Source organism: Ochotona princeps, chromosome 31 (assembly GCF_030435755.1).
Source record: "Ochotona princeps isolate mOchPri1 chromosome 31, mOchPri1.hap1, whole genome shotgun sequence".
In the NCBI taxonomy this organism is placed as follows: Eukaryota; Metazoa; Chordata; class Mammalia; order Lagomorpha; family Ochotonidae; genus Ochotona; species Ochotona princeps.
Window position 1 is genome coordinate 12586329 of NC_080862.1, and position 143653 is coordinate 12729981.

The 143653-nt window shown below is 50.4% G+C and overlaps 1 protein-coding gene across 2 annotated transcripts; it reads right to left on the reverse strand.

The window, feature by feature from the left end:
• Positions 1 to 29086: 29086 nt before the first annotated feature.
• Positions 29087 to 74204, reverse strand: KANK1 (KN motif and ankyrin repeat domains 1). Of its 2 annotated transcripts, XM_004591834.2 has the most exons (11): positions 74126 to 74204; positions 43589 to 46279; positions 37111 to 37305; positions 36280 to 36385; positions 35281 to 35529; positions 34039 to 34126; positions 32552 to 32771; positions 31556 to 31698; positions 31033 to 31233; positions 29699 to 29797; positions 29087 to 29210 (listed from the first exon to the last, which is right to left on the reverse strand). In XM_004591834.2, the coding sequence occupies exons 1-11, from the start codon at positions 74160 to 74162 to the stop codon at positions 29148 to 29150; spliced, it is 4092 nt and encodes a 1363-aa protein (XP_004591891.2). In that variant the 5' UTR covers positions 74163 to 74204; the 3' UTR covers positions 29087 to 29147. The 2 variants fall into 2 exon arrangements, with proteins under 2 accessions (XP_004591891.2, XP_036352696.2); XM_036496803.2 differs by lacking the exon at positions 35281 to 35529.
• Positions 74205 to 143653: the final 69449 nt, after the last annotated feature.

Consider the following 143653-nt stretch of genomic DNA (forward strand, 5'->3'; position numbering starts at 1 on the left):
CCCTCTGGAGCCCTTTCTAATCTCCCATGTGGGTGCAGGGGTCCTAGGGCCTGGGGCATCTTCTGCTTGCTCGGCCACACTGGCGGCATACTGGAGCAGAAGTGGAGCAGCCGGACGGGAGATGGTACCCAGAGGGCATGCTGGCACCTCTTGCTGATGTCCCATAAGCTTCTGCCATTCAACCAGCCCTTTGCTGTCTGAGTTCCTCCCAGGGGGCTAGAGCTGGTGGAAGCGGTGGGCCGTGCACAGCGAGCTGAGTGAGAGCAGGAGAGACCCAGCTCCCCCTGGTCACAGAGCTGGACCAGCTGTAGGCCTGTGCTGTGAGTTGCTGTGCTGGGCGGCCTTCTGGAAGCCTGACGGCACCTGTGGGTGCGGACTGTGGTCAGCGCCAGGGGACCTTCGCGTTCACTGACATCTCCATGTGAGGCCTGAGAGCGACCAGCAGAGGGCGCCATGGCGTTAGCTGGGTTGGTCAGGGTTGACCGCTGGGACACTGGGACAGCTGGGATACAAAGCACTTTTATGTGGGATCCCGGCACATGCAAACCGAAGACTTTGGCCACTAGGCTATTGCACGGACCCCAAACTTTCAGAGCCCGATGCAGTGGCCTAGCAGTTAAAATCCTTGCCTTGAACACACCGGGATCCCATATGGTTGCCGGTTCTAACTAATACCAGCGGCCCTGCTTCCCATCCAGCTCCCTGCTTGTGGTCTGGGAAAGCAATCGAGAACGGCCCAAAGCTTTGGGACCCTGCATCTATGTGGGAGACCCGGAAGAAGCTCCTGGCTCCTGGCTTCAGATTAGCCCAGCTCCAGCCATTGCGACCACTTAAGGAGTGAACCAGCAGATGGAAGATCTTTCTCTGTCTCTCCTAATCTCTTAAAAAAAAAATCTGACTTTCCAATAAAAATAAATCGTTTCAAAAATCACTTACTTGAAAATGGGGGTTGGGGGGAGGCAGAGATGGACAGACAGCTCCCATATGCTGGTTCGTTCCTCCCGTGGCCGCAGCGGCTGGGCCTGGACCAGGCTCGTGGACACGAGCGGGAAGCTACAGTGGAAATGGAGCCGCCAGGACTCAAACTCGCGCCACCGAGGCATTCAGGTGGTGCAAGCATTGGTTTATCCCCCCCCCCCCCGACACACACACAGCACCAGAAGGGTACTTTGGGGGAGCAGCTGTTGGAGGTGTCCTCCTGCTACTGTAGACAGCAGTACTTGAAGATGGCGTTTTTTTTGAGAATAATTCAAATGAGGTCATGGGCATGGACCCTGGTCCAGTGTGGCTTGCATCCTTTTAGAAAATCATGTTTTTCAATTTTATTTGAGAGGCAGATTTTGTTTTAGAGATTTTTTTTTTTTTTTATTGGAAAGGTAGATGTGCAGAGAGAAGAGAGACAAAGAGAAAGATCTTTCATCTGCTGGTTCACTCCCCAAGTGGCTGCAATGGCCAGAGCTGAGCTGAGCTGAAGCCAGGAGCCAGGAGCTTCTTCAGGGTCTCCCACGTGGGTACAGGGTCCCAAGGCTTTGGACCGTCCTCAGCTGCTTTCCCAGGCCACAAGCAGGGAGCTGGATGGGAAGTGGAGCTGCTGGGATTAGAACCGGCACCCATATGGGATCGTGGTGCGTGCCAGGCGAGGACTTTAGCCACTAGGCTGCTGTGCCAGGACCGGCTGATGACCCTTGAACGAGTATAAACTGGGGCTGGCATCCTGGCTCAGCAGGTGAAGTTGCTGTCCACCAACATGTATCCCCTAGAGCTCCAGGTCTCATCCTAACTGCTTTGTTTCTGATCCGGTTCTCTGCCAGCATACCTGGCGATCAGTGGCAGGTGGCCCAAGTGTTCGGGCCCGTGCCATTCCTGGGGTTCCTGGCTCCTGCTTTGCTGTGACCCAGCCAGGAAGCATAAAGACATAGGGACACAAGGAATCTGATGTGAAGGTCCAGGGAGAAGAAAGGCAGTAGAGCCCAACCTGCCACACTGTCAGCACCTTGACCTTGGACTCTTGTAGCTGCGTCAGCTAGGGGCTGCAACTCAAGCCAGCTCTCCCAGGGGAGCGGCAGGAACCCCGCCGCTGGGATTGTCTGTGGACAACACAACTCCATCCTCAGCCCTCGTCCTCTGGTCTGTACCTGTTAGTTAGGCCATCTCTGTGCTGTTCTGGACACTGTAGCGTTGTAGTTCAAACAGTTCGCGGAAACGGAGAAATAAAAAGTCAAGTTTCTTTGGATGCAAAAATGCTTGAAATCTATGCATAATTTCTTGGTGAAGAATACTCATTTCCGTAATTTTTTAAAATTTAGAGTTTTAAAATTAGGCTTTATGATGCTTCCAGTTTTATGCTTCTTTTTAAGAGTTTTATATATGTATTTATATGTTCTTTTCTATATACATACAATTTATCATATGTCTATTATATATAAAATATATGTGATATATTTATATATAAATATATATTTATGCATACACACACACATATATAATTTTTTCCACAAATTCAGGAAGAGACAGGGTCTTCCATCTGTGGGTTCATTTCATTTCCCAAGTGGCTGTGATGGCCAGCGCTGGGCCAAAGCAGACCCGAACCTGTGTCTGGGTCTCCCACGTGGGTAGCAGGGACCACATTAAGATGCTGACATAGCAAATACCGCTTCATCCCTTGTGCCACAATGCCTGGCCCTGTTTCGTAATACGTCACTGATGGCTTTTCGATTCATGTTCTTAAGAGCTGTCAGCCTGTAGCTTTATTTATTTGTGTGGGGTTATTTGATTCTGATCTTAGTGTTCCGTTGGCCTCAGCAAATGGATCTGATAGAATTCCTTCTCTTCAAAACCTTTCGGGATAGCTTGACAAGAATTGGTGTGTGTTCTTTACAAGTTTGGCAAAATTCAGCGGCAAAGACATTAAATCCTGGGCTTATCCTTGTGTTAGGAAGCTTAATCACCATTAAGTCTTTTCTTTTTATATTATTTCTATTTTTAAAAGAATTATTTTATTTTTATTGGAAAGTCAGATATACAAAGAGGAGAAGAGACAGGAAGATCTTTAACCTCTAACTCCCCAACTGGCCACAACGGCCAGAGCTGAGCTGAACTGAAACCAGGAGCCAGGCGCCTCTTCTGGGTCTCCCACACCGGTACAGGGTCCCAAGGCTTTGGGTCATCTTCGGCTGCTTTCCCAGGCCACAGGCAGGGAGCTGGATGGGAAGCAGGGCTGCCAGGATTGGAACCGGCGCTATATGGGATTGAGGCGTGTGCAAGGTGAGGACTTTAGCCACTAGGCTACCGCACCAGGCCCACCACTGGGTCTTGTTACTTCTCAATGGTCTGTTCAAATTTTCACTGTTTGGGGTTCATTTTGGTGCTTATCTTGTCTAGAAATTTACCCATTTCTTTCCTGTTGAGCTAATTGGCATATAGTTAGTTGTTGGTAATAGTTCTTAGTCATCCTTCGCATTTCTGTGGTATCAATTGTGATACTTCGTTTTTCGTCTGTTTTTATTTTCATCTGTTTATCTTTGTTTCCTTTGTTAATCAGGCTGAAAGGTTTGTTGACATTACTTTTTTAAAAAATTATTTGAGGGCCCGGCATGATAGCCTGGTGGCAGGAGTCCTCACCTTGCATGCACTGGGATCCCATATGGGCGTTGGTTCGTGTCCCAGCTGCTCCACTTCCCTTCCATCTCCCTGCCTGTGGCCTGGAAAAGCGTTCCAGCATGGCCCAGAGCCTTGGGATCAGAAACAAGCTCCTGGCTCCTGACTTCAGATTGACTCCACTTGGGGAGTTAACCAGCGGACGGAAGATCTTTCTGTCTCTCTGTAAATCTGCCTTTCCAACAAAAATAATCTCTTTAAAAAGTTGCGTGAGAATCAGTTAGAGCTCGCTCCGTTTGACTTTTAAAGAGAGAGCACGCGTGTCCACCTGCTTACCCCCCCACACCCACCCCCCGCTTGTGGCTGCAATGGCCAGGGCCGGACCACGTCCAAGCCGGGAGCTGCCTCCACCTCTCCCAGAGGGGTGGGAGGGCCGATTCCTGCTGCCCTCCCTGGGCATTAGGAAGTAGAACAGCTGGAACACAACACAGTGCCAACGCGGGATGCCAGCCTCGTCGGCTGCAGCTCTGCTTGGTGTGCCACATTGCCGACTCCTGTCGAATTTACCTCTCCAAAAACGAACTTTGGGTGTGGGTGTTGTGACCACGTACGTTCAGCAGCCACTCGGGAGGGTCACACCTGCTTGGTCGCGCCTGGGATGAACTCCAGCCGCTGCCTAGGATCTAGAATTCCTGCCAGTGCTCGTCCTGGGAGCTGGCAGATGATACCGGTGTCCGTGCTGGAGGCCTGCCACCCGCGCTGGATGGAGATCCTGGCTCCTGCTTGTGGCATGGCCCTGTCCTAGCTGTTCCGGGCATATGGAACGTGACATGGCAGATAAAGATCTGTCTGTCATTCTGCCTTTGGAATAAATAAACGTTAAAAAAAAAATACAAGTGAAAGGTGCCTGGTGCAGTAGCCTAGTGGCTAAAGTCCTCGCCTTGAACATGCCAGGATCCTATATGGGCACCAGTTTGTATACCAGCTGCTCCACTTCCCATCCAGCTCCCTGCTTGTGGCCTGGGAAAGCAGCAGAGGATGGCAAAGCCTTGGGACCCTGCACCTGCGTGGGAGACCCGGAAGAGGCTTCTGGCTCCTGGCTTCAGCTCAACTCAGCTCAGCTCTGGCCATTGCGGCCACTTAGGGAGTGAAGCAGCAGATGGAAGATCTGACTTTCCAATAAAATTAAAAATAAAGCTTTAAAAAAATACAAGCAAAAAATGATTTTATGAAGCAAACTTCACCTGTTGATCATTTGCGTTTTTCAGCCCCTACTTCATTTATTTCAGCCTTGATCTTTTTTTTTTTTAATTTCTTTTAATTGTGGGTTTCATGTGTTGTTCTGTCCTTTGGTGGTATAATCTGTACATCTGAAACCCTTTTGGGCGTGGCACGGGTACTTTCTGCTGTAAGCGTCCATCTTAGTACTGCGCTCTATGCCTTCATGTCCCATATTTCCATTTCTATTGATTTTTTTTTTTTACCCCCCTCTGGTGCAAATTGCTGTTTGCTTGTTGTGTAGAAAACTAGGTGGTAGCCACAGCGGGGCCTGGGCCCTCTGCATGGACGCATGGGTGCACATGTCTACCGAGTGGTCTGTGAATTCCTGGTAGGGAGACTTGGCGAACATGGTTTCCTGCCAGAGGTCGGGACTCAGGTAGCTGTAGGCCTTGGGCACGACAGACAGCTTGGCCAGGATGATGTCCCCCTCGGATGGCCGTGGCCACCTCTTAGGAGCACTTCACGCCCAGGCCCACGTGGCCATTGTAGTCCCCAATGGCGACGAAGGCCTTGAAGCGGGCGTGCCTATCGGCCCCGGTCTGTTTCTGCACGTTGTCCTGGAGGGACACAGCCAGGAAGATGTTGATGATCTTGGACTCCTGAATGGGCAGGGAGGCCTTGCCTGCCACGTGCTGCATGATCCTGGCCCCAGCCGTGGCCCACAGCCCACAGGCCACTGCAGGAGCCACGTTGGACTCCCACGCTGGGGCCTTCCCCCAGACCACCTGCCGTGCTGGCCTCAGCCGCCATTTGGTGTTCTCTCAAAGAAAAGTGAAGTCGTTTGCATTGATTTTTTTTTTTTTAAAGAAATTTTACAATTTCCTCTTTGGCTCCTGTGTTGACCCATGGTCATTATAGAGCATGCTGTTTAATTTCTGGGCATTCGTAAAATTCCAAAATGCTTCTTCTTGATTTTTTTTAGGACTATTTCTTGCTTTAAGCAATGGGCTGCTCAGACATTAAGGGTAGACCGACCTCTGTCTTAACTTTCAGTGGCTGATTTCATGCCTGTTTTATCGAAGTCTGGCTACTCTCTCCGGCTTTTGGGTCCATGTGTAGAATAGCTTTTTTCCATCCTTTCATTTTCATTCTCTGTCTCCTGGTAAAGTGACTTATTGATGGCTTACCCCCAGCTCTTGCTGGTCACATACTCAGTCAAAATCTCATATTTTCTCTGATAAAAAAAAAATGGAGAACAAGAGAAATCAAGGCACTTTAGAATTTTTACAAATGCACAGAAACTAAGCAACATGCTCTAAACAGACCCCTGGGTCAACAGAGAAACCCAAAGGGGAATTGCAAACATTTTCCAAAAAACCATTGAAAATAGCAACTCAACATAATTGGACGTTTTAATGTGTTTACGTCCTAAGTTGGTACTGAGGGTGATGACGTAATACAGTCCCCTTGTTCATTTTTTCTGGTTTTTTGTGCACCCCGTCTTCCTGTCTTACCCTGTCGTTCTTTTTTGAGGTTTTTTGGTATTGATCAGCTCTGATTCTTTGGCCTTTGTCTTCGGTGTATCTGCTCTGCGGGGGAGTGGTTTTATTACTGTGTTCTCTGCTCACCTCCCGATGTCCGACTCACTGATCAAGGCTGGAGGTGATGGAATCCTGAGGTGTTATTTGTCTTAGAAAATCTTTATATGTGAAAAATAGCTCTGCTGACTGTAGCGTTCTTGGTTGGCCGTGTGGTCTTTTTTTTTCCCTTGCAGGAATCTGGATATAGCTTTTGTCCTGTGAAGTTTGTGATGAAAAATCTCTTGTTAGTCTTATGGAGACTCATGTATGGTTTGATGCTTTTCTTTTAATGTTTTCACAGTTCTCTGTCTTGGAGTTTTAACAGTTTAATTTCTAGTATACCTCAGAAGAGTTCTATTTTATACATTCATTTTATATTTATCTGAGAGGAAGATTTTATAGAGAGGAGACACAGAGAAAAATCTTCCATCCGCTGGTTCATTCCCCAAATGGCTACAATGGCCAGAGCTGAGCCGATCTGAAGCCAGGAGCCAGGAGCCTCTTTCGGGTCTCCCACGCGGGTGTTAAGCATCCCAGGTTCCAAGGTTTTGGGCTGTTCTCTGCTGCTTTCCCAGGCCATAAGCAGGGAGCCAGATGGGAAGTGGAGCAGCCAGGACATGAGCCAGCGCCCACATGGGATGCCAGCGTCACACAGGTGGAGAAACAGCATGATAGGCCACCATGCTGACCCCAGAAGACCTTTTTGAAATGGAACCTTTTGGAATTCTTGGAACTTCCTGGATTTATATGTTTCTGTCTTTTCCCAAGATGTGGGCATTTCAGTTGTAGATTTTTTTTATGCCTCGCCTTCCTCTCGGCATTCTTAACTCCCATAGTCTAGATGTTTTGTTCATCCAGTGATGTCCCACATCTGTCAGGCTTTTTAAAATCTTCCTTGGTTTTTGCTTTTTTTTTTTTTTTCTGGAGTTGAAACTCTAAATCGTGTTCTTTCATCCCGTGTGTCTTTAGCGCCAAGCAAACTGATTTTGCTTTTGCCGTCAACTCCTTTCTCTGATGGATTTCTCGTTGAGATCCTGGGTTGTTTTTCCTAATTTGGTCGAGCTCTCTGCTCGCCGCATCTCGCCGACTTTGCTGAAAGCCCTCATTGGTGAGGGTGATTGACCCATTCCTTCACTGTGTCCCTCTGGAGACATCCCGTCACCTTGAACTTCATGCTGCTTAGTTGCTTACGCCGAGAGCTGCACGTTTGCAGCAGCGGCCTCTGGCCATTGGAGAGGGGTTGTTTCACGGAGTGGACACTTGGTCCTGCGGTGTTGATGGGGTAAGCTAGCTTGGCTTTGGTTTCAGGTGGGCAGTGTAGGATAGTTTCCACGTCACTTACTCAGCTATATCTCCTGTTGGCCGTGTCACCAGCCCAGACTGCAAAGGGTGGTGGGTTTCTTTTCTTTTGCATCTAAAACGTAGCTCTTGGGGAGGATGGGCTTGATAGTGGCTTTGGATGTGGTGCATGGAATTAGTGCTGGGGGGAACACCCATCAGTTTCTATGGGTCAAATGGAGGCAGGGCCACCTGAGGGGACCCAGGCAACACAAGGGTGGCACAGTTTTCAAGGGCTACGCAGGGTTGGGTTGCTCTGGTGGGCCTGGGTAGGTGCCACATGGCATGCCCAGTCATTGGGAGGGCTGTAGAGGTGCTGAGCACCCTGGCAGCCTGGTGTTTTCAGCAGTGGACTCGGGGGACTTGCCAGTCTTTGAGGGCTATGCATGGGGCTTGCTGCACCAGTGGGTGTAAGGTGGGTATCCGTTTGTATGCAGAGGGCATGCGGGTGACTTTGGGGTCATAGCAGCTGATCTACTAGGGGCCGCTCAGCTTTGCTGCTTCCCTGGGCTATGGGTGGGTGAGTGGGGATCCTTAATGGCTTTAGTGTCAAGGCTGGGGGATAAGGTTTCAGGAGCCTGGTGGGCCACCCAGGTTGGCCCTGGACGGTAAAGCTTAGGTGGGACAGGATGTAAGCGCTGGGTCTATGCTGCAGAATAGATCCCCTGGAAGCCCTTTAAATTGAGCGAGGGGTCCTTTGAAGGCATACGCATTTTAGGTGTTCATAAACAGAATTTTCAAGGAGTGGGGTAGGTGTTTGACATGTACTCAGGATGTCACGCCCTGCATCGGAGCTCATGGCTCGAGTCCCTCCTTGCTCCTTCCAGTTCTGCTTCCAGCTAATGGAGAAGCTGGGAGGCAGTATATGATGGTTCTGGGGCTTAAACTCCCACCACTCCCGTGGGAGACCCGGATGGAGTTCCTGGCTTGGCCCAGCACTGGCTCTTACAAGCATCTAGAGATGGGCCAACAGATGGAAGAGAGTGTGTGTGTGTGTGTGTGTGCGCGCGCGCATCTGCCTTTCAGATGAAATGAAGCATTTGTGTCTTTGTGTGTGGCATAGTGGGCACTACTGACAGCAGGAGAACAGCTCTGCCATGCTGAGTCCCTCTTGGTTCAGACACACAGAGAGGAGGAGAGACAGAGAGGAAGATCTTCCATCCAATGATTCACTCCCCAAGTGAGCCGCAATGGCTGGTGCTGAGCCGATCCGAAGCCGGGAACCTGGAACCTCTTCTGGGTCTCCCACATGGGTGCAGGGTCCCAAAGCTTTGGGTCGTCCTCTGCTGCTTTCCCAGGCCACAAGCAGGGAGCTGGATGGGAAGTGGAGCTGCCGGGATTAGAACTGGCACCCATATAGGATCCCGGCGTGTTCAAGGCGAGGACCTTTGCCGCTAGGTCATGCCGCCGGGGCCCCCTCTTTTTTTTTTTTTTAAGATTTTTATTTATTTTATTTGAAAGTCAGAATTACTGAGATAGACATAGAGAGATTTTTCCATCTGCTGGTTCACTCCCCAAATGGCCACAACAGCTAGAGCTGAGCTGGTCTGAAACCAGGAGCCATGGGCATCCTCTGGGTCTCCCATGGAGGCGCAGAGTCGCTAGGCAGGGTCCTCCACTGCTTTGCCAGGCCGTAAGCAGGAAGCCGGATCAGAAGTGGAGCAGCCAGGACCTGAACCGGTGCCCACATGGGATGCTGGCGCCACAGATGGGAGATTAGCCTGCAGTGCACCAGCCCCCAATTCCCCAAGTCCAGCTTGATGTCTGAGCTCTGAGTCTCGGTTGCATCCCCACAGTCCTCTGCTGATCTGCCCCAAACACTCCAGTGCGCCTGCAGTAATGCTGTTGGCTTTCCTCTCGCCCTCATACTTCTTTTTTCAAGAGAAGTGTGCCAGGCACCCCTTCTCACTTACCTTGCGAATGCCCTCAAACCTGGGTAGTCATTTTGATGATGGTGCCACTATCTTCACCAGTAAGGGAAATTCTTACCCTGATTTGGTTTTCGATTGACATATAATTATGTCAATATTTGTGAAATGTCTGTGGGCCTGGCGTGATGGCTCAATTGGCTAATCCTCCCCTTGCAAGCACCGGGACCTCATATGGGCACTGGTCCGTGTCCTGGCTATTCTGCTTTCCAGCCAGCTCCCTGCTTGTGTCCTGGGAGACCTGGAGAAAGCTCCAGGCTCCTGGCTCCAGATGAGCTCAGCTCCCTGCTTGTGGCCGTTTTGGGGCGTGAACCAGCCGATGGAAGATCTTTCTCTGTGTCTTTTCTATCTGGAAATCTGCCTCTCTGCTAAACATGAATGAATCTTTTTCAAAATGTTTGAGATGTACACAGATAGCACGATGACTCAATCAGGGTGATAATCTGTCACGTCAAAGCCTCTAGCGTTTCTTCGTGCTGAAAACATTCAAAATCTTTTGAGGTTATTCTGCAACGTGGATTGCAGTATTGGTAGCTATAGTGGTTTACTGTGTAATGGGACAGCACCATTTATTCCTTGTCTCTAATGCCAGCATTGCACCTGCTGACTAAGCTCTCCCTGTCCCCCACATGTTCCGGCTCTGTCCAGCCTTTGGAAATCCAGAGCTTCCGTGAGATCCATTTTCATACATTCTGCAGGGGAGTGAGATTGGCAGCACTTGGCTTTCTCTGCCCTTCACTGCCAGACCCCCACACAGGGAGCTGGATGGGAAGTGGAGCTGCTTGGAAATGAACTCGGTGCCCAACGGGATGCCAGCGCCGCATGTGGAGGATTAGCTTGCTACGCCAGTGCACTGGTCCGTCGTTTCTTCCTGTAAGCTCACCGTGGTCTCCAGGCTCTCCTTGTCCCTGCTTGCTCCCGTGTTGCCGAAAGTGATGGGACTTGGGACTTCCGCGGGTTGAGGAGTGCTGGCCAATGCAGGCATTTTCCTGATCCGTTCACCTGCAGATGGGCACTGAAGTTGATCCCGTCTTGACTGATGGTTGCGATCAGAGTTGTAGTACACGAGGAAGCGCGAGTGGCTCTTCAGCCTCTGGGAGCATTCCTGTACCCAGGAAGGGGACTGGTCGGTGGTTTTGTTTTCAGAGGACACTCCATCCTGCTTTCTCTGTGGCTGGACTAGTGGGGAGACCCGACACAGTGGGTAGGAATCCTCTTCACGCCGTTACCTTTTGTCTTGGTGGTAACCCGGCTAATGAGGGTTAAGAGCTTCCGGTGATGGTGGCTTGCGCTTCGTTGATAATTAGAGGCCTTTAACATTTTCTCATATACTTCTTTACATGTTTTCAGAAATATCTACTCAAGTCTTTTCCGTCTTTTTACATTTGGAGCTTCCTTTGCATTTTCTGTTCTGAGTGTCCTGACCTCTTTAGGAGTTTGCCTGGCTCAGTTGTGTAGGGCACCTGTTTATTGCTCTGTTCTACAGGTTGCGTCATCAGTCTCCTGTCTCTTTCCTGTGGGGAACATCCCATTTGTCATTCCATGTGTCTGTTTTTGATTCTGTGTTGTCCCTGCCTTTGGGGCCTTACCCACAAAGTCACTGCTTAGACAGAAGTCACAAATATCTCCTCCTGCATTTGCCCTCTCCCTTTCAAAAGAGTGATTTCGCGATGCCAAACCTTATTTAATTTTTTGTAGATTTATTTATTTTATTGGAAAGTCAGATATATATATAGAGAGAGGAGGAGAAATGGAGAGGAAGATCTTCCGTCCGATGATTCACTCCCCAAGTGGCCGCAATGGCCAGAGCTGAGCCAATACGAAGCCAGGAGCCAGGAGCTTCTTCCGGGTCTCCCACGTGGGTGCAGGGTCCCAAGGCTTTGGGCTGTCCTCGACTGCTTTCCCAGGCCACAAGCAGGGAGCTGGATGGGAAGTGGAGCTGCCGGGATTAGAACCGGCACCCACATGGGATCCCGGTGCATGCCAGGCAAAGACTTTAGTCACTAGGCTGCCGCACCGGGCCCCCTTCTGTGTTCTCTTCTAGAAGTCTCTATGTTCAGTTTCTTTGATCAGCTTTGGAATTTTCTCCATGCATTCTTTACTGTGGAAGAATTTTATTTCATTTTCAAAGACAAAAGCAAGCTTTGCTGGATATGTTATCCTAGGCTGACAATTTTTTTCTTTTAGAATCTGGAATGTGTCACTCCATTCTCTTCTGACCTGTAGAGTTTCCCGTGAGAAGTTTCCTGTGAGTTTAATTGGCATTCCTTTATATGTCAACTGATTTTTTTCATGTGCACATTTAAGGATCTTTTCCTTATGTTTGATTGAAGAGAGCTTGATGATCATGTGTCTTTGTGAAGATCGCTTTTGATCAAGCCTGTTGGGAGTTCTGTGCCCCTCCTGGATCTTGTTTCCCAATTCTTTCTCTAGATTAGGGAAATTTTCCTTTATTATTCCATTAAATATATTTGTAAAATCAGTTTCTCTTTCTGCACCTTCAGGGACTCCCATAACTCTTATATTTGGCATCTTACTAGTGTCTTTCAATTCTTGAATACTTTTTTTTGGCCTGATCCAGTTCTGCTTCCAGCTTTTTGTTTGCTTCCCCCTGGTGACAGGAAAGATCTTCCAATTCTGAGATTCTTTCTTCTGCTTGCTTCATTCTACTTTGGAGACTCACCACTGTACTTCTAATTTGCTCTACTGTGTTGTTAATTTCTGATATCAGCCTTGATTTGCTTTATTGCTTTCTTAAATTCTTTGAACTCTTCTATGTGCTTCTCATTGTTGATCAGAAACTTTAAAATTAGTTTTCTGAATTCTGTGTCCCCCATTTTCTCGATGTCTTCCTCAGTTAACTCTGAGGTTGGCATGGGGTTTTGCTCCTTTGCATGGGGAGTTTTCAGTAATATTTATTGTGCCTTTGTCTCTTCTTTTGCTCTTGGTCATTGTACTTCTGGTTAGTAGAGTCTTCTCCTTGGGACAGGTTTCTAAGCTGTGTCACCCACAGGTCTACAGTTCAATACTTATTGCGGTTGGTACACAACTTTTTGCTTGCAGCCACTTGTGCCACAACCTCCAGTGCGTTCCAGGTCTGGGTTCTTTTTTTTTTTTTTAATTTTTTTTTTTATTTTATTACAAAGTCAGACACAGAGAGGAGGCGAGACAGAGAGAAAGATCTTCCATCCAATGATTCACTCCCCAACTGAGCCGCAACTGCCGGTTCGCACCAATCCGAAGCCAGGAACCTGGAACCTCTTCCTGGTCTCCCACGTGGTGTACAGGGTCCCAATGCATTGGGCCGTCCTCGACTGCTTTCCCAGGCCACAAGCAGGGAGCTGGATGAGAAGTGGAGCTGCTGGGATTAGAACTGGCGTCCATATGGGATCCCGGGCGTGTTCAAGGTGAGGACTTTAGCCGCTAGGCCACTGTGCCGGGGCCCAAGGTCGTGTTCTTAACATTAGATTTCCACCAAGAACTCTGTAGCCGCAGCTCCTGGCTCACCAGTCTCCATCTCCTGTGATACCGTGCTGAGGCTGTACCATTGTCTCTGCAACCTTTCTCCCACTTCCGGTTGGAGCAGGTCCCAGGATTAGGGAGACACAAGGTGTCCTATATAGCCACACGGACCTATTTTGACCCGTACAGTGCCACAGTCAGTATTATTTTCCTGCAGGACCAGTGCAATCACAGAACTCAGTGAGTTCTTGCAAGCTCAGCACATGCGCAGTTCACTGTTGTCCCCTGCAGTCCTAAAGCTATTGCCACAGTATACAAAATGGCGCCTGATGTACCACTACTTCAGTTCTTGATCTGCTGGCCGTCAGGTCTGAGGGCTACCCAGACCTGTCTTGGGTGGGACCTGTAGAATGCCGCGTTCCTGCAGTTCACTGAGTCAGAAATGAGTTCACTCCCAGCTCAGCGTATGCTCAGTCTTTTCCCTTGCCTTTGCCTCCTTATGCAAAATGGCACCCAGTTTGGCTCTAGGGGGCTGACTAGGCTGTGAAATCCACACTGTTCTTGCGCTGTCCATCTGGGATCTGCTGCTCTGTCTCTGCTCCTGGTCAAATCAAATGGACCAGCAGGATGGACAGTTCTTTGTCTGGGTTCACCTCCCAAGCTCCCAGTGAAAGTCCCTTCCCACCTGGTTGCTGGTGGAGTTCAGATCATTGTTAGCTGAATGCCACTGGAGTATCAGTCACTGCAATACCACACCGTTGTGTCCACTGCTTTCCTGTGTCTGTCAGTCTCCAGGTACCCCTCTGCTGTTGTCGTCTCCTATTTCCTGGAATGCGTCCTCTCTGCTTCATCCTGATTAAATGTTTTTCCGTCCATTTAAACGTGTCCTTACCCTATTCCGCCATCTTGATTCTCCCTCTGCATGCATTCTTGAGGTTTGGCTGGCTTGGGACAGCGATGTTGAGTTCTCTAGCTGAGCAGTCACACGTCTTCAGGCGTGTAGGGTCCGTCACTGGCACCTTGCTGCATGTCCATGCTTGCTCTCATGCTGTGGGCATGCCCTGGTGCCTGCTTGGTGAAGCGTTAGGTCTCTGTTCGAGTCCTGACAGGTGGCTTTGTGCCTGTCTGATACTCATAAGTGAACTCACTTGCATGACAAAGGGCCACAGCAGCTGCTTCAGCACCAGGAGGATGCCCTAACCCTGGGCTCCTCACCAGGTTCAGTCCACAAGGGCCCTCAGGTGGCAGTGATGCCCCGGCCGAGCACACAGCCTGGGTGGGGAAGCTTGTTCTAGGGGCTCGGACAGGTGGGGCCTCCCAGCACAGGACAGAGTCCCCCAGGTGCAGTGAGAGGGGCCCCTGCTGTGGACAGAGGTTTGTGGGATAGCTGGCACTGCAGTGGGGTGCGTGTGTCCCAGCTCGAGCTGTAGAGTTCTAAGTGGCAGAGACTGGGGTCCAGACCAAGGACCCTAGGAGGTGCTGTGGGCCGGAGGCTGGTGAATATGGAAGCCCCAGGAGGGAGGCGGGGAGCCTTCCTCTGGGGCCACCGCTGGCAGGGGTGGCGCCAAGCCCCTTGGCAGGCAACATTCAGGGCCGATGTCAGTAGACAGGCCTTTCCACCATGGCACCCCAACCGCCTGATGGCTGCTGCGCCTCTCGATTTTAGTTGTAAACTCAAGGCCACGTGTGCCGTGGCAGAGCTCCTAGGGGGTCGGGGCTACAAGGAGAGACCCTGAGGTGTTTCTTCACTGTGGAGCATTGGGGTCCCTTTGGTGTAGTGATGGTGGGAGGGAGGGAGGACCCCACCTGTTCAGCCAGTGTGTGTGGCGGGGGTGTCTCTGCTGAGGGTGCAGTATCCTAATGTGGACACAAGGGGGCAGAATGGCCCCGGGCAAGCAGCGTGCCTGGATGGCCCCAAGGACTTTTCTACTTGGTTCTAGAATTCTTTCAAAACAGAGTCACACTATGTCATACAAGCCCTGCATTCTTTGGCAGGAAGAAAAACTATTTGTGCAGCTGTTAAATATTTCAGTGTTAAATATATACCCGTGCAGTGTAAGCCTACCTTTCACATAAAAACAAAATAGTAATAATAAATTTTTCAGAATAAAAAAATGGAAACATGGATGCCAACACTGTAAAAGGCAGGTTCCATTAAAATTGCTTTTTTTTTTTTCTTGAAGACTGGTTTATTTTTCTTTGAAATGTATAGTTAAAAAGAGAGAGAGAGAGACAAATCCTCCCTCTGTTGATTCATTTCCCAAATGGCTAAAATAGCCAGAGCCAGGTCATTCAAAAGTTGGGAGCCGGGGGCTTCTTCCCACATGGTCTCCCACAGGGATGCAGAGACCCAAGGACTTGGCCCGTCCTCCACTGCTTTCCCAAGCCATTAGCAGGAAGCTGGATGGGAAGTGGAGCAACAGGGACCTGCACCAGGCCCATATGGGATACCAACACTGCAGGCACAGGCTTAGCCTGCTATGCCACAGCACTGCTTCCCACCCCAGTTTTTTATTCCCTAGCGCCCCCTTTATGCCTCATAGTAGCAAACATTTCTACGAGTGCAGGTGTGTATTTAATACTCAAATGTTTAACTGTTGCACAAGTATTTTTCTCCATGTCAAATAATACATGGTTTATAGGGCACTGGAAGTAGAGCAGCTGGAACACTAAACAGTGCCCACAGAGGAGGCCAGCACCTGCTACTCTGTGGTACCAGCCCCTGAAATTGCTCTTTCTTTGGGAGATACTTGACCCAAGTTCTTAAAAAGTAATGATTGCAATGTTGCATTAAAAATCATTCACGGTAAATTTTAACTCCCAACTAGTTTCTTCTTCAATTTATTTGATTGTATGAAACAGAGGAAAAGGCTGTATCTTCCATCCTTTGGTCCACTCGCCGCATGGTCACAGTGCAGCCAGGAGCTTCCTCCACCTCTCCCACATCAGCAGCGAACCCACATCTTTAATAAGGCCCAGGAGGGTGGGTTCCTTCTACCTCTGTGTCAGCTTACGACCTGTAACTTCTGCCCTTGGCCCTCAGGATGTGGGCTTGGGACTGGAACTGCGCCACCTGCTGCCAGGAGCCAGAGAGCGGGTGCTGGCCCTTGGTGTCCTTAATAATCACCTCTGCCAGTACCTCACAGGCATGTGCGTTCTCTGTGTTTCTCCCTGGATGGGTGCTGGTTGAGTTTCCCAGAGCAACCCTGGGCGGCATCACGGGAGTAGGGGCCCTCGGCCAAGGTTGGGAGGTTTCTTTATGAGCATCGGGATGGGTCTCGGCTGGTGGCCCGTGATCAGGAGCAGGAACAGTGGTTCCCTCTTTGAGGCAGCCTGGCCCTGCCCTAGGCACATGCGCGGTGGCATGCACCCCGCTGTGGCGGTTCTATTCTCACATAGGAGGCACGGCTCAGTCCCAGCAGGTGTGCGAGGCTGAGGTGTCTGGAGGCATAAAATTGCACGTGGCCCCTGTCCTGCAGTGGCATGTGGCGGCTTCCTGAGAGGAAGCGGAAGTGACAAGCGGGTGGAGGCGGAAGGGCACCTTGGGCAGTGTTATCTCCGGTCTACAGCGCGCGTGTTGCAGCAGGTGAATGGAGCCTTTGTCTTGTTGACCATCCACCTGCCGGCCTTGGACTCACCGGCCCAGACCAGGGCACTCAAAGTCCCCGCAAGCTTCGACTTCCTCCTGACACCTGTTCTCCACGGTGCCTGTAATTTACACGCCCTTGTTTATTTCCTTACACACTGCAGGCCCCCCTTGTCCCTACCTGCCCTCCTTAGAGTGGGCGTGGTTTCTTCAAGACCTGCTCCTTTGAACGAACTGGGAGGAAACTGCCCAGGATCCTGTCTGTCTTTTGCTCTAGAAGTTTCGGTCTTGCTAATGGAGTCACATGACCTCCACAGGATTGGAACCTGGTTCGTGGGTGCTTAGGTGATGCGCCTGGGCCCTGCTGGTTGCTAGACACGGTCTGGAGTGGCCGTGCTGGGCTGCAGTGTGGGACTCTGAGTGCACGGACCCCTGGGCTTTGTGGTTTGAGGCAAGGGACTGCCTGTCTCCCAAACCCTGTGTGGAGTTTGGGGCTTTAAACAGTTGTGTAAAAGATAGGTGTAGGGGCTGGTGTGCTGGCTCAACTGGCTAATCCTTCACCCTCAAGCACCAACATCCCGTATGGGCACCAGTTCATGTTCTGGCTGCTCCATTCCGGTCCAGCTCCCTGCTTGTGGCCTGGGAAAGCAGTGGAGGGCGGCCCAGGGCCTTGGGACCCTGCACCTGTGTGGGAGACCCTGAAGAAGTTCCTGAATTCAGATAGGCTCAGTTCTGAGCTTTATCGCCACTTGGGGAGCGAAACAGCTGATGGGAGCTCTTTCTCTGTTTTTCCTTCTCTCTATAGATCTGTCTTTCCAATATAAATGAATAAACTTATTTATTTATTTTATTACAAAGTCAGATATATAGAGAGGAGGAGAAACAGAGAGGAAGATCTTCCATCCGATGATGGAACTAGGCAGGAACTAGGAACCTCTTCCGGGTCTCCCACTTGGGTGTGCAGGGTCCCAAAGTTTTGGGCCGTCCTCGACTGCTTTCCCAGGCCACAAGCAGGGAGCTGGATGGGAAGTGGAGCTGCCGGGACTAGAACCGGTGCCCATAGGGGATCCCGGTGCGTTCAAGGTGAGGACTTTAGCCACTAGGCCACGCTGCCAGGCCCATGAATAAACTTTTAAAAAGGCAGCTGTCACCCCACCTGCAGTCTTGCTGGAATAAATTCCTCTCTGATGAATCTCAGAAAAGCACGTTCATTGGTTGCCTGCCTGGAGTCGGACATGCTGAGTACTTGGCCTTGGTCAAGATTGGTTTCTCTGGGAGGGGCAGTGCACTGGCATGGTTTAAACAGAGGGCCATGAAGCCACGTTATGATACCCTAGCTGGGTGATGTTGGGCAATTTCCTTCCTGTTTCTATGTTTTGCTACAACGTCTGTAATAAGGGGGCAGCACCCATCACGCAGCTCTCTGGGAAGGAGTGTGTGTCGTGCAGGAGAGCAACACAGAGCCAAGCGTAGGATGCTAAGGGGAGTCTATTGCCCAAGCTTGGTGACAGCAGCTCCCGCTACACTCCAGGACCCACTGCGCCAAACTGCCAAGGCCAGGGGTCTTTAAGCTCTCATCCTCCAATCAGATTGATAACCACACAGTACAAAGTTTCCAGGTGGGCCTGACACAATAGCGTAATGACTAAAGTTCTTGCCTTGCCTGCACTGGGATCCCACATGAGTGCTGGTTCTAATCCCAGCTGCTCCACTTCCCATCCAGCTCCCCTGCTTGTGGCCTGGGAAAGCAGTCGAAGATGTCCCAAAGCTTTGGGACCCTGCACTCATGTGGGAGATTCGGAAGAAGCTCCTGGCTCCTGGCTTCAGACTGGCTCAGCTCTGGCCGTTGCAGCCACTAGGGGAGTGAATCAGTGGATGAGGGATCCTTCCTCTCTGTCTCTTCTTTCTGCAAATCTGACTTTCCAATAAAAGAAATCTTTCTTTAAAAGAAAAAAAGTTTCCACGTGCAGGAGGCAGGAAAGAGTTAATAGAGCCCAAAGTTCTCCTGTAGTTAATTAACCTGACATAGTACAATAGGAGGCAGGAGGGACCCACGTGCTCAGAGCCCCCGGAGTCATTTCCGCTGTCAATTGTCCTGAGTGGTGCAGAAGGCAGGAGGGGGCGCAGGGGGCTTCCACTTAATTTGAGTGCCTTCAATTAACTTGAGTGCCTTCAATTAACTTGAGTGGTGGGCGAGGTGGTAGGAAGGGCGGGGTGGGAAAACTCCATTTCAGCCTGTCAATTAACCTGTGCAGCAGGTGCTAGCCACCCACCACAGCACTCTGTTACAAATGAAGGCAGGCGAGGTGTTCAGAACAGAGCCTGAGGCAGTGCAGCCCAGGGGGGGCTTCTCTCCATGACTGGAAACCAGAGCGGAGTGTGGGTGGGCAGCATGTGGCTGGGCTGGGCAGCCGGCCTCAAGGATCCCATGTCGGTCAGGCTGCCTCATCTTGCAGGGGAGGAGCCAAGTTCGTGTCCTGGGTCTGGCTCCAGCTCCTGCTACTGCAGAGCCGGATGAGGCAGTGTTGACCCATGTAGCTGGATTTCCGGTACCCACGTAGGTGTCTGTATTAGGGTTTGGGTTTTTTCCTACATCCTCGGCCTGGCCCTGGGTGCGGTGTGCATTTAGGGGGGAAGCAAGTACGCTCAATGGCTCTCTTTCAAAAAGGAAAAAATATATGGGGAAAGAAACAGGTGGACATTGAAAGTGATAGAAATATTGAAACTTTTACAGCCCAAGAGGCTAAACATACAGGTTACTTAGAAAAATAAACCAAACTGGAGGAGGTGGTTTGCTTGTCAAGCCTGTTGCTAGTCCGTGGCAGACTAGGGCTGTATCTTTGTGGCCTGTGTATGTCTTCCAACCCAAGTCCATGCCCCGGAAGTAAGTCCAAAGGGTATACAAACAGGAGACCTTGGCAGGCAGAGTGACAAGTGAACTGTGTCCCACGCACCACCCCCCAATGTCCCCCTGCCACGCTCTGTGACCCCAAAAGTTGGCAGAAGAGAAAATGAAAAATAAATGTTTTTTTTGGGGGGGGTACAGAAATTATTTACAATTCCATGAGCTTTTGGGAAATCCCTTTCCTATATATCTGTAGGAAGTAACGAACACTGATTTATTCCGTATGTGGCACAATCTACAATTGCAGGTTGTTTCGTGCCTTAAAAATATTTCTGATTGAAAGATAAACAAAAAACTCCATCTGGGTCTCACTCCTTAGTGGCAGGGGCCAAATACTTGAGCCATCATCTGCTGGCAGCAAGGTTGCCATCATTGGAAGCTTCACGAGATGCTACATACCTAGGACGGAGACCAGCATCCAGAGTTGGGCTGTGGGCTCCCACCTGTGTGGCCTGACCTGCTGTGCCCAACCCAGGTGATGGTTCCTTTATTAGAGTTAGAATCTCTCTTTTTTTATATATAAATTTATTTATGTATTATATCAAAGTCAAACATACAGAGAGGAGGAGAGACGGGGAGTGCCCAAGATCTTCCTCTCTAAGTGGCCGCAATGGCCAGTGCTGCACTGATCCGAAGCCAGGAGCCAGGAACTTCTTTCTGGGTCTCCCATGCGGGTGCAGAATCCCAAGGCTTTGGTCCATCCTTGACTGCTTTCCCAGGCCACAAGCAGGGAGCTGGATAGGAAGCAGAGCTGCTGGGACTAGAACCGGTGCCCACGTGGTATCCCAGCATGTTCAAGGTGAGGGCTTTAGCTGCTAGGCTACAATGCTGGGCCCACCCCCTTTCTAAAAGATTTATTTATTGGGCCCGGCAGTGTGGCTTAGTGGCTAAAGTCCTCTCCTTGAATGCGCCCTGCTGACCAGGAGCCCGAAGCCAGGAGCCAGGAGCTTCCCCTGTGTCTCCTGTGCAGGTGTAGGGTCCGAAGGCTTTGGGCCTTCCCAGGCCACAAATAGGGAGCTGGATCAGAAGTGGAGCAGCTGGGACTCGAGCCAGCACTCATCATGGAGCAAGAATTGCAGGCAGTGGCTTAATCCTCTCTTCTACAACTCTGGCCCCTATTATAGTGTATTTTTAAAAAAATTGGATAGTCAGGTATACAGAGAAGAGGAGAAACAGAGAGAAAGATCTTCTGTCCTCTGACTCACTCCCCAAGTGGCTGCAAAGGCCAGAGCTGAGCAGATCCGAAGCCAGGAGCCAGTAGCTTCCTCCAGGTCTCCTGCGCCGGTGCAGGGTCCCAAGGCCTTGGGCCGTCATCGACTGCCCTCCCATGCCACAGGCAGGGAGCTGGATGGGAAGCACGCTTCCAGGGTTTGAACTGGCGCCAATATGGGATCCCATACAAGGCGAGGACATCAGGCACTAGGCTTCTGCGCTGGGTCCCCCTTCCCCATATAGTTTTTTGAGTGTTAGAATACTGTCCTAGGGAGACTGGTTCCCACTTAAGTGTCCTGAAGCGACCACCAGGGGGAGCCGCTGGGTCATGATGATGGGGTTGGAGGAAGAGGAGATATCTCTGCTGCCTGGCCTGGAATGATGCCCACTTACCTTCCCACAGCCCTGAGCATGGCCTGGGACAGCGGGGCACTGTGCTCGTTTGGCTTATAGGTGGCTGATGCAGCATCCAGCGGGTGAATCAACTTGGACTCATTCTCTCCCCGGGGAGTCCGTGAGAATCTGTCGAGTAACTGACTATTGGATGTTTCACTCTCCACTCAAACCCTCTTGTTTGCGGCAAGCACAGGGACCTGTCTCTCTTTTAGTACTCGGCTGCAGGACAGGCTTGAGGCTTGTGGGGAATGGCTTGTAGAACTGGACAGGCCCTGTGCCATGCCATGTGCCAGGGACCCTCCTCAGCTTCGGAAAAGGAGATCCCGGAAGTGAACCCGCATGTCACCCCAAAGCAGTGGCTGTGGGGACCCTGCTACCTGCTCTAGACTTTGCATCCATGTCTGCAGGGGAGTCCCGTGTCAGGGTAGTGAAGGCCAGAGCGTGGCTGTTAGCAGGTGCATGGTGGTTAGCATAATCCTTCGCCTTGCTCTCCTAGAAGGGTACTTCTTGGGTTTGACCCAAGTGATGGTTGCCGTGTGCTCCACCTTTCTGGGGGGACCAGGGAGCCCACGCCCCGGCATTGTGGACAGATCCCATACAGGGTGTTTATCTTGATTGAGCCAGGAAGGCTCGTATGTCCTCCAGCAAGGGGAGTGCCTTTTAGTTCATGAGTAGGCCCTGAAGTCTTTCCTCTCTGCCACCTTCCCCACCCACCCTCAGTACTCCCACAGCCAGGTGCAGCCTGACCAGCGCCCAGCGGCCACCTGCCAAGTCAGGCTTGGGCCAGCCGTGCGTGGGCAGGAGTTTCCCCTCCATGAGCTGCGAACAGGGTGGGCACACCTGACGCTTCCCTTGGCTATGTTCACCCACGTCCTCCTTGTAAAACAAAACAAAACAAAACCTTGAAACTGACTCTAGGGACTGTTGGCGGAAAACCTCTTCCTTCGCCCTATGCAGCCCAAAGCTGCCTCTGTTTCCCATTTGGAGTCACAGTCCCACAGGGCCGTGACCGTGGTAATGATAAGGGCGTGGGCCTCCACCTTATGACACAGCTCTGCACACATCATTTGGACTCGCGGGCTGGACCAGATGGGCCATCTGTCTCCACTCTCCCCTGCAGGTGGCTAGGTGGTTCATCCAAGTCTCTTGAGCAAGTTCCTAGCTAGAACTGTTGCCGAGGAAGCATTTCTCCACCATAATTGGTCTTAGCGCACAGCTCTCACTCCTACAGGCAAACACTCTAGCCCGTGACTTTGTGGTTCTATTCACCGAAGAACTGGTTTCCCAGCCTCGATGAATCCAGGCTGGTTTGAACCTGTGTGACTTGCGTGGGCCAACAGAACACCATGCAAATGATGTTCTTGTGACCAAGCCTTGTCCGCTTGCTTTTTGGAATTGCCGTGACGGCCATGAGTATGTGCTTGGGCCTGGCAACTGGGTGAACGCTGTCAGCTGCCTGATGGTGGTCAGACAGGATGAGCTGACAGGTGGCAGGGAGGTCAGCCCAGGTCAGCAGAACCCCTTGGCTGACCACCTGATGTGTTTATTGTCCAGCGCTGCTGAGGGTTACGTGTCTTTACCGTGTTCGTAGGTAACTGATGTACCCCCTTAGAAGTCTGGGAGTCTTGTGGCTTTTTGAAGACTTTCAAGGCACGGCTCTTTGCCTTCAAACAAGAGAACTACACAGATTCTTTGCACTGAAGTGAGCTTGCCTAGAGTGGGCTTGGGGCTGTTTATGCCCAACCCCTGGGCGAGTGGGTGAGAGACCACAGGTGCACGTTAGTTATGTGTGTTTCATCTTTAGGAAGCTGCTCAGTGGGTGCCAGTGTTGGGACATTTTCCCTTCATCGTGAATCTGCCAAAAACCAGTTCCCGGAGCAAAGCCAGCCCCTGGTGCTCCCCCAGCTGTGGGATCGGCTCCTGCTAACCCCGAGTCCCTCGCTGAGGGTATGCGGGTGTACAGGAAGGGACTGTGTTGATTGTTAACAAAATACTAGAGTCTGGACCTATGGCAAAGTTTCCATGACGCATGTCAGGTCCCTGGCTGTCAGGGGATGTGTTGGCCCTATGTTTTGATGGGTGATGAAGACGGTCACTGGTGCGCCTTTGGTCATGAGTCTTGGCAAGTGGACTTTGTAGGAGTGAGTCACGCCTCCCAGAGGTCAGCCGGGCAGGTGTCTTACTGTAGCATCCGGAAGAGCTGGTTAACTGAGAACAGACCTCATGACCTGTTTGCGGGTTCGGAGTGGCCGCGGCACCTGCTGTGTGCAAGAGCTGTATAACAACGCTAAAGCCGTGGCAGGGCCAAGGGTTCGTTTGTTATTAAAGATTTAATTATTTTCTGCTCGTAAGTCAGAAGGAGACAGACAGATGTTCCTCCTGCTGGTTCACTCCCAAATGGCCCAGAGCTTGGCTGACCTGAAGCAAGGAGCCAGGAGCTTTCTCCAGTTCTCCCACATGGATGCAGGGCCCCAAGGACTTGGGCCGTCTCCTGCTGCTTTCCCAGGCCATAAGCAAGGGTCTGGATTGGAAGCAGAACAGTTAGGACACAACCCAGTGCCCATATTGGACTAGCCTGTGATGCCACCGGCCCAAAGCAGAGATCTTCCATGTTTTCACCCCCCAAAACAGCCGCAGTAGGCAGAGTTGGGCCAGGCTAACCTCAGAAAGTTATTTCAAATCTCCCAAGTGGGAGTAAAGGCCCAGGTGTTGGGCCATCCTCCACTGATTTCCTAGGTACATAGACAGGGAGCTGGATCTAAAGCGGAGCAGCCTGGCCTTGAACCAGAGCCCACATGGGATGCCGGCACTGTAGGCTGAGGCTCAGCCTGCTCTAACGTGCTGCAGGCTTCCCAGGGTCTTCTCTAACCACACTTTTTCATTGCTTTGAAACTTACGCGAAATGAGCAGCATACACAGGCAAGCAGTGTGCGTCCAGCCTGCTGCGTGACCGCCATGTGAGCAGGAAGGGCATCAGTCCTTAGGGCCCAGCACTGATCGTGCCAGGAGCCCCCTCCCCGGCTCCCTGCCAGTCATCTCTCCTCGTGACACTCCCCACCTGTAGCACCACACTGATCCCTTCCCTTGTTGTTGTTTTTTTAAAGATTTATTTTCATTACAAAGTCAGATACACAGAGAGGAAGATCTTCCGTCCGATGATTCACTCCCCAAGTGAGCGCAACAGCCGGTGCTGCGCTGATCCGAAGCTGGGAACCTGGAACCTCTTCCGGGTCTCCCACGCGGGTGCAGGGTCCCAAGGCTTTGGGCCGTCCTCGACTGCTTTCCCAGGCCACAAGCAGGGAGCTGGATGGGAAGTGGAGCAGCTGGGATTAGAACCGGCGCCCATATGGGATCCCAGGGCGTTCAAGGCGAGGACTTTAGCCACTAGGCCAAGCAGCCAGGCCCCTTCCCTTGGTTTTTAAGGACCAAGCCAGAAAACCACCGAATCTCAGCAGATGGTGTCCCCTATCCAAGCCCCCTGAGCTGATTCTGGGTGCCTGCCAGCTCAAGGCTGGCTCTTGTGGAGGTGTGTTGCAGGTGTCGGGCAGGGTGAACTTGCTGCGGTCGGATGCTGCCTGATGACTGGCTACTCTTCCTTGCCTGTGTGTGAGCATAGCCAGTGTTTTCCAGTGGGGCAGACAGGACTGTAGTCAGTTCATGATGTGCCCAGCTGGGGCCTGGTCTCCCGCAGACGAGCCCAGCACACACGGAGCCGTGGAGCTGCAGGCAGTGGCGAATGAGCCGCCACTATACAGCTTATTTTGGTTCAAACGGAAGATGGGAAGTTGGTCTGACAAATGAGCATGTCTTTCGCAGGTCACATTTTCTGAAAGTTAAGGGTGTGTTGTCTGCCGTCCTACCTGTCAAAATGCCCAGGGTTTTAAGGTATGGCCAATTGGTTTCCTAAAATACCAGCTCTCCTGTAACTCCAACAGATGTTTAGTGAATCTGGCATTTCTGTACAAGCATGCACCCATAAAAATACTTTGCTTTCTGGGGCTACTGTGTTGCAGTGGGTTAAAGTCACCACCTGCTATAAACACCAGTTCTTGACTTGATATTTCTTTCTTTTTAAAAATATTTGTTTGAAAGTTTGAGTTGGGGCCCGGCAGCATGGCCTAGCGACTAAATCCTTGCCTTGAACACGTCCGGGATCCCATATGGGCGCCAGTTCTAATCCTGGCAGCTCCACTTCCCATCCACCTCCCTGCTTGTGGCCTGGGAAAGCAGTTGAGGACGGCCCAATGCATTGGGACCCTGCACCTGCGTGGGAGACCCAGAAGAGGTTCCTGGTTCCCGGCTTCAGATCGGTGCAGCACCGGCCGTTGCGGTCATTTGGGGAGTGAATCATCGGATGGAAGATCTTCCTCTCTGTCTCTCCTCCTCTCTGTATATCTGACTTTGTAATGAAAATAAATAAATCTTTAAAAAAAAAAAAAAAAGACAGGTTGAGTTGGAGAGGGAGACACGAATACCTTCTATCTGCTAGTTTACTCCGCAAAGGACTGCATCAGCTGGGGCTGGGCCAGGCTGAAGCCAGGAGCCCGGGACCCCATCTGGATCTCCCACGTGGGTGGCAGTGGCCCAAGCAGTGGCTTATTTGTTGCTGCTTTTCCAGGCATATTTGAGGGACTCGGAGCAGCATTCTGATGGAATGCCAGCACTGCAGGTGGTGACTCCACGTGCTGTGCCACAGTCCCGGCTTGACTCTGACCATGGCTGCTCCAAAGTGGTGCAGGATAGCCCAAGTACTTGAACCCTAGCATCTGTCTGAGAGACCCGGATGGCCCTCTGAGCTCTGGTCCTCCGCCTGGCTCAGTCCTACCATTGTGGCCACTTTAGGAGTGAACCAGTGGGTGCAAGTTTTTGTCTAATTGCCTTTCAGAAAAGTAAATCTTTTTTTTTTTTTTTTTTTTGCTTTACAATATGAGGGCAAATTCCTTGCCCGAACCCAGGGTACACATGTTGCAGATACTGTGCCAAACCCCAAGCCCATCCTCTGTTCTCCAGGCGCAAACAGCTGGCAACTGCAGCCACATCCTTTGATGGTCATACATTATATTTCTGGTATATTTTTAAATCAGTTGACTTCTAAATTGCAGCCATGCTGAGTAAGGGCAGAGTAAACATATAATTGGTAATTTCCTTGTGCAAGAAGTAGATTCAAATAGACCCTGGCTAAGACCCAGGACCTAAAAATAATTGTGCTTTTGGTAAACACACACACACACACACACACACAGCTGTCTTTATTCCACAGCCAAGGCCATGGCTCACGCCGTCCCTTTAGTAGCAACAGCCCAGCTGCAGGAGGAAGTGGATAGAAGATTAACCAGAGAGGAAAATGCAATGGCAGAGTTTGGACAGTACCTTGGTCCATGGTGGACAACTCCTGCTACGTGCAAGCTAAAGTGTGTGGTTTTCACTCTTCAGTGGAAGCCCCCCTCACACCGTTGAGGCCAACCTCCCAGGCCTGAATGAGCTGTCAGGGAGGGGCTGGCCAGGACCCTCCCCTCCTGCCCCGGAAGGGAATGTGTGCGCTGGGCACCAGGACACAGCAGACATAGAACCATCACAAAAGTCACCTGTTGCTACTGGTAGTAGCTCCGCGCTCCCCTTCCCCGCGGCGCAAAAAGGACCCATCTAGGTTTACCGGAGGCAGGGATCAGCGGCTGCGATACCGGCATCTGACAGCAGAGGGCGCTAGACTTGCTTTCTCTTGGGATCCCTGCCTGCACAGTACATTCTAGCTAAGGTTTTTCCAGAAGCAAGGACCCCACCTCTTGGCCTGACAGCTTCTCAGGTTTGGTCTGAACGGTGGCGGGACGTGTCTCCATGTCTGCTTGGTTTCTCTGTGTGGATTCAAGTTTTGGAGCCGCTTCATGTCGAGGGCAAGGGTTTCTAGAGAATTGGCTGGCTGAGGCGCCAACACGGAGCCGCCTCTTTAACGTCACTTCTGGAAAAAAGCCCGCAGTGCCCAGCTCTCTGCTGGCCTTCCTTGGGGGCTTGGCCAGAGCCTCCAGCACACGTCCCTTGATGGAACCTCACCAGGCAGGCTCATTGGGCTGATTTATGCAGGGTGCTAAGACGTCAAGAGAGTGATCTGGAGGGTTGGTGTTAATAAAGCAACTGAGTGGAGCGGTTGTATATACACGGGGCGAGCCCTCGCTCAGGCGCAAGCTTTCATTGGTGAAAACGCAGAACAGGAAAGTTTGAAGATCGCATACAGAGGTAGGCAGTGATGTCCCATGCGTTTACAACAGGAGTGCCTTTGCTTTTCTAGCTGCCACGTTTCCCAGAGCCACACCTGCCTGCCACAGTCCTTTGTGTACTAAGTGTGCGCGACCCCATTTCCGCCCCAGCTGCTTAGTTGAATTCACTGTGCTGTTCTAGCTCGGTGGGAACTTGGGTCTGGGAAACTACCTTGAAGCCCAAATGAACCCAGGTCCCAGAACTACCAGCTCTGTCCTGGGAGGGATTGTTGGCTGGTGAGCCCAGGCTGCCTGCTGTGAGGCTCAAGGAAGAGGATGGCTTTGCTGTCCTGGGGGGGGTCCCTGCAGTGGCACTAGAAGGCCCATGACTGGGTCCACTGTCGCTGCTTCCTGCCAAGCTCCTCTTGAGCAGCCGCAAACCTGCCAACCGTGGGGCAGGAATTGCAGACACACCCGTCTGCCCTTTGCTGAGCTCGCACCGACTGGATTCCCAAAGCCAGGGAGGGAACTAGGGGACACTGAAATAGGTGCCAGTGTGCCCATGTCTCACACGTGGCCTTGGTTAGACTCCGCAGGCCGCGATGTCCAGCACGAATTCTGGTCGCCATGCGTGTTCACATATCCATTTCTGGAACGTGGGGCTCCAAATACCGGGGCTTCCGCTTCTCTAACAACATGGTCCGAGTTCTTCTACACTGGAAGGATTTGAACACAGGTGCTATTGGACCAGCATGTTTCCAAGCTGGCAGCCTGGACACATATGTCTGCTCCACTGGGCGGTGGCGCTCACCGCCACCTGGCAGACGGCTGGCAGAGACTGGGCAGAGAAAGCTGCTTCAAGGAAATTTTATTTGGAAAATATGGCAAGAGTCTAAGGCACTTCAAACATTTAAATACACACAGAACCAGAGTAAATGTGACATGGTATAAGGACATGTATAAATACATGGAGAACTACATTGGGTTTCGCGAACGTCTACGCCCTGTTTCCTTACAACAGGTTCCCGTAACAGTTCAACCTTTGTATCATGAGACAAAGGTACGGATGTGCAATTACTGATGAAAACATGGTCATGCTACAGGTGTTTCTTCCTGACTTGGGTCACTATGGAATAGAAAAGTTGAAAATACTGTGTTGATTTCATATATAGCTTTTATATAAAAAGTCGTACAATGCTTCCGCCTGGATAAAACTGACATTTCCTTTTGTAAATTTCATTTCTGAAGCAGGGACTACCAGCTCTGACCTGCAGGGTGCATGGCTAAAGTCATTTCGGCGTCCTTAGTGTAGACTGAGGGAGGTGACCTGAGCCCCACAGGTCCATCCCAGGATGGCATTTCAGAACAGCCCCGTGCTAACTGAGTGCCAATACCAGTGGCAGAGTTTCGAGGAGAACCTGCAGTGGCCACGGTGAGGAATGGGGGTGGCCAAGCAGCAGCTGCCTGGCCAGGTGACCATGCCATGCAGCTGTACAGGATGGGGCAAGCTCTCAGCAGCAATGGACGGGGCCGACGGGGGCCCGACGGGGGCCCAGCTGGGGCGAGGGCGGCCTCCAGCGTGCTGGGGGAGCCCCAGTCTCTGCCCTTGGCCCCGTGCTCCCATGTGCTGGTGAGCTCAGGCACGACAGGTGTACGTTCAGATTCGGCTGCCCCAACAGGCACGAGCAGCAGCGTGACGGTGGCATGCAAGTGGGGGCTTGTTGCGCATGGTCAGTCGAATGAGCCTCGGTGGGTGGGACCGGGAGACGTCTTCCTTCCGAGCCTAGGGGTGCCCTGGAGACCAGGAAAGGAAGACAACAGGCGGTTAATGAGGGGCTGCAGATGTGTCGCCTGGGACATGGGCACTGGGCCACTGCCTCCAGCAACTGCCCAGGAGCCAGGGCCAGGCGGAGGTCCACCCGCAGTAAGGCCAGCCTGGTCTGTGTGTTCTGGGAAGGCTGCTTCCTTGAACTTGTGCTCTGCAGATTCTTCTCCATGTGTGCCAGGAACAGGATGCACATGCCCCTGGGCTTGCGGGGAGCCCCCCCCCCCCAGCATCCTCCCGCACAGAGGAGGGGAGGCGGTGGAAGGGCCACGGGGGCTCAGTGGCCCTCGCCTTCAGGGTGGGGTGCATGGGACGCACTCCGCAGCTCCACACTGCAACTTGTTGCATTTTCAGCACCAACGCAAACACTGCATCTCCCATCCACTTCCCGAGGCAGAGGGCCAGCTGGCCTGGCAGCCTTCCGCCTGGTTCCAAGGGCCAGACGCACGACACTGACCGGAGACTGGGCCTTGGCGAAGTTGACATGGGCGTAGAGAAGTACGGCGATGTCCTTGTGCCCTGCCTCCAGGGCAATGGAGAGCGCAGTGCTGCCATCCTGAGGACAGAAGGAGCCAGTGAGGCGGGGCTGCTGGCACTGCCACCCCGCAGGCGGTCACACGCTGGCTGGAGGGGCCGGCCCAACTCTCCTCCCCTCCCACACTCAGTTCTGGGCGCTGTTTTCCTTTCGGAGGCTGGGGGTTCCCTCTCCTTCCTGGGGAAGGCAGTAGGCATAGGAGCCAGGGTGGCCAGGCTTTCTGGAAGGTGCTGGGGTTCTGTGACCCCCTGGCACCTTGTCTCTAAGCTTGTCCGCTGCGGCAGATAAGGGCAAGCCAAGCCAAGTGCAGCTAATACTCCTGGAGAAAGGTAAGGCAGGGCTGTGCAATGGTTAGCCTGGCCTGCTAGCGTTGCCCTGGGCTGGTGGGGCCCAGCAGGAGGCTTGCTCTTCCATCCCATGGGGCTCTGAGCCGAAGCAAGGCCTGGTGCCGCCCTGTGCACCAGGCGCTGAGCTCTGCACAACTAACCTACCCCAATGGGTCTTGGCAGGCTCCCCACCCAAATGTCAGCTCCTTAGAAGGCCTGGTTGCACACACAGAGGTGGTTTCCTGGTCAAGGAGCTATTTGGGGATGGAGCCATCTTAGGTACTTGGACGTCAACTTGTCGCAGCTTACTTAGGCGGTGCGCCTGCATTGGGAACTGGCATGGTGGCAAAGCAAGTTAAGCCCCTGATGGGAAGCTGTGCTATTTGTGTTTAATTAAGATCTATTTTTAAGCTTTTATTTGGAAGGCAGAGTTAAGAGGAAAAATCAGGATCTAGGAGCTTCTTCTAGATCTCCTACTTGGGTGCAAGGGCCCAAGGGCTTGAGTCACCCTCTGTTGCTTTCCCAGGCCGTAAGTGAAGGGGCTGGACTGGGAGTGCAGCAGCCAGGACACAAACCATTGCCCACAGGGATACACGCTGCTGGCTATGCCAGGCCATCTGGGCAGTGAGCCATCCTATGGACAACTCTGCCTTTCCAATTATTAAAGGGCCTACACTGGGTCAGAGCGTGCAGGGGCCACCCGTTTACTTCCTGCAACACGAGTTCTGGTTCCTAACTGCGTCACCTTTTATGAGTCCTGCCTTTGACCTTGGCTAACACGAGGGTGACTGCACCTACAGTAAACCCTGCCACGCTAGGTGATGACGGGAACGAGCCTGCATGCCAAGGCAGAGCCCCCAGGAGGGGAGGAGGCCACGTTCTCCCTCCCTCCCCGGGCCCGTGCCCACCGCCCTGGGCTGCGAGGCTTACGTTGTCCTCCAGGTGCCCGTTGCAGCCCGGTTGGGCTAGGAGCAGCTTGACAATCTCCACGTGGCCGTGCTCACTGGCGCACATCAGGGCGGTGGAGCCCTCGTCATCCTGGATGTTGACATCGGCCCCGCAGGCCAGCAGGCCCTTGACCATGTCGATCCGGCCGTGGCTGACCGCCAGCATGAGGGCCGTCTGGCCCGCCTGCGGGAAGCAGCCAGGGAGAGTGGAGTGTGAGGACGGGGAATACGCGGATGACCCGGGGCTGGTGTGAGCTACGGAAGGTCGTGGAATGGGGAGCAGTTTTCCTGTTAGCTTGGAGGTCTGGTCTGGTCTCAGCCAGGGCTGGAAAGCTGGGCTGGGAGCACAGGGGGATTCAGGACCCCGATGCTGATGGGAGACAGGGAGCACCTGTGGCTGGGGGGGGTAGGATGGGGGACACTGCACCGGCATGGCCAGCCAGGACCACCAGATGGCACACACTCGGGCTGGGTCTGCAAGCAGCCCAGGAAGGGAGCCCACCAACCTGACTGGCTTTGGCGTTGACATCCCCACAGGCGAACAGCTCCTCCACGACCCGCATGTCCCTCTCGGCCTCCACTGCAGCGAGGGCGGCCAGCATGATGGGGGTGTACCCCGCCTTGTTCTGGTGATCCACGTTGCACACATCTGCAAGAGACGTGTGCCCTTAGGGAGAGAAGCCGCACCCAAGAGGAAGAGGAGGCCAGGCCTGCGGGGGAGGCCAGGGAGGTGGCGCCAGGTGTCCGCGGACCAAGCATGACCATGAAGGAAGCGGGAGAGATGTTTCTGTGCCAAACCACAGAACTGTTTTCTAGCTCACAAGTCCCGACTGCAAGTCTCTCCTGGGGGTGGCAGCACAACAGCTGCGAGCTCTGCTGGCTGCTTTGGGGGGTCCATAGAGATGCAGACGCAACCCATTCAGTGGTGCTGGGGAGCCCACCTTTGGGGAAGCAGTGGTACCATCCCACGTGGGTGCCAGCCTGCATGTCGGCCACTCTACTGCCAATGCAGCTCCTCGCTAACGCCCCCGGGAGCGCAGCATGAGGTGACCACGGCGCTTGCGCCCTTGCCACCCGAGCAGGAGACCCAAGCCTAGCTCCCGTCTCCTGGTTTGGGCCTGGCTTAGCCTTGGCTGTTGTGGCTAGCTGAGGACCGAACCCATGGCCTGATGCTTGCTCTGTCTGTCTGGACTTGAAAAGAAACGAGCGTCTTTCTAGTGACAACGAGGCCTTGTCTCTGATGATGGAAAAGTTATCCTGCCCCACTGGCCGTTGCTGGGTGTGGACAGACCCACACAGGAGGAGGAGTGGGGCTGTCATCAACCCCAGTCTGCCTCCTGAAAGCCAGCGGGCCAGGCCCGGGGCAGCCGGTGCAGGTGGCAATGAGGCTCAGGTCCAGGGCTGGGTGGCACTCTGCCAGAAGGCGTCGGGCTGAGCTCATGGGGGGACGTTCTCTACCCCTCCCCGAGGGCACCTGGGAGGACCCAGGGAGGCCCACGCACCCGCGTCCAGCAGCAGCTTCACGATCTCGAAGTTGGAGTGGGACACGCTGTAATGCAGCGCCGTGTTGCCGTTGCCGTCGGCCATGTTGATGACGTAGCGCAGCACTTCCGGCGAGATGGCGGCGAAGGCCGTGATGTAGTCTCCCACCATGGCGGCCACGGCCGACTTCTGGCTGGACACGCGGAACCACTCGTGCTGCAGGGTGTTGAGACAGAAGCGCTGCCAAAACAAGGAGCGGACCGTTAGAGGCTCCGTCCATTGCGCTTCCTGCCACCCGGCTCCCAGATCCCAGGCTCCAGGCCTTGTAGAGTCAGAAGTGAACTTGGGCAGAAGCCACTCTCAGGAAACACAGGCGTGCACAAGCTGGCTGCCTGGGCTGCCTTTTATGGAGCTGCACCGTCCGCACGCACTGGGCTGAACCTTGCCCAGCTTAAACGTGCGTCCAGGCAACTGGAAAGCCTTGCTCGGCTGCCCCACACCCACGAGGCCCTCTTTGTCCTGGGATGATGGGAGTGGGCTGGCTCGATTCCATAGTCAGTGTCCTGGTGAGGGTCTCTCTGGCCCAGGCACACGCTAAGTCACAGCCCCGTACTTCAGATACCTTTACATGGGAGACATAGTCATCAACGAAAACTGCCCCACAGACCATGTGGTGCCAACACCGTGCCTGGCAATTCGGAGGTGCAGAACTGTCACCTTACCCTGCCCCAGATCAAAAATAAAATTCTTTTTTAAAAATGTAACTTAGTTAACAAAAATCTAGTACCCAAGGAAGTATAACCCAGTCCCCGCACTAAGCAGTACCTCTTTTGGGACTCAGGGAGAGCAGGGTGGTGACGAGCCATCACTAGTTCAATTGAACAGGCTGCCCTGGGGCCGTGGCCTTGACATTACAAAGCTGGGTCATTTTTTTCAAGATTATGCTAAGTCTTGTGCCCCTTCTAGTCTTAACCTCTTGACCCCAGACCTCTGCTGTTAACCCTGTAAGCCTTATCAAGCACTTTTTTCTCCAAGCATCAACTTATTCCAGCATAAAGTGTGATCAAAGAGCTGCCGACAAGTGCAGACTGAAGTGCGTATTACCTGCGTGAACAAGTGTGGTGGTTTTTCTGTATTAAATAGTGGCTGCCTGCACTCCACATTGGAACATAAGATGCAGTTTCCTAACCGTAAAGCATTGCTGACCTTAGCCCAGATAGAGTGCTTTTAAAAACGTATGTAAACCTCAGAAAAAAACAAACCAAAAAGAGGACCAGGGTACCGTTCCCTGGACCACAGGGGTCTATGCATTGAAGTGGGAGCATGCAGGAAGAGGTGCGTGAGGCAACTGACCCTCGCATCTCTCTGCAGGTGTGCGATGCCTGAAGCCATGGCTACGAGCATACAGGGGACCAAGTGTAGTTCAGGGGGTAGCAAGCCTACAACAACCGGTCAGAGACAGGCTCCAGCTGCTGCTATGGTGATGCTCACCCAACTGGTCACTCACCATGTCTTTGCTGGTCAGGGCTTTGGGGTCATTGATATTATTTTTCAGCAAGTTGCATGCAGATAACATCTTTTCACTTAATTCATACCTAAGAGGGGGAGGAGAAAGTTTATGAGTAACCACAGAAGGCAAATTATTTCTATCCAATTCAAAGGCCAGGTGTTCTCTCGGCAGCACAGGTAAGTCAGGCTGGTTCGAGGTGATCAGGGTTGGGCTGATTGCCCCGAGCTAACCAAAGGCTGATGTTGCGCTGGACAGCCAACATCTGCCCGCAGCCTGAGCTCATCTCAGGGAGGTGACTTTCATTTCCAACAGCTGGCCTTTAGGACAGGATGGAAACACGTTTGGGGATTTTAGTTTGTTCCTTTTCTAAGTTCTGGAAAAAATATTCTTACTCTTGAACGGCTAAAGAGGTTCAAACGACTAAACTCCACTATTCGGCTGATTCGTTCACCGCATAGCAGAACCCACATTGGCAATTCTTTAACCCATTTGAGAAGAAATTAGATGGTGATGTATTAGATTCTATCTAAACAATGCTGCTATAAATAGCCAGGTGACAAGATAGTTGAGCCATGTGAAAATGCCTGGAAATACAAACACTTATCTTATGTGAAGGCAAAGTTTCATTTGCCAAATGAGCTAAGTTTTCTGGAATGTTTTATTTCTGTCTCACATAGAGGACACCAGACTGAAGTTTCCAGCTCTCGTGTTTGGTATGAATCTCACATCCGTATTTGCTCAGAGTCCCCTGTTTTGTTGTTAGGCGTGTGTTTCAGCCAACCAGGGGAGGGTTGGATATTTTATCTCGGTGATGACACCCTCCCAAATCCATTCCTGCAGTGGCGTGATCACTCGTGGGGAATACTAAAACTACTGCCACCTGTACCAGCATAGAATGGCTAGAGATAAAACCTGACATTTCAAAACAAGGATGTTAGCCATCAAAATATTCAAGACCTCTTTAAGTACAAGGAAGGTGTTTCAGCAAGTGGCAGCTTTAGTGGATGGTAGTTTTAATGAAGTTTCAGACCATAAGCCATTCTCTCTGCCACCACAAGTGATGTAACAGCTGCCATCTGCCTGACGTGTATTTATCAGTCCTCCTACAAGACGTGTGTGCACTGCTAAGGGACAGGTACGAGCACACGCCAAGTGCAGAGTCTCTGAACTTGACAGCCACATTGCTGGTGTACCTTACACACGGGAGGAGTCAGGGGAGGGCAGGGGAGGGTACCACACCTCTCTCTGATTTCCACCTGCTCAGGTTCACATTCCGGAACCTGCATTTCATCTTCCACCCTGGCGGACTTGAAACCTTCCATGTTAACTGCGTGTTGCCCTTCAGCCATTCCCCGAGTGTCTTCCTCCTCCTCCTCCTCTTCCTCCTCCTCTTCTTCAGGAGGGTATTCAAGGGCATCACATTCGTCATCTGACTCGGAAGAAGAACTTTCATCTGAGCTCGAATCCTCACTTGAAGTTGTTTCATACCTAGGTGGCAATTGGAATTTCAGGAGATGCAAAGTGCGCCCACACAGACCCAGCGATAGAATGTTCAAGGAAGGGTGAGCTGCTTACAGATTCTGGACTTGGAAAAACCAGGCACCATGATGTTGACGCCTTAGTGGTAACGCTCCACTATAAATGTCATCTGAATTAATCTTGTACTATTGTTTTCTTGTTGCGGTTGTGCACTGATTAATCAGTTAACTGCTTTGGTTTCACTGTAGGAGGACAAACAGACTTACTCATGTACTTGGGCCAACTGGACAGGAAAGCGCGAACAGGCAATATGCCTCTTCCTGACCAGGTAAAGAAACTGACCACACGTTCAGGTGACCCCTGAGGGGAGGCCCTGCAGTTTGGTTTGTGGCCACCAGGGGGCAGGCAAGCGGCCCGTTCTGAGGATCCTAAAGGGAGCCACGCTCTTGGTCTTTTTCTGCTCATTTTGTGAGTTCTAACACAGCCAAGTACAAGTGGTCCAACACAGGGCAGGAGCCCCGCTCCTGGCTACAACCTTCAGTGAGATGGCTAGTGCGTCCTTAAGAGCGCCAGATCCTTAAAGACAGCAAGAGGAGGAGGAGACAGAAGCCACATGCGCCTTTGTGAGCAGGGCATCTTCGCCAGGCGCGCTGCAGTACCATCCCAGCCTAGGCACCCTGGCTGAAACTCGAATGGGTAGGAGGTGGCAGAGGAGACGGACAGGCAGTGACAAGCCCAAGTCCCGGCATCCCTCCTTACCCTCCATTGATGCCAACAAACTGGAGATTCTTTTTTGCGCCGTTGGAGTCTTTGCTACCGTCTTTCTTCATGATGGACTTCAGTGTGTTTTCGTTATTTGCACCTGCTGTGAGCAGAAGGAACGGGAAACGCTTACTTGGAGAGTTTAAATGAACAGGTAGTCTCTTCCTGTAGCGTCGTGTAGTCAAAAAGTTCAGGGGAAAGCCCATTTTATAAAACAAACAAACAAAAAAAGCATATTTGGGACTCAAAATGTTTTCACCGAAAGAAACTTACTTTTCGGCTACATTTGCAAGTTCCCTAACATGTAAATGTGGATCTTGGTGTCCACATCATTTCCTGTGAGAAAACTGCACCAAATTCACTGAAGGAACACACACAGGAAGTCAGCCAAAGCTCCATCGAGAGCATTCTTGAAATAGAAGGGCAATCCATCAGTACTTGCAGACATAGCAAGACCAGTGACAACTGGCATTTCCAGCAGGCTCCAGTGTTGACAAAGTGACGTGCTGTCTCGTCTGATCCCCCAAGCCATTTAGGCACCAGCATTATTACTGGGACTCTGTTGCTGCCACTGAGATAACCTGGGGAAAATATATACCTGCTGGAACATGACAGTGGGAACTGCTATTTAAAACAGCATCTCATCTGTACCATCAGATCCATGTCTTCCAAGGGCCTGACGATCCTCAGAGCCCAGGCCTACTTTCCTAATGGGTATAATTTTTTTTTTCCAGGTCAACTTAGGCAGTACACTGCTATTACGCTGGAATGCGGCCAGTGCTGCTCCTGGATTCCCTAAGGAGAAGGACTAGACGTTAGAGACGTTACCATAGAGTCCGGCGGCTATCTGGTCATCAGTCAGGTTCACGGGCGAGGGAGACATTTCCTGAGTGGTGAAGGCACTCCGGCTGCTGAAGGGCCTCTCTTCTGGGGTGCCCAGGTCCTGGTCAGGCGAGCCCGTCGGGGCCCCCAGAGGTCCAGGCTGAAGACCTCTGCACTTGCAGGTGCATCCCAGCTTACTTCCTGTGAGTGAGGAAGAGGAGACAGAGTGTGTGATGGCAAGACGGAACAAACCAGGCTGCTGAGTGTGTCGTCGTCTCCAGTGGCTTCCTCCACTCGAACCCAGGCCCCCCCAAGGCCACCTCTGACCCTGACCCTGCACCCCCAGAGACCATGTCCACACCGACAAGGCTTCTTACTCCAACTCCCGCCCTGGGCTCCCAATGAGCTCCAATACCACAGCTGCTGTGACGTCACCTAGAAAGAAGTTCCTGCTCCGAAACCCAGTAAACACTTGCTCAGCCATGGATTCTGGAGTGCCCGTAAGCTGGTACCAGTGCACCTGCAAACCTGTAGCGCCTACCTGCTCTTGGGGTGCCCGTGGGCTCAGCACAGCATGGCAGCACAGGGGACCAGTCCACTGCCAGGAGAGTGGGGCAGTCTCGGCTTACTTTCTCCTCTTCTCCCTGGGTTGCCAATCTTTCCTTATCTTCCCGTGACCCAAACCACCCACCCCCTTCACCAGCTGCACAGACCTCACAGCCTGTCCTCCTGTTTTGGGACCTGTGGTACAAGGTACATGATGATCACCAAGAATACAACTGTTGTTAGGGTATAAAACAGTTGTGGCCCATTTTTTTCCTCTTGTGTGCCAAAGTGCTTCTACTGATGGCAGACGCTTCTTAGCCACTGGATGACGCAGACACGCTAGGCCAATATTCTGGAATTAATGTGGCTAGTATGGAAAGAAGCCTATGATGTGATTAAATATGCCATGTTGGTATGATCCTGTTGAAAGTATGTTAATATACAATATAGATACCCATATAGGAGAAAAAATTGTATCTGGAAAATTCTACCAAAATTAAACAGCTTTGGTGATCCTAATTTCCCACTGTTTCTGTAACAAATACGGGTTGATGCTTTCAAAAAATCACTCTTGGGCCTGGCAAGGTGGTCTAGTGGCTAAAGTCCCCACCTTGAATGCCCGGGAATGGGCGCCGGTTCTAATCCCAGCAGCCCTGCTTCCCATCCAGCTCCCTGCTTGTGGCCTGGGAAAGCAGTTGGGGACGGCCCAATGCCTTCCCGCTTTGGAGGGGAGGTGTTCAATATGCGGCCTGAGAGGACACCACACATCGATCTTCACCACCCGAGTATCTAAAAAGCCAGCACTCAAAATGCCAGAGTGGACTATTGCTTAGGCGCTCCGTCAGCAGAACCCCACCCATATTTAATACACACTACCCGCAGTACTGCACCCAGAAAACCCAGGATGCGAGAACTCAAGGTGGGTTCAAGGGTGTTCCACCCACCTCGGATGCAAAGGCCTTCTCTTGTCTCCGCAGGCTTCAGAGAGACCCCCAAGCCTGTTGTACGGGCATGCTAGTTGGCACCTGAAATTTGCCATCATAGGTGGTGACCCACAGCCTGAGTTCCCAACAGAACGGCAGTTGTCTGCAAGGTCCCCACCCCTTCACCTCCATGGTGCAGTAGCAGATTTAGCCTGTAGCTGACCTTGAATGCAGAGCTGTCAACTGATCTGGCCAGAGACGTGGCTGAGCACGGATGCCCCACGGTGCCCCCACGGCTCTGGCGGGACGGCTGTTGCTGTTCTCCAATACCAATGCTATCTGCGTGGTGTGTGACCGACATCCAGGAACTCACACACGTTTCAGTTCTCAGAAGCTGCTCCTGCCCACGCGTGGGCCGTGGCGAGCCCACACAATTGCCTAGGACACACCTTCCTGGCACTAACACCCATCGACAGAAGCCTTACTTCTCAAAGAGCAGGCAGGACTGACAGCCGAGTGCCAGGTACAGGGCTCACCGGGCTGGCGGTCAGGATCATGGCTTGTAAAAAACGCTTCCCCTGGGACCTGATGCCTGCACCCCAAGTCTTCCTGAGGCTGTGGCCTCTTCGGATTATCTCAGAAAGATCTTGCTCTGTCGGCCGAAGAAGCTCCAACACAGGGTTGTTCATGAAGCTCTGATCCCAGGCTAAGCAGCGTGGCTCTTGGGCTGTGTATCAGAACATCCCCCTCAACTTGCACCTTGGGGGTGCCTGTTAGGTGGGGGGGGCAGCGGAGGTGGTACAGTCATGGGCAAACCCAGGAAGCGTTCTCAGGTGCCCCTGATGGGCATTCCTGCTAACAGCTCCTTTTCTGGACTAATCCTGCTGCAAGAGACCCTCACAGAGGAACTTGATCAACCCTGTCATCTCACACACGACAAGGGAGTTCTTCACACGCTGCTACGAGTCACCAGGCAGCCAGGGCCACAAAGGAGCTCTCTGGAATGGCCAGTAGGTGCCCCGCTGCCCCTCACAGGGTCACAGTACACGCACCCAGAGATGCCTGCTTCGGGGGACAGGCTGCGTGCACAAGGGGTACAACTCCTTACACCCAAACAGCCCAACTGATTCACAGAAAAGACAAACATTTTGATTTATGGTTTTCATGATAAGCAGAAATCTACTCCCTTTAACATGCCCATGAAAAAAAAAATACACTCAATTTACACCGCTAAGCATCGAAAAATACAGAATATTTTTGGTCACTACCAAATTACAGCTGCATCAATGTGGCATCACTGACTGTTAAACATGGGGAAAATGTCTATTCCTCTTGGTCATTAAAAAAAAAAATAGGTGAGGGCCCGGCGCGATAGCGTGATCGTTAACATCCTCGCCTTGAACACCTGAGGTGCCGGTTCTAATCCCGGCAGCTCCACTTCCCATCCAGCTCCCTGCTTGTGGCCGGGGAGAGCAGTCGAGGATGGCCCAAAGCTTTGGGACCCTGAACCCATGTGGGAGACCTGGAAAGAAGTTCCTGGCTCCTGGCTTCAGATTGGCGCAGCACCGGCTGTTGCAGCCACTTGGGGAGTGAACGCACACTTGCATATAAAAAGTCACATCACTGGCAGAGTTTCGGACTGGAGTTCACACTTCATTTTGCGCTTTGACTCAGAGAAAGGAAACACTGAACTAACTTGGTGTTTCCCCACTTGTTTTTTTAAAGATTGAATTATTTCTGTTGGAAAGGCAGCTATACAGAGAGGAGCAGAGACAGAGAAGATCTTTCGTCTATTGATTCACTCCCCAAGTGGCCACAAAGGGTGGAGCTGTGCCAATCCAAAGCCAGGAGCCAGGAACCTCCTCTCCAGGTCTCCCACGCGGGTGCAGGGTCCCAAGGCTTTGGGCCATCCTCGATTGTTTTCCCAGGCCGCAAGCAGGGAGCTGGATGGGAAGCGGGGCTGCTGGGACTAGAACCAGCACCCATCTGGGATCCTGGTGCGTGCATGGTGAGCACTTTAGCCGGGTCCTAGTTTTCCTATTTTTGCCCATATAATTATTGTGACAAAAGAGGTGGGGGGGTATAATTATTCGTGGGGTGGCGGGGGAGGAAGCAGCCTCTGGAAATCTGAAGATAACGCAGACGTCATAAAAAAGAGCTCTGTGTGACTGGTCTGGTCACCTCTTCTCCACCTGCACACCCTCCAATGGTGACAGCGAGGGCCAGCTTCCGCTGAGCGCTCACACCCCACGCCAGCTACTCCGGGGCATCCCTCCCTCAGACTCTCTGCCTCTCCAAGCCCTCCCTGTCAGGGAACAAAGCCAGTTTGTGCTGGGGGCAGACAAAAAGTCTGTGTGGCTTCAAAGCCCACACTTGACAGCTTCTAAAAACACAATGTATCAAGTTTACCTAAATGAGTACTCACGCTGTGCAGCAGGGGTCAAGCCCCACTTCTCTGCTATTTAGGGAACAAGTCTGAAAGGACCACACCCATCCCCCTCGGCACCACACAGCCCCCCATGCCAGACAGGGGTTCTGGATAACGCGCGAGTCATTCTGTAGGTCATGTGGTGTGCTCACACAGTCAGCCTGCACTCGTCTGGACACAGCGCTCCCCGACAGCTTAAGGACACTTCCCCCATCAGCCCGTATCAGCAAGCACCAACTAACAAAAATCCTGAACTCCTCCGGGCTGAGGTCCCAACCAAATTCTTTCTTCATTAGAACGTTAGGAGTCAAATGATTACAAAGCAATGACATGCCAGCCTCAGAGATGCCCTCCTTTGCTCTGTGTGCTGAACTAAAAAAAAAAAAAGCCCAAATAATTATCTGTTCTCTGTTCCCCAATGTGATGGTTTCTTGTGTTGCAACTGATTGATTAGGCGGTTTTTTTTTTTTTTTTTGTAGGGTCAGACCCACACCTTCCTTCCGGCCGCCAGGCTGAGGGGGCGTGCCAGCCACTCCGTGCCACAGCTGAGTATTTCGGCATGAGTGTGAAGCAGAAAGCTGAGTCCTCCGAGGACAGGAAGGCCGGGCGGAGAACTCTGCCCCAGGAGATGACCCCTGTGCCACCTGCGTCTGCAGGAATTTTATTCGGATTGCAACTTCTGACCTAATTTGGAAAGGATGTGGCCGCGGCTCCTGAGGGTTGGCTGCACCCCACCTAGCAGTTTAGTTCCACCTGTTCTGAAATGTACTATTCGTAAACTCCATGGATGCTAAAAGTCTACATGTCAGCTGTCACGTTTGGTATCCTTGTTGCTTCCCCACAAACACCTGTTCCACAGCATAGACAGTAAAAACCACTGCAGACCCGCCATGCTCTGCGCCCTTGGAGGAGCACCGTCCCCTCCACATCCATCACTTCCTGACATCCAAGGGGGTTCAAACACGTGGGAAGAAATGGGAGCCAAAGTTTTTCTGGGGATCAATAAGCTCTGAGATCCATGTGCAGTTTTTCTTCACGCGTGGCTTAAGGCACCCTCAAGTCACAGGCCTGAATCCCTAACCAGAGAGTTGGCATTATGAACTCTGGCAGTATTGATCGCCCCTCCACAGATGTCCCTACGCGCCCGTGAGAGTAGCCAGCGACCTCCTTGCTATATTCGTAACAGGATCAATGGGCTGTCTTAACGGAAAAAACATTTTATATCAGTATTCTGAGTTGGTACTCTGTTGACAACCGTGGGTAAAAATAGTCAAGTCACTTTCTCCTGGCCTTTGCTGTCCCCCGCCACACGCAATTCTATGTGCAGTTCAACTGGAAAATCGAGAATAAAACAGGATGCCAAACTGGCAGCCCCTGCGATGGGCATCTAGCACAGACGTGAAATCCATGCTTGGCACGCCAGCATCGTGTAGTGGGGTGCCGGGTTCGAGTCCCAGGACCCTCGGCCTCCAGCTCATACACGCCGTGGTAGGTGGCAGGTGCTGGCTCAAGCACTCACACCCCTGCCACCAGGCTGCAGTTTCAGACCCCAAGCATCAATGTGTTTCAGCCCTGGCTGTTGCAAAAATGAGTGAATTAGCAGGAACAGAACCTCTCCCTATTGTGTGTGTGTGTGTCCCTTTTTTCTGTCAGAGAAAATGCAGCATGATAATTAAAACAACAACCCTGGCAGAGCTCGCGGACACCCTCTAGGTCAGGTAACACTCATGTATGTTTCTTGTGGCTCAAGGCCTCAGCCCCACGAAGCTACCAGACAAAGGCAATGCGCGGGGTTGTTTAGGGTGTTTCATGAACAGTTTTCATTCTGCCTATGATCACTCAGAAACTTCCTCCACAGCTTTTCGAAACAGCTCCAGCAATGAACAACAAGCCTGATTTGCTGCAAAGACACCCTCCTGGTCCTTCTTGCCATGGTCTGGGCGTCACGCAGAAGTTCCCGAGTTGGGGGCTCGGCGGGGTAGCCTCGCAGCTGAGGTCCTCGCCTTGCACGTGCCAGCATCCCATATGGGCGCCGGTTCTAATCCCGGCAGCTCCACTTCCCACCCGGCTCCCTGCCTGTGGCCTGGGAAAGCAGTCGAGGGCGGCCCGAAGCCTTGGGACCTTGCACCTGCGTGGGAAACCCGGAAGAAGCTGCTGGCTTCGGATGAGCTCAGCTCTGGCTGTTGATGCCACTTGGGGAATGAACCAGCAAATGGCGGATCCTTTTGTCTGTCTCTCCTTCTCTCTGTAATTCTGACTTTCTAATACAACAATTGAACAAAAACAAAAAAACAACCCTGAGTTGGAATCTTCATCTGTCCTCGTGGGTGGACCCCGGATTACTTTGGGCTCTGCACTGGTGTGGCTATTCTAAGCTAGCTCACGCTTACCACCGTGTGATGCCCTCTGCCATAGGAAGTTACAGCAAGCAGGCCATTGCTAGATGCCTCTAACTGTCCCCTGAAACGCTGAGCCCAATAACTCCTCTGTTTAGGAACCACTCAGTCCCCGGCAGGTCCACCTACAGCAACACGAAATGGTACAGACACGCGCTCCTTCCCAGGTCCCCGTGGGTGCCACCACCTACCTGGGAGCCTCCCCAGGCTGTTCTGTGGATCACGGTTCCTCAACTCCTCGCTGCCTGCAGACCTCATGACGGAATTGATGGAGGACAGGGTGCTGATGAGCTGCGAGTTGAGCGAGCCGATCTGTGAGCCAGGCTCCCCGAATGCCTCCGCTAACTCACTGTAGTTCTCCGCCAGCAGCGTCTGCTGCTCTGCCAGGAGCTTCTGGACACGCTCGATGTAGTGGTCCAGGCCCGCCATCATGCCTGGAGGAGGAGGAGGAGCAGCCTGGGCCTGGGGCTTCTCTGTCAAGTCCCCAACGGGCTCATCCCCGACTCCCACGCTCCTCCGGTTGGCTGCGGCTGCTGGGACCACAGTCAGCGGCGGGGGCCCGCACGCTATGGTCCTCATTTTGAGACCCACCAAATAGCTGTCATGAACATTGATCTGCCCGACACCCGACTCCTTGGTCTTCACTGGCGACGGCCTGTCAAGTCCAGAACTGCCGGAAAGCACGGTCCCCACTCCGACGGACCGCGTCTTGGGGGAAGAGTTGATGTCCTTGACGCGACCTTCTCCAGCAGCCACTGTCCGTGTTTCCACGGGCCAGGTGCTGGTCTGCTTGTCCAAAGTACTGAGGCAGGTGTTGGTGGAGGCGTCGATGAAGGAGGCGGCCTCAGTGTTGGTGACCTGGTCCACCTGCTGTAAAACCGTGCTGGTGTGCTGGTCTGTGGTCAGCGGCGCGGCCGTGATGGCAGCTTCCACTCGGCCCGCGGCCTCGGTGTTCACCCCACGCGAGGCGTGCTCCTTGGGAGGGCTGAGCACCACGTCCACGGAGCAGTCTCCGCAGCCGATAGATCTCACTTCTTGGAGGTTCAAGTTTGTCTTGAGGAGCATCAGGTCGCTGACAGACTCCTCCGTGTTGCTGCCCGTTTCACACACGCCGACTTCCACGCTCACGCTCCGGTCGCAGGTCTCCAGTGTCCTTCCGGTAGCCTGGTCACACGTGTCCACCCTCTGTTTAACAACCCAGCAGCTCATGGGCAGCTCGGGCCCACACACTTGATCCTTCTGTGTGGGCTGGCAGGAGATGCCCACGCTATTCGTCTGCGTGCAAGTCCCCACACCGATGTCCACTACATCCACGTGATTGCCGACCACCTGTTCTCGCATCTGGACCACTGCCTCCACCATCTGGTTGACAACCAGGGGCTGGGCCTGCGTGGCCTTGTCGGCCCTTTTCCTCAACCCAGCCGCCTGCAGCTCCTGTTTCAGCTTCGTCATTTCGCGGTCATGCGTGGTTTCCTTAAGCTGCACTTCCAGGCGGTAGATCTTCTCCTTGAGGGCTTCTATGGTCTGCTGCTGCAGCTCAATCTCCTTGTCAGCTTCCGTAGTCACCCCGAGCATGGCCTCCGTCACGCTGACCCCCGAATTCCGCGTCTCGCTGACTGTCCCCACGGCTGCGTCCTTGCAGGCCCGGGAGCCTCTGTGGTAGACCACGATGTCATTCATGGCCTCGTCACCGCCCGCCGCCACCGAGCGCCACTCTCGCGGCGCGCACTGTCCGTTCTCCACGGGCTCCCAGGAGGCCTCCCCACTGCTGTCCTGGATCTTCTGTTCCAGGGCTTGCATGTCCGCGGTCAGCTGCCGGAACTCCTTGATCCGCTGCGAGCTCTGCTCTGCGCTCTCCATCTCGCCCTCGTCATAGTCGATGTACAGCTCCCCGCCGCTTCTCGGGGCCCGGGAAAGCTGGTCCAGCTGGGAGGCGTTGCCCGCACTGTAGGACCGCTTTCTCACCCCGCAGGCATCGTGCTGGGACATAGCCCTTTGGTTTTTCAGCTGTGAGGCCAGCTGCCTTTTTTCCTCTTGCAACACGGAGATCTTGACCTGGAGCACGGGGATGGTTCGCACCTGCTCCTCGAGCTCCTTCAGGCGTTTCAGAGCGATGGCCATCTGCTCCCGGATGTGCTGCAGGTGCATGGGGCTCACGTTGGTCACAGGGGTGGAGATTCCTGAGCTTAGGGGGCTGTGGCGGATGGAGCTCCCCATGGAGGAGGTGGCCGCGGCTGCCGGGATGCAGCCGCTGTAGTCCCCGTTGCCTTGGTAACCATTCTGAAGCTGGTGCATGGTGGGATTGTGGTTTCCGGAGCTCATATAGGAGGGCAGGGAGCTTGTGGAGCCCATGCCTCCAAAGCTGGCCAGCCTGGGCCTCCGGAAGTCCCCCGGCGTCACCTGCATGGTGACTCTCTCCTGCTCAAGCCTTCTCCGGGTCTCCATCAGTGTCTTGGTGACATGAAGGTTGTGGCTGGGGAGCTGGGGTGAGGGAGGTGGCAGCTGTCGGTTTTCGGGGATGGTCAAGAAAGAAGGGGATGTCTCCAGTGGGGCAGGTGGCCTGGAAATGGGCGTGGACGTCACCTGGCTTCTGGCTGGGAGGAAGCCGGGGCACTGCTTGTTGTCATCACTGTTGGACGAGGACAGGGATTCCGTGGAAGTCCAGACAGCCTGCTGACTGGCCGTGGCCTTGGCGTCTGTGCATGGCACGGCGGCCTTCCGCCTCTTCTGGATGTTTAGTTTCTTGATGGTGTTTCCCTTCTGGATGTCATCCACGTATTTGAGAAAATCCAGATCTAGCTGGTACCCATACGGGGTCTCCACGAAATAGGAGTCTCTCTGCTCCTTGCCGTGGTCTCCATTCAGAACATCATTTGCTGTTCCTGAGAGAGAGAAAAAAAAGAGAATACGACCATATTATGTTACATACTTGATGGGAGACTAGCATCTGCACACGCTAGGCAGCAACGTGACAGATACTTGGATCACTCCGTTCTAATTCTCCATGCACTCGGCCTGGGGAACAAGGCAACAAACCTCCGAATTCCAGTTCCTCCCCGAGCAACAGTGAGGATGCGCGTGTTTAATTTAGGAGGATAAAGGATATAACGAGATGATTTTCAACAGCAGAGAATAAAGCACACCCTTGATAGCTCATTATTAAATTCCTTGCAAGTCCTATCCAGCAGGCCACTCCCCGTGTCCTCCGCAGCTCCTTGAATTACGAAGGGCAGACACTGAGCTTCCGCCTTCAACAGGTGTCCCTGCAGACACAGGAAGCGGAAATCCAGAGGAAGCGGAAGTGCAGAGGAGAAACCTTTGCTTAGCGTACTGGGTCAGGCGGTCGTCAGTAAACGCCACCAGCAGCTAAATCGAACATTTTAAAAGCACATGCAAGGACCTTTCAAAGTGGGGAGACCTTCCACGGCTGAGCTGAGCCGTGCATTTCAACGCCAGTTTTTATCTGTTTAAATTGTAGGATCAGGGGCTGGTGCGATGGCTCAACTGGCTAATCCTCCACCTGCAAGTGCTGGCACTCCCATCTGTGCACCAGTTCGGGTCCCGGTTGCTCCGTTTCCATCTAGCTTATGGCCTGGGATGGCAGTGGAGCATAGCCCAAAGCCTTGTGATGAGGGAGACCCAGAAGAGGCTCCTGGCTCGAACTGTTGCAGTTATTTGGAGTGAGCCAGCGCAATGGAAGATCATTCTATCTCTGCTTCTCTGTTATTCTACCTTTCCAATCAATCAATATATATATATTTTTAAAATGTAGTTAAATAAAGACTGTAAGATCAAAGCATGTATCTTTCTAGAATCACATGGACAAGCTCTGCCATTGTAGCAAGGACCCCAAACCGGTGAATGGGAGGGGTAGCACTTGTGCCCCAAGTCACCTGACAGCAGTGGGGGGTTCAAGGCATCCAGAAGCTGACGGAACAGAATGAATGACAAGGTCAGTTCAGCGGTGTGTCTGGCCCAGCCCCACTCTGGTTCTAGATGCCGGGTTCCTGCTCCCGTGGTACTTGGGGTGGCAGCAGCTGGCGGCTCAAGGCGTGGTAACACGCCCGCCAGCCCCAAGTTGCAGCCTGGCCCAATACTGGCTCCTGCCAGCATTTCGGGGAGTGAAGCAGTCAACGCATGCACCCTGTCGCTCTGCTATCACACATTAAACCCACCTTAAAATATATCTAGTTTTATTCTGGTACCAAAAAAAAAAAAAAAAAACTTTTCAAAAACCCATGCCACTGTTTGTGCTATTTCTGAAATCCCGTCCCTGAACACCATGAACTGTTCAATCCATGTTGCAAATTCCCTGCACAGCCCTCTCGCCCTCACTGGCCTTTTCTTCCAAAGAGTTGAAAAGTTAAGCCCAAACAGCTTGACGGACAGCAGAGGGAGAAAGAAGGGCAGTGTTCCCAGAGCCTAAATTTAAAGCGGGATTAAACTGTTGCGGCCGTTAGAAGGTAGACGACAGATTTGAATTCTGAAGCACAGCGAGGGAGGGACAGGCTGGACTTGACAGAAGGGGAAGCATCCATCATTTATCTCCTAGCCCAGGCTCCAGAGGGGCGGACCCTACCGGGCAAAAAAAAAAAAAAAAACACAAAACCTGCCTTTCCTTTTAACTTTCAACTCCACCGGGAGAAAGCACTCCAGCAAAATATGCAGCCCGACCTGTTTCCAGCTCTGTCTGAAATTCCTCAGAGAAAATTTTGCGGGCTGTTAAGGGCGAGAGCCATCCTGGCAGGCACATAGCCCCCAAGATCCCCCACTGCACCCTGGCTGGTGCTGCTGCGGGCACCCATACCCCACCCCACCCCCGGGGGCACGCGTGCCTCCTGAGCCCCAAGCTCACCGGCTCACCTCCGTGCACCAGCGCTGCCACTGGCTTCCTGCCCAGCAGCCCCGGGTCCTGGCCCCGCGTAAGGGAACAGACCTTCACCTTTTTTTTTTTCCCTTTTTTTTGCGCAAACTCTGCTCACGGCGCCATGCACCAACACCATAGGCCGCCTTTTCACCAATGAAGTCGCCCGGGCTTAGGGCCACCACCCCCAGCATACTCAGCGCTTCGGCATTCCCTGTTTCCTTAATGAAAACAGGAAGCCTGGATCCTCAGGAAAGATGCGCACGGCAGAGAGAGGCTCTGTCCCCCCCCCAGAGCGGTCACCTAGCACTGTCAGGGTCTGCGTCCCGCCGTGCAAAGCCACCTGAGGCCCAGAGGCTGTTCCTGGGCTACCGTGGGCGCCCCGCAGTCTCACGGGCTCCAGGACCTCACCTGGAACAGGGCAAACTGAGGCATTCTTTGCTATTAATGTGAGCTAAGCGTCTGCCCTCACCAAGATTTTTTGTCTAAATAAAATCTAAACAAAATCCCTTTTTCAGTTAGAGAGGTCACACGCAGACCATGTAAAGGGAGGAAAAATAGTCACTCCTATCTTACCAGCCAGTGATCAGTGTTAATTTGCATAGACTCCTAGCTTAAAAAAAAGCTTTTGCCGCATCTGTTTTTCCCACTTGGGCCTGCGCACCAGGGAAGATGCGCTGAGTCATGGCGACACAGGAATTCTACAAGGCAGGGAAGCCCAGCAGGCCCATCTCCAGGCCTTTCCAAGTTCACCTTCAGGAAAGAATTGGGTCAGGCCAAATTCCCGCTCCCCAACCCCCATGCACTTTGGACTTGCACCCTGAGCCTCAGGATAGGTTAGAGTTTAATCACCCGAAGCTTCGTTATTGCCTAAGCCCATTTAACCACCCTCAAAGTGACAAATGCCCACAACTGCGCGGACGGGGTATATTACACGACTGCCTTCATTTTTCCTTCTGCTATTCCTTTTATTTCCCAGTTTTCTCAAAGTTTTGAGAGGAGCTTCAAGTTACAGAGAGAACAGAAACAGAGATCTTGCAGTCATTGGCACGAGGCCAGGCCAAAGCTAGGAGTTTCCTCTTGCTCTCCCAAGTGGGCGAGGGGCCCAAGCATATGGGGGCAAGTCCTGCTGCCTTCTGAGGCGCATTAGCAGGGAGCTGGATTGGAACTGGAGTAGCCGGGTCTTGAACCCATAAGGGATATCAGTTAACAGGCAGAAACTTAACCTGCTAAGCCACAGCTCTGGCCCCAATAATGTAAATTTTCGATGAATTCTTTGAAGCCCCTTGTTCAAATGCCCTTCATTGTTCTACTCCTTCTGTTCTAGTTCAGGGTCAGGAGCTTGGAAGCTATTCCCTTCCTGACTCCCCAACCTATGTGGTCCTTGCTGCCCACCTGTGATGCTCACCCATCATGACCTGGAACCTGACAGAGGGTGGTACTGCATTGCTGCGTAACCATGCCCCTCACAAGCCCCATAAAGGCCCATGACAGGGATTGGCTCTCTTGGTCACATGCTTCTATCACTGGCACTCCGACTCTTGGCCTGCCTGGCACCTGCTTGCTCTCTGGCTTCCCATGGGCAGACTCCGAGGACAGGTAGCCCCTGAGCAGAGCCCCTCTGTGTCTGTACTCCTCACCCTCTGTTCACTGCTTGGGCCAGACAATGGAGCTAGCGATGCTAAGATGCTTGGTATCACTAACTAGTGTACTAGTGGGAGTTCCAGGAGAGGTGAGGCCTAGCAGTGGTGGGATGTGGGCAGAGAAGCCAGGGAAAGGTACATGTCTGCAGCTTTTAATATACCCTAAACTTGTCTGGCACGATCTCGCTCGCACTCGACAACACTTCCAGCCCACCAACCACAAATCAATGAATGAGACATCAGGAATGACGCAGGTGTTTGCAACTGTTTACAGAAGGAATAAATAGTTGTGTATTTAGAACATGATGCGCTTTGAGGGCTATCCACACAGCGTGAGCAAGAAGTCATTGGCTAAATATTAGCGTTTGGGGAATTTCTTCCACGTTGCTGTTGCAACAGTTATTTTTAGGTTGTGGAATCCTATGGTTGACTTAACATTTTATTCTTGATAAACTTTTACAACGCATGGGCATCTGCCAAGAAGTTGCTGATGGGGAAGCTGAAGGAGCAGCCATGGCATGTGGGAGAACCTCCCTCCTAGCTGTTCTCCCATTTCTGAAGGGCAAACTGAAGTTTGTGTTTCCCCAGCTTTTATGGTGAGTACGGTGGCAAGCAGGAAATTCGCACTGCAACCCCAAGAGACACAGGTACGGCTCAGCTCGTGGGCCTTCTTTCTCCTTACCTCTGTCCATTACTCAGCACCTGGCGGCAGCAAAACAAAATCCTAGGAGGCACCTGGGCCTCAAGGGTTGGTGATCCAAATGACAACAATATCCCTGGGTTCTACGCTTACATGTGAAAGACCGAGAAACCTCCCGTGTTAATAGCTTTTGTTTGCTTGGGGTCTTGTTTACTGAAGTTAAACTGAATCATAACAACTTCTCCCCATTCCCCTGTGCCGCATCACCCTTCAGCCCCTAAATCTTACAAAGAAAATCTCTAGGTGGGCTGCGAGGAGCCCCTCAGGTGCCTAAAGGGAGAATAACAAGACTGCGCTTGCGTGCACACAGCCACATACCCTCTGGCCGTGTCTGTCCCAGCGATGCTGGGAGTTACAGCTTTGGACAAACCTTCTGGGTTTGCAGGGCTGCCCCTGGGGTTTACAAGAATTTTCTGAATGTCTGGAAATCTCGTGGTGGAGAGTCTGCCCCTGGCACCACCTCTCCCCTCCTTACAGAATGTTTATCGAAAACTTCATTAGATGCAGAGACTGGTCTTATTCAGTGGAAAGAGCAGAAGGAGAATTTGTAAAACACAAATTGAGATAACAGCTGGCCGGGAAGAGTTCCAAACACCTTAAACATGGCATCCATCAAGATCGGTTTCAAAGGCATCCCGGCCCAGTCAGTGTGACAGTATGTGAGCCGGGGAGCAGAACTGAGGGGAGCTGAGCAGAATGTGGATTCTGAAGATCAGGGAAGAAGCGACAGGGTGAAAAGGTAGTCTGGAAACAGGCGCGCAGGGCAGGCTGGGAAGAGACGGAAATGGGCACGGAAGACGCCCCCATTGTCAGGACCCGGACCAGCACGATCCTGCCCACTGACGTCACTGCCGGGGCCTTCAACGCACGGATGAAGATGGGTTTGACAACGGTAGGGACCACACTGCAGGAGGCGAAGGGAGCCATTCAAATGTTACACACATCTGAAGGGCTACAAAATTTGAAACATTCTGAGCACTACACGTGGAAAATTCCATACTAACCTCACACAGCAGGTGGTAGTCAAAACAGGCATACCAAAATAGTCTATGGAATTACAGTCTAGCTCCGTGTGAAAGGTTACAAAGCACAAAGGAATTTCCTGCTCCAACACGGGGCCCATCACTATGAGTTGATTTTGTATGAAGATATGCAAATATCTCAAACCCCCTAAACTGCAAAAGCCGAAACACTTCTGGGGTCCCAAGCACTTCAACAAAGTAAAACTCACCCCGGGATGCCCATGTGTGAATGGGGAATAGCAAAAACATTGATTCACGTTCCACTTAACAGCAATGATTGAGAAAGGCAATATTAGTAACTGCCAGCGATTTATGTTTTACTTGAGATCAGAGTTACAGAGAAAGAGACAAGGACAGAGAGAAATTGGTCTTCCGTCTGCTGGTTCATGTCTTAACTGGTTGCAGTGGTCAGAGCTGGGCCAGTCTGAAGCTCGGAGCCAGGGGCTCGTTCAGGGGCAGGGGTCCAAGAGTCTGGGCCATTCTCTGCTGCTTTCCCAAGCCACAAGTTGGGAGCTGAATTAGAAGTTGAGCAGCTGGGATAAGAACCAGCACCTGGATGGATGCCAGCACTGTAGGCAGAGAGTTAGCCCACCAAGCCACTGCTAGCCCCTCGATGTACTTATGAATATTCCTCCATTGATCTGCCTTCGCCTACAGGTTATCAAGCCCTGTTCTGGCAAACCAGGGACACGGTGTGAACACAAGCGACAGGGCTCTTTTCAAGGCCCAGCCTGGCAGGAAGGTGGGGGTATTGGGGACTGCTATTACACCACAGTGCATAAAGATGCTGCCTGAGCCACTAGCATCCCATAGAATGCTGTCCCTGCGTCTCAAGCGCCCTTCTGGCTCCCTGCGTGTGGCCCAGGAAAAGCAGCGGGGGATGAGCCAACTACATGGGTCTCTGCTCCTGGGATGGGAGACCTGGAAAAATCTCCGGGCTGGCTTTCTTGGTCCAGGGCTGCTGTGACCGTCTGGGGAGTGAGCCCGCAGAGGGAAGTTCTTCACCGTTCCCTCTCTGTCTGTAATCAAGGAAATCAAGAAATCTTTTCAACAAATGAAAAGTGCAAGGTAGATGTGAGGCAAGGGTCGCCCGCGAGAGGGCGTCGCCACAATCCACACCAGTGTTCTGCTGAGCGCTTCCCGACCTGACACTTTAAAAAAAAAATTAATTTTTATTGCAAAGTCAGATATACAGAGAAGAGGAGAGACAGAGAGGAAGATCTTCCATCCGATAATTCACTCCCCAAGTGAGCGCAACGGCCGGTGCTGTGCCAATCTGAAGCCGGGAACCAGGAACCTCTTCCGGGTCTCCCACACGGGTGCAGGGTCCCAAAGCTTTGGGCCGTCCTCGACTGCTTTCCCAGGCCACAAGCAGGGAGCTGGATGGGAAGTGGAACTGCCGGGATTAGAACCGGCGCCCATATGGGATCCCGGGGCTTTCAAGGCGAGGACTTTAGCTGCTAGGCCACGCCGCCGGGCCCCGTTGCATACAGTTTTAACCTGATGAAGACACTGAACTCGCTGTCTGAATGCCATTCGGCTTGGGATGACACACAAATGAACCTGCTCAGAGGAAGTGGGAGAGGAGAAGCCAGACGTCTGGTGTGGGAGAGCTGGCTGCAGCGAGCCTCTCTCAGATGGGGCCCCTCTCGTCCTCCCAAGGGGTTTCTGGTAAAACCTGGAGACCTATCTGGTTGTAGCCACTGGGGGGCGAAGGGCTGCAAAACACGACCGCCACTCAGGGTCGCCATCAAACCTCTCACAAATGCCAGGGAGTCACAGAGCCCTCCCCCAAGGGCTGCACTGCACACAGTGAGCCGACTGAAAGCCTCCCACGTGAGGTGTGAGCCACAGGAGTGTGGCTCTTCAGGGTTGCATTTCTCAGTAGGGCCTTACCACTTAGCGCAAGCGGCAAGAGCCAAAAACGCTGCATTGGAATAAACACGTACTCAATGCCTCTCTCCACAGGGTACCACGAATGAGCCATGCACCTGGGGTCGCCAAAAGACCTTACAGCTTCATTTATTCTTTAGCACACACTGGCTGCTTTGTTCTGGTCTCACCGCGGCACGCTCTGGGCCGGGTGACTGATGGATGGTGCCACGCTTTCACAGTCCGACACGAGTTCTTTCCCCAGCACATGCATGCCTGCCTGCTGATTGTTCCAGGCATCATGCTGTGCTGCCGCAGGCAGAGGAAGATGGGCCCAAGAGCCCGGGCAGACACAGAGCAGTGCGCACAGCTCTCCAAGTCGCCCAGTGCACCAGGCTGCCCACTGAAGGATCCAGGGTACCTGAGGCCTGGGGCTGGAAGGAAACCCACAGGCAGAAACTCAGGGAGAGAGAGAGAGACATGTTCCCTGGAAGCCAATTACCCAGAGCCTGGAAGGAACTGGGTTAGGAATAAAACAGCTTCCCCAGCAAGAACACAGCCGGCAGAGCATCCGCCTAGCAAGGGCGTCGTTGGCATTAAGCTCTCATCGAGCCCAGGACTTCCCTCCCTGGACGCAATTCACAGGGGCCACCCTGAACCATGGAAGCACCCCTCACTGGTTGCTGTTTTTTTTTTTTTAAGATTTATTTATTTTTATCGGAAAGTCAGATTTTACAGAGAAAGAGATACAGAAAGATCTTAAGTTTGTCAGTTGGTTTACTCCCCAAGTGGCTGCAATGGCCAGAGCTGAGCTGATCTGAAGCCAGGAGCCAGGAGCCTCTTCCAGGTCTCCCACACAGGTGCAGGGTCCCAAGGCTTTGGGCCATCCTCGATTGTTTTCCCAGGCCACAAGCAGGGAGCTGGATGGAAAGCGGGGCTGCCGGGATTAGAACTGACACACATATGGGGCATGCAAGGCGAGGCTTTAGCCACCAGGCTACTGTGTCTGTCCAGCTGCTGTTTTTAAAGATTTAGTTGAAAGGTGGGGGGAGGGGGCGGGCAGAGAACACCCATCTGCTGGTTCACCTTCAAACAGCTGCAACAGAAGTAGGAGCCCAGAACTCCATCGGGGTCTGACCCATGGGTGGCAGGGGCCACCCTCCATTGCTCTTCCAGCTCCCTGATATGGCCAACTGGGTCAGACATGGGGCAGCCAGGCCTAAAACCTGTTACACCACTGTACCACCCCTTGTTTGAGGGTTCTCTTTTTGCCACTGGTTCACTCCCTAAATGGCCACAAAGATCAGAGCTGAGCCGGTCCACAGCCGGGAGCTGGGCGCTTTCTCCAGGTCTCCCATGTACATGCATGGGCCCAAAGATTTGAGCTGCTGCCTTCCCAGGCCATAATCAGGGAGCTGCAAGAGACACAAACCAGTGCCCATCAAGATCGACAGCATGTCAGAACTATCGCATCCGCCTGCGCAAAACCCTCAGCGTGTGTGCCGCATTGGGACCCTGAGTGGATTTTGGGTGGCTGTTCCCCATCTTCGGGTACTGAGGTGGTCAGGAGGCTGGGTATGGCTTCTCCCATGATCTCCCCCTGTCCCCCAGAAATGGGAAGAAGAAATAGAAAGTTTGGAAAGAGTGAGCACATCCATTATAAACAACATCTAAAAAAAAAAAAAAATCAATTCCGGAAACAGTGCCCATATGGGATGCCAGCACTTGTGGGGGAAGATTAGCCTACTGAGCCATCATGCCCGTCCCTCGGGTTCTTCAATCCCGATCTTCCTTCTCCCAGCTGAGAACCAGTCAGGCAGTCAGTCCAAACCCCCACGTGCTAGGCTCTGAGAAGCCTGAACCCCTGTGCTCATCAAGGTGACGTCGCCATCCCAACGTCACCGGTAACTCCTTCACTGGTTCGAGCTGTCGAGATGGCAGCCCAGACGCTTGCACTGAATTACACGGAAACGGGAAAGAAAGCCAACATGCATCTCATTAGGTCCCTAACAGAGGCGAGGCCAAGGACATGCTACGTGGAGTTCAAATGCAATGCCACAGGCTCCTTCTGCCGACACGGCTATTTCAACGTGAAGCTGCCTCCTCTCAGAGCCAACCTTACCTCTCTCTATATATATCTTTTTTCTTTTTACCTACGTGGGATCCCTAGAGCTTCTATGAACTCTGCTCATCCTGCCTTTCCACGCCAGCTCCATCTCCCGAGATGCCCTAGTCCCACACGTGTCCACAGACTGCTGATCTAGAAGGATGCAACCCGTCATAGCGAGGAAAGGGTTTCCTCTTCCGCCCGATACCTACGGACCTTCCACTCTGGCAGGCACTGCAAGGTGCAACGCAAGAGAGACAGAGCTAGTCTGGACGGAACACACAAGGCACGGGTACACAGGGCCACAGGAGGCCTGCCAGGACTTAGAACAGCAAGGAGACCATTTGGGTAGGATCCCTGGGCAGTGTGGAGAGATGGACCAAATGCTAGAGACAGCGATCTCCATATGCAAAAGTGGTCACGTCATTTAAGACTCACACGGAGGGCCTTATTAAGCCCCCAGACAAGGCACAAGGACTAGGGGCTGAACCTGAAACTAACGAGGTTCTGAAATGCATCAGGAAACTCTAGACTTTAGAGAATGGAGGTGAAATGATAGCCCTGCTCTGGGTCGACGCTGAGCTGACGCTAGGATCCTCTTCCGCATCCTCCAGGAAGTGCTTGTATGGCTGCTGGAGGCCCCGGGAACTATTCTGTTGTAATAACAAATTCCTTTGCCTTGCGTCACTTTCATCTGTTGAACCAGACAATAAATGTTGGCCATGGAATGAACGGCCCAAAGTCAGCCGTTGCCTGCCTGCATCGAGTCGGCTGCTCTCCAGGCCACTCCCAGGATTCCGGGCGGTCCTGGAGGAGCTGAGATGAAGTCCAGCTATTCTGGGCCAAGCTGGAAAACTATTTCCTCCATCTGCAATTAAAACTGAAAATATTTTTTTTTTCTTGAAATCCGTGGATGACTCACCGCAGAGCAAAATGATAGAATTTCCTTTTCCAAAGTCATTAGCAAATGACAAAGTTCGTGTTCTTCCACCTGCTGGTTCACTCCCCTTAGGCTCAAAACAGCCAGGGCCCAGGGGCGACAGCCAGGTAGTTCCATCACCTGCTACCCTCCCAGGCACACTAGGAAACTGCACTGTGGAGCCAAGACGTGGAGCAGCCATGCGCCAGGGCCCGAGACTTTTGAGAGCCACACAGAGTTTTTGACAACAGGCATTGTCTACAAACTTTTCAATACCCGGATACAGGGGACAACAGTCTCCATGTGGAGCTCATTGTAGCAGTGGCTGATTCCAGCAGGCATCACCAAGGGATGATGAGGCTAGCGTGCCGAGACTGGCTACTAGAGACTGGGGTGTGGGGTGTGTGTGTGTAGGGGGGGCGCCTCAGAATGGCACCACACGCTCACATTCACGGGGTTCTGGAAAGCACGCTAACAGAACTAGCCTAGACCAGAGCACTGCTTCTCTGTGTACCCTGCCAGGAGGGTGTGCCACCCGGCCTGGAGACACACACAAACTCTGCTTCAAAGACACTGTCCTGAGGGCACGGTTTCTGCTTTTAAAACCACCCACACCGTCAAGAAAGACTGGCTTAAGACTGCGAAATCTGACACTTGTCCATCTTCAACACACACCGTGTGAAGCAAAGACGAAGCTGGGTGCGAGTTCCTTCGTGCGTGTTCTGCAGGCTGGACGTCTCGTAAGAAACTGTACCCCCCACCTCCTCACGTGCGTAGGGAACACGGCCAGCTCGGAGGTCACTCAGGCCACCACCGCAGTGGCCTGCTCTCGGGGTGGTGTATCACATCTTTGTTCATCGTTGCCTTGGAAACCTGTGTAGCCTCTCCTGCAGACGCGTACCAGGAAGCTGACCATTGAGAAGAAAGCCCAAGAACTCCTTTCCACAGCATTCAAGTTCTTCCCTACTTCCCCCACCGGATGCGTCCTTCTAAGCCTCCATATACAGAGCCACAATCAAGTGCATCCGATCCCTGAGCCTCTGCCCTGTAATGATGGGCTGCCAGTCCCACGGGCTCATCCTCTGGGGGTGAGTGATGCCCACACACTGCCCAGGACTCCCCCTTCTCAACTGCCCAAGTTGCATGGGTGGTTCAGTGGTAGAATTCTCACCTGCCAACTGCCCGCTCCAACTGTGAACACAGGGTGTGAGGGGTATGTGGAACGGTTATTTAAAGTCACCGCCACTGAATGCAACCTGCCTCTTAGAGTGTTTGAGGGAGCTGTGAGCACCCCACCAGGGTGTGCAGGTGCCTGCACGAGGCACGGGGTGCTCCCTTAGCACAGCACACACACATGCATGAAGTGCCATAGCAGTTGGTGAACATCTCCCTATGTTGAAAACACATCCTTTTCCCCACAGGCAATGGGCGTTGTGCACCCTTGGGTGGCCTCTCGGATGCAGCCCCGACATAGTCGGTACAGCCCCTGCCGGTCACCCACACAGGGCAGTCCGAGTTGAGGGGACATGGCATTCTCCTGTCTCATGTTTCCAGTCCATGGACGGGCCAGTAGAGGCAGCGGCTTGCAGCCCTAAGATTTCCATGCAGGAAGCAAGAGTACTGGAGGGATTCACACAGCCCGTGAGTCTGACCTGCACCGACACAGAATACACAACGCAGCATGGGAGTGAGTAATGGCTCTCCGGACAGGTGACCCAGCAATGCCCAGGCAAGTGGCCCGAGGGTCGCATCATCCTTGGCATGACTTGAGGGGCCGGCAGCCACGCTACAGGGGAGTCGCAAGGGGAAAGAAGCACAGATGGCTACCCTCAGAAGCAAACAGCCCGTGGCTTCCCGAGGGATGCATTCAGATGCCGGGGAGGCTTGTAAATGACAGTGACCCTGGTTATGCGCGGTGGCCTTCCCTGGCAGTATTCAGCGCAGGGACAGGAGGTGGCAGCCCTTTAGATCAGATCTGTCGAGGTATCACAGGCTCTTTGGCACCTGCTAGGCATCACCTGAGGCCAGTTTGCTGTGTACCAGCCACTACGTCTGTCCGTTCATCCATCCATCCCCAGCCCAAGCTTGCTGTGCGTGCACGGATGAAAACTGGCTTGGCAACTGATGGCCGTTTTCCAAGCTTCCTTTAAAAAAAAAAAAAATGCTGTGTGCTGTGTGAGTTCAAAGGGTCATTTTGCTCAAGAGCAGAAAAGCAGCATGAATGAAGGCTTAGGGAAAGCAAAGGGCTCCCCTAACAGAAACAGAACGGCTTTAGGGGGCAGGGGAGAGAAGGGTTGTAGAAACTAGAGTGTTTGCACGAACCTCAGTCATGTTGTTTTCTAGTGTTGATGTAAAACTCGTCCAGCTTTAATGCATATCGAGCGACTCCCTATTGGGTGGTAGGGCAGGGGAAGAGCTGAGCATAAGTGACCCAACATGCATTTGGCACCAAAAAGACAAAGTCTGGAATCTGAATCAACCATAAATGCAAACATTCAAACCTTAACGTAAACATACAGCCTTTCACTCCTACAACAAGTACAGCTCTATGCAAAAGCCCTGGCGAGAGCCGAGGTTTTCACCATCAAACGCCAACTTATCCTTTCCAGCCTGTCGTACAAGTAAACATTTGTCATACCCTGCAGAGCTTGCCCAAAAGGCATGAGCGCCCTTCCTTCTTTTTTTTTTTCCAGACCTTTCTCACTTACCCACCCAGAAAGAAAATAACGGGCACTTTGAGCAAGCAGGAAGCCAAGTCCCAGGCCACGTTCCCTGGGCATTCACCGGCCTCCACGCCGGAGCAGGCAAACAGCCTGTGGGCTGATGCGGACAATTTATTTATACCCCATTTGGAATTTCCTGACTGACTAACAGCCCGCTGCTGGCCACGGGTGTCATGCCAGGATGTGGCATGTGTGAGACAGCAAAAAGCACAGAACTGCTCTCAAGGACCTTAGCAACCTTAGCAAGAGCCTCCCTTCTGCCATCAACCATCCTCCCAGCCTTCACCAAGGCTAGAAATGCGCCTGCCATCTTGTCACGGGAGCAAGAACTAAGACGGGAAGGCATGATTCCCCTCTCTACCCACGGATTCACTCCTCTGCCTGCAAACCCTCGGAGCCCGGAAGGGCTGCCAGTCACAGGGTGAGGGCCAGCACAGCTGCTGGCTGCCGGGGGCCATGCCTCGGCCTCACAGCCCGGAATGGCTCTCCTGGGTTTATTCTTACTTACTGCAACATGCAATCTGGAGGCTAAAAATGCCACGGGTGAACCACAGATCCATGGTCTCCTCCCGTGCCCATTCGCCTCAACATTTGACTCAAATGAAGAGCCTGTGGGGCCTGGCACGGTAGCCTAGCAGCTAAAGTCCTCACCTTGAACACACCAGGATCCCGTATGGGCGCCGGTTCTAATCCCGGCAGCTCCACTTCCCATCCAGCTCCCTGCTTGTGGCCTGGGAAAGCAGTTGAGGACGGCCCGAAGCCTTGGGACCCTGCACCCACGTGGGAGACCCGGAAGAGGTTCCTGGCTCCTGGCTTCAGATCGGCACAGCACCGAACGTTGCAGTCACTTGGGGAGTGAATCATTGGATGGAAGATCTTCCTCTCTGTCTCTCCTCCTCTCTGTATATCTGACTTTCCAATAAAAATAAATAAATCTTTAAAAAAAGAGCCTGTGACTTTGCAAGGGTAGAATTCATTTCCAAAACTAAATGCCTTCAGTGTTGGGGTGGTACCGTCATTGAGCAATCTCCTATTAATTTTTTTTAACTTATTTATTTGAAAGGCATAGCTACAGAGAGAAGGAGAGATTTTTTTTCCATTTGCTGGTTTATTCCTTAAATGGTTGCAACAGCCAGAGCTTGGCCAGGCTGAGCCCAGTAAAAGGAGCTTCTTCTAGGTCTTCCACGTGGGTGCGGTGGCTCATCTTCTGCTACTTTCCCAGGTGTATCAGCAGGTGGCTGCATCGGCAGAGAACGCAGGTTGCCAGAGGCTCCTTATTTCCCTCTTTAAGTTACCAGAAAACAGTTCGTTCTTCTAATGTCTAAAGTCCACGACCTGAAATTTTTGGTTTTGTAAAGGAAAGAAAACACAGCCTCCCTCCTCTGTGCCCAGGCAGGTTGGGTAAGGGCAGTTCCTGTGGAACAAGATTTGTGAATTCCAACACAGGGCTAACAAGCAAAGCCAGTTCTAAACAATAGCAGAGACCAAGAAGGATTAGGGATGCCCAGCAAGGGAGGGCTGCTCTGCAGAGCCCACGTTTTGTGAGGTCTAAAGGAGCCACCTAGTTTCTTGGCTTTGCCTGGCACTTACATATGCCCAGACCTTCCCCTCCCACCCCGTCTTTCTAATGCCTGAACTTGGGGCTGGATGCCACCACAGGGACTATGCTTATGACACACGTCTTTCTGGACATTCGTTTGGATCTACTTTATACCATGGAGACCAACGTACTGGACAACAAGTGACTAATTCCGGAGCCTCTGATATATGTGGTCCCAGTATTTCCATATGCCATTATAAGAACACTTCAATTTGATGGGGTTTCATTTAGGAGTGCTATTGCCCCTTGTAGACTCCAACATGTGGTCAGCGTTGTAGGGCAGTGGGCTAAGTGCTGTCTGTGCTTCCAACTCCCGGGGTGCCTGGCAAGGTAGAAGATGGCCCGAGGGCTTGGGATCCTGGTGTTGACCCAGCCATTTTAGCCATTTGGGGAACAAACAAATGGGTGGAAGATCTCTCTCTCTCTCTCTCTCTCATTTCTGACTCTGCCTTTTAAATAAGCAAATATACATATATATATATATATATATTTTTTTTTTTAAATCAAGCTACAGCTTACATAATAAGTTTTACTTGATAAGCACCCTGGGGGCACCCATCACTCCTATCTGGCTTCAGTCTATGTCTGTCTCCCCAAAAATTTTCCTGGATTTAAGTCAGCTGTTCCCAATAGAGAACTTCCATAGAAAAAAAGCATCCGGTATTATTTAATGACACCATATTTTACATTAAGCAGTAACAACACATTTGCTCCTAGAGTGACACGGTGGAAGGCAGGTGAACACCGTGTCCCATTTTTGTTCATAAACAGTGAGTTCTGATAAGAGCACAGATTATTATATAACGCACGCGCAGGTGGTTATGTGTGATCGAGTGGGTGTTGCCTCATGTCTGTTTGAAAGCAGAGTCCGGCAGAAGCAAATCACTACAGGCAAATAAACGTCTGATCTTTTATCAGAGAATGGCAAAGGGTTGGTAAGGCAAAGAAGGTGCAAGCGGGAGCTGCCTGTGCCCAGAAACCATCAGTCACAGAGGTGCCCGCCGTGGGAAGACACACGTGTCCATCTCCGGTTGCTCACTGTACATGCAAAGGGAGAAGCCAAACGAGAGGTGGGAAGACGGGGGTGCGGCCCACCCCTCTCTAGCACAGACGAGGAGCAGCCCAAAAGGATGAAGGGAAACAGGTTACAGACACAAGCCTGTGAGCACGGGGCACAACCCTGATCCCTGGAGGGTGGCTCCAAGACCTCCAGACCGCAACAATTCACATCCAAGCTGTCACTTCTCAACAGGGCCAGTGCCCCCTGGCACAAATTTCAGCTTAGCAGTGACGGGGGTCACACCATGCACACCCCAGTAAGTGGGTTTGCGGACACACCCAGAATTCACTCTCCTTCCTAAGGCGTTCCTATCCTCCTTGCTTATCCAGTTCCTAACCCCCAACGCCCCACAGCCGGGACAGGAACTGGTGCCCATATGGGATCCTGGTGTGTACAAGGAGAGGACCCCAACTGCTAAGCCACCGCACCGGGCCTGGGCCATAAACCTCTTAACCACAGAGTCCAACACCTGCCCCTCAGCTCAAAGTGTTCACCCATCTTTTTCTCTCAGCCTTGGGGTGCAGCCGAGCCCGATACCCATCGCTCCCAAGTGTCTGAGAATCCTCACTGGGGCAGCAGGTGGGTGTAGCTCCTTCCCACGGTCAGGATGCCTTCTCCACCCCACTGGGTGGCAAGACCTGCAGGAACTTACAGGGCAAGCCCAGCAAGGGCTCTGTGCTCGCCCTCTACTGTGTTGCAAGGCCTCCTCCTGCTCGCTTGCTCAGGGAACCTCCTGAGAACAGGTGGAGGGTGCGATGTAGCAGAGGCGTGGGGGGTCCCACTGCAGGTGGGTGATGAGGAAGAGGAGGTCACCACTCCACGAACAGGGCTCTGCCTTCCTCACCCTCACTCAGTGAAGCCCGTCTCCCTCCACATGGCACTGGCTTAGACCTTAGGTCACATCGAGCGTGTCACACCAGAGGTTTCCTTCACAGCCCTGGTTACTTTCAATGATTATCACTTCCACCACATTGAAAGCAAGGATCGTTTCACAACATTCACTCATCCACAATTGGACACTAACATCTCCAACGGCCAAATGATAAAACTGAGCTGGAAGTCACCAAACTAAGCAAGGGCAACAAGGACTGTTTCCTTACACCCAAGGAGTCCGTGGGAAAAAAGAAAGGTAGACCAGCTGGCCGCATACACAGCAGTCACCAACTTACTTGTAGCTCTATGTACCCATCTCCAGAATGAACAGAACCGAATCCAGCAAGTCAGACTCAGTGCCAAGCTGGGAGAAAGAGAGGCTCGCAGGGACCCAACTCCCTCCTCCCCTCCTTTCTCTTTCTCCCCTTCTCCCACAATGAAAAAGCAAGACAACAGGCAATGAGACCTGGAAGGGACTGTCAGATGGCCTCTAACCACAGATTTTGTTGGCCAGCCATATTACACCTGGTTCCCTTTGCCCTGGAACCCAAGGTACTTGACAACATCATTTTCACTTCCACGAGCGGTGCGTATGTGAGAGACAGACAGGCAGAGTCAAAGTTCAAGCTACCTCTTCAGTCACCAAAACATGTCCAGGTGAACAATCACCTGAGAATGGCAGGAACAGGCTGCAAGAAAAGGATGAAGAGAAGGGTACTACCAGACCGCCAGCTGGCAGGGCACAACGCCATCCCACCAGGTTTGGGGCAGGCCCTGCCCCGCCTTGGGTTCTGGTACATGCTCCGGCCGGAGGCTGGATGCTCAGAGCAGGTGCTGGCTAAACAGCATGGCTGTTGGTCTGACAAGGTAAGACGAGTGTCTTAAATACAGGCTGGTGGGATTCTGACCTCTTCAGACCAGCGAGGCAGGACCCTCCCTCATAACCGGAAGCGGGTGAGCGCAGCAGCTTACTGGAAACACGAAGCACTCTAGGAAGAAGAGGCAAAAGCCCACTCCCATGGGGAGCATCTGAGTGTATCTGTTGGCAGATGCGAGAGAGGTAGCAGGGCAGGAGGAAAAGCTGATAGTAACAGCCAAGAGAGCCAGGTCAAGAGCTGGGGCCAGGAGAGACACACAGCGCAGAACGTGGGAGCACATCTGTCCAGTGCCAGCCCCTGGCATGCCTGGGCTCTTACCAAGCGGGGTCATGGAAGACTTCCTGGACACGCCCACCACAACTTCTGCAAGAACCAGGGCTGAGAAAGTGGTTTACTGCGACTTCTCTCCAAGTACAGCCCACGATACAGTTGCAGAGTTAAGGGAGGGGAACAGGTGGAGATGAGACTCAGCAGTAGCGACAATGGGGAACCAGAAAAAGAACTACAGTGTTCCAAGTTCTTAATCGTGCCAGTCATCCTTAACTAAAACAAGGCCACCGCAGGCTAACCTTCCCGGGTGTCCAGGAGGCTGGTCCACCCAGGCACAGAGGCTGCAGCCCAGTGGCCAAGTCAATCTCAGGGCAGCCCTGAGAGGTAAGGAGCCGAGGAGGGGACTCATGGGACACAGTCCCAAGCTTCATGTCACTCCTGAAGTCCCCAGCTGACACCCTGGTGTGAACGCACTGTCCACACGCGAAGTTCATTTGGCATCCTTACCAAGTATTGGCTCTGTGAGAGCTCCAGCTACTGTCTGACCGCCCAACCTGGGGGATGTGCAACTCTGGAATACGCATGTGGGGGGCACGTGGGAGCAGGGGAGGCAGGGTGCAATCCTGCTGGGGGGCTGGGCCACCCCCAACACCTCATTCTGTAACCACAGGTAACCAACGTCAGAGCTTAGGATGCAATGTAGTCACTTTCCTTCTCAGAGCCAAACGGCTGTCCCGAAGGCAGGTGCATGCAGCAATTGTATAAAGTGTAGTGCTCAGGGACAAAGCTGATGGCGTGGCGCTTTGGCCTTCTGCAACTTTTTCCTAGAAGCGGCACAGGTGGAACTATCCTGCCCTGCAAGCCATCCCTCCCTCCCTTCCTCCCCATCAGCCTACACTGGCAGGGCTCTCCACCCAAGCGGGTCATGAGAAACCAGCACCTCACCATGCTGATTCACCTCCAGCAGGGTGGGGGACCGGGCAGGGTACACGTTGCCGTAGCAACCCGCAGGTGGTACTTCTGGCTATCCCTGCCAAGTCACAGAAGACAAATTGGCCTTTGTCCTGGCCAGGGGAGAGGAGCACGCGAAACCGGCCGCAGCTCAACCCCACCCCTACTGCTTCCCAGGCAGGCTAAGATAGGCCTGCCATGGGAGGAATGCATCCCAGCCAGTCCATGTGAGAGACTGCAGAATCTTGGTGGGTGTTGGGAGGTGTGAGAGCGGCAGAGAGAATTTCTGGTCTTCATCAGAAGAGACGAAGAGTGGCCTGACATTAGCAATGCATGTTGTCAGAACACCCCTTGCGCAGTCTCCTGCACTTCCGCTTCCGGCTGCCCAAACCCTTGGTTCAGGTGACTTGCAAAAGCCACACAAACTTCCAAAAGCATCTTGGCTTAACTCCCCCCGCCCCCCATAGGACAAGCTGAATCGGGATTTTCTCCAAAGTACGTACAGGGCTCATGGTCTCAGCTAAACCAAACGCTGAGAGATCCTATTCACAAAAACCAAATTACTCTCTGGAGACCCTACCAAGCAGAGCCCGGGTCCCTAAAACACTCCCCGAGAGAGAAAACTTTTTTTCCAATTAAAAGGGGGGAAAAAAAACACGCGCAAAAGGACCTAAAAATAAACACAGCACTGGCCACTATTAATAGCAAGCAAACAGTTCCACAAACAGTTCGTCTGGTACCACCTCAAGCTTGAACTAAGAGCTTCCATGGAGAAATGTCAACCAAGCCCACCATGGCCATTCCAGCTGGGGGGTGGGTGGGCTGAAGCCTGGGTTGTCTCCGACTCAAGTTTTCTCTGCATGTTAACTGTGTATCAGCGAACAGGGGCTTGGTCTAAGAACGGCTCTGGACACCAAATCATCTCACGGGATATATAGATATTTTAAACCCTCGGAACAGCAGCACAATTATTTTTAAGTGGTGAGCTCACTTGGATGTGCAGAAATCCAGGCTGAAAACCAGAATGCTGAATGGACAAAGGCACCACACATTTCCAAACTTCACTTATTTTTTTTTTCCACGCGCATCAGGATGGATTGCAACCCAAGCTCAGAGGCAGGCTTGGCGGGCTTGAAACATGAGCGTCCTTTTCCAAAAGCCTATGGAGATGAGTGGACCAGCTAACGGCTCACTCCAAAAATACTCCAGACAGAAGTCAGGAGAGGAACAGGAAAACGACTTTCATTTCAACTTCCAATTTCTCAAAAAACGTTTGGACGAGCCCCCGTGAAATCTGGCTTCCCAGAGGTACCTTCCTGGGAACTGTCAGCCAGACAGGATCCCTCAGTGGAATCTCAGAATATTTCCCCAGACTCAGTACTGATCGCTCCTGGGAAACTGAAAGCTACGCTAGGATTTTTCTTTTCATGCCAGATCAAATCAAACTGCCTGTTACAGCAAAGGATCTTATAAGGTACAAAATGTGAGGTTTAAGTCACTCATTCTCCCCCCAGTCCATTCAAACCTCCCAGAAGTAGTATAAGTCCTTGGAGAAGGGCCATCAGAAATACAGGACAACACTCACCGGCACTTGCAAAACCCCCGCAGGCAGGGCTGTTGGTTTCAGTTCCGTGAACTGACTCCTCCGGCTGTCAGACAGCAGCAATAGCTCAAGTTCTTAACACAGCCGGCCTCTCTCTCTCAGCTGGGATTTTATTTTGGCTTCTATCTTTCTTGTTGGCATCTGAGCAGAAATATCCCACAGAAGGCTAGGAGCCTGGGAGTCTGGCCTTCCTAACTCCTGGTCCTCCGTGTAAGACAAATCGCCCCTCCTCTGCTTAGCTGGAGAGCGAATCATCTGGCTGGCTGAGATCTGACGCTTAACCCATTGTGACTCGCCCAAGGCTTTGGAGCAAGAAAGCTTACGCCCGGCTAACAGGTTGAAACCTAACAGCGAGTTGGCGAGCCAGACGCGTCCTGGCGGCAGAGGAGTGACTTTGCAAACCCTGAAGAGGAGCAGAATGCGTTCTGGGGCTCTTGGATCACAGAGGCAAAGACTTCAAAACTCCGGGACTCCTCTCTGCAGGTGGGCCCCAAAATACAAATAAAACCACTTCTGACTTTCATAAAGAACTCTCTGCCTAAATACCACTGCTAGAAGAAAATAGATGAGTTCATTTAGAAGCTTCAGTGTGAAAGGGGACTGCAACAAACTTAAAGTTAACAGTTCCCTATTAACTACAAATCAAATAAATGTCAAGTACATAATCTAATTAAAAATTATTATTAAAATCTGTCTAATACTAGGGTGCAAGTGCCTGCAATACATAAGCTCAATACATCAAGCTTATCAATTGGGTTGTACGTAATAATTCACACCAAAGGAGTCTTATCAGGGCACACACATTACTTTTAACCGTTTCACTGCGGGGTTTCAGTAAGTTTTCTGAAATACACGTTTTTGGTTTTTTTTCCCCTTGACGACTTCTCTGACTTAGATGCAAACACGCTGCCTGGAATAAAGGCAACACCATCTCCCCACCCGACTGCCCTCTGAGCCCCTCCCTGACTCGGAGCTGGGGGCAGAATGGTCAGTCACGTGGGAGTGGACAAGGCCACGGCAAAGCCCCCTGCCCCCCAACTCTCTTCCGGGACTACAACTCCCACAGCAGTTTAATCCTCTAGCAACCTGAGTCAGAAGACCCTGCGAAGTCAACGAGAGAAAGAAAGCGGTCCCAGGCCCTAATCGGCTTACCCTCTGCCCTGGCGTGGGGGTGGTGCAGGAACCCAGCAGGAACCCAGCAGGAATCCAGCGGGAACCCAGCAGCGCCTCCGCCAGCCTCTAGCAAAGCCTAGGGCGGCTCCAAGTCAGCCCAGTGTGTCCAGAGCAGCCTCCTGCTCACTTGCAGTGGGCTCAGACGTCTGTTTGAGAAATTCTCTTGCCCAGGAAAAATATTGACACAAGCGAGTGGGCTGCAGCGCACAGCCGCGGCGCTCTGCGGGAGTCGTTGGCTGTGTCTGCTTGGCATGGCCTTATCTGTGGCCTTTGCACCTCATTGGAGATCCACACCAAGACTGACCCCTGGAGCCAAGTAACTGGCCCCGGGAGTTAAGATTCAACCTCCGGGGACAGTTACTAAAGCCTGGTAAACAGCGGCACCTTTTAACCATGTTGTTCTGTTTCTGTGAAGTGATCCTTGGGAGCCGTCCAGTTGTCCAAGCCTGGGCAGTAAATGAAGCGCCTGGCACACTCGAAGCAGCATCCAACAGCCACGGAAAACACCCATCTGGAAACTAGAGCTGCCATGAGGACGTGCAGAGACGCAAGGAACCTTCAAGAACTGAAGGTCGCACTCTACTGAAAACATCTTTAAGGTGGCCCTCTGGCAAGCAGACGCCTGACTCTGGAATTTTGAACCATCTTCTCTTGTTTCCTTAACAAGCCGGATGGACACTGCTATAACATAGATAAAATAACTAGTTTCAGTGCAGTTCATTGAATGTCTTACATAAATGTGTATCTGGCTGAAATACATACACATATATACAGAAATATACATATATATGTTCTGAAAAAGGAAGGGGAATAAGTATAATAAACTGAAAAAATCAACGATAGGGCCCAGCGTGGTAGCCTAGTGGATAAAGTCCTCTCCTTACATGTGCCAGAATCCCGTATGGGTACTGGTTCTAATCCTGGTAGCCCCGCTTCCCATCCAGCTCACTGCTTGTGGCCTGGAAAAGCAGTGAAGGACGGCCCAAAGCCTTGGGACCCTGCACCTAAGTGGGAGACCTGGAAGAGGCTCCTGGCTCCTGGCTTCAGATTGGCTCAGCTCCAGCTGCTGCGGCCACGGAAGATCTTCCTCTCTGTATATCTGCCTTTCCAAGTAAAAATAAACAAATCTAAAAAAAAAAAAAAAGATGAAAACAAAAAGCAGCTATAAGCAAAAATAAAGATGGCAAAACCAATCACTTCTCAATGCTCCTCTGTTTCTTTCGCTACTGAAGTGAGGTGAGTAATACAATCCGAGCCCTGACGTCATGGCATGTGAGCCTGACATCACGGCAGCCCGGCAGATCCCAGGAGCTCCCGTGCAGGCATCCAGAGGGCGGTGTTGTTCCCTGAAGCGGGGCTCCCCCTTCACAAAGTGCACAGGGCCTCTTCTCCCCCCACCCGCAACAACCTGCTGCTGAGGGAGGTAGAGCAAGTATTACTACATTCACTCGACAAATAGGCTACTTGTTATAACTTCTAATTAAAGTCTCGCAACCTTAATGAGTGCTTAGGAGCTACCAATCCGTGCGTTCAGTTCACAGCATGACTTAGAAATGGGGAAAGAGGCAGCCGTCTCCACGCTCAGCCACCCCCCCCAAAAAAGACCCCTAAAAATGGAATCTCCATTTACATGCAGTCAGGAGCAACTTACGTAACATTTATAAAAGCCAGTACAAAGGAAGGATGGAGACCCTGTGGAAAGCTAAGGGACACACGAATCACTGCTCTTGATGGAGGGGCTGTAAGACAGAAGACACAGACAGGGCACCACGGCTCAGGGCCTATATCCTTGCCGTGAACCACACTGGGATCCCAAATGGGCACCAATTCATGTCCTGGCTGCTCTACTTCCCATCCAGTTCCCTGCTTGTGGCCTGGGAAAGCAGTTGAGGACAGGCCAAAGCCTTGGGACCCTGCACCTGTGTGTGGGAGACCCAGAAGAAGCTCCTGACTCCTGGCTTCAGATTGGCTCAGCTCTGGCCATTGTGCCTACTCGGGGAGTGAACCAGCGGATGGAGGATCTTTCTGTCTCGCTTTTTCTCTGCCGATATGCCTGTCCAATAAAAATACATCTTAAAGAGAAGACATACAGAGGCAAGGCTGCAGGTGTAACAAATGAGGGTTAAAACACTGGGCAGGCCAGCTTCCTGCCACTGTATCCCCAGGAGGCGGCCTGTGATGCTTCCCATACTTGAGTCCTTGCCACTCATGTGGGAGACTCGGATGGAGCCCGGGGTTCCTGCTCTGCCAGGCCCTTCCTAGCTGCCATAGGCGTCTGGGAAATGAATCCGTATGTTTCTGCGTCGCTCTGCGTTTCAAACCAAACCAAGGATATCCAGTTAAATTTGCATTTCAGATACACGAGTTCATGCTGTCTGTTTTATCTGGCAACCTTCTACACAGGAGACCTCAGGTTCGCCAAAATCTATGAGAGGGTTTCGTGGAAAAGAATACACGTACGAGGAAATAAATACACATGGGTTTATGATCTGGGGGAGGGGGGCTCAAACAAAATGATCCTTCGATTCCATCCCCCTCCCCCAAACTTCCTGAAGTACCGCCATGTAATCCTCCCAAGGATTTTTGTCAGTGGCATAAACCCTGTATCCATAACACTGGGCAGTGCTGTGGTGTAGTGGGTGAGGCTGCTACCGCTCACAGCAGCAGCTCCTATTGGCACTGGTTCAAGTCCCAGCTGCTCCACTTCAAATCTAGCCTCCTGCGGATGCACCTGGGAAGCCAACAGATGACAGCCAGAATGACTGGACCCTTGTACGCATGTGGAAGACTTGGAAGAACCTCCCGGCTCCTGACTTCAGCCTGGCCCGGCTCTGGCTTTTGTGGCCGCGTGGGGAATCAATCAGCAAATGGCACATCTCTTGTCTTCCTCTCTCTCTGCCTCTCTACCTTTCAAATAAATTTTTATTTATTTATTTTTTATTGCAAAATCAGATATATAGAGAGGAGGAGAGACAGAGGAAGATCTTTCATCCGATGATTCACTTCCCAAGTGACTGCAACAGCCTGTGCTGCGCCGATCTGAAGCCAGGAGCCAGGAACCTCCTCCAGGTCTCCCATGTGGGTGCAGGGTCCCAAAGCTTTGGGCCATCCCAGACTCTTTTTCCAGACCACAGGCAGGGAGCTGGATGGGAAGCACGGCCACCAGGATTAGAACCTGCGACCATACGGGATCCTGGCGCATGCAAGGCAAGGTCTTTAGGTACTACGCTACTGCGCTGGGCCCAAATAAATAAATCTTAATACAAAGGGGGAAAAAAAAACAGTGCCTTGGACATAGCAAGTGCTCAAAAATATTTGCCACATACCAGGAGGGTTCAGTGATACGCATATAGGTAACTGTTACATAATGTTTACACACTGCCTATGTCTGAAATTTATATGGTGGGAAACTTAATGCCATCCACTAACTCCTCTCACTATAAAATCGATACTTTTCCCCACTCTGAGTGAAGGATTCCATGGGAAGTCAGAGTTTTAAGAGCCTGTGACTTCTCACCTACCCCATTTCAACCCTAACCATGGCAAAGGCCCCATGCTCAGTGTCGCGTGTATTCTGCAGCTAAGGGCGGTGAGGCCCTCTGTTCGTGGCTGTTCTGCCTCGGTGCGTTTGATTTCTAACGCTGCAAAAAAAAAAACCCTTTCTTCTGGCCAAGGCTCTGGCTCAACTTACACACGGGACTTCTCCCTGGGTTCTAAGCAGGCCCAGAGCAGCGAGTGCCTGGGGGTGGATGGAGGAGACCTTCCTCTGGGCACAGCTGGTCTAGAACACCGCCACTTTTAACAAGCACTTGTTGGCAGTAGGTTCTCCAAAAGACCACGTAATTTACTCCACACTGGCAACCCTGCCCAAGCACCCCAACAATTGCTCCTTTTGCTCATAGGGCAGGATAGGGCCTGGCCTTCATGAGCTGTCACAAAGCCTTCTGTATTCTGTCTCCATCTGGGGCCCGAGAGCGCTCTCACACGAACCTCATCTCACAACAGCACATTCAACAAGCAGCATACATTCAGCATTGAGTATTTTTTCAAACCCTGGCAAATATTTCTTCTGTAACACAAAGCATGGAAAGGAAAGCCCAAAGAATGATGTTTTTCGAAGCATTTTTCAGCCTTAAGTATTACGTAAAGCTTAGAGACGACATGGAAGACAAAACATTTATTTCTGAGTCACCAGCAATTCTTGCTTGATTTTTCTGCAATGTCAATTATTTTTTTAAATTTTCTGCAATTTGCACAACACACACATATATAAGAGTATTTTCACAAATCTGTCGAAAATGGCACAAATTTTAAAATTCATGCAGTCCCTTTTCACATTGTACATTTTCCTCATTCGTATTGTAGTGTGAAGAATTCTGAACTCTACGCATATTTTTGCAGTCCTTGTGAGCTTTTCTGAAGGACTTAAAAGAAAAACTCTTACACCAAAGTAAGTCTCCTTTAATTCCATCTTCTGTGGCCTACCTGAAGTGTGTGCCCGAGCCCTACACAGATGTGCTCACATGCTCAAAGAGGGCCCAGAGCATGCAAAGGCCTCCCCCCATGCCAGCCAGGCCCCTGCCCGGAGCTTCCTTTCACAGAAGTCACCAAACAGCCCGCTTCCTCTGTGTTCCGCACAGGGCCTAGATCAAGGGGTAAGAGGGAAACTTACAAACAGATCCTCAGACCTCAGACAGAAAGAAAAGGACAGAATAGGGCAGGCCAAAATGGACAATGGACTCTGGGCTAAAGACAGGATGGTGCCAGACACCCATCCACAGGTCAAAGGACAGGCACAGAGTGAGTGTGTGTGTGTGTAGTGGGGAGGGAGTGTGTGCGTGTTTTGCGGGGAGGAGCCAACAGGAACCATGAGGGAGAATACAACATCACCTACTGCAGGGATAGTTCCAGTGCTTGGGTCTCCAGATCTTGGGATTACCCTGAGGCTTAGGCACTGAGAATGCAGACACGATGGTGCCAAGCGTTTAGTGAATGTTCGAGGCTGTCGTTCATACACTCTTACGGACAGCAATGCCCTTGGTGCATCATGTAGGAATGTTCCAACAAGTAGGGAAAACACACACCCAACACAGGTCAGAGAACGGTGAGGAATGTGGTGTAGCGGGTCAAGTCGCCACTTGCGATGTTCCCACGCCACAACGAAGTGCCCGGTTCAAGTCCTGCCTCCTCTGCCCTGGGTTTTGGCTTCTCACTAACGTGCCTGAAGATAATGGTTCAAGTCCCTGGGTAGTTGCTACCCACGTGCGACACCTGGACTAGACTCCTGACTTCCACCTAGCCCAGCACTGGCTGTCATGAACATTCGGAAAAGGAATTGGCAAATGTAAGGTCTTTTTGTCTGGCTGTCTCCATCTTTCAAGTAAAATACTAAATTATCTTGCAAATCATTAAAAAAAGAGAGAGAAGAATTTTGATCTGCAAAATAAAGGATGACAGGGAAAGAGCAGTCAACCCAGGATAAAAAAGCTACAGTGTTTTGGCCAGAAGGGGCAGTCCCAGACACAAATTGTGAATGCCGTTTTCCAAGCATTCTGCTTTCTTCGGCACCTTACAATGAAATAACACTCGTAAACTTGCTTGGTGCCGTCACTGACCCCAACCCAGCAGGCAGGTACATCTCTCCAAGTTTCCCACGCAGAGAAATGGACCTGTATGTTTTTTCATGGTTAGTGCTGAACACTAATGTAGGTTTGCTGGCTCCGATTCCACACTCCTGCAGGATAAGCTATAACCACGTGTGCATGCCCAGAGCCAGCAGAGCTGGGCCGCAGAAAGAATTCCCACACCCATCACAGCTCTCATTCATTCAGCCACTTGGCAGATAACTCCGAAGAGAGGGAAACTTGGCATGCTGCATTGGACAGGCATGAACCACGTCTTTTCATTTCTCCATATTTATCCTACAAATCTCCCAATTCCTCTATAAGCGGTATTGGAATAGACATTCCAAATGCATGGATAAGAATCAGAATTCAAAACTGCACCAGCCGTGAGCAGCCCTGTACTTATTCCTGTCTGACAGAGTCCCCTGACTGAGGACATCCCACTCGCCCCCTCGGTTTAGCAACACCAAACAACAGCTGCTGGGAAGCAGAAAATCAGGAAGTAGATATCATTTCTTCAGGCTGAAGTGTAAGAGCGTACATTGCACTTGCCTCAGAATTTCAACACTTTAACAGAAGTGACTTAATTAGCCTCAGGGAGTCCAATACATACGCATACACACACACACACACACACACACGTAAGATAAAAGCAAATTTTCCAGGTTTAAAAACAACAACACATCTTCAACGGGTAGAAAATGGCTTTGAAATCCCAGCCATCTAGCAACCTGCCATTTTATCTGTTCTTCATTTAAAGTCAGTCTGAGTCAAGAGATACACTAAACAGCAACCCACATACACACACATGCATACACACACACACACTCCGGAGCCCAGCGTTACCTGAGGCACAGCCGTTAACCTTCGTGGGGTGAGCCATGCCGGCACGAATCCAAAGAGAGACGCAGGAAGCAGCGAGGATTCATGCGAAGTTCATGCATGAAGTTCCCAAACGCCTCCAACCTGGAAAAACAACCACAACAAAAGCCCCATCAGCACAGATCGCTCAAAACACACCCAACACAAAAGTCTCAGAATTCAGCTCACTAAGACGTCCGCTAGCTGACAAAGTCGGGGGGCACGGATCAAGATGGTAACCGTATGAGATCCAGCTACACGGTAGAGAGACAGAGAGCATGCCCAGTGGGCACAGTGCAGAGAACTGAGAGGTTGGCGGAAGGTCACACTCGTTGGTTCTTCCAACATCAGTTCAGGGAGGCTGCCTTGAAGCCCAAACACCCTCAGAAGGTGCTCCACTCGGCAGCACTTCCTCAAACAGTGTTGGGTTTTAAACATGGATTCACTCCTTTTGATTTATTTGGGAGGCTGAGAGAGACAGATAGCTCCAGTCCACTGCTTCAGGACTCTCCGAAGGCCAATAGGCAGTATTCTCTGATACAGGATGCAGATCTACAATGGCATCTCTCTATGCATGTGTGACAGGCAGGGCAAGACAGACAGATGTTTCACTCCCCGAATGCCTGCATCAGCCAGGACTGGAGCAGACTGAGGCTGGGAGCCAGCGACTCCAGCCAGGCCTGGGTGATGGAGACCCAGGTAACTCAGCCACCATTTGCTGCCTTCCAGGGTGTACATGAGTGAGAAGATGGGTCAGAGTGGAGCTACTACTTGAACCCAGGCATCCTGGCATTTGCTATGGGCATCCCTATGGGTAACTAAACTAAACCAAACCAAACCATACCATACCATACCATACCATACCCCCTGCCCTTCAGGAAACATTTTAGCCACTGCACAAAACAACTGCCTCCAGCCTTTTTCAAAATATAATAAAATACTTGTCTTTATTGGACAGGCAGATTAAAGAGAGGAGGAGAGACAAACATCTTCCATCCGCTGGTTCACTCCCCAAGTGGCCACAATGGCCAGACCTGAGCCAATCTGAAGTCAGGAGCTTCCTCCAGGTCTCCCATGCGGGTTGCAGGGTCCCAAGGAATTGGGACGTCCTCTACTGCTTTCCCAGGCCACAAGCAGAGAACTCGATTGTAAGTGGAACAGCTGGGACATGAACTGATGCCCATATGGGATCCTGGCGCACGCAAGGCAAGGATCTAGCCACTGAGCCATCAGGCCAGGCCCTAATTTAAGCATATTAAGAGAACACTAAATTCAATGCTAAACCAATTTTGACAAAAAACAAACAAAAAACCAAAAAAATGCATGCTTACACACAATTAGAAATAAATCAACAAAAATGTTCTTTATATTTGCCCTGGATCATGCAATACTGGGTGATGTTTATGTATCAGCAGGAAGCTGTAATCAGAAGCAGAAGTGGACATGAGACTTAGGTACCAATAGAAGACGTATCTTGACCATCATCTCAATGCTAGGCAAATGCTTGCCTCAATTACTTTTGTAATAACAATTTTTCTAAAGAAATATCTAGACCCTTTCTGATAATTCTGGTTTTAGGTGCTTTAAAAAGAAAAACCAGGAAAAGGAAAAAGTATATAAAAAGTTATGCAAAAGGCAACTGTTGGGTTTGGACCAGGGAGATGAGAAGCCAGAGGGGAAAAGTCACTGCTCCTTCTTTGCTGGGTGGCAGCACACCAGGGCAGAGTGGCTCTGCACGCTCTGACCAAGTGGCAATCACTAGACACCTGGTGGCGTTGAACTTGGCAGAACAGTCACCTCTGCGTTCAGAGCTAGCCAATCAGGTGGCGGGAGTGCAGACCCAGCAATGGTAGACACCCGTCGGGTTTGGTGAAGCCTGGAAGACAAGGGAGGAACGTGTGTGGAAAGAAGGAATTACAGCAAAGCACCTGGTTTCTGGAATGACCAACTAGCGACAATTTCAACAGCTAACAGCAACGAAGACCTCAGCCCAGCAGACCCTGCTGCCTGTGGCCCCTGGCTGGCTTTCGCACGCTGGCTCTCCCACTTTATGGTGGCCTACAAATTCCACTGTTCAAATCTGAGTGGGTAAACAGGAGACAAGAAGAGACAAGCTGTGCGAGTATGTGAAGCATGCGGCGAGGTATTTGGATGGAGATGCGCCCAGATCCTTCGGCCCAAGGTTTATTGCTATTAGGGAGCCACTTTTACCTGGCATGGGATCCTTATCTCAGATCCAAACGGGCCCCTCCCACCCTCTCCCAAACCAAACAACAAGGAGCAGGCATACACTGTGTGTGTGAATCCTGCCGCTGGCCAGATGCTGAGAAAAGCGGCTGCGTATTGGGCATCAATTTTTCGAAGTTACTGTTCAGGTCTCGCAGGTGGCCTGCAATGGCAAGGACTCATCTTTTCTTAATGATATGCAGATTCATATGTCAGCACGCTGTACAGGCCAGCTTTGGCCATGGCCCATTCCCCTGTGGCAGGTGGATAAACAGCCTCTTATCTCCCTCACAGCACAGGGCAAAGCAGTCGATCTTAGGGCTACAATAGCAGTTCACTTCCACCAGCTAAGAAGAAATCACTTCTTCAAAGGGGCTTAGGAAAAAGCCACCAAGAGAAAAAATAAAAGTACCTCCTCGGGTTCAAGAGAAGGAACAGCACCAAAGGACATTTTAACGGCTTTGTAAGCAGGGTATAGCAAACGAAGTGAGCCGTGCGCAACCTGTCCCCATAAACGCCTTATATTCGCTGAAACAAAACCAATGCAACAAAGAACCCATTAGATGTTTCCCAGGATCACACCAATCACAGCATGGAGTTGGGGCGAACCGGATTTAGCATACTGGCTAGGTGAGCGTGGAGGCGGCCAGCAAAGCCACTGTCGCCTTGGAATAAAGACGGTGAGGCCACGAGGGAGGGGAACGCCGAGGACTGCGCTTACTCATCAAGCCCTTACCACCGTTACTGACCGAAACCCCAAGTGTCGTCAACTCCAAGGCACACACTCGCTTACTCCGACAAAGACTGACATGAACAGAAATTCCATCTTGCAACTCAAACCTTCATTAGCATTGAAAACAATTTCTTTTTTAAGATTTTTTTTTTAAATTGTAACGTCAGATATACAGAGAGGCGTAGCGACAGAAAGAAAGATCTTCTGTACGCTGATTCACTCCCCAAGTGGCCACAACAGCCAGAGCTGCGCTGATCCAAAGCCAGGAGCCTGGAGCCAGGAGCCTCTTCCAGGTCCCCCACACAGCCCTAAGGCCCCGCCCGGGCTGTCCTCGACCACCCTCCCAAGCCACAAGCAGACAGCTGGATGGGAAGTGGGGCTGCTGGGATTAGAACCAATGCCCATATTGGATCCCCAGTACACGCACGGCAAGGATTCTAGCTGCTAGGCTAACATGTCACGCCCCAAAAGATTATTTTTTATTGGAAAATCAGATTTATGAAGAGAAGGAGAAACAGAAAGATGTTCCATCCTTTGGTTCACTTCCCTAGTGGCTGCAACGGCCAGAGCTGAGCTGATTTGAAACTAGGAGCCAGGAGCCTCATCCAAGTCTCCCACATGGGTGCAGGGTTCCAAGACTTTGGGCCGTCCTCGACTGCTTTCCCAGGCCACAAGCAGGGAGCTGGATGGGAAGTGGAATGGCCAGGATATGAACTGGTACCCACATGGCATCTTGGCTCATGCAAGGCGAGGACTTTAGCCACTAGGCTACCCGACCAGGCCCCCGAGAATGTTCTATCTTTGCAATATTTACATGACTATACCAAATACCAACATATTAATTAACTAACTACATTTGAAATATTCTAGAATTTACACCAGGTACTATTTTGTTTCTCTTTTAGAGACATGAAACAAAGACAATGTAGTCTCCCTAGAGACTGACATATTAGCAGCTAAAATTTAATAGCCACATCACACACACACACACACACACACAGAGCTCGACTGTAGTCCACAGCCAACTGGTCTTACTTTGCCTGGAAAGAGTAGGAACAACCAAGAAATGCATGCCTAGTAAGACTAACTGATCCAAGCCATGGGGCTAGCACAGTGATGAAGTAGACTAAACCTCCACGGGGGTGCGGGGGGGAGGCGGCGCTGGCACCCCATATGGGTGCTGGCTTGAGTCCTGGCTGCTCCATGTCTGATCCAGCTCCTTACCAATGTGCCTGGGAGAGCAGTGAAACATGGCCCAAGTTGTTGGGCCCCTGCACCCCCATGGGAGACCTGGACAAAATTCCAGGCTTCTGGCTTTGGGTGGGCTCAGCTCTGATTGCTACAGCCATTTGGGGAGTGAACCAGAGGCTAGAAGTTTGTCTCTTCTCTCCGTTAACCTGCCTTTCAAGCAAAAGTAAATAAATCTCCCAAAAAATAAATAAACAAAAGCCTTAAAAAAAATATCAAACTGAGAATAGGTGGAAAAACACTCCAAAGCTACAAGAACAGAACATGCAAAAACAGGAAGTGACCAAGCGCCAACAGCTCTGAGGCTGCAACACTGAGTCTGCTCCTGGGAACTGGGCTGTCAACGAGGCAACCTGCTTGACGCCAACATGGCACAGGAATGTGGGGCTACAGCAGGACTTCCAGGAAGGAGGGCGCGAGGAAGCAAAACGAACCACACGCACACATCAACGTCTTCGCCTTGATAAAAAAAAAAAAAAATCCAGAGCCCGTTTATTTCTTTAAATCGATCAGTCCTTCAAAGAGGCACCCAGTTTCCTGTTTCACTGAAGTATACATCAAGTATGACTGCCACGCGCGCCTGTGGATTATACAATTGTAGCTAAGAATCTAGTCGCATTTAGCAACTGCAATTGTACTGCTGAATAATATCTAGCCGTAACTCATCGCCCTTGAGTCTTCTGGTGATTTCTAATGCTGCTCCTTCTAGCCCAGGAAGGGCAGGGGTCATGTCAACGCAATATTGGTCATCTGTCACCACATTACCTAGCACACGCTAACTCCGTAGCCCTCCCCGAGAGAGCAGGTCATTTTCTTGGTATGAGTAGGGTAAAGGTGAGGAAGAGACTCTCGCAGAAAGATCTAGATGCAAATTGGCATTATTTTCATTACTAATGAAATGCGAGGCACGCTTGCCCCAACACTGGTGTGTCTAGTTCTATGGAGTATTAACCCTGTTAAGAAGCGGCAGGAGATATTTTGATCACAGAAAAAAAACCCAAAACCCAAACAAAAAAAAATTAATGACCAATAAAGAGAAAAAGAAGAAGAATCAATAGTAAATATTCATTCTTTCAGCCAATGAGTGCTCATTATGTACCAGGCACTGTCTTCTACTCTTAGGATTCAGCAATCAGAACTTGTCCCAGCAAAATAATCTAATCAGGCACGGGTGCTTTAGATCCAAAGAACATTTAGGTTCACAGGGTGCCTAACACGTTATCTGTACTAAAAGCTAATTTCCCACTAGCCTTCTCTGCTTTATTTGAAAATAATTCCAGGGGTAAGCTATGCCGTGGAGGCTCCGGAGTGAACACGGGGACATGCAAGCCCTGCTGGAGGCTCTCGGCTCGTGTGCACCTGTCGCGAGGCTGTGTGGCTGGTGAGCAGGCCCAAGCCTTCCTGGTGCCTGCAGCTGCTTTCTGAGCCTGCGCTGGCTCGGCTGCAGCCGGGTCACCAGGACCCACACGGTTTCCCGATGTCTGCAAAGTTTCTTTCCAGGAAATACTTCGCAGTGAAAGCTCATCACAATAGCCAAGGATGACAATGAGCTGGCGTGTTACAACCAGCGGGGCGGGAGAGCTCCCAAGTTAGAACTGGACATATAGCACGTGTTGCACGTTTCCTGTTACTGTCCTGATCCGTGCTGCTGACTCCAGGAGAGTCGCTTTACAATTCAGTAGAGATAAAATGACTACTACGCACGCACTTGCTGGGCTCCATCTCGAATAGTTTAGAGGGAATACATAAGAAGAGAAACCCAAACTTGGGTTTTATACACATAGTTCTATGAGCAAAGTCTTGTTCTTAATTCAGCCAGAATCCCTAATAGTGGTCTTTTCAGTTCAACTAACAGCATGTTTGCCTGTTCAAACATTAAAGATCCAGAATGTAAGAGAATTAGTTCAGTGCGAGCTGAACGACTTCATTTCTATTGACAACAGTTAGAAGGTTTGGCTCTCATATGGTCATCGCTTCAACAGAAATCTTCCCTTTAGAAACAAAAAAAATTGCAATATGCATCTCTACTCCCCAATAAAACTGTTAACTACACCTTGAAGACACAGCACCAGACTCTCATTGCTTATACCTAACAATGTCACGACACATAACGAGTACAAGGTTGGAGTTGAGACTACAGCTTGAAGAACTATATTTCTGTCAAATACAAGGGACGGTGGGGGGGGGGGGGGGCTAAGAGAGAGAGGGAGGAAAGGAAGGGAAAAAGGAGGGAAAAAAGTCCCCAAAACTACAAAATCGTATGATAGAAAATAAGAATAATTTTTCACCAAACAGTGACTCTCCCAAGCAAAAGCATCATGACCATCTTCTGGAAACCTGTTACAAATGCAGATTCTCAGGCCCATCTCAGACCCGATGCTTGGAGACGCAGGCCAAGTGTCCTCAAAAGCCACTGCCTTTCAAAGATGGATTGACTGGGCCAACATGTGGTCTCTTGTGTGTTGAGAATGTTCAAGAAGATGAGACACACTGATTTCAAAACACATCCCATGGGAGGCTCCCTGCTGTACCATGCGTGTATCTTGAAAGTTTTCAACTGGGGGCCAGTGTGGTGGTGCAGGAAGTTAAACTACAGCCTGCCACGTCAACCCCATATGGGTGCTTAGCTGGAGTTCAGCTGTTCCACTTCTGATCCAGCTCCCTACTAATGCACCAGGCAAAGCAGAACATGACCCAAGTACTTGGTCCCCTGCACCCTCCTGGCAGACACGGATGAAGCTCCTGCCTGCTGGCTGTTGCTTCGCCCAGGCTCAGCCACCGTGGTCTCCGGGGGAGTGATCCAGCACATGAAAGATGGATTTCTCTAACTCTGCCTTTTCAAACCTTTTTTTTTTAAAAAAAAACAAAACAAAACAGGTTTTTAATGAAACCACAGACGTACAGTGACTCATAGTCACAGTACTGGGGTCTGTGAACAGAACACATTCAATTTCTTTTTTATCAAATATTTTCACTTAATTATTTGAAAGGAAGTGTTATGCAGCTAGAGAGAAAAAGAGGGTAGAGAGAGCAAGAGAGAAATCTCCCATACAGCTTCTTCCGGGTCTCCCATGCAGGTGCAGGGTCCTAAGAATGTGGGCCATCCTCTGCTGCTTTCCCAGGTCCCAGGCAGGGAGCTGGCATTGGAGCGGGGCTGCCAGGACTCAACCCAGTGCTCACCTGGGATGCTGTTGCCACAGAAGCACGCTTTACCAGCTCTGTCACAGAACCAGCCGAGTCCGACTTCTGAAAGTGCTAACATCATCGGGAAAGGGCAACGGATGGTCCAGGAATCATTTCTTTAGATGTCACACATAGCCGATCTCTGTTAACAACGTAACTAGCTCTTCAATTTTACCTGGCTTTGAAATTTCTTATTTTCCCCCCTGCTAATTAGCTCAGCCATGCTGAGTAAAAGAAACTTCCAGATTTTCTGGTGTTTTTCCAAGAACATATAAATTCCCGACTAGTTCAAGAAAACACTAAAAAAGGTCAAGTGCCTAGAGCATGAGAAAAAATAAATGCTCACGATGTTAAAGTGTGCTAGCAATGTTCACATGTCCTCCACAATGCAAATGGCTGTGGGACAACCAGTAACCACAGATTGAACTCAGAAACTGAAACAAAAGGCAGAAGTTAATCAAAACCACCAGGCGACAGCCCATCCACTCACCAGGAGGGCCCTTTTCAAAACACCAAAACCATAACCTGTTGATAGCACGTGGACAAACTGGGGCCATCCAATGGTGCAAGTGCCCGGGATAACGGCCATGAGGTTCCACCCCAAACCACAACAGAACTGCTCCAGCTCCCAATGACCCAACTTCCGTGTCCATACCCGAAAGCACTGGAAGACAGAGACCTGCAGACATAGTTTTAGCACCAGGTTCACAACAGAAGTATTCACGAGAGACAACACGTACAAGGAGCCTGAGCAGCCTCTGAGAGATGGATGGCCAAGAATGTAAACGGTGGAATGCTACTGGGCCTTGTAAACAGGTAGCACAAAGCTCGACAGCACAGCCAGGGGCTGGGAGAACGCAGAGCTGTTCACTGAGTGGAGCAGTGCCGCCATGCTGAGATCTGTTCCAACAGTGCCCAGCACACGGGTAACAGGGCTGGAACACACAAAGTCCAGAGAGCAAATTTCCGGTCGTATCTTTAACCATGATTAAAACAAACCAAACCAAAACAAAAGGTCGAGGTAACATCCTTAGGGCCCCACTCACTGACACAGCACCAAGTTGCCCTCCATGCACCTTGCAAGCTAAAGTGGCGGGATATCAAAGACTGTTCTGGCTGCACATCTCCGACTCAGACCAATGATAACAGTCTCTGCTTTCACTCTCGGGCAGGGACAAGCACAGTGCTTCAGTGAGCTGAGGGTTCTTCTGGGGCTACCCGAGCTAGGCAGACGGGTGCCAGGGTGGCAGCGAGGCCGCCTGCTGTGGAGATGTCATTAAAGAAGAAATAGCTGAAATCCTGTTTCCAGCGGGCAGCTGACCATGTCGAGAGATGCTCCGAAGAGCAGCAGTTCGGTGACAGAGCAGGGACTGGAGGAGGCCAGAGGGTCCCCATGTCACCCCTGCTCAGTTCAGACAGTGTAGTTCAAAGGCCACCAGCGACTTCCGGCCTGCTTGGCTGGGGCTCACCCCTTCTCCTGCAGAGTCGCTGGCCTCCCGCCTTCTCCCTTCTGCAAGGTGTTGATGATGTAACATCTCCACCCCTGCACACTGGGAAAAGCGCCAGCGGGGTGGACAACCCCCCTACCCCACCCAAAATAAAGGCTTCACCCCTAACCCAGGCTGGAAAGGTTGGACTTGAGCCGTCAACAAGCTGGAGCCATGGAAAGCAGCTCCCCAAGCTGACGTGGGCCAGCAAGGGACAGACAGAAGACCGTCAGCCCCGACAGGAAGCACCCCCCAGATGTGACAGAGCCCGTCAGCTGGCTAATCCTCCACCTCCAAGTGCAGGCATCCCACGGGGACACCAGTTAATTCCTGTTATTACAGAAGTTTGTAAAGCATACCGACTTGAAGGTTCCAGGCCAGCAGTTTCAGCATCCCCCGGGCAGCTAAGGCAAGCCCGATTCTCTCTCTGGGCCACAGTCAGCAAGCCTCCAGGTGAGCCCAGCATGCAGTGTGTTGACAAGCTCTCCAGCTGCACAAGGCCATTCCCAAAATGCTTATGGACCGAAGAAGGCCTGGTTACCCACACTGGGCACCTTTTCCTGCCTCCAGTGGCCATCTTGTAGGTCCTCTTTGGAAAAATACCAATTGAGGGCTGGCACCGTGGTGCAGCCGGTAACACCACTGCTTGCGAACACTGACATTCTGTGTGACTTTGAGTCCTGGCTGCTCTACTTCTGATCCAGCGAAGGTGCCCTTGGGTCCCTGCCACCCATGGGGCAGACCAGGATGCAATTTCCAACTCCATTTGGCACGTGAACCACAGCATGGGCCATCTCTCTCCATCTGCCTCTCTCTCTCTCTTGCTTTGCCACATTGCCTTTCAAATAATACATGAATCTTTTCGCTTTCTTAAAAAGATGTATTTGCTTTTATCTGAAAGATTTACAAGCAGAAGAAGAGACAGAGAGGCAAAGAGCCTATTGGCTGGTTCACTCCCCAGATGGCTGCCAACAGCCAGAGCTGAGCTGATCTGCAGTCAGGAGCCTACGCTGGGTCTCCCACAGGGGTGCTTGGTCCAAGCACTGGGCCATCCTCCACTGCATTCCCAGGCCATAAATAGGGAGCCTGATGGGAAGTGAAGCAGCCAACTAGAAATGGCATCCCTATGGGATGCCAGCATGTGAAGGTGAAAGACGAACCCATTGAGCCATGGCACCAGTCCCATATAAATATTTTTTAAAAGAATATGTCTGTAAAAAAGCCAAAGTAAGGGGCTAAAAGAAAAGCAGTCATGATCAAGTGGTGAGAGCTTTAAAATGCAGGATGGAAGTTGACAGAGCCCTGAACATGTCCCCTGCTCTTGTCCCACAGTGTTCATCGGGCTGTCACTGGGAGCTGCTACCCCACAGCACGGCTTGCAACTACACAAAGAAGCCGCATTAGAGAGCCAGGAGAGTGGAGGGCTGCATTTCCAACTGAATTTGGCCTCCCACTGCCTCCAGGACCCTGGGGAAGTCATTGAAATGCCCAAAACCTCAGATTTTTCCAATCCTAATGACACTTGAGGCCTAACAGACATTGCAGAACTGTGCTGTTCCGTGTCCTGTGCACAGCGGGGACAAACGCCCCCCCTTAGGCCACCTTGCCAAATAAAGACAGGTGCTATGGGGCACCGCGGGCGGGCCAGCAGGACACTGATCTTGTCTTACAGTCCCCATCCCCCCACTGCCTGCAGAAGCTCCTTGGGCCCTGCAGGAACCAGTCCAAGAACTCCCACCCCTTCCCTGGGTGATCCAGGAAGGCACACATACATACATTTCCAAATACATTCTTCTAAATCTCTCCGCATACAATTAACATGCTTTCATTCAGTCTGAATTTAATGTAGCGATTTCGGGTGTTCGATACAGGATTCTAAGATTGTTTTTCAACCTCGGTTCTGAACAATGAACGTTTCATCAAACTCGGCACCTGTATACAATACGAACGCTGTTTCTGGTGGAAACATGGTCGGTCACGTTTCAATCTCTCATCCAGAAACCTTGGAAGCTCATGACTTAGTTCTGATCCTTCATTATCCTCTGCAATGCACGTGGCCTGATGTCTGACCATGAGTCACCACAAGGCCATAAATAAACCCAACCTCGGCCCCAAGGCTGAAGAGCTCACCATGACAGAACACAATGGGTGAAGAGTAAAGCCAGATCCTACATATACTCGGGAACAGTACGCTGGGCTGTCACAAGCCTCTGCTGCTGCAAATCACTGAGCTCTCAACCTTTCCTTCTGTGGAAGGGGTTCCTGCGGGAAGCAGCCTAAGTTGAACAGAACACAGGGCCCAAAGCCAGAGTCAAGGTTCCATCGCCTGCCTATATATATATATATAGGGCCTGGCACAGTAGCCTGGTGGCGAAAGTCCTCACTTCGCATGCTCCAGGATCCCATATGGGCACCTGTTCTACTCCCAGCAGCCCCGCTTCCCATCCAGCTCCCTGCTTGTGGCCTGGGAAAGCAGTCCAGGACAGCCCAAAGTCTTGGGACTCTCTACCCACGTGGTAGGCCCAGAAGAAACTCCTGGCTCCTGGCTTTAGCCTGTTCCACCACTGGCTATTGCAGCCATCTGTGAAGTGAGCCAATAGATGCAAGATTCTCTCTCTCTCTTTTTTTCAAATCAATTTATTTTTCAAATAAATATTAAAATATATAAAAGTTAAATAATAATATTAAACATATAATATATATTTTAAGATTTATTTTATTTTTATTGGAAAGTCAGATATACAGAGAGGAGAGACAGAGAGGAAGATCTTCCATCCGATGATCCACTCCCCAAGTGGCTGCAATGACCGGAGCTGAGCCAATCTGAAGCCAGGAGCCAGTAGCCTCCTCTGGGTCTCCCACAAGGGTGCAGGGGTCTAAGGATTGGGACCGCCCTCTGTGCTCTTCCCAGACACACCAGCAGGGAGACAGACTGGAAGTGTAGCAACCAGGACTCCAACTGCCACTACACGGGATATTAAGCTTGCAGGCAGTGGCTTTACCACTATGTCACAGGGCCAGCCCCTAAACCTGAAGACATTTAAAGGGACTGAGAAAAATATGTGGAGTCTGTCTAGGCAGCCTCTCTTATTCTAACCTTTAACACACAGCTACTCCTGAAGGCCTTTGGACTGGGCCCCGCCCGGGACAGTCACAGGCATCCCTTGGAGTTGCAGTTAGTTGTCCAGCCATTTCCTGACAATCCTCTCTTCCAGTGCACCCAGTGTTGGAGGCCCGGCTGTGCTAGTGTGCCCTGTAGCCGGCTACTAGAGGCTGTGGTTCAACAGGAGGCCCACTGGAAAAGCACGAGAAGTAGTATTTCATTCTTACACCACTTTTCTCTTGCCAGGGAGTAAAATGCAGGTAGCACTGAAAACGTCCCATGCCAGTAATTTTTTTTTTCTTTATTTATATTTCTTTGGGGCTCCCAGGTACAGAGATCAACCCCGGACGTCAACACAGAAAGACAGAGTTATGCATTTGATTTTAATCATGGGCAGCTTGCATTACGCTCTTTTTAAACTGCCCTGCAATGTAAACACTGGGACTGCACATTATCCAACGGTTCAGTATCCCCTGGCCTGCACTTTGCAGGAAGAAACCGGTTCATCCCATCAGGGTGGGGATTGCAAACGGTCACGCCAGGAGGGACCTGCTCCTGCATGAGACACAGCCATGCGGTGTTCTCTCCTGATGCCTCTGCTCATTTCCATCCTGACTCCGCACCTACGAGTGGGTGACAGGTGCAGTAGAGAAGCTGCCAAAGCGGGCAGCCACTCCAGGTTGCAATCACCTCTCTGCCATCCCTATCCCCCACCCCTGACACACAGACACGCTGTCCATTTGGGTCACCCTGGGGGAGCTGTCCTGGGGACCAAAGGAAGACAGGCCCATGTATACTCTCTTTGGCGGCTGCTGTGGGGGAATGGAGGTGAGGTCAGTCAGCAGCCATCTTTACAACTCCGCTAGTTCAACTGCCTGCTTGTTCAATTTTCTTCTGAGCCTCAAGCCAGGGTATCCAGACAACTTAAAGTCCAAGCTGGGATACTCCTGAGAGTGATACATGAGAAGCTGGGACAAAAGGTACAAGCTAGAACTGCCCCAGCCAAGTGGACAACACAACCTATCCCTTCCAAGAACTACTAGGAAACAGAGGTGAGAACAATAATAACTACAAATATTGGCAGACTGCTACAAGATTCTAGAAACAGGCATTTAATTAAAACAAGACTTATTTATTTACTCCAAAGGCAGTTCCATGCACAGAGAAAGATACACACATACACACAAAGGAAGAAAGGGAAACAGGTGTCGGGTGAGAGGGAGAGAGAGGAACAGAGTTGGGAGAGGAGGAGACAGAGAGGGAAAGGAAAAGAGGAAGAGAAGGAGGCAGGGAAAGGGGGAGTGAGGAAAGAGAGATGGAGGGAGAGAAGGACAGAGAGAAAGAGAAAGAGAGAAACGGCCACAAGGATTGGGGTTGGGCCAGGCTGAAGCCAGGAGTCTTATCTGGTCTCCCGTGTGCGTGATTGGCACCCAATCACTTGTGTCATCTTCTGTTGCTCTCCTAAGCACATTAGTAGGAAGCTGGACTGGAAGTGGAGCAGCTGGGACTTAAGCCAGTGCCTGCATGGAATGCTGGCATGGCAGGCAGTGGTTTAACCCTCTGTATCAGAAGGCTGCATTTTAAACACACCCCTACACCACGAGATGCAATGCCTTCTCCTTCATTAAACACGATAACCAAGCATACTATGGGGTTAAGAAAGGCTAACCATAATGAACAACATTAAGAACTGTCTTCTGAATACCTAGCGTCCAGAGCCTGAGAGAACATGGGAGACATTACCAAGTAATTGTGCCATGAGCCACTGCCTTCCTTAGCACATCAGCAGGAATGCGAATTGGAAGCAGAGAAACCGGAACTCAAACAGATGTTTCAAGATCAGATGTGGGCTTCCCATGCAGCGGTTTAGCGTGCTGAACCACAACACCTGCCCATTTCTCCTTCTCTATCTAAGTGCTCATTCTGTGACCCAGAAAAAGCCAGTCTTACAATTTGACATTAAAAAAAAAATTGGGGGGGGCCTGGCGGCATGGCCTAGCGGCTAAAGTCCTCGCCTTGAAAAGCCCCGGGATCCCATATGGGCGCTGGTTCTAATCCTGGCAGCTCTACTTCCATCCAGCTCTCTGCTTGTAGACTGGGAAAGCAGTCGAGGACGGCCCAAAGCTTTGGGACCCTGCACCCGCGTGGGAGACCTGGAGGAAGTCCCTGGCTCCTGGCTCCAGACTGGCTCAGCACCGGCTGTTGCGCTCACTTGCGGAGTGAATCATCGGATGGAAGATCTTCCTCTCTGTCTCTCCTCCTCTCTGTATATCTGACTTTGTAATAAAAATAAATAAATCTTTAAAAAAATTTTTTTGGACAAAATCCTACTGAAAATAGCAAGTTCATGCATCGTAGAAGAAAAGTTCACCCAGAAAGGGGGGTCAGGAACCCACTCACTGGCCCTCAAAGCAGAAGGCTATAACGGGCTGGGCAAATCAGGTCCCTTGAGCTTCGTGGACAGCTCTGTGGAAAGCATCCTTACTGAAACTGGAAGACCACGGAGGCGATTTCATTGTCAGCATTTGTTGCTTTCCGTCAACAAGGGAAAAAATGCTTGGAGCACTTGAGGACTTGTTCCTAAGAGTCTTCTCCCAGCTCTCCTAGCCTCATGGCACTGTACATGCGCACTGCTCTTGGAGAAGTCTCTTTCTGCCAGGCCCTCCTTCCCATAAACCAAACTGATGTACAGAAAGGCTTGGGATGCAAAATAAATTTGAAAAAAAAAAATCAAGGAATCTGGACACTTGAAGAAATGTACTTCCTGTAGTTTTTCACAAATGAATTGTTATGAAAGTTGCATTCAAAGGTTGAGAAGGAGAGTGAGGAAGCCTTAAGTGACAAACTCTTCTTAAATGAACTTTCTGTTGATTGCCTGTCACCCGTCATGAGCGCAACGCTGCGTGCTTCAGTACAATGCCCGCGGTACGTCACAAGGGTCTATCTCACTCAGAACTTGGCTGTCGAGCCGAAGTGTTTAGAACACCCGTAAGAACAGAAAATAAATCATCTGAATGATAAACTATCAAAAAAAAAATTGTACCTTTGAACTTGGCTTACAGAGGTGGGCTAAACCTGTGGCCAATTCGCAGAAGGTTCTACTAACTTGGGGCCAAGCTTGGTTCAGCTGACAAGGTTCGGGGGCTTACTTCACGAAGTCATAGTGAGCCAAAGGCAAACTCCTAAAATGTGAAAAGTGGTTTAAAAATATCTGAAAAGCAGCACTGAGGGCGGGGGGCAGAAGGTTCAGATGCTGCTTGGGAAAGTTGCATTCCAAATGATGGCTCCTGGGTTTAACAGCTGGTCTGGCCCCGGGCGCTAGCTTCCAGCGAACACCTCTCCTAGCAGGTAGCGGTGATGGGTCCCTGCCACCTACGTGGGAGAACAGGATGGTGTTTCTAGTTCCCAACTTCGGCTTGGCCCTTCCCTGGCCATGGAGCACATGTTGGCAGTGAAATCTTCCTCTCTAATAAACAAAACTGTAACTTTAAAAGCAGCGATGTTGTGCTAAACTCTATAAACTTTATAGTTCCTAGGAACACTGTTGCCATGTCAACCAATGCAATCATTATAAAAAAGCATGACAGACCTAAGTTACTAAGATGAAATCATGTTTAGCGTACCTGTCAAAGTTGAAAGAGGGGCAGGTAACAAGGAGGACAAATCCAGCGCTGCTTGAGAAGTTTGCTATGCAAGACCAGATACGTGCTCTCCAATAAAGACTACAACCTAGATGTTCACAATTTTTATTTTAAATCCATTTTCCTCTTGTGTTCTTCCATTGTCTGGAAATAGCCCCATTTGCCAAAGGTCTGCCTGACTGTCCAAAGAGGTATCCTGAACAAACCCAGAATAGCTTTAAGAAGGAAAACAAAGCCCTAAGCAGGAACCTCCTGAGGCGGTGTATCTCCCCTGCACGGAGCACTGCACAGGTGCACTGCCCGGGCCGAGACCCCCTTACGACACCCGCACACCTTCTAGTCCAAGGCTCCGCACACACTAAGCATTCAGTTAGTGTTTGCTGGGCTCGATCTTCAAATACTGTGGCTGAATCCTCAAGACCTCTGTCTTTCACCTGTTTAATTTTGTTGCTGTTGTTTTTGGTTTTGTATGGGCTCATGGGTATATACTAACTTTTAAACACTAGAACTTTCATTTTTCAAAAGTGTGACTTTTCCTATTTCACTGTTTATTGACTTAGAGTCTAAATCCTGAAAAGTCCCAATTATTTCAGAGTAGAACTCAATTCTTTTTTCCTCGGGTTAATGGAAAGGGACGCTCCTACTGAACACAGTGAAACGCACACACAAATCATGGTATTCATCACCCTGATGGAAAACACAGTGACCACATCGATTTACAAGTCTATGTTTTGCTTAACTGCTCTCCCAGAAGACAACGGAGCCCAGTCTTTCAGCCTGCAAGGTCAGAAGTCTCTCTGCTTGGTTTCTTGTGTTACGGAGGTTAGGAAGACTGGGAGGACCCCAGACACAGCATGGGGAACAAGGGAGACAGTCATGGACAGCCACCATGCATGCTCTCTGTCATGACACGGCTCACACTGCACAGGCAAAAATCGTTTTCCACGTGCGAGACATCAAACTGAATTGAACTGATGTCAAAAATGTTACGCTCATAAACTGAATTCCCATGAAAGAAGTGCCCGCCCCCAAATCTGAACCAAAACATTGGGTGGACAGTAAAAGGAAGCAACAAAAATGTTAGGCAAAAAGTTTCTTATTCTGTCAAGGTAGGGGTGACGATTCTTGGAAGTTGTTTTCCACGAACACAGGGCAAACCTTCCATGACCACAGTAAGATTCAATCCTCAACAACACATTTGAGGGCGGTGGCTTGAAAAGCCTTAAGACAGTTACAGACTTTCTCATCAGAAAATACAGAGCACACAGCTACTGCCTTCCAAAGAAAACCTTCATGAGATTTCAAAGAGAGACAGAGACTTGGGGGGGCGGGCGGGGGGTAACACCCACCATCTCCCCCAGAGCCTTGGTTCAAAACTCAGTTTTTGCAAGACACACATCTATACTGTATCAAAATACAACAGAAATAACAGGAGGCTTTTATTTTAAAATGTAACATCTTGCCCAATTATGACTTAATCAGCTAAAAAGCCCTTCTCTGAACATTCTTATGTGTTTCTAAATAGGCGTTCCTCTTTTGTTTACCAAGAGGTGTCTAAAATATTAAATGTAAAGGAGAAAATCCAGTAAAGGCGGCCCTAACTTTCTTCCATCTATAGTAGAAGGTCATCAGATAAAGACAAAAAAAAAAAAAAAAGGCAACATGAACCCATTTACCATGGAGGACACCGAAACTAATTTTCCTCTGGAAACAAACATAAGTTCCAAATAAGAATCAACAGTCGCTAACATTGAAAATGTCACAGTCTTGGTGGCTGAGCCTATCCAAGAACCAAGAATCTGGGATAAGAAAATTTCCAAAAGCAAATTACTGTCCCCTTGGGACTTGTGAACTGAAATATTTGTTCAAAATGAGCACTGCCAACCGAGCTCCACTCTCCTGCTTCCAACTGTTACAATGTCAAGTGCAAGTCGGTTTCGAGAAGCTGCTCTGAAAATAGTGTCTTTCTTAATAGAATGGGGAGTAGGGACATGGCCTCGATAGGTGACCCTCAAAGACAATAGTTTTCCCTTCCATAAACGGGGTGATGTGGTAGGGAAGGCATCTGTGTGCCCCCTTGCCTCTGGGCCATGTCTGGTGACTCAGCAAGCACTGTCACCGGTGAGCCCGTCTGACCCACTAAGAACTCCAAGCCAGCAGCTCCCCTGAGTTCAGCCTTCCAGACCGTAGGCATCAAAACCCCAGTAACAACACAGGCTGGCACAGAGACAGAAAACAGACCAGCAGCTGCCTTGAGGCTGGCAGTGGGCAAGGCTGGGAGGAAACACGACTGCCAATGGGTACGGGTTTTGTTTTGGTGGTGCCGAACGGTTTTCATCATACTGTTTGTGGTCATGGCTGACCAGCAATGCGAATTTACTCAAAAACTGTTAAATAGGATATTTTGCGTGGACAAACCGCCAGACTTAGCAACGCCAAAGCGTCTGAACTGCCTGATCATTCCTATCAGAGTGAGTTAGCAAGGGGAAGGTTAGGACGCAACAAAATGGTCCTGGAAGAAACAGCATGCGAGCTAAGATGGAAGCGGATTGGGCATTACAAGGCATCTCTTATGACCCCTCCCATCCACCACGACACATGCCAAGCCTCCGGCTCAAATTTCTGCACCCTTTGAAATCTCTAGGGACTGGCACCTGTAGCAAATACGATTAAGCCACCACCTGTGATGCCAGCATCCCACAGGGGCATCAGTTGGAGTCCCAGGTGTTCCACTTCTGATCCAGTTCCCTATTAATTCACTAGAGAATGCAGTGGAAGACAGCTCGAGTGCCTGGTTGCCTGTATCTTTGTAGAAAACTAGGAGTTTTGCCTGGGTCTGGCCTTGTCCATAGACATGGAAGACCAATCTCTCTCTCTGTAATCCTGCATTTCAGACAAATAAATACAATGATACTTTCCTTTTTTATGGTTTTTTTTTAAATTCTACTTTTTATCATTTTATGATACAGTTCCATAGGCCCTGGGATTTCCCTTAACCCCTCCTTAATTCCCTCCCCCTTCACTGAGTTCCCCTATATCATTACTATAATATAGTTCTTCATACACAATCATATGTCCATCCTTGTGGGCATGGACAATGGCAGAGAGTCCAGCATCCTATTGTCAAGATACAGGAAACAGTTTCATTGGGAGTCCATCTTTGTCTGGAAGCAGAGAAGCATACTGCATTGTATCCTCACATCTGGATGTGATAGTCTCCATGACACAGTTACTACACATCCCCTTTAATGAAAAGCCAACAGGATCACGGCAAGCAAGGAGACTTCGAGAGAAGGCTGCTCCAGTGGTTTGCTAACAATGACCGACACAAACATCTGACGAGGAGCACTCTCCTTTGGGGAGACGACAATTACAAGCAACATCCATTTGCTCTGTGACAAGGACAGTACACTCAGACACACTCAGATCCCTTCAGGCGCTCTGCGTACACCTCACTGCGTTAGTCAATCTTCCACGGGGGAAGCCTGCTTTCTCACGGCTGAGTTTTTCAACATCACCGTGCTTTCCTGCCATGCATTTTTCAAGCTTCAGGTTTTACTGCTGGTTTTAATGCAAAATTGATTTTGCATCAACAGGGCCCTGGACAACATCTATTTTCAGGTGGACAGAAAATTCTGGCACTCCCTTTGAAAATGTCATTGCAACACATTCAGACACATAAACAGGCTGGTGTGCGCCCCTCTCTCTCCTCAGAGGGGCATCAGCCAGATGGACGCCCTTGGGCTCTGCAAGCAAAGGTGAGGTTTTCATTTCATGAAGTGGAGCAAAGGAGCCGAGATCTCTGGGCGCCTCATCCTGATACCACGAACAGTGACACCCAGGAGACAACTACAGCCCACGTCGACTTACAGAGACCTTACACGAAGCCCAAGATACACACAGCAAGGGGAAAAGTGAAGGTGTCTGTTCCAGGGAAACAACGAGGTGTCATTTCAGCCCAAGGGAAGATGACAGGTAAGAAGAGACTGTAGCACCTGGCTGAGGCAAAGCACTTGGCATCACACCTACTGGGAGAACTACATCCTGAGAATATATCTAGGGGGCCCTTTAAGAATGCACAACTAACAGGGCCTGGCGCAGTAGCCTAGCAGCTAAAATTCTCGCCTTGCATGTGCCAGCATCCCATATGGGAACCGGTTTATGTCCCACTGGCCCTGCTTCCCATCCTGCGTGTGGCCTGGGAAAGCAGTCGAGGACGGTCCAAAGCCTTGGGACCCTGCACCTGCATGGGAGACCTGGAAAAAGCTCCTGGCTTCAGATCAGCTCAGCTCCGGCTGCTGCGCTCACTTGGGGAGTGGATCAGCGGATGGAAGATCTTCCTCTCTGTCTCTCCTCCTCTCTGTACATCTGACTTTCCAATGAAAATAAATACATACTTTTAAAAAGTGCACAACTTACACTCAGCTTTAGCTATTAAGGCAGATTCTACAAAGCTTCTGACTCACTAGTTTTGTTAAAGTATGCAAAAATAAACACACTCAAGCTGATCTGTTCAGCTTCCTGCCAAAAAAGGAGGAAGCGACCGCAACATGAAGGACACTGCAGATGCCCCTCCGTCCCTGGAGGAATCACTCTGTGGAGGGGTCAGAGGCCAAACTCTGATGTCCCTGATATGAGAGTCAGAGACATCCACAACACGGCCTGCGTGGTAGCCTAGTGGCTAAAGTCCTCACCTTGCAAGTGCTGGGATCCCATATGGGCGCCAGTTCTAATCCTGGCAGCTCCACTTCCATCCAGCTCCCTGCTTGTGGCCTGGAAAAGCAGTCGAGGACGGCCCAAAATCTTGGGACTCTGTGTCCACGTGGGAGAGCCAGAAGGAGCTCCTGGCTCCTGGATTGAGATCGGTTCAGCTCCAGCCACTGTGGCCACTTGGGGAGTGAACCCAAGATGGAGGATCTTTATATCTCCTCTCTGTAAATCTGACTTTTCCAGAAAGAGAGAGAGGGAGAGAGAGAGATTGATTGATTGATTGATTTAAAACACAGAAGGAACCAAGGGCTTTCTTGCCATGTCACTTAACCACTGCAAAAATGGATACCGCGGTATTTCCAACATAATGCGCTTCTGAAACAAGAAAGCCAATCCATCCAAAAGAATTCAACTCCCAATTTGTCCAGAACCTGAGTTCATGAATCAGTATTTCTTCGCCAGAGGTTCTTCCCGCAGCTGGCAGGAGAGGGCTTACTTGTACCAAGGGCACTGGCACAGCAGGTGCAGGGTACGTACAGTTAGCGAACCTAGCGCCTCTGCCATTCAGTGAGACCTGTTTGCACGTGGGCTCTGACACAGATGCTGATTTACCTCTCATACTGTTGAGAACCCTCAAGGAACCGCAGAGCAGGCAACGCAAGCTCCCCAGCAGGTCGCGTGTTCTGTCTTGCCACAGGTTGGCATCTAACGAAATCAACTAGCCCTCGCTGACTGCGGTGCTCCTGTTTTAACGCTGATCCTCAGTAAGGACTCACAGAGTGTCCATTCTAGTCTCCCCAATGGGCACTGCTAATCCACGTGTGCTGGGAACACGGAGCACCTGCAAATGATGCTAGCCACCTCTACCGTCACTGTGCCACCAGGCAGGGCCAGCCGGAGGACACACCAGCACACGTGTTCGGCAGAATGAAGTTAAGAGTAAACCGAGGCGATCGCCGGTTCACTTCTCCAATCACCCGCAAAAACTACTTTCTGGACTTACATTTGGCTTAAGGCCATTCTGCATGTGACCCAACTGGATGAAAAGATTTTTAAAATCGGAGACAGTGGGGAGTCTCAAAACATTCCGAGTAATCACTTCAAGGGGAAGTCTCTGAAAGCCGCTGGTCTAAAAGTCTCAGTATTTTAACATCCGATATTTACCCTCAAAACAGGAACAGTCACTCTTGGGTAGTTTCATTTTGTTTAATTTCTATTCACTTCAAAATTTTATTTTTCTTTATTTTTAGATTTGTTTATTTTTATTGGAAAGACAGATATACAGATGGAAGAAGACACAGAGAGAAAGATCTTCCATCTGCTGGTTCACTCCATGTGTGGCCGCAACGAACAGAGCTGAGCCTATCAGCAGCCAGGGGCCAGGAGCTTCCTCCAGGTCTCCCTCACACTTGTGCAGGGTCCCAAGGTCTTGGGCCGTCCTCCACTGCTTTCCCAGGCCACAAGTAGGGAGCTGGATGGAAGTGGAGCAGCCGGGACACAAACCAATGCCTATGGGATCCTGGAGCATACAAGGTGAGGATTATAGCCACTAGGCTATCGCGCCAGGCCCTTTATTTATTTAAAAAGTCCTCAACTGCTGCTCCCAGGCAAAGCTCAGGAGCCAGGTATTCGACCCAACTCCCACACAGGTGGCAGAGCCCCGTGAACGCGAGCCATCACCTACCGCTCCCAGGAAGGCATGCTGGCAGGAGGCTGGAACAGGAAGTGGGACTGGGCCTGGAAGGTAGGCACGTCCCCAGCGGTACTACCTACTCAACCGCCCAGTTTTGAAATGAAGGGACGAGTGTGACAGAGAGCAAGAGGCCAGAGAAAGGAGCAGACGTTTACCAAAAGCGCTCACGTCATTACTCGGTATGGACCATGGGAGCACCTGGTGGTCTCCAAGGAAACGGAAGACTTGGGCCACTGAACGCAAGATACTTCTTGCCAGCCAGCAGAGGTTTCTGTGATCCAGCCAAAATTAAGAAGATGGTGCAAGAGTGAAATACAGAAATGGTCAGAAAGTGGGAGCGGGGGTGGGGGCTACGAGGAAGCACTAGCTTAAATACCCCTGAGCAGTGTAGAGGCAGGAAGAGAGGTCGCGAGAAGCCTGGAGAAGTGGCCAGCAGCGTGGGAAGCGGCTCTGCGGAGAGCTGGCCCTGTGAATTCAAGCAGGTGTCTAGGACGGTACGGGACAGAACGGGCCACCAAGCAGGAAGGTGGCAAGCGATGCTTAGGGTCTGGGATCTCTCTCCACTACTGCTGGGAACCCAGAGAGTCGCCACTGCATGCTCAGAGTCGCCCTGCACGCTGTGAACTCAAAGGCAGATGAGATGCTTGCAAAGCCAGGTATGAGGAAAGAGGGAAGATAAATGTTTAGCCTCTAAGCACACAAGAATCGGTTCAACTCATGTGCCAATGATGCTGAGCGGAAAGGTATGGCAGGAGCCTGGGCGAAAACCCCAACAGGTCTGACATTATTCTAATAATTCTTAGCAAGAGAGGTGTCGGAGATGGAAATCTAAAAATACAGTTCACAACCTGGGCCTACTGGCCTGGGCAACTTCTATGGAAAGAGACTGGGCTCCATTCCAGACCAAGTGACACTGAATCTTTAACTGCACAGGTGTTTTTTTAAGAAGCTACTTTAACAATGATTACGTAAGAACCACTTGGGCCAGATCATGAAAGTAACAGGAAAATTCCAAGAAAATTCTAAGCCTGCAAACAGCATGCAGGAATTCAACTTGTGATCATTTCTTACAAAGAAATAAGAACGACCGTGAATGGAAAGATGATGGAGTATGCATACATTTTAAATGTCACTGGGAATTTTTCCATGGCAAGTTCTTCCTTTCAATCATGGAAAAGGGTCACTCTGATTGCAATGACTAGCTTTCTTCTCAAAGGGATTTGGCAAGAGGGTATAGGAGCACTTCCTTTTGTAGTTCAGACTCATCTTAACATTTCCAACAAGTTTCCACAAATAAGGTCACGGTTTGTTCTCTAAACACAACACACAGTAAGGAACCCAAAGAAGCAGAGGCCAACGAGAACTGAAGGATGCAGAGCTCAGCTGGGGAGACGTGACCTTCACACAGGTACCAGGAGCAGAACAGACAGCAGGCAAGGACGTCTTCACAGAGCTGAACAGAACCTGGGTCGGGCCTTGGAAAGCCCTGGGTTCTGAAGGGCACACAGGGTTTGGCAGGAGGAGGGTACAACAGCGTGCCAAAGGAGGGACATATATAAAGGGAAGGCAAAAAGTCCGACCACCCTAATGGTTGGTCCCACCTATCCCATCCAGGCTGGACACCATGGTAACCACACTCTGCCAAGGATGGGGTCCAGGACTCACAGACCTGCCGTTTCAGGCCAGTGTAAGGCGATGTTCTGTAAAATGCTTCTGGGGACAGTCCCTTGGCTCTAGTAAATTGGGTTCCTGTTACCCACATGGTAGACCCAGATGGGTTCCAGGCTCTGGCCCCTGGCTGTGAGGAGCATTGGGGAGTGAACCAGCAGTTCTCAGATTTTTTTGTGTGCCTCCCAGATGATGTTTTTCAAAAGCCACAGGTGGGTCTGGCTTGGTGGCAGGGTGAGTTAGAGCGCAGCCTGTGAGCTGGCATTCTGAAGGAGTGCAGGTTTGAGCGCCGGCTGTTCCACTTCCAATCCAACTCCTTGCTGATGTGTTTGAGCAGGGGGGGCTCAAGTGCTTGAGTGTCCACCACCCACCCAGCCTGGCCCAGCCAGAACCACTTCTGCCATTTGCCAGGTGAGTCAGCAGATGAAAAAAAAAAAATCGCTTTGTACCTCTCCTAAGCTGTAACTCTGCCTTCCCAAAACACAAAGCCAAGCCCATCCCCGAAGCAGCTCCCAGGAATGGATGTGTCTCTTCCGCGCCCGCTAACACGGAGGCAGCAGTCCATTTGTAGCTGCCCAATTATTTTAAAAGCCCCATCCGAGAGAAAGTCCCCGCCCTGTGACCTGAAGGTTGCTAAACCTGCAGATGAAAGTCTAATTGTAAAAACAAAAAGCAAACAAAAAAAGAGAAGCGGCTTAATTCTGCACCAGGGACAGCACAATAGGCAATTACCCTCTCCAAGCTCCCAATAATTATCTTCCCTGACCAGTTTTTAAAATACTTTCCATTTACCTTTCCTTTTAAGATTGACAATACAATTACTAAACCATTGATCCTCCTGGAGCCCCAAGGGGAAGCCCAATTATGCAGACAAATAATCACACGCCCTGCAGGCTTCTTCGCAGGGATCAAAATCCTGCAGCACAATCTCGAACATTCTGACGAAGAAAACCTGGGAACGCTGGCTGCTAATACTTCATGTTCGAGGAAATAGGAGTTGTGACTTCCACACAAAGTCATGGGTAATTTCTAAACGCCCAGTCATCCACAGACTAAGGGTCATTCCAACATAGACTGAAGGGCTGATAAAGAGCCAGACATTCACCCTGGCGAGTCTTCCTACTGAATGAAGGAAGATAAGCTTGCACAGCAAACTTCAACTGAACGGCCAGCTAAACCTGGCCAGGGCTGCATGACTGGTCGAAAGTGGGCTCAGCACCCCCAGGACTGGGTCAGCTCTTAGAAATGACTGATCCGGCTAAGAGGAACTCAATGGCTTGCCTAAAAGAAGGGGACAGTGGGAGCAAGAAGAGCCGGAGGGGCTGCTACCCTGTAGAGCAGCGGGAAGGAGGGAAGCAGCGGGTAGGAGGGTGACCGCAAGATTCTCCTGGCAAAGGCTGCCTTGGAGGGAGTCGCACAGGTCCTGGGGCGCTAAGAAATCCACACAGCAGTACACGTTGGAGGAGGGGCACGTGACTTGCACAGACACTTGTTTGCTGGGCATAGACCCTATGGTGAATCGACTTCCAGCTTGCAAATCCCCACACTCTAAGACAAAGAAATAAGATACTTGGGAGGCTGGTACCATGGCATAGTGGGCTAAGCCTCTGGCTGCAATGCCTGTATCCCATGTGGGTGCCAGTTCGTGCCCTGGCTGCTCTATTTCCCATCCAGCTCCCTACATATGGCCTGGAGAGGCAGTGGCGGATGCCCCAAAACCCTGGGCCCTTGCACCCACATGCAAGATCCGCTTAGCTCTGGCCATTTGCGGCCATTTGGGAAGTGAACCAATAGATGAGAGACCACTCTCTTTGCTTCCCTCTGGAACTCTGCCTTTCAAATAAAAATAAGTCTTAAAAACAACAACAACAACAAAAAAAAACAGAAGACTTATAGGTGTGTCTGACTCAAAAATATTGCAACCCCCAAAATAAGGGCTGGCATGGTGGCATCGTGGCATAGCCTATCACTTGCAGTACCAGTGTCCCAGACTAGTTCAAGTCTCAGTTTCTCTGCCCTCACTCCAGGTTCCTGCTAATGTGCCGGTGAAGGTAATGCCAGATGGCCTAAGCATCTGGGCCCCTGCCACCCATGTAGACGACCTGGATAAAGTTCCAGGCTCCTGGTTTTGGCCTGATCCAACACTGGATGTTACAGCCAACTGGAAAAACCAATCAGTGGGTATTAGGTCTCTCTTTCTCCCTCTGTCTTTGAAATAAACCTTAAAAAAAAAACACACTAGGGTCTGGCACGATAGCCTAGCAGTTAAAGTCCTCGCCCTGAACGCGCCAGGATCCCATAAGGGCACCGATTCTAATCCCGGTGGCCCGCTTCCCATCCAACTCCCTGCTTGTGGCCTGGGAAAGCAGTTGAGGATGGCCCAGAGCCTTGGGACCCTGCACACGTGTAGGAGACCCAGAAGAAGCTCCTGGCTCCTGGCTTCAGATTGGCTCAGCTCCGGCCATTGTGGTCACTTGGGGAGTGAATCAGCGGATGGAAGATCTTCCTCTCTGTCTTTCCTCCTCTCTATTTCTGCCTTTCCAAGCATCATCCATGCCTCTGTTAGTCACAAACACTGAGAGCTGCCTTACAGATGCACTGCTTGCAGGCACTAGATTAGGACACAGACAGCCAGATGCCCGAAAGGCACCAGGGCAATAAGCTGTCACTCTGTGTGGCCTGAACGCTTCTGGCCTTCCAGATCACAGACTGGGAGGTCCCCAGGCTGGTCCTCCTCTGGCTGGGATGGTACTCACGCCTCACCTGCCCACGAGGTGTTAACATTGCCGCATCGGCTCTGCCAACCACAGCGTGGAGCCCTGACACCGAGCAGTCTGGGCCCTTCCTGGGGAGATGGGAGAATCAGGAATTGTTGGATATATATGTATTTTTTTTTCCTTTAGAGACCAGGGAGTTTCTCTCAGGACGCGAGTCTGGATATTTATAAGCTGTTTATGTACAACGAGCCATGGAAGAGGCTGAGAACTGTCAAGTGACTGAGTCAGAAAAATGGCATGGCTTTTCCCAGCAACTCATCCGAGCAGAGGGCAGACGGCTATTTTTACATGTAGAAGTATGTCTTAACACAGTACTTCTGTCATGTGTGGAGCAGGTCCCCATGTTGATGGCTGTGGGCTTTGGCTTTTGTCTTCACAGGTGAGCAAGCCAGACTTGGCCCAAGGGGCACACAACACCCAGAGATTTTTCAGGGATTTAGTTTACGCAGAGTTCAGAGAGAAAAAGACAGAGACAGAGACAGAGAGAGCGAGAGAGAGAGAGATCTTCCATCTTTTGGCTCACTCCCCAAATGGCTACAATGGCTGGAGCTGAGTGGATCCAAACCAGGAGGAGCCAGGAGCTTGTTCTGGGTCTTCCAGTTGGGTGTAGGGGCCCAAGGACTTGAGCTACACTTCACTGCTTTCCCATGCTGTAAGCAGGGAGCTGAATCAGAAACTGAGTGCCTGGATTAGAACCAGCTCCCATACGGGATGCGGGTACTGCAGGCGGAGGCTTAGTGTGCTATCACACAGAGGGACCCCATACAATGAATGCCATGGATCACGGCTGCCCTTATGGCACGTTCCACTAAGAAGCAAAAGCTGCCAGGAGGGGGAGGTGAACAGGGCAGCCCCATAGGAAGCCCGGGGGCACAGAAATCACTACCCCACACAGAAAGGGTCTACCTGGATGCTGGGCGGAAGCAGAGGAGTGTCCCCTCCAGCATTCTCCTGTCCTACAGTTCCCACCACGAGCAGGGCCCAAATACCTTGAGACAGGCAATGCCAACTCAGGCCCCAGATCGAGGTGCCCCTGGGAGCACAGCAAGGGCGAACTTTCTAGAACAAATACGTGCATCTGGAAAGAACGAGGCAGGACCAACCATTCACCCACCCGTCCACGCTGCAGTCCATCCTGGGAATTAGTCAGGGTTTGGAACTGAAAATGTCAAAGGTAGGAGGCAGGCAAAACAGAGATGAGAAAGCCAAAAGCAAGGGGAACATTGAACAGGAGAAACCATCGCAGGTAATGACTCCACACAGGACAGAGAGCCGCGGGGTGTGTGTGTGTATGTGTGTGTGTGCGGTAGCCAGCAGCAGTTCAGGGCTGAGCAGGCTGGGGGCCTGGGTCCCAGTCCCACCTGCTTGCTCTCTGGCCTCAGCAGTCAAGGTCAACCTCACTTTCTCACCTGTAGTTGCACAACACACCTTGTCCGGAATCCCCAAAGGAATGGACAAGCCAGAGTGTTTTTCTCAAGCCCGGTGCCAGTGACATTGCGATCTGGAATGGTCCTGTAATGAGCACTTCCCCGCTGCTCCTCAGCAGAGGGCAGAGCATAAATCAGACCCTCCCTAGATCCTTGTGCCAGCGTCTGGGCTCCAACCCTATTTGGCCCCGGATTTCAGAAGGCTTGTTCCCACTGCTGTTGCACATACTCAAGGGGAGAAAAAAGCTAAAACAAAAGCCACCAAGACAGGATGCGTTTGTGCTTCCAACAAGTGCTCACACATCCACCCAACCCTGGGATCCCTGGAAGTCACACCTACGGCACACCTGAAGACAAATGACCCGATGTTTGCACAACAGGGGACTCAAGCCAGACTCCAGGGAGGGGCTGGACAACAGTATCCAGAGGAGAGAAAACAGTTTCATAACGAGCTGATTGCTCATCGCTGCTAAAAGGAGCCTGGGTGGCGACAGACAGGCAGCAGCTCTGGGGAAACAGACAGCAGCACGAGCCGCACAAGCCTGCAAGCAAAGACAAATGGGGCAAGCGTGTCCTCAGCAAGGCACAACGCACCGAGAATGAGGGCAAAGAACAGCATGGCTAGGAAGAGAAACTGGGGGTTGAAGAGCTTCCACCGCCAACTTGTGTGCCCCAGCACACTCAGTGAGGACGTGGCTCGAGGCAAAGGACCAGGGGGAAGGCAGGAGGCTTAGGCTCATCCGGGCTCTGCTTTGTTGATCCAGCGCTTGCCTCTGCCAGGACTCTGCCTGTCCTGGCTGGGACAGGATGCTCTTAGGCACAAGCTTGGTTCAATGCAGGATCAATGAAGGAGGCCAGGGATGGAGGATGCTAAGGAGAAAAAAAAGTAAATGTTGGGCCCGGCGGCGTGGCCTAGCGGCTAAAGTTCTCGCCTTGAAAGCCCCGGGATCCCATATGGGCGCCGGTTCTAATCCTGGCAGCTCCACTTCCCATCCACCTCCCTGCTTGTGGCCTGGGAAAGCAGTCGAGGACGGCCCAACGCTTTGGGACCCTGCACCCGCGTGGGAGACCTGGAAGAGGTTCCTGGTTCCCGGCTTCGGATCGGCGCGCACCGGCCCGTTGCGGCTCACTTGGGGAGTGAATCATCGGATGGAAGATCTTCCTCTCTGTCTCTCCTCCTCTCTGTATATCCGACTTTCCAATAATAATAATAAAATCTTTTAAAAAAAAAGAGTAAATGTTGAAACAAGAGCACAAGGCAGTTCCAGTTCCACAGCAACAAGAGGAGTAAGCTGGAGGAATCAGACTGGTGTGGACGCAGGCACCCCAAGGCTAGGGATGGGGGGAGAGTGGAGTGCAATGGAGGCAAGTTTCTAAAGCGGTTTAGGGTAAGATGCTCAGGTTGAAAGCGATCTCTTGGGGGGGCAATGGAAAGCAGTTAAAAGATAAGTTTGGAGGCCAATATTGTGGCGTAGTGGGTAAAGCCACCACATGCGGTGATGGTATCCCCATACAGATACTCCATTTCCGATCCAGCTCCCTGCTAAAGGGCTAAGAACAAGCAGCAGAAAGTGGCCCCAGTGCTGGGTCCTTGCCATCCAGTGGGGAAGACCTGGATGAAGCACCTGAGCTCAGCCCTGGCTTGGCTCTGGCTGTTACCAACACTTGGCAAGTTAGCCAGCCTGAGAAGCTCGGCTTGTCCCTCAGCGTAACTCTTTTAAATAAAATTCATCTGAAAAACAACACAAAACATTTTAAAGTTGGCAGCTGGACTCGCGGAAAGTCTAGAAAGAGGGCTGACTTACCATAACCTATTCTGAATCAACCCCAAAGCCGACACACCCAACAACTGATCATTTTCAGGAATTAGTTAACTTTATTATTTGAAAGGCAAAGGATGGGGGGGGGGTGAACATCCTTATCTGCCCTTCTGCTCCCTGAATGACCGTGACACCTGCGGCTGGACCACAAGGAAGCCAGCAGGGATCACTTCAGACCTGCAAGGGGGGCGGGGGAAGGACCCACCTGCTGTGCCACCACCTGTTGTCTTCAACAGGGTCCGGTACCACAAGCGAGAAGAGGGAGCAGAACTCAAGTCCGGGAATGTTGATGCCTTAAGAACTATCTTGTAAAGATGTATTTATTTTTTATTTAAAGGACAGATTTTACAGAAAGAGAAGAGAAACAGAGAGGTCACCCCCGCGTCCCCCACCACCATGACTGAAAAAGCCAGAGCTGACCTCATCTCAAGCCAGGAACCTCTTCTGGCTCTCCTAAATGATGTAGGATTCCAACAACTCAGGCATCCTCTGCTGTTTTCCCAGGCCACAAGCAGGGAGCTGGATGGGAAGTGGAGCAGCCGGGACACGGATCTCGGTCCAGGTGGGATACCGGAGCCACAGGGTGGAGGATTAGCCTGCTGTGCCACTGTGCCAGCCCCACTCCACCCCCCCCACACACACACACATCCCTACCTCTTCCCATAAGTGGTATCATAACTACTGCTTCAAACCACCACCCTGAATCGATCATCCCACAGAACAAGTTGAGGTTTGGCCTGAATGTTGTTTTCACATTCATTTTACCCGGAGCACTCGCTTGAGCAACTCTATTCCTATAGGCGTCATTTTAGGTAACAAACCAGGAAAAGGCAGAAGCTTGCCTGAAGCACTGATTTCTGAAAACCTGATCAACAATCTATGGTTCCGGTCTCCTCCAGGCATGCCTGGCAGGTGGAAATATGAAAGTTTCAACAATGGCCGACCATGAAGGCCCAACCCACAGCTTCCTGCAGGCTGAAGGGAAGACGGGGGCTAAAACTCGGAGGCCTGAGGTCGGCCAGTCACAAATACTTCTTCTGGGAAACTTCAAAACAACGTTTCTTTGACCTCCATCATGCTATCAGCCAACATTTGTGTTACACCCATGTGCTGTACAGATCCAGATATTTCCTAGTCTCAACCTTGGCTTTACAGCTAAAGACTTAAAAGCTTCTTGATAAGGGCTTGGGAAAATGCACTAAAAAAAACACACTTGCACAAATCTTTCTCAGGACCGTGGTGACTTTTTCCTGCAGCAGGAAATCTGGCTGTTGGCTATAACCTGCCCAAAGGCCTCTGTGGGCCCACAGGGTCAGTCCTGGGCATCGGTGGTGCCAACTGCTGCTCACCCCATCAGCAGGTGCAGACCCCAAGGCGCTGCCACATTACTGCGCCATCCTGTGCGTCACAAACTAAGAAAGAGGAAAGTTAAGTAACTTGCTGGAGAACACGAAGTCCACCTATGTTGAGTTTCAAGCTTTTCAAGACTGGCTGCACACCCCGTGTCTTCAAAGACGGCCTTCCACGGACGGCCTGGAAAAGCTTTTTTTTTTTTCTCAAAAAGCTCATTTTTAAAGAGTATATGGCCTTGTTGTGAGGTTTCCAAATGCAACCTCCAGGGTGCTGGCAGTTTTTCTCCAGCTTAACTGATCTATATGACCAAAAACCCCTGCATTTACGCAAAACACGCAAACACTTGATACATGCACACATTGTGTATTGGTCAGCACACAGTTCCCTGCTGTCTGTAGGGGGGGTGGCAGCAGCGAGAACCCTCAAGATGGACTCTTGTAACTGTTATTAACAAAGAACCATAAACTAGAATTGCCACATCGCCAAAGAGAGCTCCAGAATGCATGCATCTTAAAACAGCATTTATACACCTTGGCTAACTTCTCGGTTCCCGCTTCCCAAGCCCTGGCGACCACTCTTCTACTCTCCATTGCTGTGAGCTCAACATATAGTTCAAATCATATACATCTCACTTCCGGTTTCATCCATGGTCTGTAACGTGTATAAGCAGGATGTCCCTATTTCATGGTTGAATATTATTTGAAAGGCTAAGTTACACAGACAGGTAGAGAGAGAGAGAGAGAGAGAGAGAGAGAGAGATCTTCCATCCACTGGTTCACTCCCCAAATGGCTGCAATGGCCAGAGCTGAGTCAATCCAAAGCCAGGAGCTTCTTCCAGGTCTCCCACGTTGGTGCAGGAAGACTTGAACCGTCTTCCACTACTTTCCCACAGTAGCAGGGAGCTGGATCAGAAATGGAGCAGCTGGGACTGGAACTGGCACTCATATGGGACGTTGGCACTGCAAACAGTGGCTTTACCCATTATACCACAGTGCCAATCCCATCAGTTTTCCATGCATTCATCTGTTAAGGGACACTGAAGTTGATTCGGTGTCTTACTTGAGTAATGCTGCAATGAACACGAGGTGTGGCTATCTGTTCTATACAGATTCCAGTCCTTTGCAAACATACAAAGAAATAGTCGAGTTGGATTACAGATCCCACAGTCGCTTTACAACAATTTCTTACGGCAACTCCATTCTATTTTCCACAGTGACTGTGCCCAATTTCGTTCGCATGAACAGTATACAATGGTTCCTTTTTCTCTACATCCTTGCCAACGCCTATCTTGCAGTCATCCTAACAGGTGTGAGCTATCTCATCGTGATTCTGACTTGCATTTGTGTGATGATTAGCGATGTTGGGCAACTCTTTACCCATCTATTGGTCACCTGGATGTGGGTACATGTCTTTACAAGTCCTTTGAAATTTTAAAGTTGGGCTATTGGGATTTCTGCTATTGAGTTCCGTGAGAGTATAGCCAAAAGTTCACACACACAAAAAGAATGAAAAGGTAGATTTATTTTGGCGCAGTTTTGAAATCTATGAAATCCACAGAAAGGGTCTTTCAATCATCCACCAAAAAAATATGAATTTTGGGAAAACCACATCCATATTTCAAAATATCTTATACCAAACAAACCAAAAGCCAGAGAAACAGAGAGATCTAACAGGTGGAAATCTTTTTCCTAAATGTTTGAAATACACAGGGCTGGGCCACATGGGCCAAAGCCAGGAGTCAGGAGCTGAACTGGGGTCTTCCATGGGGGGTGACAGGCCCGAGCTACTGCAGACATCACCTGCTGGTTCCTGCAGTGCATACAGGCAGGAAGCTGGCCTCAGCAGCACAGCTGGGATTCAAACCCGGGCCCTATGGATCGCAAGGTGAGCATCCCTTGCAGTGTCCTAACCGCTGTCCCGGCAACTGCCCCAAACTTCATCAAAAGTTCTCTATTTGCCAGCTAGCTTTTGAAGTGCACTCAAGTGAGTTCCTTTTTATCCTCTGGATATTAACTTCTTCCCAGATGTGTATGGTGTGTGGGCATTTTCTCCCATTCCATAGGTTACCTTTTCATCTCACTACCTGGTGGCTGCTATGGGCAGAAGCGCTTTAGTATGATACAGTCTCACGGCTTACCTTGGCCTTTCCTGATACGCTTTTGAGGTCATGTCCAAACTCATTCCAAGACCAACATCAAGGAGCTTTTCTCCCGTTTTGCTCTAGGATTTGTATGGTTTTAGCTCCTGCAATTCCTATGATTTTGAACTCATTTCAAGTTCATGTCTGAGCCTGGTATACAGTAGGCACCAGTTTCATTCTGTGGCTGGTGAATGTTCCGTGTTTCCTGCACCACCGGTGTAGACAGCGCCCCTTCCCCTGGTGATTTCTCGAAGCTTCTCTGTTGTTCTCAGGCCCGTGCTAGATGTGTCTGACCCTTCCGTAACTCTGTGCACCTAGCACTGGCTGCCCCTGGATTCTTTTTTTTTTAAAAGACTTATTCATTTTATTACAGCCAGATATACACAGAGGAGGAGAGACAGAGAGGAAGATCTTCCGTCCGATGATTCACTCCCCAAGTGCTCCCAGCAAAGCCTCTTATGGACACTGAGAATCCAAGCATTATTCCATTCCAAGTCCATTTAATTAGGCCTCAGATAGTTCTGAACTGGCCCAAATTAGATGACTCCGCCCCTCTTTTTCTTCCCCTCCCTTCTAAGTAACCATGACATGCAGGGTAGCAAAGTTTCCAACAGCATACCAGACTGTGGGGAAAAACACCCTTGACCTATAAATCTTACTAGGGTCCACAACATTGTTAAAGAAAAGAATACAGTTCATCAAGATTTCTTTTATCTACCCCCTCTTCTTCCTTCCCAAGAGGCGTCAGCACCCCCTCACCCTGCTCCCCCAAGACCCGTTAAACAAAGCACAACCACTCGGAAGAGCACAGGAACTTCATGTCCCCCCTCTACTAGAAAGAGCATGGCCCTTACCAGGAAGGATCAAAGGCAGCCTAGAAGTTCAGAAGCAAGCAGGTGAGTAAGGCCTGAGGCTGGGACTCGGGCAGCTCTTGTGGTAGGCTCTGCTCAAGAGACTTGGGGGGCAGTCCAGGCTTTGCAAAGAGGAAAAGGCACGCGCCTGGTGATGTGGCATAGCACGCTAACCCAACACCTGCCGTGCCATCGTCTCTTATGGATACCAGTTTGAGTCTCAGCTGCTCTACTTCCAATCCAGCTCGTCGTTAATGCGTCTGAAGAGGCAGCACCCCTGCACCCACATGGGAGACCTGGAAGAAGTTCCTGGCTCTTGACTTTGCCCTGGCCCAGCCCTGGTCACTGTAGCCATTTGGGGAGTGAACCAGCAGATGGAAGGCCTTCTCCTTCCTCTCTCTGTAACTCTGCCTTTTCAAGGAAATGAAAGTACATCTCTTAAAAACAAAAGGAGGCAGCTGCAAGGATGCTGATTAATCATTCGAAAGGAAGGCAAGGATAAACGCGGAATTATACATCCTGTCTTTCCTGGCCTTGCAGATTTCAAAACAGAGCACATGCAACCCTCCAAATGAGGTCTAAAGCCCTTGGGTTGCATGCGTGTCCTCTGCCCCCACACTCCCTGCGACAAGCAGCATTCAGAAAACCCTGTCCCTAGACTGTTTGCAGTAATGATAACCTGAGAATTGCCGAGTCATCACTCTGTGAAACCAGAAGTTGACTCAAAGTGAGGTGGCATTGCCCACACCTGCTTTATTGCAGGATTAACATTTCACGAATCTGCAGTTCAAGGAAAACCCTTGGCAGAGCTACATAAAGGCCTCAAGATCATTTATCTTTGATTCAATTATTACCAAGCCTGCCAGCACGTTATCTGGCAGGATACCCGTTGTCCGGTTATCTTCATCAATGGGGCCCCGAAGCAAAATTTTTAGCAAAATATCAAGTTCCCAACTCAGTTAACAAACTTGTAAGCCAACACAAAAGCTAACAGGGCTCCATCACCAATAAAGGTGCTACATCATCAAACCTTATCTTGGGCCCGGCGGCGTGGCCTAGTGGCTAAAGTCCTCGCCTTGAACGTGCCGGGATCCCATATGGGCGCCGGTTCTAATCCTGGCAGCTCCACTTCCCATCCAGATCCCTGCTTGTGGCCTGGGAAAGCAGGAGAGGACGTCCCAATGCATTGGGACCCTACACCCGCGTGGGAGACCCGGAAGAGGTTCCAGGTTCCCGGCTTTGGATCGGCGCGCATCGGCCCGTTGCAGCTCACTTGGGGAGTGAATCATGGGACGGAAGATGTTCCTCTCTGTCTCTCCTCCTCTCTGTATATCTGGCTGTAATAAAATGAATAAATCTTTAAAAAAAAAAAAAAACCTTATCTTGCTAAACTCTAGTTTTTCCTAACGCTCACTTTTTAGAAGTCATTACTGTTTTTGCTTTTCTTATCCCCCAAAAAGGTTTTGTGGCTTGCCTTGACGCACCAAAAAGCACATTTTCGGCAAGAGGTTAAGAGTACATGTCCCACTCCAAGACAGGACGGGAGAGGAGTGGATGTGGCTGACTAGATGGAGAAAAAGGAAGAACCTCTTGGAGGATTCCAGAACAAAGCCTCCTGGCCTGCCCAGAACCTGAACTGAGATTAGAACCAAAGAAACCAAAGCCAGTTAAATATACTAGGAAAACTCTCAAGCGAGGAAATACCTTTTTAAAGCGCTCTTAACTACAGCCAACTGTCAATATTTTGGCGAGTTTTCATATTTTAATCAGAGGATGTACTTTTTGAGAGTCCTGAAAACTGTGGCAAGCTGACTTGGAAAAAAACATCTGTAGAGGTACAGTTACTCAAGGATCAACCCCATCTGTGTCAGCAGGTCAGTGCCGGAGAATTGCCATGGTAACGGGACCCCCTTCTTCAGAGCTAAGAGAATGACAGGCTTCCCTGCTCTGGACACACGTCCTTGTGCACAGAGAGGCATTTTCAACCTTAGGCTGCTGAGCCCCTGCCTCCTGGCCGACTCAGCATCGACCCTGAGGGCTTAGCCCATGAGGGGGGCAGTTCAGCAGACCCAAACTTCACTACAGCTGTGGCAGGAGCTTTCTTACCCAGCCCACCGGGATGCTGTGGCTGGAAATCTCAAACTCTATGCTAAGACAGCCTGTCTAGGGACATGTACTGTGCGCACACAGATAAACCAAATGCCAGAGGTGATTGTGTCTTTTTAAATGAGTGCAGAATAAACAGCTTGACAAGCATTAATCGGTACCTGCTTCCTAAATGCAAAAAAAAATACGTGATCTGGAACAACAGAGAATACACAATCTTCTCCCCAGTGAACATCACAGTTTAACATCACAAGGGGTCTGTGTGTGTGTGTTATTCTTGGGATTACCGTTCTCCGCCCCAAAGGAAGCTCCCTTCCCCAGGGAGCAGCAGCAATGTCCTTCAGGATGACGCCTGGTGCGCTGGGCGGATGGGAGCAGCAGACAGGTGGGTCATGCTGCTTTGATCATGGCCTACAATGAGCCTGGCATCCGGAGGGAGGTTCCACAAACACGGCTCACTGACAGGAGCCAACCTTCACGCCGCCCACGCCCACGCCCTCTTTCCGTGAGAGATGCCAATCTATAAACACAGGTTCTCTTCTGGACCAGAGTGACAAGTCTGGAGTCTCCCTCCCGAGAGAAGTGCAAGCAGGAAGGAGGAAAAGCCAAAGAAACGATCTGAATTGTCAGCAGGCAGCCTGCTGATCTGGGAAGACACGCAGAGCGTGAGCTGATCTACTCCAAGCTGACAACAGGCAGCCTGCTGATCTGGGAAGACACGCAGAGCGTGAGCTGATCTACTCCAAGCTGACGGCGGCAGGACCACTGCAGCCCAGGAGCTCATCATTCATCCGCTCCTCAGAACCAGCAGCAAGTAGATAAGGCAGCTTCTTATCTCCATCACGTGGCATGGTAGCTGCCACGGTGATGCCTGGCTCTGCCTGCCAGGCTGGCCTCAGGATCAAATACAGAGCATGGCTGCAGGGCCCACAGCTTCTGGGGCCAGAAAGCAGACGAAACTCACTTCCAGACTAAACACATACACCCACAGGATGGAGGGCTGGCACTTGAGAAAAACAACAAGGAACTAGAACTTAGTACATTAGACATTTGCCATCATCCCTTATTCCTTTGTCCCAGTGTTTCTCCTGAGTCCACTTTTTTTTCCCCAAGATTTTATTCTTATTGAAAAGGCAGATTCAGAGAGAAGCAGATAGAGAGAGAAAGATCTTCCACCCGCTGGATCACTCCCCAGAAGGCCGCAGTGGCTGGAGCTGAGTTGATCCAAAGCCAGGAGTCTCCTTCCGGGTCTCCCACACAGGTGCAGGGTCTCAGGGCTTTGGGCCATCCTCCACACTGCTTTCCCAGGCCACAAGCAGGGAGCTGGATGGGAAGTGGAGCTGCCGGGATTAGAACCGGCGCCCATATGGGATCCCAGTGTACCGAAGGCAAGGATTTAGCCATTCAGCCATCATGTTGGGCTGGCACAGTGGCCTAGTGGCTAAAGTCCTCGCCTTGTACACACCAGGATCGCATATGGTTGCTGGTGCTAATACTGGCAGCCCTGCTTCCCATCCAGCTCCCTGCTTATAGCATGGGAGAGCAGTAGAGAACAGCCCACAGCCTAGGGACCTGCGCCTGCATGGGAGATTCGGATGAAGCTCCTGGCTGCTGGCTTCAGATCGGCTCAACTCTGGCCATTGTAGCCACATGGGTGAGGACTTTAAGCCGCTAGGCTACTACAACGGGCCTGCGTATCATGTTTTAAACAAAAACTTTCCTTTAATCTGAAGATTACCTCTAGCCTGGTCTCCTCCTCTCCTATGCAGAGTAGCAAAACATCCATAGAGGCTGTTGAATCAACAGATGGACCACGGTGGCAGCTGACCCGCGGTGCACCTGTAGCCCGAGTGGGAAGCCACTGAACAGTTGGTTGTAGACAGTAACGAGTGTCCTGAGCGGTACTGAGCTCTTTACTCAGGACACTCAAAAAGCCTCAAGCGCTGTCAGAACTTTGGAAATGCCAAAGGTGCAAATGAAGTAGCTATCAAGGAAATATAAATGAAATATCTCTTTACAAGGAAAAGAAAGAAGCCACACTTGAGTTAAACGATAAGTACAGCGAGAGCTCTGTAAATTAAAATAAGTATCTAGGATATGGCTAAAATATCTATCCTAGTACCAGAACAAGAATTCTCGTCTTTAATCCAAGCTGCCCGAGACACGAGGCTACAGAAAGTCCAACAAGCCTTGAAGAGTCACTGAAGGGACTATCAAATGGTTCTGCCTGGCCGTGAGGCAGTTCAAGCGATCAGCTAAAACTTAAAACCCAGGAGCCCAAGTTCCTGTAAAGCTGAGAACGGCACTTTGTGGCCCAAGCCCCTTCAGCATCAACAGGAGCTTCAGGCAGGCGTGGAGCAAAGCCGACGGGAGGTGGGGAGCCGACACTGGCTCGATGGCTTCAGGGAGCCTCTGGGAGCCTTATCGCAGCCCTGTGTGCCTGAAGATGCTTGCCGGGTTGGGCCGCGGGCATTGACTCAGGAGCAGAGCCCGGTATCCGCCAACGTTATCTTTAGATCACACCCTAGCAGGATGCCACGTAGGCCGGTATTCCCCACCCACCCCCCCGGACCCAGAAGCTGTTTTTCTTATTCTCTTCTTCATTCCTCAAAGGTCTTCAGGCAGGCTTGACGTCACTTGGAGAGCATCAAAGACAACACATCGAGTTTCCCCTCTAATGTTTTGGACACAATTTCTGTGCTCTAACCCTCCAGACACAGGGCAGGGTTAACTGCACCAACTCAAACACCAACGGGGAAAGGGGAAGTTAAGAATCCATTGGTTCCTTGAGTCTTCACCTAGCAGGTAATTCGGACACGGAGTGCTGTGCTAGGTATCACGAGAACAAATGGGACCCTGCAACTCCCACACTTCTCCTCAAGCAGATATTTCTGCAGTGAATAAGAAGTGAACGGAAAAGGAAGAAAGATTATTTCTCCTCTTAACCAGCACAATTGAGAAATGAATAGCCTGTGAGCAGACAAACAACCACAGGCAAGGCCCCTCCTACCCAACGACAAGTTTACTGAGCGAACAAAAGAGAAAGCTAGCAGAAAGGAAGGAACACGGGACGCAAGATGGACGAAGATAGCAAAAAACATAAACCATCCAGATCTTCATGAGAAGAAGGAAACGGCTCTTGGGGCTAGTGCTGTGTAGCCGGTTAATCAGCCACTTGCATTGCTGGCATCCCATAGGAGCACGGGTTTGGGTGTCAATCCCCGGGAAAGCAGCAGCAGACGGCCCAGGTGCTTGGGCCCCCCGTATCATGTGACAGACCCAGGTGAAGTTCTGGCCCCTGGCTTTGGTCTGACCCAGCCCTGGCCACTGCAAGCCACTTGGGGAGTGAACCAGCAGATGGAAGATCTCTGTCTCTCCCCATTTCTCTAACTCTTTCAAATAAATACATAAGGAGAATGGGCTGGTACGGTACGTAGTTAATGAGAATAGATGATGAGGTTATATAAGACGTGCACAAATTCTACTATATAGAAACAGGCGTGTGTGGTATTCATCACCGTATAGTAAATAACACACGGTATTCCGTAAGTGCATTCCCAGCACATGCACCAAGTCCCAGGACTGCCACTCAAGACTCTGCTGGTACATGCGGGAGTGTCACCGCACAGCCGGGGCTGAGACGTGGGCCAGGACGTTCTGCCGCACACAGCCCTGTCCCCGGGAGGCAGGAATGAGCCAGCTCCCAGTCTTTGGAATCACCACTGATTAGGAAAGTCCCTGAGAACTGGGAATCACCAGGGAGCAACTCCTGCAAAACGTCTCCAGCGCTTCCAAGATGCACTCGTAAAAATCCTACTGAGGGCCCGGCGGCGTGGCCTAGCGGCTAAAGTCCTCGCCTTGAATGCCCCGGGATCCCATATGGGTGCCGGTTCTAATCCCGGCAGCTCCACTTCCCATCCACCTCCCTGCTTGTGGCCTGGGAAAGCAGTTGAGGATGGCCCAAAGCTTTGGGACCCTGCACCCGTGTGGGAGACCCAGAAGAGGTTCCTGGTTCCAGGCATCGGATTGACGCGCACCGGCCCGTTGCGGCTCATTTGGGGAGTGAAACATCGGACGGAAGATCTTCCTCTCTGTCTCTCCTCCTCTCTGTATATCCGGCTTTCAAATGATAATAAAATCTTTAAAAAAAAAAAATCCTACTGAATGTCAATGAGACAACTCACTGGGACTTAAAGCAACCTATGTGCTCAGATGAGGGGGGAAAAAACCAGCTCGTTTTTGGCAAGGTCTTACTGCCCTCCTGTTAGAAACCACCTTAGCATCCATTTTGGGCTGCAAAAGCCGGCCTCTCCTAACATATTCTTTATCAAGATGCCACCACCAGGCAGCTGGTCCCAGAACTCTTCTCAGCAACTCTTGCCCTGGTCTGAAAGTGCAAAGAGAAAGCAGGGGGGCGAGGGGGCAGCTTGCAAGCCTCTGACCAATGGCTGCCCCAGAGCCTAGTGGGCTGCTGGCAGAAAAATCCCCCCTCTGGCACCTCTCCGAGATGCCGGGAGTTGTTGGAGGTAACACCTCCCCTATCGCAAAAGCAAAGAGAAGAGGAAAAGCAAAAACACTTCTTCAAAGAGAGTGTACAAGTGAGACCCCAGAGTTTCCACAGAGTGATTTGCCCACTGCTATGTATTTTCAGTACTTGGGAGAGTCAGGGTCTCACTTAACTTCCAAAAGGCTGCTCGTACCGCCATCTAGTGCACACAGCCGTTCCTGCAACAGGATGTCACAAGAATTCACAGTAATTTAGGATCGTAAGCGTAAATCTCTTTTGCTGCCAAATAAAAATCGTGAAATCCATGCACATAACATGTAGATTCCAGGTATTATGAAAAAAAAATAGCTGTTATACCACGATAACGTCAGACTCTTAATTCCATTTTCCCATAACTTTCTGAAGTACCCTATTTCTAAAGCAGAGTTTAACAAGTATCCTACTTTTATTCTCACGTGAAGTATTGTTTTATACTGAAACAAGGGGAAAAGCAAAAAAATTGTTATCTGTGGAATTAGCAAAACCTCAAAAAGGAGTGCAGATTCCGGCACAGTAGCCTAGTGGCTAAAGCCTAGCCTTGCATGACCTGGGATCCTATATGGCCATCGGTTCATGTCCCAGCTGCTCCACTTCCCTTCCAGCTCCCTGCTTGTGGCCTGGGAAAGCAGTCGAGGACGGCCCAAAGCCTTGGGACCCTGCACATGTGTGGGAGACCCGGAAGAAGCTTCTGGCTCCTGGCTTTGGACACGCTCAGCTCCAGCCACTGTGGCCACTTGGGGAGTGAATCAACAGATAGATCTATCTCTCCTCTCTGCAAATCTGGCTTTCCAATAAAAAAATAAGTTTTTTTTTTTTAATGAGTGCAACAGGAGTACATAGGGAAATTTTATGTCCTCATGAAGGGTGATGTCTCTAGCCGGTCTCTGGCGGTGAGTGCGACAGCCATGCCTACCACCAGGCTCACCTGTCATGCACCTGTCCATGCAGGTTAAGCATCTGTACTTCCGCCTTGCCTTGACTGCCCAGGAGCATGGAGACAGTGCAGCGACCCTCTCCCAGTGGCGCACAAGACCCCACACAGCACACAGTGCTTCCAGAGCCAGCCAACCCACGTGGCTTTTCCTTGCTATATCCCCTCCCCCCACCGCCATCCCAGCATTTCCACAGACTGACTTTGCTTGATTTATTGAGTTTCATCTGAAAGGCAGATGCACAGAGAAGCAGAGGCAGAAAGATCTTCCACCTGCTGGTTCACTTCCTAATTGGCCACAATGGCTTCAGTGATGCAAAGCCAGGAGCCAGGAGCCAGGAGCCTCTCGTGGCTCTCCCAGGGTGCAGGATCCCGGGGCTTTGGACAATCCTCTGCTGCATTCCCAAGCCGCTAACAGGGAGTTGGATCTGAAGTAGGGCAACCGGGACTCCAATCGGTGCCCTTTTGGGTTGCCGGCGCTTGCAGACAGAGGATTAGGCAATTGGGCCACCAGGTTAGCCCCCCCAGATTAATTTTTTAAGCCACAAGACATGTTTTAAAAAATAAGAAGCATGAGCACATACAAACAAAATACTTTCATGTTACTGGCGGGACTGTGATAGCAAACCAGGAAGTTGATGGTGTTAACGCAGGCCACGGGCACCAGCTGTCACAGGCAGCAACTTCCGGGAAGCTCTGAGCTCTTCCGGTCCTCTGGATGTGGGACTCCCGGTGCGCCTCCCCATCACAGCCCTTACAACTGCTGTCTTCCTCGCACTGACTCCTAAGCCGTGAGTCCCCACAACCCCTCGCCCTGAGAGCCTTGCTCGCCCACCTCCACCCCACAAATCCACTCATTTTTACACATGTCCCATGGTGAGGCGGCTGGCGGATGGATTGTCGAGGGTTTTTGTAAATGTAAAAAATGTGTAGAATAGAAAGGTTTCTCCCAAGACAGGACACAAAGAGTCATAGCGACAGGCATGGACATGACAAGCCTGAAACCCTGAAAGCTCTCTCTCTCTCACACCCAGCATCGAGTGGGATGACCGTATTACATTAGCACACACCCAGCTTATGTGTAAGGTCAGCCTACACGGCTGTTCAGACAGCCACGCCAGCTAAGAGTTCATCATTGGCACAGTTCAACTTGGTATCAAAACTCCCTTTCATCTCCATTCATTAGCTATCTTGAAAAAAAAAAAAAGATTGCAAACATCGCATTCTTAATCCAAGGTGACAGCCACAGGGCCTGCCTCCGTGGATTTTGCCTCTGTGTCCTGTTAAAGGGGCAGGTAGCCAGTCTAGCAACTCAGACGCAGCTTCGGGAGCCATCATTCCACAGTGCGTTACAACAGCTCCTGGCTGCCGCTGATGCAGAACCTGGGAGGCCACAATCCATGACCGGCTCCCTGTCACTCCCGAGGGAGGCTTGGGTCGAGTTCCTGGCTTCTGGCCGCAGCCCTGGTCCACATCTGCTCTTGTGGACATCTGGGAAGCAGACGCGGACTGGACCAACCTCTCCATCGCGCATGCGCGCTCTCTCTTTTTTTTTTTTTTTACAGACAGTCCAAACGCTTCTTCAGGCTTGTTTGTATGGAATCTACCTTCCAGGCAGGCTGTGAGCACAACAGAGACATGCCTGATAAACAGAAAGGGGATGTGGACCTAACTGTTGAGGCCTCTCCTTTCCATCCCCTACTGAACACAATCATGGAAGCAAACCTAGCTCCCCGTTTCTCAACCTGGACACCAAGCACAGGGACAGTGAGGAGTCAGTTACCTAACGCCTTGGAGCTGCCCTCTTTGGCTGCGACTTATAAGACTCCTTAGCTTGTCTGGAGCTCTGCTCTGGGAGGCTACGGGCAGGGCCTGACAGCAGCCCCAGAAACTCCAGGACTGACAAGTGACATTGCTGAAGACCCCAAACCCACCGTTCATGCATCAGGTCAAGTGGGGGTGGAGGCAGGGCTGGTGAGCATAGTGCTAACGTCACCAAGGGAGAAGCAGGTCAGAGGACTAAAGGAAGCAAACATACGCAGCCGGAGAGAATGCAAAGCAAACCAATGAACAACCAAAGAACACCGCTTCCTTTCCTTCTCGTTAACCACTGGTAAAAACGCGTAGGCCTCTTTCCCTTGGCTCAGCTGCAAATCCCAGAAAAAGCAAAGACCACAAACCGATTTCTGCTTGGGGCTCTAGAAGATAAAATCTAATCTTACCCAATCGGCTCAGGGAGACACAAACTACGAGCTTGTACCCTGGCCCCACCAGCTTTCTCTCCAGGGAGCAGAATACACAATTCGTTTATCTGCAAGGACTCCTGGATGAGCCTTAAACCCCAGGAAGCTGTGGCCTGCTGCTTCCAGAGTCCCTGTGTCATGGCAACGGGTACTGACGTCACTTAACCTGGCCCGACACAGCAGACTGCACGTTGGCAAACCAGGGACTGTATTAAACCCAAACTGGACACCCTGCATCTTGTCCAAAGAAGGAATGCTACCATTTCACTTTGAAAGTTATGCTACTAACCCAGCAGTTCATTTTCTGAACCAGATAGTTCATCACCATCTTTTCCACTCAATGCTTTTTTTTTTTGCTCTGCAACATTTGCACTTGAGTGCACCATAACTCACCAGGAGAGGTACTTATGTCTGCAGAAAGTGTGTTTTAACTTTATAAACTCCTCAATGATGTTAATTTAGCATAACTGTGTATTGCTTCTATATGTCGTTTCTGGCAAGTATAAAATGCTTTCAAAAAATAAAACCCATTTCTAATTATTCCCGTGAATTTATCCCAAGGAAATAAACTCACAGCTTGAAGAATTTAATGTAATGATACCTACACCAGCAAAGAATTAGACTTAATCTTCCTTTTTCTATATTACAAGGACAGTTAATGGGTTACAGTACATTAATGTGATTAAATATTAGTTATAACTGCAAATGATCTGTAATGAGTGAAAAACCCTTGCAATGAAATAAAAGCAGCAAAGTAAAAAGTGAACCACATGAATAAAATATAAACTAAATAGATGAAACAAAAACATCCGCTATATTAAAGTAGCAGCACTTACAGGCAGTTTGGAAATGTGAGGTTTTTTGAATTTGACAAATAAATAGAAAATACTTTTTAACCAGCGCTCTAACAAAAAAAAATTAATTTTGCCACAGCTCCAAACTAAAACTGTATCCAACCACGCTGCCTCCTCCTAATTAGAGGTTATGTCATCCAAACGTTTGTATGACATCCAAATGACACCAGTTAAAGCCAGATGCTATTTGTGAGCGCTTTCTTTTTTTTCTTCCTTCTGTCCTGTCCTGCCCTGTCCTCCTTCCCTCCCTTCCCCCAACTCTTGCTTTTTCTAATCAGTTTTTCAAAGGCCTAGAGGTCACCTTGTCTTTCCTTTGGCTTTCCGGAGCGGGATGATTTTCAAAGCTCTGCTAAGGGCTCATGTCCCACAGAGGAACTGGGCACGGAGGAGAGGTGGCGGCCAGCAGTGACCCCGAGAGCTCCAAGGCCTGAGGACGAGCCTGTGTGTTTTTTCCCATGCTTGCATCCAACACTGTGCATGAATGCATCTATTATGCCCGGCAGCCCTGCCTTACCCACTTGCAGTTCTAACAGTGGCGTGGCTCACCTCCCTTGGAGACAAGGCGCACCATCAACCTGGGTGGAGCTTCTTGGGCAACTTTATGAGTTGCCTTCCTCTGGGTAGCTTCATCAGCCACACCCTAATAACTGACACTCTTGGGGAACAAGTGTGCGGTTGTATTTATCCCTGTGGCTTGATGACACACAGAGAGCAAGCCAGCCTGGGTGATGACTGTAGATGGAGCTCACCGTTACTGCCTCCACAGTTCCCACAGGCACATGCCCTCAAGTTAACCATTTTCATCTTACGTCAACTACACCCAGAGTTTTCCATATAAGCCAACAGACTGCTCCTAAAAGTTTATATGGGCTGGTGCAATCCTCCACCTACAGGAGTCAGCATTCCAAACAGGTGCCAGTTTGTGTCCTGGCTGCTCTGCCTCCCATCCAGCTTCCTGCTTGTGGCCTGAGAAAGCAGTGGAGGATGGCCCAAAGCTGTGGGCTCCTGTACCCATGGGGCAGACCTGGAAGAAGCTCCTGGCTTCAGATCAGCTCAGCTCTGGCTGTTGTCACCATTTGGGAGGTGAACCAGCAGATGGAAGATCTTTCTCTCTCTGTCTCTCCCTCTCTCTGCCAATCTGCCTTTCCAATAAAAATAAGTCTTTACAAATAAAACAAAGCGTATGCATTTATCTGAAAGTCAGAGACAGAGCCAACGTCCTTCCGGACTAGGCCAGGCTGCAGTCAGCCACGAGGAACTCCATCCCAACTTCCTTATGCAGAAACCCACCACTCCCTGTGCTGGACCCATCACTTCCCACCTCCTCCAGGTGCACATGTGCAGGAAACTGAAACATGATCCCAGTCACTTGGATATGGGGGGAAGGCACGGGGAAGGTGCCCCAAGCAGTGGCTGAACCATTCTTTAACACAGGAATGACTAACAGACACATGTCACTGCTTGGAACACTCTTGTGGCACCCCGGGGTACCCGAGTGGAAGGTTCCAGCCTCCTAGCCTGGCTCTTGACTTCAGCTTCCTGCTAATGCGCACCCAGGGGGCACCAGGGGATGGCTCAAGTACTTGGGTCCCTGTCGCATCCGCAAGAGCCCCAGGCTCCTGGCTGCGGCCGGGTCCAGCCCAGGTCTTGGTCGGCATCTGCAAAGTCAACTAACCATTGAATAAATCAATCTCTTCTCCCTCTCTCTTCCAAACCGATACAAACAAAAAATAAAAATTTTAACTGGCCAATAGAGATTTTTTTGAAAGATCTTTTCCTTTTACGTATTTAAGAGAACACCCATTTTTATTATTATTAAAAGTATATTCAATTGTATTCTGGTGGTTCTGGTAAGTTCGTTTAGTGCCTTAACAGCATAGGGAGATGGTCAGACAGCCCACGGCCAGTCCTGGGTGCCAATAGGAGCCTAACACTCTTCCCAATTGTCTTCAACTGAAAGCAAAGCCAGGAGGGAGTTGGTCATTCCAGGTGTTCATTTAAAAAAGCAAAATAACAAAAAACAGAGCATGCACTAAACCCTAAATCAACATTGTCACCCAAGGAGTTGTTGACCGTGTTGACTCCTTTAACAAAATCCAAAATAAGTATGTAGTTACAGAGAGAAATGCCCAAAATATCCAACAAAACCAAACAAAGGCACCGAGAAAAACTCTACTGTGCTAGCAGGCTGTCATCCTTCTTAAAGGCTTGAGCTTTTTTGCAACTTAAAAATTAATTTTTTTTTGCTTAAAACAAATATTACACAAAACTGACAAGTGATTGATTCGGTAAACTTGTATTAACAAGTTTAACAAGTATTAACTTGTTTAATAACTCTAAAAAGAAAACCACTTTACGTTTTTATTACTCCAACTAACTTCAATCCATGATAACAGTTTCCAAGATTTTGACTTTAAAAACTCAATCTGTACTCACTGAAATGTACATTCCTACGTCACAACAAAAAGTGTTTACAAACTACTGAGCGCTTAAATGGAAAAACGTTTGTAACATAAACTGATTGAAATGGTTCTCACATCCATACCCAGGCAGGCACACTGACAAGCACCCTGTTAGCACAGACAGGATGTAAATGATACTTCTGTGGCCAACGTCACGTTACGCAGCTCCCAGCTGCACAGCACCCTGAGGTTCACCAGGCAGGTGACGCCTGAAGAACAGGTGGTCGCTATCCCCAGGAACCCCCACGTGTGCTGCGACCCTCACCAACTGGCAGCCACTTTCTTGTCCCTTCCCCTGTCGACTCCTGTCCCCAGGTGGGATGTGTGGACGTGAGCCTGTGGTCCTATGTTGTGGGTTTGTTCTTCCCAATCTTTGGTAGGTTTGCAAAGCCCAGAGCATCTGTGCTGACACTGCTGTCGACCTTTTAGCATTCTTTCTATCTCTGCCCCGTGACCTTCGTTCATCTGCCTAGCTACAATTTTCCATTTCCATTTACGTCAACCTGCAAGCGGTTGCAGCGGCAGCAGCTTCTTTTTTTCCCCCGTCTTTTCCCCCCAAAAGGATCTCCTTTTCAAGCCGCTCTCCCTTTTCCTGTGTGTGACTTTTCAGCAGGGACTTTATGCTGGCGTGGGTGCCATTTCTGCTACTTTTTCTTCTGCCTCTTCTTTTTACTGGGAAGCACATCACACTGTTCTCTTTCTCTGCTTTTGATTTTTCTTCTCATAGACTAAGGAAATGCATGGGCAACTTGGCTACCTCTTGCTTTAACCTGAAATGGTCATGTTTTTGTTCCTTGCTGGGTTTGAGTTTCCAATTCTGAACAGACGCTTGGTCTCTTTTCTCTAGCGCCAGACACGAGCGATAGCCTCTCTGGCGCCACTCCATCCTGCGTTCTTCCTTGGGGTTGTTCTAGAACCTCTGCAACACACCGTGGCTTCCCTTTCTGTCGGTTTCTTACCTTTGCAAAGTTCTGATGACCTGAATCAAGCCAGCTGCCTCACTGCCCTCCCTAATTGCTGAGGAGTGCCCGGGGTGACCTTGCACTTGAGCTGGCTCTGTGGGCATATTTGCTGATCCACCAAAAGGCCCGTGTGTCCTTGACATGGCACTCAATTCACCAGTCACTATTTTTTTTTTTTTGCCCTTCTTTAATTAGCTTTTCATGAACAAAACTCCGTGCTTCTTTGCAGGGCTTACTCGCATTTATGACTCTTTCTCACTTTTCTTTGGGCTCCTCAGCAAAACCAGACGCAGGCCTCTTTTAAGAGATGACAAAGCTTTGTTACATTTCGGCCTACTGTTGCTGGATTTTTGCTCTTTCTGTTGTACTGCTCTTAATCGACTTATTTTAACTTCCTAAGTCCAACTAACTTTGGACTTCCCGTTCTCAATCAGCGATAGACTGAATTTCGTACGCAGGACTAAAACAGCAATCACGTGTTTGTTTCTGTCATGGTACCAGCACCATTCTCCCTGGCCAGGGCGGGGGCTACCAGCATCATTGCCATCACCAAGGCCAGCCAAGCTTCCTGGCCCCTGCGGGCCCAGGGGGCCTGGGGGCTCCCAGTACTGGCAGGTAACTGTGCCTATAAAATACACAAAGGCTGAGACAGAACAGTGCACAGCCAACATTAAATAAAGTTACCGATGTTCACCCAGACGATCAAGTACCAGCAAGGGAACCCAAGTGGGGCTCAGGGGCTTCTAAGAGGGCCACCACTTCACAGCCACATTTGGGTCAGTGTTCTACGCTGGCCACGCCACCAGAAAATTTCTCCTCAGCACGGGAACGGAGGAGATCAAATGAAACTCAACACTAATGTTACCGCCTTGGCAGCGCCTCTTCCCAGAACTGCATGGCTGGGCTGGGCCAAGGGAACAAGGCCAGCTCTCCCGGCCTGGGTGAGGCACACAGAGGCAGGTGCACCCCATCGCAGCATCGAGCAGGATGCACAGGAACCAACAAGCCCAGGGGAGAAGGACCAAACCCAGCTACGTTCAGCTGGCATGACCCTGTTCCTGGGTGGATTAGGATAAGCCAGGTTTAACCTTACTGCCACTCTACGTGACGGCACGCGGAGGGGTTAAGGAAAGGGCCCGAGGGGCCCGGAACTAATTACTTCAAGAACCTGTTTTCCACAACCTGTGACAACTCACAAAACTAGAATTTAAGTCCCTGCTCCAAAATTCTCCTAGGGTGCACAACAAAAATTCAGTGGCCAGCCCACTCACTGGTCTCCTCTTCTCGTTTCAGGCCGCTCAGGAGCCTGTCTTCTGTCATTTAAACCTTCCAGAACATCAACCCCATCTTAGCAGACTCCGGGTCATTTCTTCGCCCCTTCTCTGCCGTGCCCACAGCACAGGCTTGTACCTCAAAACCCCCAAATTTCTAAATTCCAAATTTGTAAATTAAGTGTAATTTAAATTGAATTTTTAATTTACATGGAACATTTCATGTTGCTGGCTTTGGGGGGCCTGGGATGCCTCATCTTTATTTAAATCAGAGTGTGGCATAGGGTAGTTCCCTCAATATTTCTTTGCTGACACACAAACATGCTTTAAGTGCATATAACTGTCCTATAAATTCCTCAGTCGCTCTGCCACTTTTCGGTTGTTGGGTGTTTTTTTATGGGATTTATTTATTTTTATTGGAAAGTCAGATAGACAGAGAGGAGGAGAGACAGAGGAAGATCTTCCATCCGTTGATTCACTCCCCAAGTGGTCGGAGCTGCACTTATCTGAAGCCAGGAGCCAGGAGCCTCTTCTGGATCTCCCACACAGGTACAGGGTCCCAAGGTTTTTGACCCTCCCAGGCCACAAGCAGGGAGCTGGATAGGTGCCCACGTGGGATCCTGTGCAACCAAGGCGAGGATCTAACCACTAGGCTATCGCATTAGGTCCTCCTCTCTGCGCCCCCTCCTCCCTTTTTTTCTGAAGGGTGGAACTGGCAGGTACAAGGGGAAAGAGACAGAGCAGAGATCTTCCATCTGCTGGTTCACTCCGCAGACGGCTCCAACAGCTACGGCTACGCCAGCCAAAATCCAGGAGCTTCTTCCAGGTCTCCCACATCGCTCCAGGTGCCCAAGAACTTGGGCCATTTTCCACTGCTTTCCAAGGCACATTAGCAGGGAGGTGGACTGAAAAGTGGGGCTACCAGGGCCTGAACTGGCACCCGGGTAGAATGCCCGCACCACACTGCTATGCCACAGCACCAGCCCCAACTTCCTGGTTTTGAAAAATTTCATGTTTTATATATATAAATGTACGATTAATAGATAAATTATAAGTGTGTGTGTGTGTGTGTGTTTCAACACTCTATTCTAGGGGAAAACATTGTGGCTTTTCTCTCCCCATGGGCTGTCAAACAGGAAAACGAGCCAGTAGCAGCTTGACACGGTTGGCTCAACAGTAAAACCCAGAAAGACAATTTGTCCGTGGCAGAGCCGGTTTAACCACCGCCTACTCGTTTGGAAAGGGAGTTGGAACACAGGGGCAGGTGACAGCATCCAACCACCACCCGGGATACGGAACCCAAGTGACCCAATCAGCGCTCCCTCTCTGCAGGGTGGTCCCAGGCATCCCCTTACCATGCTGGACACCGAGGGTCTCTCTCGCTTCATTTCTCACTTGCCGCGGTTCAGAACACGGACTGCCCCAGGGCATCCCCAGCCCTCTGCCTCCTTTTCCTTGCCTGCAGCCTGGGCACCACCCACCAGCCAGTGCCATCCTGCCCACTGCCAGCTCCTGTCCTCACCACACTGTGGCACACACAGGCTCTGCCCACCTCTCGGGCTACAGGAGAGTTTGGAAGAGGCAGAATATATACAGTTTGCTCATACTGAATGTTTTCTTGCCTTTCGGTGTCTTTTTGCTCCCCTAAACATGAGCTTTTACTTGCAAGGAGTCTATGTGTCTTCTAAGGTCTTTTATACTACATAACAGCCCGCATCTCCACTGTTCCAATATCACAATTTCTAACAACAGATGTTACACCTGCTCCGCATAACAAATAAGGGTTGTCCCTCTCTGGTGAAAGGAATTCTTAAGCTTCAACGACTAACACAAAAACACATTTTCACGTTTGTGAGGTTTAAAAAAAATGCATTGCAAATACGATACGTTTTGTAAACATACCCGTGGTAGAGTCTCTTAGGCTTGCTAACAGAAAAATACTTCTCAACATGCGACCTCACTGTATAGAGTTCAACACGCCAATGGATGCTACTCCTACTGTCACCAGCAACCCAAGCAAACGCCGCCCTCCCCTGGAGCCTTCCCGCAGCACAAGAAAAAGCCTGCCTCCGTACCTCATCTCCTGTCACGCACGGCAGATGACGTCACGCACGGCAGATGACGTCATGCACGGCAGATGACGTTACACACGGCAGATGACGTCACACACGGCAGATGACGTCATGCCTGGTGCGTCAACAGTAGCTCCTCCCCCAATGCTACAGCAAGAATAACTCCTTCTACCATGGCTCAGAGGGCTGGGGGGCGGGGGGCGGGGACAGCAGCTTAGCAAGGACCATTGCACACAACAGGACATTGTGTTCCTCATACAAGTGACTGTTCTATGACTTCAGCCCGATTATGGAAGCATTCACACAAGATAATGCTATGTGGGAATAAAAAAAAAACCACAAAATGTGAACAATTGCTGTCATTGATTGACACACGTCTGGATGCCCATTTATAAGGCCATCTGAATTGCATCAGTAAATGACACTGATTAGCACAATCGTCGTCCAGCTTAGGATCACAGCATCACACGACACGCGTCAGTTTTAGACTTTGATAAACAGCCAGAGTAGCCTGCACCGTCTGAGAAATCAAAACCATTCCTCTCCCACCTCTAACATTGTTGTTTTACGTCCAAATTCCCAAGCACACCGCACAGCTGCTCTGAAACACGGATTGTCTGAAACCATCAAACCAGGCCGCCCCACAAGCCAAGCAGCAGGACTGACCTCCACGCCCTGGGTTTTGTTAGGAGCGATGGATTCGGTGAGTAGGAACATCAGGTCCACGCGTGGAGTGCAGATAAACCCGACAAGAATGAAGGATAGTCAAGAAGCGAGAAACACAGTGGTTTCTGTGAATCTGTTGATGACGTCATCTGAGGCCTCCTCCTCACGGGGCCTACACCCCCCATGACAAAATTCACTCTTATAAAACGTCACGGTCTCACGGCTCACAAGTATGTCCTTCAGCAAGGCGGTTTGCTTTTCATATTTATTTGAGAGGCAGGGAGAGGGAGAGAAAGGAGGTGGGGACAGGTAGGAAAATTTGATATTTTACCTGCTCCTTCCTTTCCCAAAAGGTTGCAACAGCAAGGCTGGCGCAGGCCCAAGCCAGGAGCCCAGAGCTCCATCCTGGGCTCCAACACGCATGGGAGGAGTCGGAGCACTTGACCCACTTTCCACTGTCTTCACACGCACATTAGCAGGAAGTCGGACTGGAAGCGAAGCAGTCAGGATTTGAACCGATCCTCTGTCTGACAGGGGCTCGCTACTGGTAAGTGGTGGCTTGACCTCATGTTGCGACACCAGCCCAAATTCATCTTTTAAATCCTGACATAAATCTACCCTGATTCTGAAGAACAGGAGCTCAGTCCTTACAAGTAATAAACAGGTAATAAAGTCCAAGAATGAGATTTCAAACAGATTAAAATGCTTGGGAAGCCAATTCTTTATTATGGATCATGACACTTGATGGCTATGACAAGCCACCAAATGCAAGCAGGGTGTGCCTGGGCTCATGGTTGGCTCTCACAGAAACTGCTATTCCAAAGGGCTGAGACAGAGTACCCAAAACACGACAATCTACAGCGCGGAAAGAGGCTCACCCTGGAATCTTATCTTAGCCAGAGAACTGCAAGAATGAAAAGCAGCAGTCACAGGAAATCATATTACATCCCCAAGGAGAAGGCATTTTCAGGACTTACAATCCCCAAAATGCTTGATCAAGGGGCCCTCGTTGTGGAATAGCAAGCTAAGCCTTGGTTTGCAGCATCAACATCCCATATGGGTGCTGGTTCAAGTCCAGTTGACTCTACTTTGGATCTAGCTCCCTGCTGACGATCTGGGACAGCAGCCAAAGAGGACCCAAGTTCTTGGGCCCCTGCACTCGCATGGGAAACACTGAAGAAGCTTAGCTTCAGACCAGTCTAGCTCTGGATAGTACAGTCATTTGGGGAGTGAACCAGCAGATGGAAGATCTGTCTCTCTGTGTGCTTTTCAAATAACAAATAAAGAAAGCTTACAAAGGAAAGGGAGGAGGGTTGGTTACGATGGCCTAGTGGCTAAATTCTCTCCTTGCGTGTGCTAGGATCCCATAAGGGCACCGGTACATGTCCCAGCTGCTCCACTTTCCATCCAGCCCCTTGCTTGTGGCCTGGGAAAGCACTGGAGGACGGCCCAAAGCCTTGGGACCCTGCACCCACGTGGGAAACCTGGAAGAAGCTCCTGGCTTCAGCTCAGCTCAACTCCGGCCATTGCAGCTACTTTGGGGAGTGAGCCAGTAGATGGAAGATCTCTGTCTCTCTTTCTCTCTGTAAATTTACATTTCCAATAAAAATAAATCAATCTTTAAAAAAATGGGGGTGGGTGGGTAAGGAAGAAAAAGTACTTTTCTGCCAAAAAAAAGTTAATCTATTCCATTTTATAACTATTTATCTACTCAATGAGCATGGATTTTCACAATCTGTTGTTAACGCGATCTGATCAAAGCTATTTTATATCTAAATGATCCACTGCCTAGCAGTCAAGGGCAAGTTCCAGACCCACCACACCACACTCAGGAAAGTACTCACTCTAATCAGATGAGAGATGTGGGCAGCGCTCTCCCAGCTGAAATGTACACACCCAACACCAAGACACCGAGATACGGGTTGCTAAACCAGACTGTCCAACAAAAGCATTCCAGCTTCCTGAAGAAGTGATTGATCCCAGGGATAGGAGAAGGAAACTGTCAGATAAAGCTGAACGTCCGGAGTGTCACAGGTTAAGGACATCTTGAGATGGCAGGGGCCCTGCCAGAGGGCCATCAGAGGCAGCCTGAAGGGCCCCCCAGTGGCCAAAGCTGGAACAAGTCAGCAACACAATTTAAATCGTAACAATGGATTAGGATCTGTAGAGCGTATGCATACATCACACCGATCCAAGTAAATCCATCAATACACAAAACCTCTAAATAGGTACTCTCAGAGAGTTGGATGACAGGGCCATCACCAGGACTGCGAAGGTTGTCAAGAAGTGAAAAAGACACAGGATTATGTTTCTGCTATTTCTCCCCCAAAATGATCAAACATCAGACAACCCTAAAACTGAAGTTTCACAAAAGGACTAGTTAGTGCCATTCCAAAGTACCCGGATCAGGGCCAGTTTTGGGATGAGGCAGGTAAGGCCTCTTCAGCGCTGGCATCCTACACGGTGCCAGTTCACATCCTGGCTGCTCCTCTTCTGATCCAACTCTCTGTTTTTGATGCCTCCAGAAAATTAACAGGAAAACTCCAGTGGTGAGGTTGCCGTCACTCTCAGGGGAGACCTGGATGACGCTCCTGGCTACTGGTTTCGACCTGGCTAGATCAAACCACGAAGCCAGACAGAAAGAGGTACCAGGAGCATGAAAACGAACAACCAAGGGAATCCCACAACCAGGAGTCAGAACCACTCGGGAAAACTGGACGGAATTTACAAACAAAGTCTGATATTTACTTAAAAGAATCCCTTAAGTTCCACGACTTGGATATCACACCACAGTTACATGAGATGTTATTGAAAGTCTACTGCGCAAGACATCAGATACTCTGAACACCCAGAGCCCTTCCTGGAACACAAATATGCCCTACCTTCTGGAGAGCCCCTGAACCCTGCAGTCAACCCTGAACAAAATACACTTGAACTTCAAAACGTGAGCAAAGTCTCAAACTGCTCTTTCCTAGGCATTGAGAAGCTAAGGAAGGCTAGGTGTTCACAGAACCCATCAACATGCGAGAAACTCCCTGGCATCAAGTCCAAAGCCATGGAAGAGAGACTGTGGGTCGTGGGTAGAAGCAGAATCAAAGATCCGCTGAGGATGGGAGTGAAGTTCCCAGAAGTCAAGAGCCGTGAACTAACACACAACGTGCTGAGCATAAACGTGCTTCCTGCTGATACGTCCTGCAACAATACGAGGGGATCAACCATGCACGCGAAACCCTCTGTTCACGTGGCTCCAATGCGTGCCCAAAAGAACTTCATTATTTACTGAGATTACTGTATCAGGCACATCCTTTTCTTTTTCTTTCCCAACTATTTATTTACTCATCGGGATGCTCTCAGGTATCTCTGGGGAGCAGCTATAATCTCTGTAAATGGATACTTGAAAAAATACATTCATTCATACCTACAGGATTGTAGAATGCCCAATGAAAAGCAGTACAGTTTCCATCGAATACTAATCAGCCTTAAAAATAAAGGAAATCCATTCACGTGTTACAACATGGACGGAATTGCAGGCCATCACGCAAAGTGAAACAAGCCAGGTGCACAGGGAGAAAGCCTCTGATTCGACCTAAATGGGTGCCTACAGTAGGCAGTGTCAGAGAGAGAAATAGACTGACTGCCAGAGGTGGAATGAAGTGCAGCTGTCTGCTGGGGACAGAGCTTTCTGGAGAAAAAAAAAAAAAAAAAAAAAAAAAAAAACAAGTTTTGAGGCCGGCTGCATCACAGCACCAGTATCCTTAACACTGCTCAATGTCTTGAATAATCACAAATGGCCCAAATATTAAATTTGATGCTAGGAATATTGTAACACAATTTAGAATGTTAGAAGCTAAGGTGCTGGGCCTAGTGCAATGGCCTAGTGGCTAAATCCTTGCATTGCACATGCCGGGATCCCACGTGGACACCCGTTCTAATCCAGGCTGCTTCATTTCCCTTGCAGATCCCAACTTGCGACCTGGAAAAGCAGTTGAGGACAGCCCAAAGCCTTGGGACCCTGCAGCACCTGCGTGGGAGACCCAGAAGAAGTTCCTGGCTCCTAGCTTTGGATTGGCTCAGCTCTGGCTGTTGCAGCTACTTGGGCAGTGAACCAGCAGGTGGAAGATCTCTCTGTCTCTCCTTCTCTCTGTATATCTGACTTTCCAATAAAAATAAATCTTTTTTTTTTTTTAAAAAGTCACATTTCCACGTATCCAAACTTACTACAAAGCCATGACAACCCAAGACAGTGTGGAACTGCATAAGAGCAGATCCATGGGTCAAAGAAACCAGAGAGAACCTCAAAGAACTGTTCGCTTACGTACTCAACTGATTGCTTACAAGGGGGCAAAAAGCATTCACAAGTAAGAGTGCTAGGAACACAGAGCTCCTTCATGCACAGGAATGAAACAGAACCCCTCCTTCCATATCACATCATATGAATAATTCATTTGAAACAAATGAATGGCCTAAACATGCGCTAAAACTCCCATAAGAAAACATACGGTAAATCCCCAGGACTTGGATGATGCAATGGAGTCTCAAATAGGACAGTAAGAATATGAGTAACAAATCAATGTATACAGAGGTTAGGCAAACTTCAGCAAAATAACTTCTGTACCCCAAAGGGGTTAAAAGGTCAAGTAAGTGAGAAGAGAGACCATGAATAATAAATACATAGAATAGAAAAAGTCACTGGCAAACTATGAGTCTCTAAAGGCCTAGTGTCTGAATATTTAAATTCTCATAAATCGACCATAGAAAGACAATCCAGCTTTTGAAAATGGGCAAAAGACTCGAATGTGACCTTTCTCCCAAGTAGATACACAAACCGCCGGCCAGCCAATGGACAGCAATGAGTCAGCAGCAAACAGAAACCAAACTCACAGAGAAACTCTTCCTATGTCCTCCAGGATGCCCCCAGGGTAATCTGAAAGGGATCCGAAGAAAGTGGCACCCTGGTGTGCTGCTGGTGGGAACAGAAGGACTTAACCACTGTAGGGAACAGCTTGGCAGCTCATCAACAAAGTTGATGACAAAGTGCACCTTTAGCGCCACACCCAAAGAACTAAAACCAGGACCCCTACGTTAATAACGGCAGTGTCATTTATAAAAACCAAAGAAGTCGGGAGAGGAGGGAACAAATGCCCATCGACATATGAATGGACAGATGAATGACAGCTTCTATGTACAGTGGAAAGGTATCCAGCCGAATGCTACGTGCTGCCTGGTACCATCTATACGACACATCCAGAACTGAGAAATTTACAGGGACGGAGATCAAGTTAATGATCAGGGGCCAGGGGCAGCAGGGAAGAGGGAGTTACTTACTGGGTACACAATTTTCTTTTTGCAGCCCTGAAAATGCTTTGAAACTCCACAGAAGGCAGCGGATGTACGGCACGGTGAATTTACTAAAGGTCACTCAACTGCTAATTCGAAAGCACTCATTTTTACATCATGAGAAATTTCACTTCACTAAAAATACCTGACAGCTTCAAAAATGAATGTATAGGTTAAGAACAAAACACTGACATCATTAACCAACACACAGAGTGCCAGCGCGGACAGCCACCTGTACGCAGCCCAGCGCCCCTCTATGGAGACTTTGGACAAGGGCTAGAACTGAGGGGCAAACGAGAGAAACTCTACATAGGCACTTGCAGCTGGCCCAATACTGACCATGCAGCAGCCACACAATCCACCACCGAGCAGCAAAGTGTGGCTTAGCTCAGGGTTCAGGTGCTGGAGGGAAAGGCAGCCCAGCCGCCTGGGTTCCAAATGGAAGCCATATTGATGGACAAAGCCCCACAGCACGCTTCCCAGAGGATGACATTGCACTATGGCCACGCCCAGGGCCCACACCCAAGGCCGTGAGGAGGAGCTTGGGATGTATTTATGGGTTTGGTACCACAGCTGTCTGTCACCCTGGTACGAAGTTCTAGAAGCTAACAAGTATCCTATTCCCTTTATCCATGAATAGAAACGCAGCCTACACAACGTAGGCTCACTCTGCAGCTCACTCCTAGAATCCTTTTTAACTTGAATTCATTTGGTTTTTTTTATTTGACTGGTAAAATGACAGAGAAAGATCTTCTACTGACTGGTTCACTTTCCACGTGTCCACAACCGCAGGGCTGGGCCAAGACGGAAGACTCACCCTGGATCTCCAGTGTGGCTGGCAGGAACTCCAGCTGCCGAGCCACCACCTGCCAGCTGCCACGACACACGCTAGCATGAAGCCAGAAGCAGCAGCCAAGACTCACAGCCAATTACTCGGGCTTAAGACACGAACAGCCTAACTTGAGTCTTCAACACCAGACTAAATGTCTACCTCTATTTTTTTTAATCTACAGATAATAATTAATACAACGTGACAAAATCAAAAGGGGCTTATTTTGTATGTTAAGAGGAGGGAGGAACAGGAGGAAGAAGAAATATGAACCCCAGATATTTTTTTATTGGAAAGGCATATTTGTAGAGAGAAGAAGAAACAGGTTTTACTTCCAACCCTCAAATGGCCACAACAGCTGGAGCTGAGTCGATCCAAATCCAAGAAGCTTCTTTTGGGTCTCCCATGCAGGTACAGGGGCCAAAGGCTTTGGGCCATCCTCTACTGCTTTTCCATGCCACAAGCAGCGAGCTGAAAGGAAGCGGCACAGCCGGGATTAGAACCGGCGTCCATATGGAATACACGCACTTGCACCGAGCCACTGTGCTGCGCCGCAACTCAGATTTTTATGTTCAGCTTTTTGAAATGTTTATGCATCTTAAGCACCACAATTAAAAATTACTCTTACTGCCTTTTTTTTTTTTTTTTTACAGTTTTAGAAGTTAACATTCAGTATTTTGAACTCCTTGCCCTCGTTGCACTGCTTTTTTTAAGCCATTTTAGAAACCGCAATTTCAAGCTTATGAACAATTGAAAAGTTCAGAGTGTTTCTGGGTCACTTTATTCCACGGCAGGCTTGGCTTCCATCTTGAAATGAGAAGTCTGTATCAAAGCGGAGGATGGAAATCATAAGCCCTGTATTTTTAATCATCCATCCTCCCGGTGGCTGATTTACCCCCGATTCCCTGCAGAATATGAAGAAAGTTTTTGAAGAACGAGTTATTCTCAATGTAAATCTCCAGCCAGCCTCTGTCAATCATGCAAGCTTTTCTCCCTAGTTAGCCTTTTCCCAACTCCTGCCTGAAAACCACACTAGGCTTTAATTGCTTTGTGACTTCACATTTTATTAAGAGGCAGAAAAACAAGGGGGGAAGCCCATTGCCGTAAATTGTGCCCTTAAGCAATGAAACTTGCCTCTCCAGTGTAATAACGTGGGCATTGTGAAAAACCCCAGACAAGTGCAATTCTGCAGAGGTCCACGGCCCCCATCACTTACAGCCAACCCTTACAGCTCCCGGGACCACAGCGCCATAGATCAGACCCCAGGGCAGTCAACTGCAAACTTTCTAAAGCCAGTGTGAAGGGCACAGCCAGGACGCCACTTTGCTCCTGCTGCTCAACCTTCTCCAAGTTGTCTTCTGTTCTTGGGGAGGCCGGAAGGGAGTAGAAAAGGAATGACCAACTGGGGAAGAGGTTATAACCCGACAGCCCCCATCTGTCACTCCATTCCCCAGAAATCAGACAGCGTATTACCACCCAATATGAGCATTTCAGCTAAGCAGCCTCCAGAATTTAGGACGCACCTCTTCCTCTCCTGCCCAGGCTCACTTTTTTTTAAACACAGCTAGGATCTCTCATATTCACATTTTATTAATATCTTTACTCATGATTTCTTCTAAGACTTTCTTTTTTTTAATATATATTGCCAAGGAAGATTTATAGAGAGGAGAGACAGAAAGATCTTCTGTCCACTGGTTCACTCCCCAAGGGGCTGCAATGGCTAGGGCTGAACCAATCAGAAGCCAGGAGCCTGGAGCTTCTTCTGGGTCTCCCATGCGGGTGCAGGGTCCCAAGGACTTAAGCCATCTTCTACTGCTGTCCCAGGCCACAAGCAGGGAGCTGGATGGGAAGCAGGGCAACCACGACGCAAACTGGCACCCATATAGAACCCCGGCATATGCAAGGCAAGGATTTAGCCACTAGGTCATCTTGTAGCCCCTCTCCTTAATCCACACCCACCTACCCATCACCTGTGATAATCTCAGTCACCAATCCCTGGGGGCACCAGCAGCCACTCCAGACCCACACCTTCCAGGCTCACCTGGGTTGTACAAAATGAGCCTGCAGAGTCCACCTCCCCTTTCCAGAGTCTACCCATCCTCCTCCATCTTGTCCCTTCCTCTGTCCTGGCAGCCCCCCATTCTGCCACCATGGCAGGAGACGTTTCTCTTCTTGTCCTCTCTCCCTCCACTCACGCTCCTGTTCCTACCCTGCCGGAATAAAGGACCTCCAAAGCACCTCACTGCACCTGGGATTTTGGCTTGCAATAACCTTGTCATGCAGAGGACTTGGATCCGGGAATGAGCTGCGTGTGGGAACGTCTCCGCATCTAAAAACGAATGACATTTCCTCTGCAGGGGGCTGGAGACCACGGACTACAAAGAGTTTTCAAAGAAGAGCCTGCAAACCATGGGATGCCGCCAGGCAGCGAACGGAGGCTTTCGGTGTTTCCCAAACTCACAAGAGTGCAAAGTGCTGTTCAGGAAAAACGTGCCCAGAGGCAACGATGTGTCTCCAGACCTAACCTATTCAGTCAGAGTAACAATGATGGAGAAGGAAAAACAAAACCTGGGGAACTCGAAACTCTGCGAAACAGAAGCGAAAGCTGCGCTTCTTTTAGCACGCAAATGTCTGAAACCCACGCTGCTTTCAAAAAGTCTATGGAGAATACATATCGTTAAGAACGATGTATGGATTTCTTTTTTCCTTTCTCTTGCTGCATCGAAATGGATTTACTTTGTTAATTCCGTTTTCCATAAAAGTTTTACGGCACCTTTGTAAATGACTCCGCAATGGTTATGCTAACCAGTAGACGGGGCCCTCTATTTCCACATACACAATTTATTGCCTAAATACGTGGTAATGCACACGTAGGACCTTTATCGTGAATTCTCAGAGTTAAAATGGAGACAAGAATGGTAGCCAACATTTTTTTTTTACACCCAAAATCGGCACAGCTGGTCTGCAATAGCACAGCTGTATCATCATATGGCGGGCAGAATGTTCTAGAACAAGATGGCTTCAAACATCCAACAGCGGGCTAGTAGCACTGAACACTAAATACCGAGGCAAGCCCCTCAACAGCACCACTACGGCTTCCTTCCTCCGGGGAGCCAGGCTGTGGGAAGGCACCCCAGGGCCGTCCTCGCAGACACTGGGCCAGAACACGCATGAGGTTCAGGCCCATCAACAGCTTCTACACTGATTTCTTGCCCAGAGAACGAATCGAGGAGAGGAAAACACGTAAGAGAGGGTTCTAGAAAAATCACCATCTCCAAGAGAGCTCATCTGAATTGGAAAGTTTCTAGAAGGTAATCTGAAAATCTCCATCAGTGACCCATTTGGGAGGAAGAGGAAGTTAGAATCCCATCGCAAATCGTAACTTTAAGCTTCATACAGAATGCTGAAAAAGACAATGAAATCGCAGAATTAACACAGGAAAAACAGACATAGAAATCCGTGCACCCCTGTGGCTGGCAGGTGTTGCTACTGATTTCCTGTTTCAACGGACACTGCACTGGGACCTCACTGTGTCTAACAGCTCCGGGCCTCCACGCCATTACAGGCTGGCGGGGGAGGGAGCAGGAAGACCAGGTACAGAGAGTGATCCCTACGTGGGTGAGTGCTCATGGCGAGAAGAACAAGAGCATACAGAACACCAGAGGCGATCACCAAGGCTGGACAGGAGGGCACCTGCATTAAGAAACACTGCCAATGCCGACCACTGCCGTGGGCCGCTGTGCGAACGGCAGCCTTTTGGAGCCACATGCTAGGTAAGCCATTTAGTCCTACCAGTAAGCCAGATGAACACGCGAGGACTCCAACTGCGCTGGCGAGCAAGGACAGGGATGAGAGCTGGGGCTGGGGTGCCAGCGCAGCAGCCCGATCAGCCAGTGGGGACAGCACCCCACGGGCTCAGGAGGGAACGTGGCCAGATGCCATCACACCCCACGGAGCTCAATCTGCTCCAAGTGGAGAGCAGCCTGCAGGACAGAAGGCCTTCCCTCTGCCGCCTCGGTTTGGTGGAAAGCACCAGGCAGATCTGACCACAACAAGTATGTACGGCACAAAAGGACAGCGACAAAAGATGGGTAACGGTTTCGTAATAAAAGCTGCTTTAAGATGAGCGCATTCTTACCAGTCAGTAATTCTCCTGCTAGAGAAATGAGTCCCCAAGAGAAAGAAATATGAAAGGTGTGTGGGGAAAAAAAACTTCATCGGTTCCTATAACTGGGTAAGTCTTATTTTTTTAAATTCCATGTAGTTAATGTTATGAAGGAGGGGATGAAGAGACCTGCTTGCGGGATTGGAAGCCGCGTTCTTCTAGCGAAGAAATCTCAGACCCCTTTTCCTGGTGCTCTATTGAGGAAATGATTAAGAAAGGCAGATGGGTTTTGTCCAGTTCGGCGCAGCCTCACAGCCACCGCCATTCTCAATGACACAGGGGTGACTGGTGACTCCTGATGTGGACAGCTTACCAGCTGACAAAAGCAGGTTGTATTTTGTGGGTAGAAATTTTATTGAGACACACATCCATCCACATAGAAAAATATCTGACAGAAAACTAAAAGCAGCTATTTAACGACAGCAGAATGATGTATTCTTAGGAGAGCTATTTAGTGCTGTATCTCCATTTTCTCCTTATATATATAAGAAGCAATGTCTCTATGCAAAAACCACCTAGAGCATCATCCCCCAAGGCACCGCCCTGATCAGAATCAGCCCGGAGGAGCAGTTCATTTTCTCCACTGACACTGACAAGCAGGTGTCCACATTGTCACTGGAGGACTTGACTCCTGAGCCAAAGATATCCCGGCCAGCAGCAGGACCCAAGAGCAGCCACTGTGTTTGGGAAACAAGGGGATGGTGTACAATGTCATTTCCGTCTCTCTCACAGTCAGCCGGGGAGTTCCCTGCCCGACATTGACCCTGTGCCTTCTGGTACGGAGCCCAAGAAGGAACAGCCTGGGGCAATCTGGCAGGTATAGATCCCCAGGCAGCCTTCAAGCCAGGCAACCAGGTGCAAGGTAACCGCCTGGAGCCCAGCTGTCATCCGACACCTGCCCAGCAGTGGGCTTCGGTCCTCTTCTCTGGTTCATATCCCACAATAGATATTCTCTCACATCTAATACTCCAAACCCACTACCCTCTCCATTTCCTGAGTCAGTTTGCAGTCTGATTCAGGCCATGGCTAAGTTTCTCACCCTCTCAACGTTTCTTTCCACCTCAAGACATCTGTGTCTCTCGCCTCCACATCTCTCTTCTCCTCCTGGCTCCCAGGGCGCCCCCCATTCTGCCTCGACCTGCTGGGTCAGTCCCATGGGCCCCAAACTCCTGCCCCCTTTCTCTGACTCCTCCCCTACTGCCTCCTTTGCTTCTAGTATGTCACCCTTTATCATCCCCATTCTACTACCATTTCATTTGGTTCCTTTTACTCCGGTAAACCTCCCAGGTCTTGGGGGGGCGGGGGACGGTCCATGCCTGTACCTCCCTAGCTTAGCATGATATCATCAAGAGTGAGGATTAACCATCAAAGACCTAGAACACGTTCCCAGCCCTTCCATGGGTCACGTTCAGAAAACACCATTTAAGCACATCACTCCAGGTCAACTTCCTCCACTGTAAATGAGTTTGTCAACACCTGCTCCACCTCCCTGACAGGTACGCCACAGGATGAAGTGTGTGAAAGTGTACTGGGTGCCAAAGCACTTCCGCATCCTATTACTCTTACTGTTATTTTCTCATCCTGTCCGACCTGCTTCACCAACCCAAGCAGGAAGGGGGACCTATAACTTTAAGGTGTGGACAGGATTTTAAGTGTGGATAGGAACAGCAGGCACTTGGCCTGTCCATTAGGCTGCGGGTTGAGACATCTGTGTCCCATGGCAGAATGCCTGGGGTTCAGTCCTACCTCTCTGGCTCCTGAACCAGCTTCCTGTTAATAAGCACCCAGAGTGGCAATAGCTGACAGTTGAAGTATCCTGCTACCCACATGGGAGACCCGGATGTTCCCAGCTCCCAGTGTCTGCCCTGGGGCATCGTGGACATCTGGGGTGTGAATGAGCTCTCTCTGCCACCTAGTCATATCTTTCTCTCAAATGAATTTTTTTTCAAAAGTTTCAAACCTCAGGTAGAGCCTTTGATTCATTCATTACATGAGCATCAAGTTCCAGAAGATAACAGCATCAGCCCTCAGTTACGGAGCAGGTACCTAGCATCGAGCACTTTAATAATAAAGAACTTTCTAGAAGAGACTGAGACACAACAGCAGAGCCAGGGCTTCAGTCCAGGCATCTCACAATACAGTCTTCACCATTACCCACTAGACCCCAATTTCCTTAGTGATAAAAGCCGGTTCCAGGGACTCTGCAAATGCCAGTATACCATATGGCTGCTGGCTTGTTTTCTGACAGCTCCACTCCTCATCCAGCATCTTGCTTGCACTGTCTTTACTTGAATAAATTCAGCATTAATTAATACGTAAGCATCTTCTTTTTTTTTCAAGTAGCCCCCAAAATACACTCTTTTTGAACCCCTGTAGCTTTCTAATTGAAGCCAGTCTATATAGTGTTTATGAAAAAACCAAGTTCTTTACTGACTTAACCAGACAAGGAATACATTGCACCTTTATTTTTCAAACATGTTGCTCATATTTCTTCTTTTAAAAACTTTTCCTGCACCATTAGGCATGTGCAGGCTAAAAGTCACTCTGAGTGGATGATCAGAGTTTAAAAAGGAAGGGAACGGATCTGTGTTAGTGTCTCTAATAAGGAAAGTTAAAGAAGGCAGATGGGACAACTTCATGATCGTTGTAAGGTTAAAAAAAAAAAATGCACCTTACCTCAACTGCGTACAGCCAGAAAAGATACATGGTAACTACTCCAAGTTCACGGCCAAGTTAGGCAAGAGGCCAGTAGTCCATCCACTAGTGATGAGCATTCTGAAAAGAAACAGAATCTGCTTGAGGGACATGGGAGGGAGCCACACGCACTCCTGGGCTTGGAGCTGCTTTTCCAAGCTCTCCACCTGCAGGTAGAAGCCCTCCCCCACGCCCCAGCGTGAATCCTAGCCGGTAACCCAGAATCCGTGTTATATCTGCTTAATACACGGATTCAACCTTACGATGAAATGCTGACCGTTTCTATCCCAGCGTTAGGGACCTGCAGGCCAATGCAGCGTCCCTTCGTTCCCACGTGACACAATTGCACATTGCCAAAATGCTGCAGACTCAGAACTCCCAGGCCTCACAGCCCCCTATCTCCGTAAGCCCGGGCCAATGTTTTCTCTTCCACCCCATCCACATCCTGCGAATCTTCATTCCTCTATGACTCATTCCTGCCTGATCTTCCTTCACTTTCCAATGAGCATGCTCTGTACGCATCACATTAGTCTGGTTAGTTTCCAAAAGCACATACCATGTACCTGTTAAGATTCATTTCTTTTTATCGAAAAGTTTTACATACAGAGAAAAGGAGAGGCAAAGACAAAGATCTTCCATCCATTGGTTCACACCCAAGGATCCGCAATGGCCAGAACTGAGGCCAATCCGAAGCCAGGAGCCTGGAGCTTCCTCTGGGTCTCCCACGCAGGTGCAGCGTCCCAAGGCTTTGGGTCGTCCTCGACCGCTTTCCCAGGCCACAGGCTGGGAGCCGATGGAAAGCGGAGAATCCAGCACCCATATGGGATCCCAGTACATGCGAGGGCTTTAACCACTAGGCTACGGCACTGACCCAGACCTGCAAGACCCAGCTCCAACCCATGACCCTGAAAATGTCCAACTTCCAAACCCTCACACACTGCCCTACTGTGACTGCCCACTCTTTAGTAATCCAGCTTGAGCCTAATTACTTCAGACTGTTCAGCTCAGTCAGTGAGGATTACACAAGAATTCCTATAAAAATGAAGTATTTTGGAGACCAGCTCTGCTTATGCGGTCTGTAACTGATGGGCCCTTAAGGCCTGGAGGTAAGATCCTGAATTAAGTGCATCCCTTTGCCTGGGGTTCAGAGGCTCCCAGAAGGAGCTTGCCTCAGGGTCAGTGAGATAACCCTTGGCCTTCTCATGCGGCCTGGATAGGAGCAAGTTCAACATCACATTCCAGAACCCATTTCAGACACCGTTTGATGACCAAACTCCGGGCAACCGTGGGAATGACTCCCAGAGAGGAAAGGTGGTTACCAGACCACTCTCTCAAAGACGACATGCGGAGCCCGGGACTCTCCAAAGACTGAGCAAAATCATTGGTACAAGAGCAAAAGGACAGGCGAGGCAGATCAAGAAGCATCAGTGAAGGAGGCACACGGGGGACTGGGGGGTTGGGGAGCTCCCAATCCAGCGACAGGTGAGAAAGTCTCACACACACACAGGTTATAGACGGAAGATGCCAGAGGTAGCTGTCCATACAGTTCACAACCAGACACCAATCACAGGGGACTGAGGAACAGGAAGGAAAGCCAACAAGAAAGCACGAGAAACTCAGCATCAACAGCTCTGCTCATCAAAGCAAAAGGTTGGTATTGGTCATGTTCTAACCTGGTCGCTTACCTGACTCAGCCCACTACAAACACTGAAGCCTGCCCCCTCTCCACACACACACACACACACACACACACACACACACAGTCTGACTGCGGAAGACAATCAGCCGCACAGCCTTCCACAATCTTCTCTCTCCTGCAATACCCTAGGTTAGGGTTCCTTTTGGAAATCTCAGACGACTTAGCAACCCTGGGCTACCAAGTCAGAACGGCTGAATTCTTCGTTTGGGTCAATGTCTGTTTCAACAAACAGAATGCAGGGAGGCAGACCCTGGGGCAAGCACAGTGGTACAGAGGGTTAAGCCGCCAGTTGGTGTACCTGCATCTCATGTCACAGCATTGGCTGGAATCCTGGCTATCCCAGCTCCAATCCAGCTCCCTGCTAACGTGTCACAGAAGCAGAATCTAATGGTTTTAGGATGTCGCATCTCCCACGTGGGAGACCCAAAAGAAGTTCCTGGCTCCCCATTCAATCTGGCCCAATCATGGCTATTGAAGCCATTTGGGGAGTGAATCAGAGGATGGAAGAAACCTTTCTCCCTCCTTCTTTCCCTCTCCCTGTCACTTCTGCGTTACAAATGAAGAAACCTCAAAAAGGGGTAAGGGAAAGCAGAGAGACAGTAAAATGTGTCAGATCAGCACAGCCGAAGTCCCAGCTCGGGTGAGATACTGCATTGCTGCCATGGAATTCTAATTTACTCAGAACTGTTAGGGAGAGCTTTCTTCCTTGAAGGTAGTGCTTGTTCCTTACTGGGAATTTACAAAAACCAAATAACAAAGAAAAGTCAAAGAAACACGCAATCTAAGCACTGGGTTTACACTTAATATACATGATTTTTTTTAATTAAAATCAATGGTATGGCATTGTTTGTAATATTTTTCCTATTCCAACTGACCAAGAACCGAGTGGACCAATATCCTTCTACAGTCCTTTTTAATAACTATCCAACAACAATTTTTAACAAATCCCCTTGATGCGTTTGCGCAAGGCATATCAATTTCTCCATTACACAAATAACACTGGAATGCTCACAACCTCAGTTTACTACAAAGGATGAAGTTAGGGATGAAGGCAAAGGTCACATATATAGAAAGGCACAAAGATGAACTCTGGCAGTGGACAAAAATGGTGAATTGGGAGCTTTTTGCTACAAGAAGCAAAAGGCGATCCAAGCCCACTGGAAACCCAGAAGGATCCCGATCATAAAAATACTGAGCTAGGTTTCCTACATAAGGAAACTAAAATTCACTCATAGGAGCTGTGTCATGTGCGTGGCAACTAGTTTTTCCCAGGTTATTTTATCTCAGAAACGGAAATGTCACTACTTCACTTAGTTCGCTGGGCAATATCACAGATGAAAGAAAGCACAGGTAATCTCAAGACAGAAGTAAGAAACTGATTCTACTCAGGAGGCCAGAAAAACGAAAGTCTCTTGGACAGGTAATATCATGCCCCTTTTAGGGATTAAAAATACATTTCCATACACAGAGAGCAAATGTGGTGAGGTAGGCAGCTAGTTCAGGGTCACGGGCTTGGAAGCCACTCCCCCCCACCACCTAGGTGTTCCCTCCTGCCCACCTGTGATGCTCACCTATCACCAACTGGCACCTGAGAGGGGGTGGTACAGCATTGCTGTGCAATCACTCCCCTTGCAAAGCCCCCATAAAGGCCCACGATAAGGAGGGGCTCTCTCTCTAGGTTGTGTGCCTCTGTTGCTCTAGCACTCCAAACCTTGGCCTCCCCAGTACCTGCTTGCTCTCTGGCTTCCCATGGGCAGACTCTGAGGACAGGGCCCCCATGTGTCTGTACTCCTCACCCTCTGTTCACTGGTTGGGCCGGACAATGGAGCTAGCAATGCTAAGATGCTTTGCACTACTAACTAGTGTACTAGTGGGAGTTCCAGGAGAGGTGAGGCCTAGCAGTAGTGGAATGTGGGCAGAGAAGCCCGGGAAAGGTACATGTCTGCAGCTTTGGAAGTGTGTCCAGGCTGTTTGCTGCATGTCTCTTAGGATACCTTATATTGCTGGGGAAGCTGGGACATAGGTCTTCAGTTTAATACATGGGCTTCAGGGTAATGAGCATTTGTTCCTCTTAGGGTTATAACTGACTGGACTGCCATATGGACGTGCGATTTGCTATTTCTCATAGACCCTGTTATCAGCAAGCTTGATTAACAAAGACTCCTTAAACCTTAGATTTGTCTGGTGTGATCTCGATTGCACCCCGCAACACAATCCCAAGAATTTTAGCTCTATAAAATATGTTTCTATTGACAGGAGGCATGGTGTTGGTCACATTTCTTCCTTGGTAGTAAGTAACCCCAGGGATTCGTCCAGTTTTCCCACCAGCACTAAGCTACCGGTTTCGGCTCTCTCTTCCTCTCCCTCCCCTGACATACCTTTACTATAAAGTGCCATTCTCCTAACCACCTAGGAACAAAGGCTCTTTTATTACAATTCACTGCAAGTTCAACACCATGACAAGAAGTGCCTTTCTATCGTCCCATGCTCTTCTGGGTACTTAGACTGCTAATACATTAATGATGTCTACCGCAACCACATCCACCTGAACCCAGGACACAACACTTTATAAATATTTTATCTACTGAAATTCTAGACCCAGAATTCTTGCTGAGC

What these genes read in the sequence shown, in the direction of transcription:
- KANK1 (XM_004591834.2), bottom strand. Translation starts at nt 74,162, where the DNA reads ATGGCTCACCCCACGAAGGTTAACGGCTGTGCCTCAG. An exon ending in TTTGTTGGCATCAATGGAGG is followed by an intron (nt 35,530 to 36,279) that starts GTAAGGAGGGAT and finishes ATTGCCACCTAG; the next exon opens with GTATGAAACAACTTCAAGTG. An exon ending in ACGGGCACCTGGAGGACAAC is followed by an intron (nt 29,798 to 31,032) that starts GTAAGCCTCGCA and finishes TTCTGTCCTCAG; the next exon opens with GATGGCAGCACTGCGCTCTC.